Genomic DNA, 144,179 nt, shown 5'->3' on the forward strand with positions numbered 1-144,179 from the left:
TTTTACACACTCAAAAATTACAAGCTATGTTCAATGAAAATAACGACATTTCAGACAGTGAAATGTTAGACATTTTATTAAATTTTGAAACACAATCACAATAATAAATAATTGCTTAAAAAATAAAGAAATAAAAAAAAATCAACAAAACAAACAATCAATTAACATACAATATTTGAAAAGTCTATCATTCTTTTTTCCTTATAGTACGCTCCCCAGAGCGCTTCCCGGTGCGGGTACCGGGCGCTCCCCACGCAAAAAAAACAAAACATTTTTTTTTTTTTTTTGCCCCGCGGGGCCCTTTTAAGCCTCCACATCAAACCTAGGGGGTCAGGGAGGATCTACTATGCCCCCTTATGGTCATTTCCCCCTTTGTTTTTGCCTCCTCTTGTCTCTCGATCCTACCAAGAGACAAGATGGTGGCCGCTCCGGACTGTTTAGAATGTTGAGAGACACCGGAGAGCCAATCAGCTTCGCTACGCGAAGTTCCGTTACGCGTCAGGTACGCGAACCGGAGCGCTGCCCGGAGCGCGCTTACAGATATATATCTTTTTTTGAACGTTAATTTCTCAAAATCCACTGGATCACATATATTGAGACCTAGCAAAGGCACATCGGGCTACCAGTCCCTACAATTTTGCCAAGTTTCGTGCAAATCCATTCAGCCGTTCGGGCTAAAAGTGAGGCCAACCGCCCTATGGAAATTAACATGGGAAAAATGCGTTTTGGGACCCCCCTTTTTTCTCGGCCCCCCTTGACAAACCCCCCCCAAATTTTCAGTATCTGCTCAGAAACAAAATGTTCCATTTTCCTGAAAATGTCAGCCAATTCCGTCCACAAACGCCAAAGTTATTAGACATAGAATTTTCAAAAATCCCATAGAGAAAAAATCCTGACTATATATACCTACTGGCGACCGGCAGTAGGTAATATATATATATATATATATATATATATATATATATATATATATATATTACCTACTGGCGATCGCCAGTAGGTATATATAGTTAGGATTGTTTTCCATAGGGAAATCGCAAAATTCTATTGGGAATAACTTTGGCGCCGGTTGAGGAATCTTCCTGAAATTTCCTTACCTTTGCCTCGTGGCGCTCCGCTCCGTCCCTGAAAGTTTGGGGGGGATTCGTCAAGCGGGGGCCGAGATAAAAGGGGGTCCCAAAACGTGTTTTCCCCATGTTAATTTCCATAGGGCGGTTGGACTCACTTTTAGCCCGAAGGGCTGAATGGTTTTCCACCAAACTTGGCAAAATTGTAGGGATTGGTAGCCCGATGTGCCTTTGCTATGTCTCAAGATATGTGCTCCAGTGGTTTTTACGAAAATTAACTTTGAAAAAATATATATTGGGCTACATTGGGCTATATATATGTTAGAGCCCAAATGTAGCCCAATGTAGCCCAAAGATGGCCACCAGAGACAAAAAAAACAAATGTAGCCCAAATATCAGCCAGATGTAGCCCAACTATAGCCCAATGACAGAATGTCCCAGACTGTTCTAAAGAACAACTAGAGCGCTAACAGTCTTACTTATAAAAGTATGGCACACCTGAAGTCATCTTGATTGGAATAAAGTGTTAACACTTAAAACATTTAATTTGCAAAGGAACAAAATGATGGGGTTCATTTTGCCTTAGAAATTATGATTAGTGCTGAAGAAAGAAAAATTAGGGCACATTTTGAGTGACTTCTCAAATCCTCTTATATTTCATTAAAAAAACTTCTGATATGCAGTTTCCCAAGATGGCCACCAGAGACAAAAGAGCCCAAATGTAGCCCAAATTTCAGCCAGATGTAGCCCAACTATAGCCCAATAACAGAATGTCCCAGAGTGTTCTAAAGAACAACTAGAACACTAACAGTCTTACTTATGACAAAAGTATGGCACACCTGAAGTCATCTTGATTGGAATAAAGTGGTAACACTTAATACATTTAATTTGAAAAGGAACAAAATGAGGGGTTTCATTTTGCCATAGAAATTTTATATATATATATATATATTCACTGAAAAAACCATAGGTTACACACCAGTTATAGTTAGGAATTAGCATTTAAAAAACCTTTGAAATTCACTCAAAAAACCATAGGTTTCACACCAGTTATAGTTAGCTGGAAATTTTACTCGCATAAAACCATTGAAATTCCCACGTTACAGTTAGTTGGACTCACTATAACTTGCACGTCTGCAATGCACTGCTGATGACGTCACATATTACATCACTCATGCATATATTTAAATATTTAAACATTACTCACTAATATATGTATTCACTAAGATACACTTAATAAGCCAGTTAACCAATCAATTTTTTTTTTAAAAACACTGAAAAAACCATAGGTTTCAGGCCTTATATAGTTAGGAATTAGCATTTAAAAAACCTTTGAAATTCACTGAAAAAACCATAGGTTTCAGGCCTTATATAGTTAGGAATTAGCATTTAAAAAAAACCTTTGAAATTCACTGAAAAAAACATAGGTTTCAGGCCTTATATAGTTAGGAATCAGCATTTAAAAAACCTTTGAAATTCACTGAAAAAACCATAGGTTTCAGGCCTTATATAGTTAGGAATTAGCATTTAAAAAAACCTTTGAAATTCCCTGAAAAAACCATAGGTTTCAGGAGTTGTCACATATTAGATCATTCATGACATGGTCAGTGACATCACTGATGACATCTCAAATGACATCACTGATGACATCACTGATAACATCATCCACGTGACAATCACATACACCTTTTCATACACTATTACAATTTTTCATCACTGTTTGTAAAATACAGAGTATCATATTTAAATCCATTGTCACAGCAATACAAGTATCTAAAAATCCACTCAGTGATTCATAGATGTATACACACATCTAATCACTTACCTATGGATTCACTCATACATGCTGTCAATGAACAATAGAACACTATCAAAAATACTTATACATCTATATCGACATTAAACAACAGCACGCATCCTATTCACATATGAAGTCATCCTACTCAGTTATGCAAACAATGGATCATACTTACATATTTACTTAGCAAAACACTTATACAAACACCACTTTTTCTATTCATTTAGATAGTAAGTCATACTTAGTGAATTATAAAATCATTATTACAAGTATACAGTTATCCATACAGTCACTCACACAATCATTGTGTCTTATGTATACTTATTTATATACAACAACTGACACATACACTGCCTTTTATTTTTCTAGTTTGTTGGACCTGTACCTTTGAGAAATATATTTGCTCATCACCACACCCATAAAGAGATTCCCTCACCCAAACTGTTAGAACATGTAGTTTTAACTTCATATATCTACTGAATCAACTATTCACGCATCTTTGGACAGTCACACACCCCCCACCGAACCACACACACTTTCACACTCCCATACAAATACTCAGTTAACTAATCAATAACTAATATAGACTTTCACATAGCTAGTAACCAACTGTAGAATCAGTTTACACAATAACTGATACAGATATTCACACAGTTTAGTCACTATCCACTATATTTAGTGAGACATTATAAATTGGTCAAGTAAACAGTCAATTACACTGCTACTAAATCCTCCATCCAAATATTTATTTATATATATCCACTCATTCTTCAATGTAAATTGCTATATATATAATGCATATTTAAATAACGAAGCAAACCACATTCACTGGATGATGTCATCAGTGATGTCATCAGTGATGTCATTTGAGATGTCATCAGTGATGTCACTGACCATGTCATGAATGATCTAATATGTGACATCATCAGCAGTGGATTGCGGGTGCGCGAAATATAGTTAGTACAACTACTTATATAGGAGCAATTTCATTGGTTTTGTATGAGTAAAATGTCCAGCTAACTATAACACCACTAAAACTTATAGTTTTTTGAGTGAATTTCAAAGGTTTTTTAAAAACTAATTCCTAACTATATAACTCCTGAAACCTATGGTTTTTTCAGTGAATATATATATATATATATTTATATATATAATTCCTTAAAAAAAAACAATATTTAAAAAATATTAAACATATAAATAAACACATATTATAAGATTAATTACATATAACAAAAACCCACAAATACTATATATAATAAGATAATAAATATGGCGTCCAGGTTTCGGTGAGGAAGGCGACATCCTGTGAGGTGCTGTTGAGGAGGTCCCAGATTTCTGCATCGTGTCAGAGAAGGGAGCAGACATTGAGGAGGAAGCATCACAGGGTTTGGGGTGCGATGGAGTTTTTGCTGTTAGGTTGAGGAGGGTCCTGGGTCTCAGCGAAGGTGGAGGAGTGGCGGCAGTGACAGGCAGGTGAAAGGTAAGGGTGGGCGTAGTTCGCGAAGTAGCGCTACGCGAAGCTACGCGAAGTGCACTTCGCACTACGCGAACTTCACGTAGCACTACGCGAGCTGCGTAATAGCATATTCGCACTGTGCAGGATGCGTTTTCAATGATTGCACAGTGCAGACAAGAATCCGGCACTGTGCAAGCATTGAAAACGGCATCTTGCACAGTGCGAGCTGTAGTTTTCTGCTGCTCGAGTAGATTATTACTCGAGCGGCAGCTTTCTCAATGCGAAAAGGTAGTTTCTCATTGAGAGCGGTCGCGAGCATGCGCAACCACTCACAATGAGAAACCTGACCTCCTCGCGTTGAGAATCTCGCCGGGATGTCATTTTGCTTGCTCGCGGTCGCGAACATGACGTTCAGGACCGCGAACAAGCAAAAAATGACCGCTGCACTTCGCTACGCTGCACTACGCATGTCCGCACTTTGCTACGTGCAGCTCGCGTAGTGCGAAGTTGCGAAAACTTTGCAAACTCCGCGAGCGTAGCGTAGTGCTTCGCCCAGGGTTAGTGAAAGGTCTGTGGGTGTTGAGTGGTGAATAGAGCTTGTAGTTGTTGTTCTTGCTGATGTTGAGGGCATAGAGAGACAAGAAGCTGTAGCGCTAGTGGGCCAGAGGACCAGGGTGCTCACAGTTGACATTGGGCACCCTTGCTGCATGCTTAGTGAAATGGAGATTACTCCGGGCAGCTGTGTATCGACCACTATCTTTGAATCCACTTTAGCATATAGATTTCCCAGTAATGTAATCAATTTAGAAGGAAATTCACTGCGCTCGAGAATCATAAATAGTACTTACCACTTCACACTGCTGAACAGCTTCTTGGCATCTAAGATAATAATAGCTGCTTAGGACTTATTGTTGGAGTAGTAGTCTATTGCTTCTATGAGGAAGTTCATGTTGATTGATAAAGTTCTACCCAGCAGAAAGCCATTTTGATCCCTATGTACTACTGTTGACGTGGCAGGGGCTAGGCTTAGCGGCTAACCTTAGCATGATAATCTTTGCAAAAAGCTTATAGTCAGAGTTTAAACAACTTATATGGCAGTAAGACCTTGGCTGTCCTGCTGGCTTGTCTTTTTTGAGAAAACTAACAATCACTGCCTCCGTGAATTCTTTTGGAATTTCGCCACCATGCAAAAACTCATTATATAACACCATCAAAGATTCTATGACCTGCGCAGCAAAAATCTTGTAGAATTCAGATGGTATGCCTTCATTGCCACTAGCTTTGGCTGTGGGAAGAAATGTATTGCTTCTAAAATGTCTCCCAATGTAATTGGAGTGTGACACTGCCCCTGGGTTCTCAAAGAGGCTCACGGACACCGGGGTGCTAGGCAAAGAGGGTTTTATTGTTTTATACAAGCATCTCTTTTGTATCGGTAGGCGGTAGAAGGGGAGGGGGTCGTTGAGCTCCTCGGATATACTCCTCGCTGTTCCCAGTCTCCGCTCCCGGTGCCTCCTGGGAGTCGTAGGCCGCACCTCCGCCGTGGTCCGCGCCGGTACAGCAGAACCCAAGAAGGAAAAGACACCAACGTTAGGGCGGGACCCTCGTGAGGGCAGTAAAGGGCAGGGGTAGTGAGGATTCACACGTGCAATTGCATAAACAACCCTAGCTCAGTGCGGTGAGTGAGGGGGGGTCTCTTTATGCTAGGTGTGCCGGTTTTTCCTTAAAGCGGTCTATTCCACCTTCGTCCCGCCCAGCCCGTGAAACGAGCCCGTACCTGTTCTAGCCACAGTTCTCGGGAAGTGTGGCTGGGCGCTGCACCATCCCGTTGGCCTCCCGGCTTGTCGTTGTAGTCTCGGTCTCCGTCACCTCCTCCTCCCGGGCTCCGCTCTCCTTCTCTGGATGTTTCCGTCCTCTGCTCCGTCCTCGGCTCTCCTTGTCCCTCCTCCGTCCTCGACTCTCCTCGCGCCTCCTCTCTTCGATCTTCCCGACTCTCCTCCGCCTTCCACCAGTCTTCCTCTCTCCTCTGTCTCCTGTCTGCTGCTCCCGCTCCGTCTTCACTCCAACTCGCTCCGTCTTCACTCCAACTCTCTCCGTCTCCGCCTCCAGGTGTAACACACACCTATGCTATGTTCGGGCTGGGTTTTACCGGTAGGGGGTGGGCGGTGTCTGTTTCCAACTCCGCCCAATTAAAGAATCATGGGTCGGTCGTCTGCTTCCCTGGGTCGTAGATAGCGTCCGCTGGCATTTTCCAGGCATCTGTATGCTGTGTGAAAGAAAATGAGACGTTAACGGGTAGGCCAGGAGGACCAGAGTCCGGGTCCTCCCCGTCACATGGAGCTTCGGTAATCTCCTGCAAATCCCACTCCAGAGAAGGGACTTTGATTGAGTGAAAAAAATTCTTGATTGTGCCAATCAAGGCATTGCAGTCTGAGATATCTAAATCTGCAGAGTGCTCCAAGAATATTCTACTTTACTGGTCTGGGTCTGATACTACATGATTCTACTTCATGTCCCAGATTTCATCAATAATCACTTGCATTTCCAGGCCAAAAGATGACCTACATGCTCAGACACCTCATAGTGTTTTTGGAAACAAGTTTTCTGACTCACTATATCTTGAGGAAGAAAATACTCTCTGAGCTGCTGACTTGCCTCCGCCAGATTATCGTTAGACTCTTTTGTATGTAGCCTAAGGTCTGCACACCTGGCTTCCTCTAGTTCGAGTTGCAAACTGAAAATTTCCTCATATCTGAGACTATTAATTTGGGCAGAATGAGAAATGACATCCCCATGTAAAAATCATTTACATGCCCCCAAAGTAATTAGCTGCCGTATTGACATTGCGGTGCAAATATTCTTTTAATGCAATACGTATAATTGTGACCCAGCCCTCTTGCATTAGAAGAGATTTTTCTATAGACCAGCATGGCCTTTCTTTACAAGGGCCAGTTGTTTTTTAAGTCAACATATGTAACTGAATGACCTGGAAATGATTTGAAAGAATGCCTGAACCTGACTATAGGACAACAAAACTTAGGGTACTGGGGCTTTTGAGAGGTCCAGCATACATTCCCCAATACTAAGCTAGCAAAACAAAGAGTATGACGTTCCTAAGGGGGAGTCTAGGTCAGGTTTGTCAAGAAGGGGGATTCTCCTTGTAGGTGGAAGGGCTCTCACACACCCCAAGGGGTGTCATGTTTCATCATCAGACAGCTCCTCATTGGGCCGGTGTTGCAATGCTCAACGGACCCCACATGGGGGCTCTTTGCTGGAGTTCTTTTCTTTTTACTGATCTGGGCAGTAGGGTGTAGTGGGGCATGTAGTGATTGATTCTTAGTAGAAGTGGAGGGACGGTGTGTCACAAAAAATAACTACAAGAATCCAAAAGACGCTTTGTTTTCACTGGGTTCCTTTGTTTTGTTTAAAAAGCAAAAGATTAAGGTGGAAGTAGATTGTAATGATCCTCTCAAGCCATTAGTTCATGTGTGGGAAAATGCATGGAGGGCAACATGTTTCATGCCTGTTGTTGGCCGAAGGATCATGGCATTTTATTAGGATCACAAGAATCCTTTTCTACTCAAATAGGGATGGTAGATGTGTGCATGTGGATGATACCATACCCTAAAACAACGTAATGAATAGTACACCTTCTGGGGGGACCCGAGAGAGAAGAAGGAAACAGAGAGATGAAATAGACAAAATCAACTAGCACAATCATTTATCAACCAGGGTAAAAAAACTGGCTGGTACGGTTAGTTGTCAACAAGTGTATATAGAAACTGGCTAGTAGCCACAACAAATGGGGAGCGGAGTTGGCCTAACAGCTAGGGCGATCAACTTCAATACTGGGGAACCGGGCTCGAGACTCTGCAAGGATGCGCAACAACCTGTGATTCTAGGCCAGTATTTGTGTCAAAGTTCCCAACTAAAAGCCAACAGGTGAAAAAAATCATATTGAGAAACTGGCCTATGATAAAGAATGAACCAGACTTCAATGGGATTTTCAACTACACTCCATTATTTGCATACCAACGATCTGAAAACATTAAAGATTTACTAGAGGCTACACCACGTCAGAAATGTGTGACATATACTGGCACTACACCCTGCTTAAATTGCAGTCACTGCAACAATGTTATCCAAGGAAACACCCAGAACCATCCCATAAATGGGAAATAGATCAAATTATTCACCAACGCAACTTGTGACACGAACAATCTTGTATAACTACTCAAATGCCCGTGTGGCCCCCCATATGTGGGGAAGACAGAAAGAAAAATGAAAGTTCGTATGACAGAACATAAGAGCACTATTAGAAACTAGGGGCCCGATGTAGGTAAATCTGATTTACCGACGCTAGAATACCGAATTTTACCGATTCGGTATTCTAGATTCGGTAAATCAGATGTAGGGAAAAATTTGGTAATTTTTACTGAATCGGAATGATTCGGTAATTACCGAATCGGTATTTACCGATTCGGTAATTGCCATTGATTCCTATGGGTCTTGAGGCCAATAGGAATCAATGTCAATTACCGATTCAGTAAATACAGATTCGGTAAAATTACCGAATTGTCAAGGGTGACAGGGTGTCACTTTGACACCCTGTTGCACCCCTGATTCTGGATTGTATGCCATGTGACACACATACATGCCCTACATGCCCTTAGGGCATGTATGTGTGCCAACATGGCACAGGTGTACATGCACAGATGTGCATGTATACAGGAATTCGTTATTTACCATGAAATAGTATTTCATGGTAAATAACGAATTCTTAAGAGCCTGTGGCACTGTTTTCAGTACCACCTACATCTAGATTTACCGATTCGGTAAATTTACCGATTCGGTATTTTACCGAATCAGTAAATTTACCTAATCTGTAAATTTAAGGTCCCTTACATTTCAAAATCCAAATACCTGTCGGTAATTGGTGTCCTACATCAGGCCCAAAGTCATGAAAGCACCAGTGGCCGCACATTTACCGTCAATAAACACAACATAAGTCAATTAAGATTTTGGATTTTGGAGGTTGTCCCAGTGAAACAGGGTACAGACAACAGAAAAAGACTTTTGCAACGTGAAATGTTTTGGATTAAATAATTGGATGCCTGTCATCCAAAGGGACTCGATGAACGGATGGAGTATAGTTGCTTTTTATGAATATGCTTTTTATAAATATGTACACTGTAATGACTCAGCAAGCTGAATTCGTTTTCTTTCCTACACATACTCTTAGAGTTATTTTTTACTTTGCACACATGCTTATAATGACACTATCACCATAGGCCAGTCATTTTCACAATTTACTACACTTCCCTTTGTTTTATTTATGTTTACTTTGTGGGATCCGGTTTACTACATGCACATGAATAGCAATTGCCATACACAGCAACATATACCACACTGTTTAATATTTACGTCGTAATAACGGCCCCCAAATTTTACACACAGAAATCTGTGGATTAGCACATCACCATTAGTCCAACCCGAAGAAGAGGTTTTCACAATAGCCATTCAAAGATGGCCAACAGTCTTTTATACGCTGTCAGTTTCCATTAGTTAAGGAACCAACATTTAACGCGCATGCTTGTGTTGTCATCCGATACAAACACTCATGGAATCAGCCTCTGCCTCACGGACAGTATATGAGCGATATATTCCTCACCCGCTACAACACGCGGTAAGATTACATAACTATGGGTCTTGGAACCCACGATGTATATGCATGCAAACGCCACTTGTAACCGCCCGCTTTTAATATTTCACGGCGCACGCTGTCACCTTTGCTACATTGATTTATTCATGTTTAATCACGAGAACGCGACTTTACCAGCACCTCTTTTTGAATATATTTCATTCTTCCTATAACGTGTCTTCACCAGCACCTTTCTTCACGTTTGAATAACTTTATTCCACTGCCTTCGCTGACAGTCACTCAGATAAATCACGGCTCTAATGAACACTCGTTCATTTTCTTCGTAAGCACGAACACCAACTGGTATGTATATTCATCAGCACCAAGTTCACTCTCAGTTTCATTTCCTCACTGCGATGCATGCCCGTAGTCTTCACGGATTATCACCGGATTCAAGGTCTGTCACTTTCAAGTTTGTGCTAGATTGTGGGAGAATAAACAAACCTGGTTTATAGTTTAGCATCCTTTCTCATTATTTTTAGATTAAACACATCTCCCCTGAAGAAGGGCTCAGTCCCGGAATGCATAGGGATTTATACCACACAATGTGAATAGTGTACATGAGTGAAATGTAACCTGAGAAAAGAAATGAAGATTTAAACCAAATGCAAACATTGTGAAGTAACAATGAAGATAATGCAATAAATGATAAACAGTCAAATTGAGACAAGATAAACAAAGTTTTACTGTTTTCATTTCATCAAGTGGATTCAAATTGCAGATTACCCTAGGAGACCACCTCTCAAAGGAGTGCCAGATGGGAACAGTGTTATTAATTTAACAGTGTATTTTTGTCGATTTCAAGTCCAACTCCCCAGGTTCAGAGGGAGCCACCCACTAGCACCCAAAACGCAAAATCAGAGTAACTCATTTACATGGAATAAGCCATAGTGAACCATAGTGTGCCACACATCATTAATAGTATTTGCATGTGGATGATACCATACTCTAAAACAACGTAATGTATAATACACCTTCTGGGGGGACCCGAGAGAGAAGAAGGAAACAGAGAGATGAAATAGACAAAATCAACTAGCACAATCATTTATCAACCAGCGTAAATAAAAACTGGCTGGTATGGTTAGTTGTCAACCAGTGTATATAGAAACTGGCTAGTCGCCACAACAAATGGGGAGCGGAGTTGGCCTAACAGCTAGGGCGATCGACTTCAATCCTGGGGAACCGGGCTCGAGACTCAGCAGGGATGCACAATAACCTTTGATTCTAGGCAAAACACTTATTCTCCCTGTGCCTAACAAAAACAAATGTGGCCTCATGTAACACAACTGGTGCTCGTGTAAAGTGCTCTGATACCAGATACCCTTGGGTCAAGTTTGCGCTATAGAAAACTCTAAAAAAAAAAGAATTGCCAAAAACCACAATGTGAGCCAATAAAACACCCATACAAGTTGTCAATACCATGGATGCAGTGGTGATTAAAAGAAGAAATATTTACAAAAGATTGCATATGATACCCAGTGCATACCCACCTAGTAAAGCGCCATGGCGAAGAACAGTGGGGCTAGCCTGTTGGACCATAAGTAGGGATTACCTAACAGTGACGTCATATGGGATGGGCCAAGACGTACACTCACTGGCATTTTGGTTTTCCTGTGGGATAGAAATGAGATTTAAACTACAATTGGGTAATGCAAAGGCCTGTTTATAAGTCTGAATGGGGGTGTCTGAATGGTATAGATAGCAGTGGTCCATTTGAGGTAATCGGACGTGCTGCAGCTCTGGTTGAGAAAAGGGGCTGGAAAGGGTGCAAGGCTTTGCGGGTCATTGCATGGAAGGGAGAAAACAACTTGCCTGGAAAGGTACATACTGGTAGACAGCTTTATGGGTCAGGGCTGGGTGCGGGTAGATACGGCCAGTCGTGTAGGGCAATTGGTACTTACAGTTAGTGATGCACTGTTGCTCGCCGACCTACTCCTTGTCCTGCCAATACAGTAAGTGAATGGTCCTGTGGCAGAAGGAAGTTCTTAATGGGTTTCCTAGGTGTATGTTGGTGGGGACTAGAACAAACACATTGTTCGGCAGTGCCCCCCGGTGGGCGCCATGGCTCAATAGTTTTGAAAGTTATAATGAGCTATATATGTGAGGAAAATAGTTTCCACAGGGGGAATATCTAACTTTTATTGCTTGAATCATTATGGGGTATATGGGGCTGGAGAGAAAAAGGAGCCCGTTGTTGACTTTCTCCAGTTATAGGATAAAAAAAGTAATCAATACATGACGCTGTGTTTAAGCAATTGGAAAAACACATATATTTCCGCCTCGTAGGATGATCAACTCTCCAGGGATCAATCAAGGCAAAGTCGAATACTAAACATGCAAGGGCACATGCTGATTTGGGCTAATTCTGATGCTTGTTTAAGCTAGAGCAATCCCAGCCAACTTGTTGCATAAGATTGAAATCTCGTCCAATAAGTATTAGCCCCATGACAGGCATTAGAATGTTTTATATTTCTTCAAGTCGTGTCGCCTCATCTTCTATAGTCCAATAGAGACTGACAAATACATAACCTGATCCTGTGTCTTTAGGCTTACTGTGATCCACCCAATATTGGAGTCACATATCACCTGTACTACTGCATTCAAGCTAGCCTGGCTGATGAGGGGTGTTACCCCAAAACTGGTCCCAGGATGCCTGATTCTGATCCAGGGAACACCTTGTTTGGCAGTTCAGACTGAACTGTTCCCATGAGCAACAGGGTCAAGACTGATTTGCATATGGCTTGGTCTGAACTGGGGTGGAGAAGTGAGCTAAAGAATGATGATAGATTCAACCCAGATCTGTAACTGGGGATGAGTGTCAGAAATGTTTCAGGTCTCCGTCCATTATCTCCATGTGGTTGCTTTGTTTGCCCTAAGTTGGCAGGGTATGCCCTGACCTGAGTCCCTTGCTCACTCTGCCACTGGATTCAAGCTAGCCTGGCTGATGAGGGGTGTTACCCCAAAATGCATGTTTCCGGACCAGGCAGGACCTGGCTTGGCAGTTTGGGCTGGACTGTTCCCATGAGTAACTAGGTCATGACTGCTTTGCCTATGACTGGGTCTGAACTGGGGTGGTGAAGTGAGCTAAAGAATGATGATGGATTCAACCAAGATCTGTGACTAGGGTGAGTGTCTGAAAAGTTTCAGCACTCCACCCATAATCTCCTTGTGGAGACTTACCCTGTTGCCAGACACTTTCATATGAAACATCAAAGTAACCCAGTCTTGTGAGATCCCTTTAGGGCCAACTTCATTCTCCCTCATGTTAGCCTCACTGCAAGTTCTAGGCTATTTTACTTTGCACACATTGCACTAAGCATATTTATTTTCGTGTCCCAATATTATTTTAGCAAAACAGTGCACATGTTTTTGTTATTGGTAATTCTCTCTGGAACTCTGTCTGAACATCTTGTACAAGGTCAAACAACACTGTGCCCTGTATTTCTGTGTAGCTTGGCATTTAGACAAAACATAAATTCACATCTGCTGTTTTAGATAAATACACCTCATATCATATACTCCAGGAAGTGCCATTTGAATACAGAGAGGGGAATTCTTGCAGAGGAGGGGTTCTGAGTCGAACGCACCAGCCTTGCACAGCCTGAGATGCAGAGGACCTAATAATAATACCAGACATGGGGTTTGGTTCTAATCCCAGAGATCTACGATATATCACTATGCCCATGTAGAGGGGATAGGCTGAGACATAGATATCTTTAAACATAGTAGGGCTTCTTATTGTATGTAGTTTACTTGTGACACTATGCACTTTGCTGGCATGCATATGATTTATAGTTGCGGGACAGTTGTTTTGTAATGGAGCACAATAGTTTCAATAAATATTGTGAACTATTCTTGTGTCTTTGTTTTGTTTATTATGGACATGCATGAATGAGAAAACAAAAAGGTGATGATCTGTTTCCACGGTTCCCGGAGGGGACTAGAGTGTTGTGTTCTGTGGTGCTATCGTACTTATCACTCTGGGAAGGTTAGGACGGCAGGTAGCGCGCTATGAGCTAGTTTGGATTAGGGTTCATGGGTGCTGATGTGGTATGGTGAGCCAGTCCCAACATATTGATGTTCAGTGATCCCAGGCATAGCTCTGTTTACACAGAATCACTGCAACACCAGATCTCTCAATTTGTTGCTATTGACAGAGTTAGCAAACCTATCAGAGTGGACACAGAGAGAAGTCACTGTGTATCATGGAATCACATGGAGTCATTGATCTGGACACCATGGTCCCATGCGGACTAAACATGGATGAAGTACTGAAAGTGCACATTTAATTATTTACTCTTCTGTTTTGCTCCCATTATCCTGTCTGCAAAAATCTTGAAAGTATGACTTGCTTGTGCTCAACCTCATATAGGGAATCTGAATATGTATCCGACGTCTTAAATACTGTGAATATTCTCTTCATATTTGAGCTTGTCTCTCTCTTTCATTTCTTTTGCTGTTTAATTTTTGTTCACATGTGGATACCCATCACACTATTATGTTTTGGCATGTCTCCATGAATGGCCCTACAACCCAAAGCATTGGGTCTCGCATGCGGATATTTATAAGACATTAACAACAAGATTTAATTGGCCAACATGGGCTTTCCTGTGTTTTTTGAGACACACTTTTATTACTAATGCCAACATGAATGTTTGTTCATGATAACAAATTATTGCATATATATATGTCATGTCTTGATTCTCCATGTAAATATTATTGTGGTATTCATTACCGATGGCCGCTTGGGCACTATTGTGATTTTTTATGACGCATAATCACTGCTAAATTAGTGAGACTTCCCATTAAGAACCCTCCTGTCTGAACATCTTAAAATCTTTTTATGCTCTCTTGAGTCCCAGAGTAGTTCTAAACTGATGTACAATCATGGCATATAAATTGGGACTTCCTGGCTTATTATCAGCGTCATGAGCACTTAATGAAGCACAAATTAATTGTAACATGCTGAATAGTAGGCCCTCATACTGTTAAATATTTCAATGAAGGTATGGGTTCAATCAGAAAATGTTAATAAGCAAATATGTGCATGTATAAGTGAAGAGTAACAGACATGCCACACTGTGATCATATATTTGAATGATGTAATTTATCACAAATGAGCTGTATACTTGTATCAGTACATGCCATTATGGTTTCATTTACACATACAGTTTTGCTTTAAGCATGGTATGGATGAAGCTGTATTTTACATCACTATCAATGTCATTGTTTGGCTCTTTTGTGACATAGTCTGTTCACTATGTCTTTTTAGGTCAGTGGCTGGTTTGCACTATTTATTTTCTAAAGTGGATGGAACCCACACATGAGAAAGGCTGCAAAGCCGAAACATGTTGTCCCTGTCATTGTGAATAAATAAAAATTTTCCCTGTGAGGAGTGCCTTGATTATTATTTTGTGTGTGAACATTACTATGGGCCCCATAGCCTGGACTCTGGCACCAGCGCAGGTGCAGAAGTGACCTGCAACACACACACAGACACACACGCAGACATATGACAACATCTTGGTCATATATATATATATATATATATATATATATATATATATATATATATATATATATATGTCTATACTACTATTATAAAGGAAGAACTTCGAGGCTTTGAGTCGAGTAAACTCGGGAACCACAGCGCCAATCCACACACCCGATACATCATTGGAATCCTCAGGGTGTGCAGATGGACATAGGCTATATAAATTTAAAAACATACGTTATATTTAAAAAAATTACATTAAAAAAAAGTAGTCCCCTCGATGTAGTGCCTGCGTGCTGATGCCGTCCAGGAGCGCGAGGAGGAGCAGCGTCCAGGAACACGAGGAGGAGCGGCGGACATGGCGCGGGGGAGGAGCACTGACGAGCGGCACACTGGTGGTGAGCAGCAGCAGAGCGGCGAGGAGCACTGAACTGAGGAGCAGCGGCTGAGCGGCGGACATGGCGCGGGGGAGGAGCACTGATGAGCGGTACACAGGCGGTGAGCAGCAGCGGACCGGCGGAGTGGGGAGGAGCACTGAACTGAGGAGCGGCGGCTGAGGTAAGGCTCCGGGGGACAGTTTCGGAGCAGGCGGAGGTCGGGGCATGCGGGGGACGGGGAGTTACAACAAAAAGGCTCCGGGGGACAATGTCGGGGCAGGCGGGGGTCGGGACAGGCGGGGGACCCTCTGGCATAATTGTGCTCAAGCTCCCGACTCCCGCCGGCCGCTCCATACTCTGTGAACTCCTACTCTTATCCCTGCAACCTCTGCTCATCCTCGCCTCCCTGCAAACAGAGCGCCAGAGGCCCACTTACTCAGAAAGCTCCCCAGTGCCTCAGGCGCTGCTGCTGGCCACCACTGCAACACTGGGCCTCTGGCATAATTGTGTGAGGTAAGCCTCCGGAGGACAATGTCAGGGCAGGCAGGGGTCGGGGCAGCCGGGGGACGGGGCGGACGGGGGCCCGGGCTGCTGGCCAATGTCGGGGCAGACGGGGGTCGGGGAAGCCTGATTGCTCCCGGACAAGGTCGGTATGGGCTGCTAGTATATATATACATATATACATATATATATATATATATATATATATATATATATATATATATATATATATATATATATATATATATATATATATATATATATATATTCACTTAAAGAAAACAAAGGTTACGTGGATGTTATAGTTACAAAATACAATTTCAAAAAAGTTTAGAAACTAACTGGACAAAACAAATGTTACAGGGACATTATAGAAAGGATAAGTAAACAAAAAGAGCCAGCTCTGTTAGTGTGCTATGTGTCTGTATGGGAAACCATTTGGTTTTTGTATGAAGGGCAGGCCCTCACCCACCAACCTCGTTGGTGGCATTCTTCATCATCGGGCCCCACCCGAGGAACCGAGTGCGCCTCAGGTGTGCCGAGATGCCAGACTACTGCAGAGCAGGCTTTTTTTGAGACGTGAGAGCTCTGTGCAGGTGTGTTGCGTGAGGTTTTAAAATACTGTCCTTGGGGTCCTAAATGGTTACTTTATTAGTGGGCCCCAGGCAGAAGTTAAAACAAAGGCTTGGGACGTATATGGTAGGCTTATGGTCTCCCACGTCCAGTGTGGTCGACTAGTTTCAGCCAGGCCTTTTTATTACACTGGCTTTCTTCAGGACCTATTATGTGTGGGAGCTCGCGACCGGAAAACAGGTTTTCCCTTGGGTCAGGAGACCATGCCAAAGTGCTAAATGGTGCCGGCCCTCAGGCTGAGCTCCATGGAGTTTGTCCTTTGTAGATAGGAGTACAAACTGTGAGGAAATACCTCTCACATATACCAGCACCTTAGCGCATGCTTCACATACAGGGCACTAACAAACATATAGATCCCTGTAACACCCCAACACATAATAGGTCCTTAAGAAAGCCAGTGTAATAAAAAGGTCTGTCTGAAACTAGTCTACCACACTGGACGTGGGGTACCATAAGACTACCATACATGTCCCAAGCCTTTGTTTTTAACTTCTGCCTGGGGCCCACTAATAAAGTGATGTTTGGTACCCCAAGGACAGTATTTTAAAACCTCATGCAACACACCTGCACAGCACACTCACCTCTCAAAAAACCCTGCTCCGCAGTAGTTTGGCGTCGCAGCACACCTGAGGCGCACACGGTGTCTCGGGTGGGGCCCAATGATGAAGCATGCCACCAACTAGGTTGGTGGGTGAGGGCCTTCATACAAAAAACAAATGGTTTCACATACAGACACATAGCACACTAACAGAGCTAGTTCTTTTTGTTTACTTATCATATCCCAGGGGAAACAAACTAGCCACTCTAGTTCCTCTCTCTCTCCTTTGATTATTAGACATTTTAGATAGGACACCGAATTTAAAAAAACATAGAAATTCACTTAAAAATCCAAAGGTTATTGGGACTTTATAGTTAGGCTCAGCTTCTACTCCTCCAAAAATCATAGAAAATTCAGCAGTTATAGTTACTTAAGCTAATTATAACTTACACCCCCACAGTGCACTGCTTATGACCTCACACATTACATCACTCATGACATGCATCACTGATGACATCATCCTATGAGTGTAGGTGTTTCGTAAACACTTCTGAGCCTTGAAAATATATACTAAGCTACAGCATACATTAAATTACTATTCTTTCTGTATCAGAAATAAGTCATACTGTTTCTAACATATCTCATCTGAGTGGCTGTGTTACTGTCAGTATCAGTGTATGAGTAGATGTCTGGGTGACTGTAAGGATGTGTGAGTGTGTGTGTGAGTGGCTGTATGGGTGAGTTAGTAACTGTGTGAGTGATTGCATAGGTGTGTGAGTGGGTGTATAGGAGACTGAGTGGCTGTGTGAGTGGCTGTATGAGATGTCATCAGTGATGTCACTGACCATGTTCTGAGTGATGTAATATGTGAGGTCATAAGGAGTGCATTATGGGGGCATAAGGTATAGTTAGCTCAGGTAACTATAACTGCTTAATTTCTATAGTTTTCTATGAGTGAAATCTGGGCCTAATTATAACTTTTGTTTTTTTCAGTGAATTTCTATGTTTTAAAAAAATATATATTTCCAAACTGTAAAGACGCTGCAACCTTTGTTTTCCTCTGTGTATTTCTATGTTTTTTTTAAATTATATTTTCTAACTATAACGTCCTTGTAACCTTTGGTTTTTAAGTACATTTATAAGATCTTTTAAATTGTATTTCCTAATTGGAACCTGTAACCTTTGAGAGTGAGTGTGTGGGTGAGTGCATGAGTGTTTCAGTGGATGTGTGAGTGAGTGTGTGAGTGAGTGTGTCAATAGATGTGTGAGTTGTGGTGCGAGTGTCTCAGTTGGCCTGAGTGTGGATTCATAAGTGTCTTACTGGGTATTCTTGTGGGTACATGAGTGTCTGAGTGGGTCAGTGAGTAGGTGTGTATGTGTCTAAGTGGGTGTCTGAGCGTCTGTGTGTGTCTCTCAGTGGGTTTGTGAGTCAGTATGTGAATCTCTGAGTAGATCTGGGAGTGTTTGTAAGAGAGTATGAGTGGGTCTGCAGATCGGGGCATGATTGTCTGAGTTTGTCTGTCATTGGGTATACTTGTCTGAGTGGGTCTCTGAGCGGTGCATGAGTTTCTGAATGGGCCTGTGAGTGGCTATGAGAGTCTCTGAGTAGTGTAGTGAGTGGGTGCTTGAGTGTCAGAGTGTGTCTGTGAGTGGATGCATGAATGTGTGTGGATCTATGAGTGCATGTGAGAGTATCTCAGTAGGTCTGTGAATGGGTGTGTGAGTGGATTGTGAGTGTCAGAGTGGGTCAGTGAGTGGGTGTATCAGTGTGTGAGTGGGTCTGTCAATGGGTGTGTGAGTGGGTGTCTGTGGGGGTATTTCAGTAGCTGTGTCTGGGTTTTAAACAAACCTCACCTGCCCCTTTATCCAAAAAGAGTCCACAGTTTTGCACAAAATATCTACTTCAGTCAAATACTTTTTACTGGTTTCTTACTAAGTCTTACCTCCTTGGGTATATGTCCAGTACGTATTCTGCACTACAGCTGTGTAATGGAGCATGAGGAAATGTCACAAGTGAACAACTCCTCACCAAAATTAACAGAGAATGCAGTGGGGTGCAGCTTGTGAAGCTGTCCAATATTCTGGCAAAGTGCAAGAAGACCATTGGACACTACTAAGGTGGCCAAATGGGCAAAGCTTCCAGGTGATTTGTACATTTCCATACTCGCAGTAATTTAAAGGGAGAACCATGGAATCTGATCTTAGCAGGACAGGACAAGAAATAACCCACTCGTCACAGTCAGATACAGATTGTGCTACAGTACATCAATAATGCATTCACCTCTACAAAGCATTTGAGATTATTTTTCAATATGGACTGGCTGAGATAACAGAATTGCTTTGCCTTCACCAAGCCCAGGAGTAAGGATGATTTCTCCTTTACAGAAGTGGAGCTTCAGCTAGGCACTAGCTGTGTTTATATTTTTAAGTGCATACTTTTGAGGTTCAATTTCTGAAAAATGAGCATCCAAGTCACAAAATCCCCGATGACCCCATCCCCAGGGGCCAGGCCATTATTCAATGAGGAGGGGGCCTGCACCCTTCCTTTAAAAAAAAAAATGCAATATTAATGGCAAGCACAGGAGACCATTTAGAAAACATTGTGGTGATATTTGTGAATATTTCACAAAATCACTGTGAATTTATTTTTAAATGCCTTTTTGCCCTAAAGGGTTTCATCTGGAACCCCAGCAGCAGAGCTTTGGGGTCAGGTTATTCGTACCCTGCCCTCTTTTCTTTTTTGCAGTGTTTGTTGTGGGTCTGAGCTGAAGCTGAGTCCCAAGATGGCTGCCAACACTTTCTGGTTGAAGTGCTGGCAGCCAAACAGAGCCCTGCAGATCTCCTGCCAAGCTCATCATTATTCACAAAGACTTTGCAATCATAGACTGTAGCTATTCGGGCTGCAGGTGTGTCTAAAGAGTTAATGGCAATTAACATGGTAAACATACTTTTTTGTCCCCCCTCTTTTTCTCGGCCCCCACTTCCTGGATCACCTGGAAACTTTCCATGCATTACAAGATCCAACATGACATTGTTTTGGCAAATTTTTGTAAAGATTCGTCAAATGGCGCAAATGATATAGGCAAGCCAAAAAACACAGGTTTCAGGGACGTTATTGTTACTTGGAAATTTCACTCAGAAAAAAGAGAAATTTGGAAGTTACAGTTAGCTGAGCTAACTATAATTCGCGCTCCGCAATGTAATGCTCATGACGTCACATATTACATCATTCATGTCATGGTCAGTGACATCACTGATGACATTGCTCAAGCTCAACTAACTATAACATCGGAATTTCTATGAGTGAAATGTCTAAGTAACTATAACGTCCCTAAAACCTGTGTTTTTTTCAGTGAATTTCTAAGGTAATTTAAATGCATATTTCTAACTATTACATCCCTGAAACCTAATTTTTTTCCAGTGAATTTCTAAGGTTTTTTAAATGCAAATTTCTAACTATGCCTACAGAGATAGGACATGTGCAGAAAGAGGAAGAAAGGTGCAGAAAGAAGCAAGAGAAATGCAGAAAGAGGCAACAGAAATCCAGAAAGACAAAGAAAGGTGCAGAAAGAAGCAAGAGATATGCAGAAATAACCAACAGAGGTGCAGAAAGAGGCCTTGTTGCAAAGTCATCCTGTGCCCCCAACATTTTGCTGACGGGTACTGGTGGTAACTGGCTCTGACTAACCTGGCCTAGAGCCAGTGCTATGCTAAAAGGCACTTAGAATACAGTGAAAACGCCTATATACACTAGGGTACACTATGGGTTGGGGTACCCCTGCTATTGGCATGACCTCCCTTGTAAGGCCCTAGTATATGATAGGGCAGGGGGATTAAAACGACCTCTACCTCTAAGTCAGTGGTGCAGAAACATGCTTCCTTAACTAGTTGTTGGCAGAGTGGTAGAGAAAGGTCAATCAGTCAAAAAGCTTTTATTATCGGTTAAAAACCATATAAAAGAAATAGAAATCACATCATATAGATATAAAAAATTAATAAAAAGACGTCAGAACGCAGAGTACTTAAGTTAAAACGAGCGTTGGTATCTCTCTATTGTACACAATTTGGAAGCTGACCCACCACGCAAGATAAGTAGAAAGATAGAGGGCCACCCATGTTGTAACTATTTGGAACCCTTTAGAATCGCGCACCTTGTGTACCACATTGACAAGAGAAATTTAGAGGTCACAAGAACAAATATGAAAGACGTATCTGATTTAAAAAGTCTAAAAGCCTCTCTGTAGTCTCTTATGCCTCTAAGCCGGCAACACTGACTTAACCATTTAGTTCTTGCCCTAGAATAGGAGGGGCAGAAGAGCAGAACATGAAGATCTGTCTCTCTGCTAGCCTCACATCCTGGGCAAGTACTTGTGTGGAGTGGTGTTTTTGACCACTTGTCAGTAGTTTCCTTCAAGGGAAGTGTGCCATGCCTAAACTTGAGATAGAGTTTCTTAGCCAAAGGTGGTTGGATTTGGTCTAAGAATCTCTCAAAAGAAGGGTGGGCCTTAATCTCTACGAAGGCATTAGTGAGCCTACCCAGGGTCGAATTTGTTGATAGGAGAGCCCTCCCATACTCTTTCAATGCTATGCCCAATACCTTCCTAGGGAGCGAGGCACAAGCCTCCTTTGGGGAGGACGACAGGTCCCCCATACCCAATTTCTGTGCGTGGCATTGGATATACTTCAACCACGGGATCTTGCCCACACCCCCTCTGGCTAGCAGATCCCACAAGTCTTCCCTATAGCTCTCGAGTTCAGGGGTAGCCCAAAGTCGTCTCCAGTATAAAAGAGGGCGGTTTGAAACGACCTCATGGATTGGCACCAAACCTAAGTCCAACCTCAATGGAACCAGGGGAGTGCTCCGGGGAAGGCGCAGGAGGCGTCTTATAAAGCTGTTCTCAGTGAGGGAAAGGGGGGCCACACTTACATGCCCCCAAAGTTCTGCACCATAAAGTGCGCCACCTCTTGCCTGCACCTTGTAAATTTCTACAGCCGGTCCCATAAGTTTGAGGGAAGATTTACTGTGAACTTTTAGGATACCCCCCGATGACTGGGCAAGTTTCATATTGGCTTTGGCGATCTGTGAACCCCAGTCCATTTTCTCATTAACGGTAACTCCCAGATACTCGAAGGTTGACACTCGGTCTAGGGCCGTTCCATCCAGATGCGGGTGGGGGCAGTTCGAGTGAGTCGAGTTAAACGCCATATATTTCATTTTGGCGAAGTTAATTTCCAGGTTCCTCATTTTACAAAAGCTAGAAAAAGCTTCTAATGTTCGCTGTATACCCCCCCCCCAGTGTTTTTGACAATAGGAGGGTATCGTCAGCGAACATTAGTGCAGGGATTTTCCTACCAGCTAGTGAAGGGGAGTCCAGATTATTCGTTCCCAGTAAGTGGGCAATAAGGCCATTGAGGAATAGGAAAAAGAGTGTGGGCGCTAGAACGCATCCTTGTCTGACTCCCCTTTCCACTGGGAAAGGGGAAGTCAGTGCCCCCCACTTCCCATACCTCACCCTTGCGTACGTGCCCGTGTGCAGCCACTGGAGAAGTTCACATAGGTAGGAGGTAGAGAAAGGGTGCTAGGCCTCCGACCAGCACTCAGGAATTCAGCTGCGTAGACCTTACAGGAGGTACCAGGAGGGCTTCTTGGCCCCCACAGTCCTTCAGTAGTAAAGTGGACTTCATCTCCCATCACATAGTCTGCCAGGAGGTATGTTTGCAGAGTGGTGGAGAAAGGGGGCATGGCCTCCTAAGACGTCTTAGCAATCCTACTGTGTGGGTCTTACTGGAGGTAACAAGAGAGGTACTTGGCCTCCAAGGACATCCTTGGGGCTCAACTACCCCTCCTATTACCTCCAGTAAGTACCACACAGCAGGATTGCTAAGTTCTCATAACAGGCCACGCCCCATCGATGGGGATTGAAGTGCCCTTCACTGCTTGGGGTCCTTAAGGGCCAACTAGCCTACCTCTTACCGCCAGTAAGCCCCACACAGTGGGATTGCTGAGAGGTGGTCACAGGCCACCCTCCCTTTCTCCACCACTCTGCAAACGTGCCTCCTGGTTCTCTCTTGGTTGGGGGATGAAGTTCCCTTTCCTCATGAGGATCCCAGGGGGCCAACAAGCCCACCAGGTACCTTCTCTGAGAGTGATCCGAGGCATGCCCCCTTTTTACACCACTCCGCAGCTCCCCTTGCCCAAAAGCAATCTGCTTTTATAAATACAAAGCATAAACGGCCTGAGGCGTTTTGGGCAGGCATGCCCTTGTTCACAGGCCTGACGAAGAGTCGTACACCAAAATTGTAGTCATCTGCTAAGTTTTTTTTTAAAAGGGAATGTCCCGCCCCCACTTCCTATGACGTGCGGTACCTCCTGGTACTTGTGGTGAGGTAAGTATCTTACCCCCGGTGGACTTTCATGTTGCTCTCCTGTAACCGCAAAATTTCACCCCAGTGGGTTGGCTTCTATATCGTATGCTTAAGTCCGCTGCCATTACACAATCATTCATTAGGGCCCCACCAGTCTGAATGTGACAACCTCTCGCAGTCACTTTGGATCTGCTCTTTTCTGCGACTGGCATTTCCACAGCTGGACCGGCCGTACACATCATCCATAAAGGTTGCCCCAAAACGGATTCGCCTTCCAGGTAGGTATAAAGCTTCTTTAATGAATATCACAGCGAAAACAGCCAGAACAAGAAGTCAAATCTTAAACTGCCTGATGCTTTTCGGGCAGCCACACCCTGGCAAAGAGTCAGACACCAAAATTGCAGTCACCTGTCAAGTTTTTTAAAAAAGGTAATGTACCGCCCCCATTTCCTATGAAGTGCAGTGCCTCCTGGTACTTGTGGTGAAGCAAATATCTTACCCCAGTGGGCTTTGATGTTGCTCTCCTGTGACCGTGAAATTTCACCCCAGTGGGTTGGCTTCTATTTCATATGCTTAAGTAGGTAGTTATAATTAGGACCAAGTTTCCATAGGGAAACACATTTTTGGACTTGCCTATAACGTTGGCGTTGGTTGACCAATCTAAATGAAATTTTCCCCAGAAAGTGTCAAATTAGGTTCTTTGTGTCATGGAAAGTTTAGGGATGATTCATGCAGTGGGGACCGAGAAATAGGGGTGTGAAATAAGGGTACATTTGGTATTTTTATTCCCACGTGAACGCTTTGTCGAACCTACAGCCCGAACTGTTGGACAGAATTACACCAAATTTGGCAGAGAGGTAGATGTTGTTATGCAGATTGTGCTTTTTGTTTTTTGGTGCAAAACCGTTAATTACTTTTTGCAAAATTTAAGCCAAAAATAATAGTGATATCTCTAGTTGTGGATATTTCTCAATGGTTATATGATTAATCGCAAATGCGCCCGGCAAAGGAAATGCTCTAATTGGCTGGACACAACCTGAACAGAAAGTTGCGCGGCCATTTTATTGATTGGGAACGGTTTCCGGGGCTGAAATTTCTGTGAAAGAAAACATAAGGGGTCGGGGTGGGGGATAAACCCCTAGTGTCTAAAATACTGTAAATTGTGTGCATATATGTGTTTTATACTTTATAGAAGAATGCTGGACAGTTGCGGTTACTGATGTCACCGCAACTCTGAGTAATTGCAAAAATGTAAATCAGTTTATACAAACTCCTTATAAAAATATGACTTTCAACAGTGCAATAATAAACCCATTATGTCTAAAATGCTGCAAAATGTTTGCATATATGTGTTTTACACGTCTTAAAAAAGGCACAATCGTTGCGGTTACCCAAGTCATTGCGACTCGTGGCATCATCGCGAAAACAGGAAGTAGGGTTGAAACCCACTTTTTTTTTAAGTTACTACAAATATATGTGTATAAAATGTTCTTTAAGTTAGTAATGTGTGGATTGTAATAGTTAGAATACATTTTTTAAGTAAACATTTTGGAATGTGATTGTTGAATATTTGCATTTGTTTTGTGATTTTGCGATGTGATTGCGATCACTGTGACGTCACCGCAAAGTTGAAAAATTTAACAAAAAAATTAACAACATTTTGGGCTCTTGGGTGACTCTGACAAGAGCTTTTGTATTGAGAGTGTTTATAAGACAGCTACATATAAGACTGTATGCAAAGTTTCAGGTTGCGAATATAAAAAATTTTAAGAAAAAACTACACTTTATAATCCATCGAAGAAAATAAACATCATAGAGCCATTTTAGTTAGAAAATATAGTTGAAAAACCTAAAAAATGAAATAAAATTCCTAGGTTACATGGGCGTTATAGGTTGGCAATAAAATTTGCAAAACCTTAGAAATTGACTTAGAAACAAAGGTTACAGAGACGTTATAGTTAGGAAATAGAATTTATTTTAAAACATAGACATTTACTGAAAAAAACAAGGGTTACAGGGACTTTGTAGTTAGGAAATTGAATTAAAAAAACTTGAAAATTCACTAAAAAGACAAAGTTTACAGTGATGTTTTAGTTAGGCTCATTTTTCGCTCGTCAGTGATGTCATTTGAGATGTCATCAGTGATGTCATTGACCATGTCATGAGTGATGAAATTTGTGAGGTCATAAGCTGTGCATTGTTGGGGCGCGAGTTATAGTTAGCTAAGCTAAATATAACTGCTGAATTTAACTGGTTTTGTACAAGCGAAACCTGAGCCAGACTATAACATCTGTCACCTTTGGGTTTTTTCAGTGAAAAGCTTAACTATAAAGTCCTAGTAACGTCTGTTTTTTTGCAGGGAATATATATATATATATATATATATATATATATATATATATATATATATATATATATATTACCTACTGGCGGTCGCCAGTAGGTATATATAGTTAGGATTTTTTCTCTATGGGATTTTTGAAAATTCTATGTCTAATAACTTTGGCGTTTGTGGACGGAATTGGCTGAAATTTTCAGGAAAATGGCACATTTTGTTTCTGAGCAGCCCTTGAAAATTTGGGGGGGGGTTCGTCAAGGGGGGGCCGAGAAAAAAGGGGGGTCCCATAACGTGTTTTTAACATTGAGTTTTCCATAGGGCGGTTGGCCTCACTTTTAGCCCGAACGGCTGAATGGATTTGCACGAAACTTGGCAAAATTGTAGGGACTGGTAGCCCGATGTGCCTTTGCTAGGTCTCAATATATGTGCTCCAGTGGATTTTGAGAAATTAACGTTCAAAAAAGGATATATATCTGTAACAGCGGACCGGGCAGCGCTCCGGTTCGCGGACTTTACGCATAACGGAACTTCGCGTAGCGAAGCTGATTGGCTCTCCGGCGTCTGTGAACATTCCAAACAGTCCGTAGCGGCCGCCATCTTGTCTCTCGGTAGGATCGAGAGACAAGAGGAGGCCAAAGCGAAGGGGCAAATGACCATAAGGGGGCATAGTAGATCCTCCTTGACCTCTTAGGTTTGATGTGGAGGTTTTAAAAGGGCCCCGCGGGGCAAAAAAAAAATAATAATAATAATCGAACGGCTGAATGGATTTGCACGAAACTTGGCAAAATTGTAGGGACTGGTAGCTCGATGTGCCTTTGCTAGGTCTCAATATATGTGCTTCAGTGGATTTTGAGAAATTAACGTTCAAAAACAAGATATATATCTGTAACAGCGCTCCGCTTCGCGGAGATAAAATTATATCTGTATTACCTAGCTGTTGCTAACACCAGTTAGCGACGGCTAGTAGGAGATAGCGACCATCTTGGGCCCCACTTTGCATGTGAGTGATATTTATCACTGATGACATGCAAAGTGGGCATGCCAAGATGTTAGCGACTGGAAACAGTCGCTAACATCGCTATCTCCTATTATCAACTTTTGGAAATATTCGAGATAAGCGCAAATATCTCCAAAAGCTAGCACCTGCCCTGAGCAGTTCTTAGCCATGTTATCCAATGGGAGGTGGATAACATGGCTAAGAGCATTAGCTCGGTAATGCATGAATATCGCTGAGTTTTCAGCGATATTAATGCATTGCGGTTGTTTATTATCGTATTTGCGATAAACCTTGATAATAGCAAGGTTTATCTGCGATAATTTCTGACGATGCTTAGCGGTAAAAAAAATCGTTGCTAAGCATCGTTAGGGATAAATATCGCTTAACTTTGGTAATATGCCCCAACGTCTGTTAACGTTCGATTCGAAGGAAATCAGGAAGTGTTGAAAAACATTGTCTGCGCCATCTTGTCTTTTTTCAAATGCCACACTTTTGTCGTGCACGGCAGCCATTTTAGATGCTTTGACCAGACCCACTCTGTGCACGCTGTCGATCCTTAGCATGGCTCCCCACCCTCGCAAGCATCTCCCCCAGGCAGTGGTCACCCCCGCTCTCTGTCTTATGCATGGGTAATAAACCTCCCCCCATCTGCGCTGCTCTTCCCTGAGAATCACACCCTGTGCCCGCCCGACACCTCCCTTTTGCCCTATTCACTACCGCACCCTCTGACACTCCTTTTCCTCTGTGTCCGATTGTCCAGGCTGGTCCTAGGGTATCAGCTAGCCCTGCAGATGTAGTTTATGGCCCCAGCTGTAAAGAATCACCCCTCTTCAAAGGAGTTATAGTAGATCAAGGCCCACACTCGATGAGATCCGTCACAGCACACGCGTTCCTACTATCTGAAAACCATCCTGTATTGTGATTGGGGAGGGGACCGAGCCTGAAGCGGAAGATTCCAGGGATGACTCTTTGTACATCAAAGTTTTTACAATTATGTGTCACATTAAAAATATATAGCACTCCGACAAAGTAGTAAGATTATAAAACTTTAATAACATATAAATATATACAAGAAAACAAAAATAGTAATAACATATAAACATTTTTAGGGAAAAACAACGAAGTAGCGGTCGGCTGTGCGAATAGTCCCAACGCAGCACAACGTCCAGATTTCCGGCGTGGGGCGTCGCGGGGGGTGGGTCATCAGTAGCAAACTGTTGTGCGAATAGTTCCAAGGCAGCAGAACGATGGCACCAAGGTGATGTCCAGTAAGTTGCCGCACTGGTTTTGGTATCCTACAATGCTGCTCCGAATAACGGCGTGGGGCGCCCCGGGGGAGGCGGCGTGAACGGGCCTCTCCAGGTGGAGTGTCATCTATTGTAGTGGGGCGCCCCTTTACCGTTTCAGTTGCCATTCCGTCCGTTTTTGGTCCACTGTGTCAAAAGCCGCAATTCAGCTGAGTTGCGCCCACTCTTGCGGTGCAGCGATAGGCGGCTGTCACAGGACTCTCAAAATGGCGGCAGGCTCTTTCCTTTTTGGGCCTGGTCCACTGAAATGGCCCTGGGACACCTTGGAAATCGGACGCTTGTCTGCTAGGTCTTGGACCCCATTCTCGAAAGCGTCCCCTCCGCCTTGAGGATTCATCAAAAGTTTTGGGGGCCCCCGACTCCTGTAGGCTTCTGGTGGGGAGCGGTTGCCATGATTGCTCGCGGAATGACCACGACGGAGCTACGAGATGGTGGTGCTCTCATGCTGACGCCAGCTTCAGTCTGAAACATCCAGAAACAAGGTGGGGCTTTCATCGTTTGGGAAAAAGAAAAAGTTTTCATCCAATGAAAAGTGTTGTTTTTAGGTCATATGATCAAGCCTTCCATCATTAGGAAACCAAAAGTAAAATGAACCAATGAAAAGTTTTATAAGCAAGTCACATGACCTGTTATGCGGCATAGGGTATAAAATGCGGAGAAAATACGTTGGCACGTGAGGCGGCGTCAGTAGCGGACCGATGTGCGAATAGGCCGAAGGCAATACAACGCGCCAAGATCCGGATGGCACCGAGGTGGTGTCCAGCAAGTTGCAGCAGTGGTGTGGCCATCCTACAATGCTGAAAGTCGGCGTGGGGCGCCCCGTTGGCCTGTGAGTTTGCGTCAGTAGCGGACCGATGTGCGAATAGGCCGAAGGCAGCACAACGCGCCAAGATCCGGATGGCACCGAGGTGGTGTCTAGTAAGTTGCCGCACTGGTGTGGCCATCCTACAATGTTGAAAGTCGGCGTGGGGCGCCCCGTTGGCCTGTGAGATGGCGGCAGTAGCGGACCGATGTGCGAATGGGGCCAAAGGCAGCGCAACAATATTTTCGGAATAGAAGACAGCACAAGGCGCTGAGATGCCAAGATCCGGATGGCACCGAGGTGGTGTCTAGCAAGTTGTGGCACTGGTGTGGCCATCCTACAATGGTAAAAGTCGGCGTGGGGCGCCCTGTTGGCCTGTGAGATGGTGTCAGTAGCGGACTGATGTGCGAATGGGGCCAAAGGCAGCGCAACAATATTTTCTGACTGACACCACAAGGCGCTGAGATGCCAAGATCCGGATGGCACCGAGGTGATGTCTAAGTTGCGGACCGATGTGCGAATGGGGCCAAAGGCAGCGCAACAATATTTTCTGTATGGAAGATACCACTAGGCGTTGAGATGCCAAGATCCGGATGGCACCGAGGTGATGTCTAGCAAGTTGCTGTACTGGTGTGGTCATCCTACAATGCTGAAACTCGGCGTGGGGCGCCCTATTAGCCTGTGAGATGGCATCAGTAGCGGACCGATGTGTGAATGGGGCAAAGGTAGCGCAAGAATATTTTCTGAATAGAAGACACCACAAGGCGCTGAGATGCCAAGATCCGGATGGCACCAAGGTGGTGTCTAGTAAGGTGCACTGGTGTGGTCATCCTACAATGCTGAAACTCGGCGTGGGGCGCCCCATTAGTCTGTGAGATGGCGTCAGTAGCGGACCGATGTGCGAATAGGCCGAAGGCAGCACAACGCGCCAAGATCCGGATGTCACCGTGGGGCGCTACGGGAACTGATCGAATTGGTAGTCTACAGTGTTTCTGGATGTTTCAGACTGAAACGCTCTTTTTCTCGAAAAAAGAATATATTTTACTTGCAGGACAGTTGTAAATTTTCCGGGAAAGTACATTAGCCTGGAACATTATAACATATATTTAAGAAAAAATAATGTTCGAAAGTAATAAAAAGCGTAATTTTTAGGTCATATGACCAAGCCTTTCATCATTAGAATAAGAAAAGTAAAATGAAGCAATGAAAAGTTTTATTAACAAGTCACATGACTTGTTATGCTTACGTTACGCGCTGCGCGCCCCGGATGACTTCCGGATGCGCTAACGCGGCGCGTCATATGACGCATTACGCGACAACGCAGGTCCAGAATATAGTCAAAATGTCTCCACCAACCAGCGGTCGGAACACAACCCCTTTCAGCAGGCTAAATAGTTCTGTTAAATGACAACAGAAGGGACAGGCAACAAGAACCATCAGTCAAAGAGGGGAGGGCTAGTTCTTCTCTACCGGGTTACATTGGGGCGCTACCGGAACTGATCGAATTGGTAGTCTACAGTGTTTCTGGATGTTTCAGACTGAAGCTGGGGTTAGCATGAGAGCAGTACCATTTCGTAGCTCTGTCGTGGCCATTCCGCAACCAATCATGGCAGCCGCTCTTTATCGTTATTTTGGGCGGGGTGGGTGGAGGAGCCGAGCTGTTTTGCAGCCATCATTGTGTGGAGTTCAGTTCATTTCGCTAGTTTTGTATTTGTCATGAGGGGTTGTTCCTAATGTTTCTATTTTAGCGAGGTCAAAAAGAGATCCCGTTAGTGGCCTACTGATTTTGCTCGATTCCTTTTCTTTTCTTTTTTTACACGATTTTTCGTTATCTGCAAAGACTAAACAGAGTATTGCGGCTCTGTGTTTGTTTGTAAATAGAGAATGAACCAAAGAGAACCATTTCTAAAACAGTAAATACTTGGATAACAATCAATCAAATGGAGAGAGAAGCAGGCACGACGTATTACAACGGGGGCAAAGGCCTGCGTTAACTACCCTTCACTATGTGCAAAGAGAGAGTACTCCTAATAGAAATGAGGGGGGGGCACCATTCAAAGCAGATCAGTGTGCATAAACACGAAAATGTTTTCACTTACCACGTACTTGACATTCGACAGCTTATGATATTTGCTATTAAAAAACCATTGAAATTCACTGAAAAAACCATAGGTTATAGATCATATATAGTTAGGAATTAGCATTTACAAAACCTTGAAAATTCACTGAAAAAACCATAGGTTATAGACCATATATAGTTAGGAATTAGCATTTAAAAAACCTTATTTTACTCACACAAAACCATTGAAATTCCATATATAGTTAGTTGCACTAACTATATATCGCGCACCCGCAATCCACTGCTGATGATGTCACATAGTACATCATTCATGACATGGTCAGTGACATCACTGATGACATCACTGATGACATCTCAAATGACATCACTGATGACATCACTGATGACATCTCATTTGACATCAATGACCACATCACTGATGATATCATTCATGTGACAATACAATGCATCTCCTCATATTTTAATATAACCTCTGTTTCACCCAGTGTTAAATACAGAGTATAATTTTTGAAACCATTGACACACCAATACTAGTTACTACATATGTACTCACTGATTCCTACTTCTACACACACATTCACTCATTCACCCATACAATCATTCATACATACAATCACTCATCTTTACAACACTATCATATGCACTCATACACCTATACAGACACTCACACTCTGCCACTCATCCATGGAGTTACTCACACACCTAGTCAGTCCTGTAAAGAATCAATCACACTTCCATTTTCTTGTCTATACAGTTAAACATAGAGCACCTTATATTTTCAAACATATACTAACACATACTTACCTTGTTATACAATCATTGATATAAGTACACATTGATCTGCACAGAGTCACACACCTCCCAGCCAGCCACACACACACTCAGTCTCCCATACAAATACTTGGACAATCAATCAATAACCCATATAGTTACTCATATAGCTACTGATCAACACATGCAGCAGTTTACAGAACAACAGACATAATGATGCACAAATTAAGACAGTTTAGTCACTAACCCATGCACTCAGTGAGACACATTTAATCACTCACTCATACATTCAGTCATGCACCTACTAAATCCTTCATCCAGACACTTATACTTCCACTCATTCTTCAATATGTAAGACATATTTTAACTTTACAGAAACATACAGTCACTGGATGTTGTCATCAGTGATGTCATCAGTGATGTCATTTGAGATGTCATCAGTGATGTCATCAGTGATGTCACTGACCATGTCATGAATGATGTAATATGTGACATCATCAGCAGTGGATTGCGGGTGCGCGATATATAGTTAGTGCAACTAACTATATATGGAATTTCAATGGTTTTGTGTGAGTAAAATAAGGTTTTTTAAATGCTAATTCCTAACTATATATGGTCTATAACCTATGGTTTTTTCAGTGAATTTTCAAGGTTTTGTAAATGCTAATTCCTAACTATATATGATCTATAACCTATGGTTTTTTCAGTGAATATATATATATATATATATATATATATATATATATATATATATATATATATATATATATATATATATATATATATATATATATATATATATATATATATATTCACTGAAAAAACATAGGTTTCAGGCAGATTATATTTAGGAATTATCATTTAATAAATCTTTGAAATTCACTGAAAAAAACATAGGTATCAAGCAGGTTATAGTTAGGAATTATCATTTAAAAAGCCTTAGAAATTCATTAAAAAAACATAGGTTTCAGGGGTGTTATAGTTAGCTTGACATTTCACTCATACAAAACCATTGAAATTCCTCAGTTATAGTTAGTTGTACTAACTGTAACTCTCGCGCCCGCAATCCACTGGTGATGATGTCACATATTACATCATTCATGACATGGTCAGTGACATCACTGATGACATCACTGATGACATCTCAAATGACATCACTGATGACATCATCCAGTGAATGTGGTTTGGTTCAATATTTAAACATATATTATTTATATAGCAATCTGTATTGAAGACTGACTGGATGTATAGGTATCTGGATGGAGGATTTAGTAGTCATTGACTGTCTAAGTGACTAATTTAAAGTGCCTCACTAAATATATGGGATAGTGACTAAGCTGTGTGAATATCTGTTTCACTGTATCTCTTGTTGTGTAAACTACTACATAAGTTGGTTAGTAGCTATGTAAAGTCCATATTAGTATTTATTAATTAAGTGTGTATTTGTATAGGATAGTGAATGTGTGTGTGGTTGGATGGTAGGTGTGTGACTGTCCAAAGATGTATAAATAGTTGAGTTAGTAGGTATATGAGTTAAGACTGCACGTGGAAACACTTGTTTGGGTGAGTGAATCTCTTTATGGGTGTGGCAATAAGTAAATATATTTCTCAATGATACATGTCTAACAAAGTAGAAATATAAAAGGCAGTGTATGTGACAGTTGTTTATAAATAAGTATATTTAACACTCAGTGATTGTATGAGTGACTGTATCAAAAACTGTATACTTCTAAGAGTGATTTTATAACACACTAAGTATGAGTTACTATCTATATGAATAAATGAAGTGGTGTTTGTATAAGTGTGTAGCTTAGTAAATGTAAGAATGATCAATCGTTTGCATAAGTGAGTAGGATGACTGCATAAGTGAATAGGATGTGTGCTGGTGTGTAATATCGATTTAGGTGTGTGGGAGGGCGGGTTTGATAAACAAGCGCGGAGTCTGAATGTACTTTCCAAAAGTATGTGGTTTATTATCTGACAGAGTTTTAGAACTTGATGTAGGCTTTCCTTTTGGTCTTCACCAGTTTCGCTCTGGGATGAGCTGGTCAGGGTCTGCGGGTCAGATGTTCCAGGCTCCTCCTCCATTTTGTTGGTGCACCCCGGAGGCTCATAGAAGAAGAAATAAAAGGGAGCCGTCAGTTACTCTGTTTATTGAGTGTATTCACTCTCTACCAGTCACCGCACCGGGAAGTGATTAGGAGCCGATTTAGGAAGTGTTCAGGGTCAGTGCTAGGACATAAGGAGGGGAAAAGGAAAGATACAGGGAAAACGTGTCCGAGATTAAGGCCGGAAAACAACAAGGACAGAATGGGGAATCAATATCGTTCACCGGTGGTGGATTGAACTCCAAAGTGCCCGTTATGCTCGCAATCAAAGTATTCAAAAGTGCCCATTATGCTCGCAATCAAAGTATTCAAAAGTGCCCGTTATGCATGCAATCACAGTATTCAAGAGTGGCTGCACTTTCAGTACTACAGCACTTAAATACACTACCCGTACTCTTCCCAGTACTGTCCTCCCGCCTCCCACTCACCCTCTCCCGGTTCCCTGGTAGCGTTCTGACTCACCGGCCCCGCCGCAACTCTCCTGAGTTGCGACCGCTTTACAGCCTCCTCCGGTGGGCACCACCACTCCTCGGTCCACGGTTCGTCGGAATCTTCTCCCTCTCGGTCATGTTCGGTATCCGCGTTTCCCTGGGTCTCCACGTCGTCCTCGCCGAGTCACCTGTCCTCTCTGCCTTCTTTCATTCTTTCACCGCCATTGGTCCAAGACGTCTCCTTCCTGTCTTGCCGTCCTTTCATTGGGGTAGGAGAATTCCTTTCGGGTTCGTCTCCGCCCACGTCCGGTTTCTTCTTGTAGTTCCTCTGCGAAGATGCAGCACACAAGAAGGTTGGCGGCTGTGATTTCCATTGTTCCTTCAAGTTCCGGGTGCACTCTGATAACCCAGGACATCGCCGGAGTATCCCTTCCAGGATGGTACTAAGGTGAGCTCTACGCCGTCCTCCTCACAAGGTGTATAAGTATATTTAATAAAGTTCTATTGATCTTTGTTAGTATGTATGAGTGAATCTTTAGGTAAGTGTTTAGATGTGTGTGTAGATGTAGGAATCACTGAGTGGGTTTTTAGAAACTTGTATTGGTGTGTCAATGGTTTCAAATAGGGTACTCCATATTTTAGAATGAGTGTTGAAAGGTTATACTTGTGTATTATGAGTTGTTTCAGATTGTCACGTGGATGATGTCATCAGTGATGTCATTTGAGATGTCATCAGTGATGTCACTGACCATGTCATGAATGATGTAATATGTGACATCATCAGCTGTGGATTGCGGGCGCGTGAGTTATAGTTAGTAGAACTAACTATAACGGAGGAATTTCAATGGTTTTGTATGCATGAAATGTCCTGCTAACTATAACACCCCTGAAAGCTATGTTTTTTCAGTGAATTTCAAAGGTTTTGTAAATGACAATTTTTTAAATGTTTTATTTGTTATTTTTATTTTTTTATACTAATTTACAACATTTTTTTAAACAATTTATTTTTAGATATTTCCTTTTTTAAATTACTTTATAAATACATTACACATTACATTACAAAATATACTTTCTCAGAATGAATTACTTTAGTTTAAATACTTTGCAAATAGGCAATAGACTTTTAAGTACAGTAGTTACAGTTGTAATGCGCGACGCAATTTCAGACATAATGCAACATTGAGCTCAATGTGAATTTCTAGTTAAATGCAATTAGATACTTTTTGGATTACTTTTCTAACCACAGGACTGGATCCGAGATTCAGCCCTGGGACGTCTCCTGTAAACAGTTGTGTAAAAGCATTTTGGTTACAGTAGTGATTTTTAAGGAATATTATTGTATTTTAAAAGTTGACACTTAAAAACTTTTTCACATAGAATCACCAATGTTATTCTATGGGAGGAAATTCACTTATTAGGCAAGTAGTGTTAACGTTACTTTTTCTTACTCAGTGGTGGATCCTGGATCCAACATGGGTGCATCTCCTGGAAACAGTCAAAAGAATGCGTTTAAGTCATACAGGCAATTTTTAAGGAATATTTTAACTTGTGAAAAAAGACACTTCGAAACTTTTCTAGTGAAAACCACAAAATGGATTCCTATAGAAGGAAATACAAGTTGCTGATAAGTACGCTTAGAAATACTTTTCAGGGTCAGTGCTGGGCTAAGAGATGCAGCACTGGATTTTCTCCTGATAATAGGTGAGTAAATCGGAATTCGTAGTTCGGCTGATTTTAGAGGAATATTTGTACGTTTCAAAAATCGACACTTAGAAACTTTTCTCCTGAAAACCACACAATGGATTCCTATGGAAGGAAATACAAGTTACTGGTAAGTACATTTAGAATTATTTTTCAGGGTCAGTGCTGGGCTAAGAGATGCAGCACTGGGTTCTCTCCTGATAACAGGTGAGTAAATCGGAAATCGTAGTTCGGCTGATTTTAGAGGAATATTTGTACGTTTCAAAAATCGACTCTTAGAAACTTTTCTGCTGAAAACCACACAATGGATTCCTATGGAAGGAAATACAAGTTACTGGTAAGTACGCTTAGAATTACTTTTCAAGGTCCGTGTTGGGCTAAAAGATGCAGCACTGGGTTCTATCCTGATAACAGGTGAGTAAATCGGAAATCGTAGTTCGGCTGATTTTAGAGCAATATTTGTACGTTTCAAAAATCGACACTTAGAAGCTTTTCTGCTGAAAACCACACAATTGATTCCTATGGAAGGAAATACAAGTTACTGGTAAGTACGCTTAGAATTACGTTTCAGGGTCAGTGCTGGGCTAAAATATGCTGCACTGGGTTCTCTCCTGATAACAGGTGAGTAAATCGGAATTCGTAATTCGGCTGATTTTAGAGGAATATTTGTACAACGTGAAGGAAGGGGGCGGGGCCTGAGGTGACATGTGTGCAAACACACCCTGTGGCATGTTTTAAGTTGGGGAATTAATTCCTCTTCAATCCTGTGGTCCCCTGGGGGCCAACTAGCCCACCAGGTACCTCCAGTATGCACCAGGGAGCTGCGTTGCAGAGAGGTGTTCAGAGGCCACGCCCCTTTTGACAACACTCTGCAACACAGCTCCGTGGCGCTTACTGAAGGTACCAGGTGGATTAGTTGGCCCCTAGGGGACCCTGGATTGAAGAGGAATTAATTTCCCAACCTAAAACGCGCCACTAAAGGTTCTGATTTCCCTGAGTGCGGTCATTTGAAGAATTGGTTTCGAATTTAACACGAGGCTTAGTCTGGCCTCGAGACCAGCACCCGCTGCAAAGAGCGCACCAGCTTTAGACTGTTTCTTTTTATATATATATATATATATATATATACATATATATATATATATATATATATATATATATATATTCACTGAAAAAACCATAGGTTTCACACCAGTTATAGTTAGGAATTAGCATTTAAAAAACCTATTAAATTCACTGAAAAAACCATAGGTTTCACATCAGTTATAGTTAGTTGGAAACTTTACTCGCATAAAACCATTGAAATTCCCATGTTATAGTTAGTTGGACTCACTATAACTTGTGCGTGCAATGCACTGATGATGTCACATATTACATCACTTATGACATGGTCAGTGACATCACTCATGACATCACTGATGACACCATCCTTGTGACAGAGTGACAGACCTCCTTTCACTGTAATGTAACCCTTGAAACACATATTCAAAAATAGAAACTAAAATTTTCAAAAAAATGGAGATACCCATATCAGTTACAACAACCAATTCAGTAATTCCACCATCTATATACACATCCACTCATTCACAAACAGTTCTATATAGTCACTCACTCATCATATGTAGTGATACATCTATACATCCTGTTACACGCTGACAGTCATCCAAAAGTTACTCACACACATACTCACACATGCAAATAAACTATTGAACATCCATTTATTTGCATATAGAGCTATACACACACTACCACCTTACTTCTAAGGAAACTTACACATATTTATTCTCTTAAACAATCACTTATAGAAATACATACTTATTTAAACAGGAACTCTTACAATCTCTTACTCTCACATATACTCACTTATATACATCAATATTCACATATACTAAAATAAAACATATGTAGTTACTGATAAAGACACTAGTGAGACAGTCATTCACTCACTAACATAGACATATACACACTCATCCACCCATACAGTCCTGCACATATGCTGTCTTAAAAACACATACAAACACAGAGTCAATCACTTATGCATCTATGTGCTAAGTAATACCCCCACCAAACCATATAGACACTCATACTGATATTAAAAAAACATCTAATAACCCATATACATACACATGTAGCTACTCACCAACCCATGAAAACACTTATACACAAAGTGAAACACTAATACATATATTTAAATATTTAAACATTACTCTCTAATATATGTATTCACTAAGATACACTTAATAAACCAGTTAACCAATCAATTTTGTTTTTTTAAAACATCCATGTAAACACTTATTTAAACATTTATTCTTCCATCAATTTTTACATATACATATATAAAACATATTTATTTTTCAGAAAGACACACATTCACTGGATGGTGTCATCAGTGATGTCATGAGTGATGTCACTGACCATGTCATAAGTGATGTAATATGTGACGTCATCAGCAGTGCATTGCACGCGCAAGGTATAGGGAGTCCAACTAACTATAACGTGGGAATTTCAATGGTTTTATGCGAGTAAAGTTTCCAACTAACTATAACTGGTGTGAAACCTATGGTTTTTTCAATGAATTTAATAGGTTTTTTAAATGCTAATTCCTAACTATAACTGGTGTGAAACCTATGGTTTTTTCAGTGAATTTCATAGGTTTTTAAAAAGCAAATATCTATAGCTGTGAAATATATTCTTTTTTATAATGATTACTTTTTTTTCTATGTATGTAATACAATTTTTGAAAAGTTTAATATGTTTTTAAAAAATTTTTTTTGCCCAGGTGCGCTTCCGTTGCACGCACCGGGCAGTGCACCGGTAAGCGCCGCTTCGTGCAGCGCCCCGGTGCGCGTAACGGAGAGCGTCCGTTAGCGCATTTCCCGTGATCAAAAACAACATCGTGACGCGTCGCGTAAGCGTGACGTATCGCGTAGCCGCGTGATGCGTCACATGACGTGCCGCGTAACTGTGACGTATCGCGTTGCCGCGCAATACGTCTTATTTCGCGCTTCGTAAACGCACCCGGAAGCGCTCTACGCCGCGACCTAGAGCGCGTAACGTAAGCGCGCGGGAGAGGGTAACGTAAGCGCAACTGGTCATGTGACTTGGAAATAACACTTTTCATTGGTTCAAAACTTTTTTTTTTCAAATGATGAAAGCCCCCACCTTTTTCCTCACTCTGACTTTCTACTTTGAGAGAGGAAGACCTGTATATGATTATGACAATGGCATCATTAGTAGCTGTAGCTGGTGGACCCCCTCCACCACCACAACCACCTAGAAAGGAAGGACCACCATCCCAGTTCCTTGTCCTTGAACAAGAAGAGGATGAGGAGGAAGAACAGGAGGAGGAGGAACAACCCAGGCAATTTTTGCCTGAAGAGCCAAGACAGAGTCACATAAAAGTGCATTTTATTTGGGACTTCTTCTCCCACCCTCCTGGGCAGAAGAAAGTGAATGCCCCTACGGTTAAGTGCCTTATTTGCGGAGATATTCTTTCCAGGGGCAATTCCAAGAAGAAATATTCATTCGGCAATTATACTATGATGCGCCACATGCAAAGGTTGCATCCTAATAATCTTGCTCAAGCAGAGGTTCGTGCCATGGCGCAAAATCAGAAGAATCCACAGCCCAGCACCTCCTCTGCCAAAGTATCACATGCAGCACCTGAAGGACGGCAAATGGTTCCCAATGTTCAAAACATTTTTGGCAGTATCAAAATTGTATGTGTCTTCTGTGGCAAGACACTGTGCTATGGGAAACTAAGCGTGATCTTAATAAGCAATGCGGTGGAAAACCATCAATGTAACCAAAAGACACTCCTGTTGAGCCATTTGTAATTCCTTTTTTTGTTGTTCCCCCAAAAAAACACCCAAAAAATTATAAAAGTGTTCAAAAAATCAAAAAAAAAATGTTCAGAAAAATAATAAAAAAAATATACAACAACAAAAACATTAAAAAAAAGTTCTTTTCAGAACTACCTCCCATTTTTAAAAAATTACTAAAATTTTTAGCACTCTTGACTCAATTTTTCTCATGGGTTCGCTTCCCGGTGTGCGCACCGGTGAGCGCCCCGTTAGCGCAATCAAAAAAAAAACAGAAAAAAAAAACAAGAGAAGGAGAGCATAAGAGAAAGAGAAAGAGAGAGTAATGTTAAGAGACAGACAGCAAGAGGGAGCAACACAGAGGTACTGTGTAATACATAGTAAAAGAGTGTAAAAGATATAAGAAAGTGTAAGAGAAGAAAAAAATATAAGATTGTGAAACAAAGAAAGAGAGAAGAAGAATACTAAAGCAGAGGCACATGAAGAATGTGAGTGGCTGTAAAGAGTAAAAGGAAAGAGAAAAAATGATGTACAAATAAAAGGTAATAACGGAACCAGATTTAAATAATACTGGTGAGAGAGAGAAAGTAAGTATTAAGTATTTAAGTTAATATGGAAAACGTTTTCTAATAGTTATATACTATCCCTCTGTAATAGTTATAGATTGAGATAGACTTCTCTGTTATAGTTATGGATGGATTTAGGTTTGTCTTGTATAATTATAAATTTACTTAGGTTTCATCACATACACTTTTGTATATTTCTACTTCCAGTCTGATACCATACACTGCCCAAAGATAAATTCACTGTTAAAAACTACCTATCTAAACTTAAACCCAACAGTGCCCTATCTCTACTGATATATATATTTTTTTAATGCAAATTTCAGGCAAAATGGAAGGAGAACAAAAAGTGTCATTTGAAATTGTCCTTGCAGAGAACAATCAAGAAAACATTGAACCAAATGACATTGAATTCATGGATGAATCACAGGGCCATGAACTTCTACAATGTGTAGAATCTGTAGATTTCCTCCTTCAAAATGAGGACATTTCAGACACTCAAATGTTGCAAGTTATGTTCACTCAAAATGACGACATTACGGACAGTCAAATATTAGAAGTTCTGTTAAATTTTAAAAAACAATCACAAAAATAAATTTATATTTAATAATTCGAAAATTGTTTGAGACATTATTCATTTTTATATATAATTCTTAAACTACTACCAAATTGATTTTATTGTAAAGTCAGACTTATAGTATACTGTGCAACTTTTTTGTGTTACATAGTAATTTTGCTCATAGATACTTCCTTTCTCCCACTATATTATCTCCAATTTGTATTTGACAACTCTTTTTCATCTCCTGCCTCCATGTTCTTTCTGCTTTCCTGACAGACTATGATATGGATTCCATATAGCACAATAACTTCTGTAACAACATGCAAGATATCTACAGAGGAAACGGTCTACATTAAATTTAAGACTCAACATTGGTACCTACATGTTGGTACTTAAAACACCCAAACAACACAACAACTCTATGCAGAGCTACCCTACCTCTAATCACTTTCAATTATTATTTTACTGTTTCACTGGGTTTTCCCCATAGTACGCTCCCCGGTACGGGTACCGGGCGCTCCCCCGCAAAAATTGAAAAAAAATAAAATAAAATAAAAATTTCTCCCCGCGGGACCCTTTTATGGCCCCCACATCAAACCTAGTGGGTCAGGGGGGGTGTACCCTGCCCCCTTTTGCTCATTTCCCCCTTTGATTTTTGCCACCTCTTGTGTCTCAATCCTACCGAGACACAAGATGGCGGCCGCTGCGGACTGTTTCGAATGTTTACAGACACCCGAGAGCCAATCAGCTTGCCATGCGCAAGTCGCGTGGCGCGCCCAGAGCGCTCCCCGGTGCGCGTACCGGGGCGCTGCTATAGATATATACATTTTTTTGAACCTAAATTACTCAAAATCCTCTGGAGCACATATTTTGAGACATAGCAAAGGCACATCGGGCTACCAGTCCCTACAATTTTGCCAAGTTTGGTGAAAATCCATTCAGCCGTTCGAGCTAAAAGTGCGACAGACCGCCCTATGGAAATTAACATGGGGAAAACACGTTTTGGGACCCCCCTTTTATCTCGGCCCCCGCTTGACGAATCCCCCCCAAACTCTCAGGGAAGGAGCGGAGCGCCGCGAGGCAAAGTTGCTGAAACATTCAGGCTGATTCCTCAACCGGCGCCAAAGTTATTCCAAATAGAATGTTGCGATTTCCCTATGGAAATCAATCCTAACTATAACTACCTACTGGCGACCGCCAGTAGGTAATATATATATATATATATATATATATATATATATATATATATATATCACTTGCCACCAGTGCTGGTAACAGAGTCGCGCTGTCCCAGGCGGTCTCGCTGTAGCCACCAGCAGGCTATAGATTCTCTCCACCACTCCTCCAAAATTATGAAGAAAGCGAGACACCCAGAGCTGCAGTTCAAACTTTGTCATCTGCCGAATAAAACTTTGAACTGCAGCTCTGGGTGTCTCGCTTTCTTCATAATTTTGGAGGAGTGGTGGAGAGAATATATATATATATATATATATATTCACTGAAAAAACCATAGGTTATAGACCATATATAGTTAGGAATTAGCATTTACAAAACCTTATTTTACTCACACAAAACCATTGAAATTCCATATATAGTTAGTTGCACTAACTATATATCGCGCACCCGCAATCCACTGCTGATGATGTCACATATTACATCATTCATGACATGGTCAGTGACATCACTGATGACATCACTGATGACATCTCAAATGACATCACTGATGACATCACTGACGACATCTCAAATGACATCACTGATAACATCTCAAATGACATCACTGATGACATCACTGATGACATCTCAAATGACATCACTGATGACATCACTGATGACATCATCCAGTGACTGTGTGTTTCTGTAAAGTTAAAATGTGTCTTACATATTGAAGAATGAGTGAAAGTATAAGTGTCTGGACAAAGGATTTAGTAGGTGCATGACTGAATGTATGAGTGAGTGAGTGATTAAATGTGTCTCACTGAGTGCATGGGTTAGTGACTAAACTATCTTAATTTGAGCACCATTATGTCTGTTGTTCTGTAAACTGCTGCATGTGTTGATCAGTAGCTATATGATTAACTATATGGGTTACTGATTGATTGTCCAAGTATTTGTATGGGAGACTGAGTGTGTGTGTGGCTGGCTGGCTGGGAGGTGTGTGACTCTGTGCAGATCAATGTGTACTTGTATCAATGATTCTATAAGAAGGTAAGTATGTGTTAGTATATGTTTGAAAATGTAAGGTGCTCTATGTTTAACTGTATAGACAAGAAAATGGAAGTGTCATTGATTCTTTAACAGGACTGACTACGTGTGTGAGTAACTCCATGGATGAGTGGCAGACTGTGAGTGTCTGTATAGGTGTATGAGTGCATATGATAGTGTTGTAAAGATGAGTGATTGTATGTATGAATGATTGTATGGGTGAATGAGTGAATGTGTGTGTAGACATAGGAATCAGTGAGTGCGTATGTAGTAACTAGTATTGGTGTGTCAATGGTTTCAAAAATTATACTTTGTATTTAACACTGGGTGAAACAGAGGTTATATTAAAATGTGAGGAGATGCATTGTATTGTCACATGAATGATATCATCAGTGATGTGGTCATTGATGTCAAATCAGATGTCATCAGTGATGTCATCAGTGATGTCATTTGAGATGTCATCAGTGATGTCATCAGTGATGTCACTGACCATGTCATGAATGATGTAATATGTGACATCATCAGCAGTGGATTGCGGGTGCGTGATATATAGTTAGTGCAACTAACTATATATGGAATTTCAATGGTTTTGTGTGAGTAAAATAAGGTTTTGTAAATGCTAATTCCTAACTATATATGGTCTATAACCTATGGTTTTTTCAGTGAATTTTCAAGGTTTTGTAAATGCTAATTCCTAACTAAATATGGTCTATAACCTATGGTTTTTTCAGTGAATTTCATTGGTTTTTTAACAGCTAATATCTGTAGCTGTAAAATGTATTCTTCTTTAAATCCAAAAATATATTTTATATGTTTATGAATAATTTTTTTTTGTAATATTTTTTTTTCTTCGTTCCCGCTTCGCGAATCGGGAAGCTTCCCGTTAGCTGACCTTGATGCCGCGAAATAGACCGCGAGCCGGTAAACGTTTCTTTACCGCAACTGCCGCGTTAGAAAACAACATCGTGACGCCTCCCGTCCGCATGACGTTTCACGTTGTCGCGTGATACGTCATATGACGTGCTACGTTAGCGAACTGGTACGCGAAGCGAGTCACAAAGCGCAGGTTTCTGGAAGCAAACGGGGAGGCCCTGCAAAGCGCTTAACGTAAACACAGCAGGTCATGTGACTTGGTAATAACACTTTTCATTGGTTCATTTCACTTTTGGTTTCCTAATGATGTAAGACTAGGTCATATAATCTAAAATGAACACTTTTCATTGGTTGAGAACTCTTGTTTTTCCCAAATGATGAAAATCCCTCCTTCTTTCCTCACTCTGACTTTCATCATTGTGAGAGAAAGACCCTTTGTGATCACTGAGCAATGGCTTCTTTAGTAGCTTCAGCTGGTGCTTCCCCACCACCTCCACCACATCCAAGGAAGAGTGGACCACCTGCTCAAGTTATAATTCAACAAGAAGAGGAAGAAGAGGAACAGGACGACGAGCACGAAGAGAGGCAGTTTTTGCCTGAGGAGCCCAGGACGTCTCACCGGAAAGAAAACTTCATTTGGCAATTTTTTAAAATTCCCAAAGGTCAGAAAAAAGTAAATGCAAGATACGTAACTTGCCTTATATGTCAAGATAGACTGTCCAGAGGGACCGAGAAAAAATACAGTTTCGGAAACTACACAATGCATCGCCATATGACTAGGTGGCATCCTAACAACTACAGTGCTGCACAGTTTCGGAACGACCTAGATAATCTCCCTATTATGGCCAGAAGATCTGTTGTACCGGAAGTAACGGGACCAGAGGGCAGGGAGATAGTGCCAAATATACAAATGAGATTTGGTGAAGTAAAACACGTCTGCGTACATTGCGATGGATTCATTTGCTACGGAGAAAGAAGCATCACTCTGATCAACAGAGCTATTGACTATCATATGCAAGTTTGTACGAAACGCCCAAAATAATAAATACTTTTTTTTTGTTTTGTTGCTTCTGTTGAGCCCTTTACAATGAATCGTTTTCATTGCCCCCTCCAAGAAAAACCCAAAAAAATATAAAACTGTTCAGAAAAATTCAAAAAAAGTAAAAAAATGTTCAGAAAAATAATAAAAAAAATATAAAACAACAAAAACAATAAAAAAAAGTTCTTTTCAGAACTACCTCCCCGTTATTAAAAAATTGGTACAATATTTGGAACTGTGCCAACCTCTATTTCTCTTAGTTCGCTTCCCAGTTCGCTCGCCGGTACGCGAACCGGAAGCGAACCAAAAACAGTAAGTATAAGGGAAGGAAACAGACACTTATGTTAAAAGAAAGACAGCTATAGGGGAGTAAACTAGAGATACTATTACCCGTAATCCACTGCTGATGATGTCACATATTACATCATTCATGACATGCTCAGTGACATCATCAGCAGAGGATTGCAGGTTTTTTGGCAACGTGCCTTATCCACGGTTTAATAACGCTGCCTTTTGCTTTATATAAGTTTTCAAATTGTATGAAATATATACCAATAGGTCGTTATGAACCTTTAGGTAGTGCTTTTCTTCATGAGGTCTGGTCGCTTCCATACACATACAGATGTTTCAAAGATGATCAAGAAGTTTATCTGAATGGAGAGGAATGCACTGAGACGCCAGATCATTCACTAATGTGTAGGCACATACAGTTACACGGTTCATGCAACAAACACCGACCAAATATGGCTTGCGTGTTGCAAGGCACGCCAGTTCCTGCTATCATCCCCACGTTCAAGTTGTTGGAAAATGGTAGTTATTTGATGCTCAATAATGAAGATTGTTCTGGGTTAATTAAAAGTATTCCTTTTATCGTAACAGTAAGTGAACGGGTTATTTGCTGCAGAAATGTTCTATTTCCTCCCACACATGAACATAGGGAGTTTTCAATCTCGCCACAAATACCAACCTTGGGAGCAGATTTCAACGGCATGGCAAGAATAAGAGCTCTTTTGTCTCAGAGAGAGGTGGCCTTGAGTTCGGCCCGTGAAACTTTCGTGCTTCACATAGCGAACACCCGTACAGAGGTGCAGACCCTTTTAAATACTGATTCGCCTTTGCATTTCAGCGACATGGTTCGGACTATCTTTAACGCATCCTCCACAAAGGCCCTGGCGCACTTTTTTAAAGTTGTTATCAGTGGTCTCGTGACTTCATTTGAGAAAATCTTTGGAGTCATCCCTGCTTTCTTTCATTCTATTTTTTCCACTCTGCTTCGTGGATTGCCATTTTTACTTGCATTACCAGCGGACGCTCTTGTGCTTTTTTACATTTTTAAATATGGATGTCCCTCCTGTGCAACCTCCCGCCCTGCAGCTGCTGACACTGTTCCGCAATCGCATGCTAGAATATTATGGCACAATGCCGTTGGCGATATTAAGCACGGCATATGGATTATCTTTTCGATTCTCCTACTTCACCTGTGTCCAGCCTGTATTTCACTGCCTGACCTGTGATTTCGATTGGGCCATTGATTTGTGTCTCTGCGGACCGGTTTCTCCTGACGTCGACTTTAATCAGCTGATGACTCCTATCATTACTCACGAGTTGGTTTGTCCTGGCGAAAGGATTATGGCTGTGGCATTGATGCATGGACTAATTGGTCCCTGGAATTTACTGGCGGCAACACAGTCTTTCTTGGAACAGAGCTTTCTTGAAAACCCACCGAGCTGTCCTCTGATGGTGATAGAGGATCCGGTGCTGGGAGAGCACGTATGTTCTTTTCCGCTTTTAAATTGGATGGCTGAACTCTTTTCGGATGAAGACGGTGACTTCCTATTGGAGGCTGTTGCAGCTTATTTTGCATACACAGTTATGTCATAGACCTTTTTCATTTTTGATATGCTGAGTACTAGCATTTCATTGACAATTCATTGACTTATTTGTCAAGTTTTTATTATTTAGCTTGCCTATTGGCTTAAGACTCGATAAAGTACTTGGCTGTTTTATTTTTCTTCTGCATTCAATTTTTCTAGTTTTTAATATTTTACCTTGCGGACCGTCCACATATAAAGTTGCAATCTGCTCTCATGAGATGGCACTTCTATTATCTTATTCAGTTCGTTTCCGGATCATGGGGAGGTGTCATCTAGGTCCTGGATATCTTTACACCGTGTTAAGTTAGCATGGGCTCATTACCGGTTTAAACGCCATTTTTCCTTTTTTGCAACTTCTGCACACGACACTTAGTTGTTGCTTTAGCTTTCAACCTAATAGTTCATCGTGATTTACATGAGAATAATATGTTATTGCTCTACTATCTGCTTTACTTGTTAAACTATATCTGTACAGCAAGTGCTGAAGTTTCAAGAACAACACAATACAGAATTGTTATGAGGTCTGATCTCCACGACTTCATACTCATAACATAAGTGCAGCTTCTGCCAATTCTGGGCATGAGGCGGGTTTTATATTGCTTTGCCGAACACACATACACAACACTTGATGCGGTTCACATGAAGAGAGAGCTGGTGTATGCTGATGTGATTCCTTCAAATCTAAGACACTAAAGTATGGGCACGCCCTAAACCAACAGAAAGAGACCTTCTTAGCAAATAATATAATATGTCTATTAGGGAGGGTGAGATATAAGCAGCCGCGGGCCGTGGAGGGAGTTACGATGGGGCAGGGAGGCGGGGAGGGGGAGGGGCAGGGTGGAGCCCTCTCCACCCTGCCCCTCCCCCTCCCCGCCTCCCTGCCCCACCGTAACTCCGTCCACGGCCCGTGGCTGCTTATAAGTGTTGATAACTCTTATTCATTTACAGCATGTTAACATACTGTCACCATTCGCTTTTTATGTACTAGTAACTATGCTGGTAATTTTGCTACTGATAATATGTGTACTTGTATTATCTAAGATACTACGCCTGAGAAGACGGCATTAGTAAATCAACATTTCAAATACACATGTGTTCTTCTTAACTCCATGTTCTGGTTTCTAAGAAATATATAACGACCGACTGTTCATGAGTTCCACGTATCCTGAGGTACTATAAGTTCATATTCTGGATTGTCTAAACATTGAGAGTTTGTTATATCCAATGTGACACTGTACCTAGCTTGCTAAGGGGTTTTTGAGTACTAAGGTGAGTTTTGGGGCACCCTAATTCGCCGAGGTTCCAATCCTCTGTCCACAGTTCTGTGTGAGAACAGAAACCCTGCGACAGGGGCACCCCCGACCCTTCCTGGAGCTTCATCACACTTGCGATACAACTCCAGCAATGCGCCACCTTTACGGCACAGTTACATCACGCATCTGTGCTGTTTTTGCCCCATGATGCGCCGCATTGTAAATGCAGCACACCATAGGTGACGGAACAGCGGCACAGAATGACTAACACATCCCTGGTGATGCGCCAGTCATCATAAATCTATCCCTATGCTTCTTATCTTGTTCGAGATGAACCGCCATATGTATCATCAAAGTTTTTTGCATTTCCTAAATAGCGAACTTTAAGGAATAAATAGCGATTCTTTACCATTCCTAGTTTGCGATTAGCTATTTGCTAATTGCAAATTACCCATTCATTTCCTTCATTTCCATAGGGCGGTTGGACTCACTTTTAGCTCGAACGGCTGAATGGATTTCCACGAAACTTGGCAAAATTGTAGGGACTGGTAGCCCGATGTGCCTTTGCTATGTCTCAAGATATATGCTCCAGTGGTTTTTACGAAAATTAACTTTGAAAAATATATATTGGGCTACATTGGCCTATATATATGTTGGAGCCCAAATGTAGCCCAATGTAGCCCAATGAAGCCCAATGAAGCCCAATGTAGCCCAATGTAGCCCAAAGATGGCCGCCAGAGACAAAAAAAACAAATGTAGCCCAAATATCAGCCAGATGTAGCCCAACTATAGCCCAGTGACAGAATGACCAATCAGCTTCGCAAACCTCCGTTACGCGAAGCGGAGCGCTGTTACAGATATATATCTTTTTTTGAACGTTAATTTCTCAAAATCCACTAGAGCACATATATTGAGACCTAGCAAAGGCACATCGGGCTACCAGTCCCTAATATTTTACCAAGTTTCGTGCAAATCCATTCAGCCGTTCGATTATTATTATTATTTTTTTTTTTTGCCCCGCGGGGCCCTTTTAAAACCTCCACATCAAACCTAGGGAGTCAGCGAGGATCTACTATTCCCCCTTATGGTCATTTGCCCCTTCGCTTTGGCCTCCTCTTGTCTCTCGATCCTACCGAGAGACAAGATGGCGGCCGCTACGGACTGTTTGGAATGTTGACAGACGCCGGAGAACCAATCAGCTTCGCTTCACAAAGCTCCGTTGCGTGAAAAGTACGCGTCCTGGAGCGCTGCCCGGTCCGCTGTTACAGATATATATCTTTTTTTAAAACGTTAATTTCTCAAAATCCACTGTAGCACATATATTGAGACCTACAAAAGGCACATCGGGCTACCAGTCCCTACAATTTTGCCAAGTTTCGTGCAAATCCATTCAGCCGTTCGGGCTAAAAGTGAGGCCAACCGCCCTATGGAAAACTCAATGTTAAAAACACGTTTTGGGACCCCCCTTTTTTCTCGGCCCCCCCTTGACGAACCCCCCCCAAATTTTCAAGGGCTGCTCAGAAACAAAATGTGCCATTGTCCTGAAAATTTCAGCCAATTCCGTCCACAATCTCCAAAGTTATTAGACATAGAATTTTCAAAAATCCCATAGAGAAAAAATCCTAACTATATATACCTACTGGCGACCGCCAGTAGGTAATATATATATATATATATATATATATATATATATATATATATATATATATATATTCACTGAAAAAAACATAGGTTATAGACCATATATAGTTAGGAATTTGCATTTACAAAACCTTGAAAATTCACTGAAAAAACCATAGGTTAGAGACCATATATAGTTAGCTGGACATTTTATTGACATAAAACCAATGAAATTCCATATATAGTTAGTTGCACTAACTATATATCGCGCACCCGCAATCCACTGCTGATGATGTCACATATTACATCATTCATGACATGGTCAGTGACATCAATGATGACATCACTGATGACATCTCAAATGACATCACTGATGACATCACTGATGACATCATCTAGTGTCTGTGTGTTTTTGTAAAGTTTAAATATGTTTTACATATTGAAGAATGAGTGGATGTATGGAAGACTGAGTGTGTGTGTGGCTGGCTGGGAGGTGTGTGACTCTGTGCATATCAATGTGTACTTGTATCAGTGATTGTATAAGAGAGTAAGTATGTGTTAGTATATGTGTGAAAAAGTATGGTGTTCTGTGTTTAACTGTATAGATGAGGAAATCGAAGTGTGATTGATTCTTCACAGGACTGACTAGGTGTATGAGTGCATATGATAGTGTTGTAATAATGAGTGACTGTATGTATGAGTGATTGTATGGGTGAATGAGTGAATGTGTGTGTAGACGTAGGAATCAGTGAGTGCGTATGTAGTAACTGGTATTGGTGTGTCATGATGTCATCAGTGATGTCATTTGAGATGTCATCAGTGATGTCATTTGAGATGTCATCAGTGATGTCATCAGTGATGTCACTGAAGTATGGTGTTCTGTGTTTAACTGTATAGATGAGGAAATGGAAGTGTGATTGATTCTTTACAGGACTGACTAGGTGTGTGAGTAACTCCATGGATGAGTGGCAGTGTGTGAGTGTCTGCATAGGTGTATGAGTGCATATGATAGTGTTGTAATAATGAGTGACTGTATGTATGAGTGATTGTATGGGTGAATGAGTGAATGTGTGTGTAGACGTAGGAATCAGTGAGTGCGTATGTAGTAACTGGTATTGGTGTGTCATGATGTCATCAGTGATGTCATTTGAGATGTCATCAGTGATGTCATCAGTGATGTCATTTGAGATGTCATCAGTGATGTCATCAGTGATGTCACTGACCATGTCATGAATGATGTAATATGTGACATCATCAGCAGTGGATTGCGGGTGCGCGATATATAGTTAGTGCAACTAACTATATATGGAATTTCATTGGTTTTATGTCAATAAAATGTCCAGCTAACTATATATGGTCTCTAACCTATGGTTTTTTCAGTGAATTTTCAAGGTTTTGTAAATGCAAATTCCTAACTATATATGGTCTATAACCTATGGTTTTTTCAGTGAATTTCATTGGTTTTTTAAAAGCTAATATCTATAGCTGTAAAATATATTCTTTATTACGTGACGTATCACGTAGCCACGTGAGACGCCTTATGACGCGTTGCATAACCGTGACGTATCGGCTCTGCAGCGCAAACAAAACCCGTAACGTAAGCGTGCCGGAGCACGCTTACAGATATATATATTTTTTAACCTTAATTAGACAAAATCCACACGTGCACATATCTTGAGGCCTTGCAAAGGCACATCAAACAAACAGTCCCTACAATTTTGCCAAGTTTGCTGGAAATCTATTCCCTTAATTTTTTTGTTTACTGTTTCTCTTGGTTTTCCCCTTGTTACGCTTACCGGGACGCTACCCGGTACGCGAACCGGACGCTCCAAAAACACAAGATGGCGGACTCCCGTTACGCTGCCGGTTAGCTGCCCGGTTCGCGTACCGGGAAGCGCCTCTACCGCGAAAAATCGCAACAATTTTTTTATTTTTTTTGCCCCGCGGGGGACTTTAATATCCCCCTCATCAATCCTAGGGGGTCAGGAGGGGTTTACCTTGCCCCCTTTCCTTCATTTCCCCCTTCTTTTTTCACCACATCTTGTCTCTCGAACCTACCGAGAGACAAGATGGCGGCCGCTCCGGACTGTTTACAATGTTGACAGCTACGCTGCCGGTTAGCTGCCCAGTTAGCTGTCTGGTGAGCTGCCCGGTTCGCGTACCGGGACGCGCCTCTACGGCGTAAAATCGCAAAAAAATATATATATTTTTTTTTTGCCCCGCGGGGCACTTTAATATCCCCCTCATCAATCCTAGGGGGTCAGGAGGGGTCTACCTTGCCCCCTTTCCTTCATTTCCCCCTTCGTTTTTCACCACATCTTGTCTCTTGATCCTACCGAGAGACAAGATGGCGGCCGCTCCGGACTGTTTAGAATGTTGACAGACACCGGAGAGCCAATCAGCTTCGCTTCGCGAAGTTCCGTTACGCGTCAGGTACGCGAACCGGGGCGCTAACCGGAGCGCTGTCACAGATATATATATTTTTTTAAACGTTAATTTCTCAAAATCCACTGGAGCACATATATTGAGACATAGCAAAGGCACGTCGGGCAAACCATATCTACAATTTTGCCAAGTTTCATGTAAATCCATTCAGCCATTCGAGCTAAAAGTGAGTCCAACCGCCCTATGGAAAAATGAATGGGAAAAACGCGTTTAGGGACCCCCCTTTTTTCTCGGCCCCCCCTTGACGAAACCCCCCCAAATTTTCAGGGGCTGCTCAGAAACTAATTGTGCCATTTTCCTGAAATTTCAGCCAATTCCGTCCACAAACGCCAAAGTTATTAGACATAGAATTTTCAGAAATCCCATAGAGAAAAAATCCTAACTATATATACCCACTGGCTATCGCCAGTAGGTAATATACATATATAAACATATATAATCTGCATATCTATATAAATATAAATGCATGCATACATATACATATATGCATACATATGCATGTTATTTACATGAAAGTTTTAAAAACACTAATAAAAGCAAAGCTAAAAAGCCACCTCATTACAAACAGAATGGCTTTAACTTAAACGAGGGCGAGATCTATTGCATTTTCAATGCTTGTTTACTTTGGTTCTATCAAGAAGGCATTCAGATGTGTCACACATTTGCCATAAATTCTGAATGTTAGCACTCTAGTTGCTCATTAGATCACTGTAGTAAAGCTAGTGCTCACCAGGGAAGTCAGCTGCTAATCATGGTTTGCAGCCATTTTCCCGCATTTTTTATCCAGCGGACTTTCAGTCCGCATACCATTATCCCGCAAGGTCATTGACCTCGCATACCATTATCCCGCATTTTTTCAAAACGCATGTGCATTTATCACGCATGCCTTTACAAAGAATTACGTTTTAAAGGCATGTATGGTAAATGCATTTGCGTTGTGAAAACCACGATGACGAGAGAGGTAAGTGGGTTTGTGTTAATTTTTTCGTGGGTTAGTTATTGTGTAGTGTAGTGTTGTGTAGTGTAGTGTTGTGTTAGTGTAGTGTAGAGTTGTGGTGGTTGTTTAGTGTAGGGTCATGCTGGGGGTAGTGTTTAGGGTTTAGGGTTGTGTTGTAGTGTTTGCGTAGTGTAGGGTCATGCTGGGGGTAGTGTTTTAGGGTTTAGGGTTGTGTTGTAGTGTTTGCGTAGTGTAGGGTCATGCTGGGGCTAGTGTTTTAGGGTTTTGGGTAGTGGTGTAGTGTTTGCGTAGTGTAGGGTCATGCTGGGGCTAGTGTTTTAGGGTTTAGGGTAGTGTTGTAGTGTTTGCGTAGTGTAGGGTCATGCTGGGGGTAGTGTTTTAGGGTTTAGGGTTGTGTTGTAGTGTTTGCGTAGTGTAGGGTCATGCTGGGGGTAGTGTTTTAGGGTTAAGGGTAGTGTTGTAGTGTTTGCGTAGTGTAGGGTCATGCTGGGGTGTAGTGTTTTAGGGTTTAGGGTTGTGTTGTAGTGTTTGCGTAGTGTAGGGTCATGCTGGGGGTAGTGTTTTAGGGTTTTGGGTAGTGTTGTAGTGTTTGGGTAGTGTAGGGTCATGCTGGGGGGTAGTGTTTTAGGGTTTTGGGTAGTGTTGTAGTAGTGTAGGGTCATGCTGGGGGTAGTGTTTTAGGGTTTTGTGTAGTGTTGTAGTGTTTGCGTAGTGTAGGGTCATGCTGGGGGTAGTGTTTTAGGGTTTAGGGTTGTGTTGTAGTGTTTGCGTAGTGTAGGGTCATGCTGGGGGTAGTGTTTTAGGGTTTAGGGTAGTGTTGTAGTGTTTGCGCAGTGTAGGGTCATGCTGGGGTGTAGTGTTTTAGGGTTTTGGGTAGTGTTGTAGTGTTTGCGCAGTGTAGGGTCATGCTGGGGGTAGTGTTTTAGGGTTTAGGGTAGTGTTGTAGTGTTTGCGTAGTGTAGGGTCATGCTGGGGGTAGTGTTTTAGGGTTTAGGGTAGTGTTGTAGTGTTTGCGCAGTGTAGGGTCATGCTGGGGTGTAGTGTTTTAGGGTTTAGGGTAGTGTTGTAGTGTTTGCGCAGTGTAGGGTCATGCTGGGGGTAGTGTTTTAGGGTTTAGGGTTGTGTTGTAGTGTTTGCGTAGTGTAGGGTCATGCTGGGGGTAGTGTTTTAGGGTTTAGGGTAGTGTTGTAGTGTTTGCGTAGTGTAGGATCATGCTGGGGTGTAGTGTTTTAGGGTTTTGGGTAGTGTTGTAGTGTTTGCGTAGTGTAGGGTCATGCTGGGGTGTAGTGTTTTAGGGTTTAGGGTAGTGTTGTAGTGTTTGCGTAGTGTAGGGTCATGCTGGGGGTAGTGTTTTAGGGTTTAGGGTAGTGTTGTAGTGTTTGCGTAGTGTAGGGTCATGCTGGGGTGTAGTGTTTTAGGGTTTAGGGTAGTGTTGTAGTGTTTGCGTAGTGTAGGGTCATGCTGGGGGTAGTGTTTTAGGGTTTAGGGTAGTGTTGTAGTGTTTGCGTATTGTAGGGTCATGCTGGGGGTAGTGTTTTAGGGTTTAGGGTTGTGTTGTAGTGTTTGCGTAGTGTAGGGTCATGCTGGGGGTAGTGTTTTAGGGTTTAGGGTAGTGTTGTAGTGTTTGCGTAGTGTAGGGTCATGCTGGGGTGTAGTGTTTTAGGGGTTTAGGGTAGTGTTGTAGTGTTTGCGTAGTGTAGGGTCATGCTGAGGGTAGTGTTTTAGGGTTTAGGGTAGTGTTGTAGTGTTTGCGTAGTGTAGGGTCATGCTGGGGGTAGTGTTTTAGGGTTTAGGGTAGTGTTGTAGTGTTTGTGTAGTGTAGGGTCATGCTGGGGGTAGTGTTTTAGGGTTTAGGGTAGTTTAGTTGTTTAGTGTATGCTAAAGGCATATTCGTTCTAAAAGTTTTCGTTATTTTAATTTGCGGCCTAATAGTACATGCGGGATTTTATTTTGCGGACTGATGGTATGCGGACTGATGGTAAGCGGGATTTTGTCATATATTCGCTAATCATACTTTCTATGGCAAAATGAACCCCCTCATTTTGTTCCTTTTTAAATTAAATGTTTTAAGAGTTACCACTTTATTCCAATCAAGATGGCTTCAGGTGTGCCATACCTTTGTAATAAGTAGGACTGTTAGCACTCTAGTTGTTCTTTAGAACACTCTGGGACATTCTGTCATTGGGCTATAGTTGGGCTACATCTGGCTGATATTTGGGCTACATTTGTTTTTTTTGTCTCTGGTGGCCATCTTTGGGCTACATTGGGCTACATTGGGCTACATTGGGCTACATTTGGGCTCCAACATATATATAGCCCAATGTAGCCCAATATATATTTTTCAAAGTTAATTTTCGTAAAAACCACTGGAGCATATATCTTGAGACATAGCAAAGGCACATCGGGCTACCAGTCCCTAAAATTTTGCCAAGTTTGGTGTAAATCCATTCAGCCGTTCGGGCTAAAAGTGAGGCCAACCGCCCTATGGAAAATTGCATGGGAAAAGCACGTTTTGGGACCCCCCTTTTTTCTCGGCCCCCCCTTGACGAAACCCCCCCAAATTTTCAGTGGCTGCTCAGAAACAAAATGTTCAATTTTCCTGAAAATTTCAGCCACTTCTGTCCTCAAACGCCAAAGTTATTCGACATAGAATTTTCAAAAATCCCATAGGAAAAAAATCCTAACTATATATACCTACTGGCTATCGCCAGTAGGTAATATATATATATATATATATATATATATATATATATATATATATATATATATATATATATATACAACAACCCCTCCTCCATAAGAAAAGAGACGTGACCCACAAGGGAGATTAAAAGGAGCACTTTACTGAACACAGGTCTCGGGCAAATGCATTTCGGCACTCATTGCCTTCTTCAGCGCCCCTCTCCAGTTGCTCATTATGCTGCGAATAGTCTGCCAGTCACGCTGCTGTTAACAATTGCCGTGCTCTGCCCCCTCGATGTAATGCAATCCAATTGTGTAGTCCCATGTGGTGGAACTACACTTCCCACAAAGCCGCAATGCTGTGCCTCGTGGAAAATGTAGGTTGCTGTGGGGTGATGAAGGTCGAGTCGGCTTTCGTGACAGGCGCAGCCATTGAAGTATCTCAGAGAGGTGAGGCGAATGAACACTTCGGTGCCCCCTCGGGTCCCCCTTGTTAGACCGCCGCAACCTCTCTGCATAGTATCCATTGCGGGGGTTGGGGCGGGAATCCCGGTCACCCAAAGAGGGGATATAAATATCCGCCTGCCGCGTTGTCTGCCAAGCGTCCTGGTGGGTAATGAACAAATTTGCTATCGCAAAGAATGAAGAGTGCTCAAACGAGCTCGCCAGCAAGTCCATACCACTTAGGCGGCGGGGGTACACGTAACTGTGCCCTGGCCTGGCGCACAATGTCTGCAACAACCCCTCCTCCATAAGAAAAGAGACGTGACCCACAAGGGAGATTAAAAGGAGCACTTTACTGAACACAGGTCTCGGGCGAATGCATTTCGGCACTCATTGCCTTCTTCAGCGCCCCTCTCCAGTTGCTCCTTATGCTGCGAATAGTCTGCCAGTCACGCTGCTGTTAACAATTGCCGTGCTCCGCCCCCTCGATGTAATGCAATCCAATTGTGTAGTCCCATGTGGTGGAACTACACTTCCCACAAAGCCGCAATGCTGTGCCTCGTGGAAAATGTAAGTTGCTGTGGGGTGATGAAGGTCGAGTCGGCTTTCGTGACAGGCGCAGCCATTGAAGTATCTCAGAGAGGTTAGGCGAATGAACACTTCGGTGCCCCCTCGGGTCCCCCTTGTTAGACCGCCGCAACCTCTCTGCATAGTATCCATTGCGGGGGTTGGCGCGGGAATCCCGGTCACCCAAAGAGGGGATATAAATATCCGCCTGCCGCATTGTCTGCCAAGCGTCCTGGTGGGTAATGAACAAATTTGCTATCGCAAAGAATGAAGAGTGCTCAAACGAGCTCGCCAGCAAGTCCATACCACTTAGGCGGCGGGGGTACATGTAACTGCGCCCTGGCCTGGCGCACAATGTCTGCAACAACCCCTCCTCCATAAGAAAAGAGACGTGACCCACAAGGGAGATTAAAAGGAGCACTTTACTGAACACAGGTCTCGGGCGAATGCATTTCGGCACTCATTGCCTTCTTCAGCGCCCCTCTCCAGTTGCTCCTTATGCTGCGAATAGTCTGCCAGTCACGCTGCTGTTAACAATTGCCGTGCTCCGCCCCCTCGATGTAATGCAATCCAATTGTGTAGTCCCATGTGGTGGAACTACACTTCCCACAAAGCCGCAATGTTGTGCCTCGTGGAAAATGTAAGTTGCTGTGGGGTGATGAAGGTCGAGTCGGCTTTCGTGACAGGCGCAGCCATTGAAGTATCTCAGAGAGGTGAGGCGAATGAACACTTCGGTGCCCCCTCGGGTCCCCCTTGTTAGACCGCCGCAACCTCTCTGCATAGTATCCATTGCGGGGGTTGGCGCGGGAATCCCGGTCACCCAAAGAGGGGATATAAATATCCGCCTGCCGCGTTGTCTGCCAAGCGTCCTGGTGGGTAATGAACAAATTTGCTATCGCAAAGAATGAAGAGTGCTCAAACGAGCTCGCCAGCAAGTCCATACCACTTAGGCGGCGGGGGTACACGTAACTGCGCCCTGGCCTGGCGCACAATGTCTGCAACAACCCCTCCTCCATAAGAAAAGAGACGTGACCCACAAGGGAGATTAAAAGGAGCACTTTACTGAACACAGGTCTCGGGCGAATGCATTTCGGCACTCATTGCCTTCTTCAGCGCCCCTCTCCAGTTGCTCCTTATGCTGCGAATAGTCTGCCAGTCACGCTGCTGTTAACAATTGCCGTGCTCCGCCCCCTCGATGTAATGCAATCCAATTGTGTAGTCCCATGTGGTGGAACTACACTTCCCACAAAGCCGCAATGCTGTGCCTCGTGGAAAATGTAAGTTGCTGTGGGGTGATGAAGGTCGAGTTGGCTTTCGTGACAGGCGCAGCCATTGGCGGTCGCCAGTAGGTAGTTATAGTTAGGACCTAGCTACCATAGGAAAAACCGCAACATTCTATTGGGAATAACTTTGGCGCGGTGGAGGAATTTGCGTGTAATTTTCCAAAATTTAGGCCAGCTCCGCTGCGCTCCTTCCCTGAAAGTTTCGGGGGGATTCGTGAAGTGGGGGCCGAGAAAAAAGGGGGGTCCCAAAACGTGTTTTCCCCATGTTAATTTCCATAGGACGAATTGACAAGGCTACAGCCCGAACCGCTGAACGGAATTTCACCAAACTTTGCAAAATTGTAGGGACTGGTACGCAGAAGTGCCTTTTGTATATTTGGTGAAAATTGCTCCAGTGGTTTTTACCAAAATTAACTTTAAAAAAATATATATATCTATATGCGCGCTTCCAGCGCTTTCCGATACGCGTCCCAGGGAGCGCACCCAGCACGCCGCGGAAGTGCGCGAGCGGAAAGCTGATTGGCTCTCGTGTGTCTGTCAACATTCTAAACGGTCCAGAGAGTCCGCCATCTTGTGTCTCGGTAGAATAGAGACACAAGAGGTGAAAATAAAAAGAGGGAACTGATTAAAAGGGGACAGGGTAGACCCCCCTGACCCCCTAGGTTTAATGAGGGGGGCCTAGAAGGACCCTGAAGGTCCAAAATAGTGAGAATTTTTTTTTTAATTTTCGCGGGGTAAGCGCTGGGTGCGTTCCCATATACGCTTCCCGGTACGCTTAACATGAGCGTACCACGGGGAAAAACAGAGTAAAAAATTAGAGCAAAATAAGAATTTAGAGTGCTTAGAGGTAGGGTAGCTCTGAAAAGAGCTGTTGTGTTATGTGGGTGTTTTTTGTACCTACAAGTAGGTACCGATTCAGAGTCTCAAATTCAAGAGGAAGACTCTATTCCCCTCATCTGTAAAATGTACACCATCTCTCCTATAGATGCCTTGCATGTTGTAACGCAAGTTGTTGTGGTATATGGAACCCATACAATAGTCTCTGAGGAAAGCAGAAACAGATGTATTCACATGTTTCCTTGCTTTCTCAATCTGTGGAAAAAATTAATTGGACCAGTTCCATTTTTGCCTTTGGCATATATTAGAAAATACCAAGGCAGTTTTTGGGAAAAGTGACATCAATTGCCCAAAGATGTCCTTTAATAGCTTTTCCAGACCTACCCCAGTCAAAGTGCCAAGGTCATTGCCACCACAGTGATAGGGGCGGGTCATTCGACGGCGTACAGATTAGGAATTGCCTTGGTGCAGTCTTTGAGTGGTTCAGGTGTAATGGATTAAAGTGCAATTCCGATAAGTCAGAGCTGCTCTTTTTTGGATGCACCTGTGAACCAGATTGGAAAGCTTGGTGGCCACAAGACTTGTTTTCTCCTGACAATGTGTCCCCCAAGGCTAAAAACTTGGGAGTGATTGTGGACAGTGAACTGTTCTTTGGGCCACACATTTCGTGCCTTTCAGGTAAATGCTTTGGCATTTTACGGATGCTGAGGAAGTTTCTTCCTCTAGTGTCTTTCCAGCATAGGAAGATTGTTGTTCAGGCCTTGATCGGATCTCGACTGGACTATGCAAACGCTCTTTTTCTGGGTCTACCAAAATATCTTTTGACCCGTTTGCAAGTAGTCCAGAACTCGGCAGCCCGTGCTATTTACGGGCTCCCGAGACGAGCAGGTGCCACTGTCCTACTGAACACCTTACACTGGCTACCGATTGCTAAAAGAATTCTTTTCAAGTGCTTGACTTTTGCCTTTAAAGCTCTACAAGGCTCTGGCCCCAAGTACATAAGGAAACGCCTCTCCCGATATGTACCCAGCAGGTCTCTGAGATCATCTTGTTTATCCAAAATGGCAGTCCCAGCTATCAGGCGTGCAAGGCTGGGAGGTCGATCTTTCCGCTACTTAGTCCCGAAGGAGTGGAATGAACTACCACTCTCTCTCAGACAGGCTCCCAGTCTCCTTGCTTTTAGAAAAGAGCTTAAAATGTGGCTTTTTACTAAATAAACTTGTTACTTTTGCTTCTGTCTGCTTTTTAGTTGTTATGTTGCTGTCCTGCTTGCTGTTTTTCTTCGCCAAAGCGCCGGGATGCTCCTCGGAGTAGCCGAGCGCTATAGAAGAAATAAATTAACATAACATAACAGTGCACAATTATGAGGTCAGGGTGTGGTAGATGCATAAAGGATTTTACCAATGGTATCAAATGGTGACTTCTCAATCCTCTCTGTCCAATCCACGCAATGTCCACATTTGGTAAATCAAGGTTGGAAAAACCTCTGTTACTTGCATATTCTTCACTCCAGTAGACAAAGCTATAACCCACAAACAAGACTTTTGGCATCTTGACGGTAGATGTGCTTGTATTCAGCTGAGTTGTGGAAATGAAATGGCAGTTTGAAAGTAGGAGTTATGAAAAAAAAGTGGTTGAGATTCAGTGCACTTGAAAAACAAGAAATGATTGGTGGTTTCTTAAAATTCTCCACTGAAAATTAGGATGCATGCTTTTTTTTAAAAGAATTAATTTTAATGGTTGAGAAAAAGTCATTGAAAGAAACATTGCATACGATTAGCTCCTACATTGAGAGGTCAAACACCCTTGCTGGATTCTTTTGCAACATAGTATGATGAATTTTTCAACTGTGTACTGGGTTAGGTGGGAGTTACCATGGTAACAGGGTGAATGAGCACTGGGGGGATGGGTGAATATTATGTGAGTTTCAAAGTGTTGACATGTAGAATCAATTAAAATGTTAGTGTGGTTTTGAAATAGTGTGGGAAGAATTTTAATTGGTTAAGTTCAGGGATATGTCTGAAGAATTACAGGGAATCAGGGCCATTTCTGGTTGCAGTGCTTCAGGTGCATTTCAGAGATTCTGCTTAAGAAAATCTGGTGTGTGTGACTGACACTGTTCTAAATCTTCAAAAGCATTTTTAAAGGTGAGTAATGATTCTTTTAATAAAGATAGACTGCTGTATGCACTATGGGGAAGATTAAGAAGCATATTGTGCTTCTTTATTCTTGCATTGTGTGTCATGTTTTTTTGTAATGCTGTTTAAAAATTGAATGGTGCATATTGGAAATGTATTTTGGAAATGAGTTAGGTTTCTGCTTTGTTTTGTTGTGGTCATTTAAATGGGCTGTGCTTTGTGTCAAAAACGATTTACTATGGAAAATGTTTTCTGGTAAAATGTCTGGCTTTTAAATTTTGGTCAAGGATCACAGTGAGTGTCTGTGTGAAATAAGGAATTACATTTTCACATTTTCAAAAATGTCACCTGTGCCTGCTAACAGTTTGCCTCTCTTAGCGTAAGGGTACTCTGTGCTTGTGTCTCACCTTACTCTGTGCCTGTGTGTTATCTCATATATGATTCATTTAATGAAGATAGACTGCTGTATGCACTATGGGGAAGATTAAGAAGCATATTGTGCTTCTTTATTCTTGCATTGTGTGTCATGTTTTTTTGTAATGCTGTTAAAAAATTTAATGGTGCATATTTGAAATGTATTTTGGAAATGTGTTAGGTTTCTGCCTTGTTTTGTAGTGGTCATTTAAATGGGCTGTGCTCTGTGTTAAAAACGATTTACTATGGAAAATGTTTTCTGGTAAAATGTTTGGCTTTTACATTTTGGTCAAGGATTACAGTGAGTGTCTGTGTGAAATAAGGAACTATATTTTCACATTTTTAATAATGTCACCAGTGTCTGCTGACAGTTTGCCTCTCTTAGCTAAAAGGGTACTCTGTGCCTGTGTCTCATGTCACTTTGCATGTGCATAATCTCTCTTTTTCTGTGTGTCATTTTTCTCTTTGTGTGTGTGTCATGACATGTGTCTCATGTGCCTAAGATCACACTGTGAGTCAAGCTTGATTTTAAATGGATCTGGGTGAATACTTTGCTTAGTTGATGTGTTTAAAAATATGGAAATACATGTATTTTTAAAGTCAGTTAGGCTTTAGCATATGTACTAATAGGGAATCTTAGGCAGCATGTCTGTTAGGCCTCTTACTTCACAAATAGGCTCTAAGCTGGGGAATCAAGATCCAGGGTGTGCCGTTGAAATGAAAAAGGAATGTTATGTCTTGCTTATATATATGTGGTCTGTTTTTTGACAGTAGACACAGTGAAATAGTATGAGCAGAGACACATATTGCATGCAGAGACAGACATGGTAGATTACATGTAACATCCTGGTCATGTGCCTAAGATCACACTGTGAGTCAAGCTTGATTTTAAATGGATCTGGGTGAATAATTTGCTTAGTTGATGTGTTTAAAATATGGAAATACATGTATTTTTAAAGTCAGTTAGGCTTTAGCATATGTACTAGTAGGGAATCTTAGGCAGCATGTCTGTTAGGCCTCTTACTTCAAAAATAGGCTCTAAGCTGTGCAATCAAGATCCAGGGTGCGCCGTTGAAATGAAAAAGAAGTGTTATGTCTTGCTTATATATATGTGGTCTGTTTTTTGCCAGTAGAGACAGTGCCATAGTATGAGCAGAGAGACACATATTGCATGCAGAGACAGACATGGTAGATTACATGTAACATCCTGGTCATGTGCCTAAGATCACACTGTGAGTCAAGCTTGGTTTTAAATGGATCTGGGTGAATAATTTGATGAGAGTTAGAGAGATAGAAACTGTGCGCAGACACAGGTGACATTATTGAAAAATGTGAAAATATAATTCCTTATTTCATACAGACACTTAGGGGCCGATTATGATGGCGGACGGACCTGAGTCCGTCCGCCACCATAGAGTAGGGGGGAACGTCCGCATTGGGCAGTGGCGTTCCCCCCGTGAAGATTAGGATGTGACCGCCAGGGTGGCGGTCACATCCTCTATCTTTAACATTGCGGCGGGTGCAGCTTCAAGCTGCACCCGCCGCAATGTTAAAAATGCATACTTTGCATTTGTATGCAGAAAGCGGCAGGCACCGCGCGGTGCCTGCCGATCTCTGCATACAAATGCAGGGGGGTACCATAGGTACCCCCCATGTGCACCCCCCACCCCCCCTTCACCTAGGGGGCCCGCAACAGGCCCCCGCAGTGAAGTTCCACATGCTTTTCCACGGCGGAAAATCCACCGCAGAAAAGCATGTTTTTAAGCATTTCCTAATATGGTGGACCGTGTCTGAGAGACACCGCCACCATATTAGAGCTTTTCCGCCGCGGGACCGCGGCGGAAAAGCTGCGTACGGACTTCTCGACCCCCCTGCCATCCTAATCTGGCGGGGGGTCTTGTGAATCACCGCAGCGGTGAATCCGCATCCTCGGGGCCGGCGGTGGCTTCCGCCGGCCCCGAGGATGCGGATTCACCGCAATCATAATAGGCCCCTAAGTGTGATCCTTGTCAAAAATGTTAAAGCCATACTTTTTCCATGAAACATTTACCAGAGTGAGATGAGACACACACAAACAGACAAATTACACATAAAAAAAGAGAGAGAGATTGGGCAGGCACAGAGTGAGATGACACACAGGAACATAGTGAGGTGAGACACAGTCACAGAGTACCCTTTAAGCTTAGAGATGCAAACTGTGAGCAGACACAGGTGACATTATTGAGAAATGTGAAAATATAATTCCTTATTTCATACAGACACTCAGTGTGATCCTTGTCAAAAATGTTAAAGCCATACTTTTTACCATGAAACATTTACCAGAGACACATGGAAACAGACAAATGACACACAGAAAGAGAGAGAGATGGGGCAGGCACAGAGTGAGGAGACACACAGGCACAGAGTTAGGTGAGACACAGGCTCAGAGTGAGATGAGACACATGCACAGAGTGAGATGAGGTACAGGCATACAGTGAGATGAGACACGCAAAGAGTGAGATGACACACACAAAGAGAGAGATGGGGCAGGCACAGAGTGAGATGAAACACAGGCACAGAGTGAGATGAGACACAGGCACAGAGTGAGATGAGACACAGGCACAGAGTGACATAACACACAGGCACAGAGTGAGATTGTGCAGGCAGAGAGTAAGATTAATAATGAAACTGTACTGCACTGTTACTGTGACACAGTTGCTGTGGTATAAAGTAACTTATGTTGTAAACCAGTGTTTATATCATTCACTTATTGTAATTGCTATGTAGTATGTTTGTAGTGGTCTATAATGTTATTTTTTCTTTAGCACAGATTGTAATCATCTATAGAAAGATAAAAGAATATGCCGTCAAAGGAAAGACGTCACAAGAAATATAAACAGGATTTAAGGTCCAAGAAAACAGAAATACAAGACTCATCCAAAACACAATCTTCAGTGAAAAAAAAATAATGCTCCTGGTAAGCAAACTAAGGACTTTTTAAGGAAGTTATTGAAATGTCAAAAAAAAAGATGTTGTTTCAAAGAAGAATAACCCATCTCTAAATGGAAAGAAAAAATTGTGCCCCTCAAAAAATGTTAGACCTGTAGAAGGAGATGATATTGTCTATAGCAATAGAAGGAGAAATCAATTTATTGAAATTCGTAGACGAATGTTTTATAACAGAATAGTTTCAAATTTATTAAAAAATGTAAAGATGTCACGACAATACTAGGAGGCAAGATGGCCGCGGGTGGGTTGTGGTGAGCAGTCGCACCAGAACCTCTCTCCTATCTGACATGCTAGCTTGAGAAAGCTGGCGCTGGAGCGACAGTATTAGCCCCCTCGGATGGCTCTGATCCTTAGACTTTGTTCCTAACTCTGCACGGGACGGGAATGCAAGACTGGGGCCCATTAATCAAGGCGATGGGATGCTAGAGACGGCATGGACAGATATCAGGTACTCGGATGACCTCGGAGACCTGGTGGTAGCTGAGCTTGGGAGGCTGGCCAGGAGATTAACGTGGAGATTGAGAGTTTTCGCAGCCAGCCTGCTCAAGCGAGCAGTGAACAGTGCAGTGAATAGTGCGGTGAATAGAGCAGCACTGACAGTTAAAGAGCGGAACGTTTGGTATACAATGCCGCCAAAACCTGTAAAACCTGTAAAATCTGATAAGAAGAAAGCGAAAGACCCCAGCGAGGCGAGCAATCTAACTCCCGCCGCTGCAGCGACTTCTAACATGCAGAAATCACAGTTACCGGCAAAGAACCCTGGTGCCATAAGGAAGGTGATCGAGCCCGCTGTCAGAAAAAAGACGGATTTAAAAGGAGATCAGCTTGGCAGAGTGGAGAGCGCTACGGCGAGAGAGCGCACCAAAAGAAACGAAAAGCTTGGGATGACTAAAAACAAAGGGACCCCTTCCAGACAGCCCACCTTACCAGAATCTTTCACCCGCCCGGGTAATCCAGGCAACCCAGAAGGATTCGCCAGCAGAAGTCTATGCGTCTCCGGTGCCCGCGGTGTTACAGGAGCAGAGGGGGCGCCCGAGGGTGTAGGATGGCAGCAGAACGTCCTCGTGGACGCAACAGCAGCGCCAACAGCGGAGACAGGAGCTGAGAGCGCTGAGAGCGCGAGAGACGCTGAGGCATCGGTTGCCAAGCGACCAGCTGGGCTGACTTCTCCGCTTCCCACGAGCCCCATGCAGGACGCAAGCAGAAGCAAACAGGAGGCAGCAGACGGAGCGGAGACGAGCGCTGGAAAGAGGGGATTAAAGGAAATGTCCCTGAGGGGTCTCCCCACAGAAAAGACTACCGCGGACAGTGAAAACGGTAAGAATGCGCAAAAAGCAAGAGGGGTGAAAGGGCAGGAAAATGCCGACATGCTACAGGCTATAATGCAGGTGGAGGCAGAACTAAGTGCTAAAAACCCTAATCCCACATGGGGGAGCTCGGTTAGCTTGGTGGCTGACAACCTAATATTTGGACACCACACGGAGAAAGAGAGGGAGGATCTATGCTCGGTGGAGGGGGAACACTTCTTTTCAGTGGGCGAGGACTCTGACTCCACTCAGCAGGAGAGGGAGATGTCAGATTCAGAGGAGGAAGGAGAGGTGGAAGGAGAGGTGGAGAAGGAGGAGGTTGAAGAAGAGGAGGAGGATGAATCTTGGGTGGCCTCTACCTCTTCTGAGACCGACAAAGACAAAGAATCTACATTAAAAAAGAAGCAGTCTCTGCGACGAAGGCACGAAAGAGGTGCTGAGAGGAAGCTGGACTGGGATTATTCGGCGACATCACAGACGTATCAAGAGGAGTCAGAACCAGGTCTAGATCAGGACGATGCTTTGGGGAAAGTATTTAGTATGCTGAAACAAATACAATCCGAAGCAAGATCCACAAGTCGTAAAACGAGACAAGACTTCAAGAAAATTCAAACGACGCTTAGGAAGACAAATAAACTGTATGAAGGGCTGGCTGGGAGAGTTTCTGAGGTGGAGGAGAGAACAGGCAAGATCGAGGACGACTTTCGCAGTTTCAGCAAATTCAAAATACAACAGGAAAAAAAGGCGGATGATATCCTCTGGAAGATGGAGGATTTTGAAAACCGCCAGCGGCGCAATAACGTTCGAATTTTGGGTGTGGCAGAAGGGCTGGAGGGGCAAGATCCAAGGGGTTTTGTGGTCAAGCTACTAAGGGGTGCTTTCCCGGAGTCCCAGTGGCAGTGGGAGGCAGAGGTACAGAGGGCACATAGGTTCCCCTTTGTCCAGCGGAAACCATATGGAGATGAAGGAGGGTCAAAAGCGCCACTCCCCCGTGCAATATTAGTGAACGTTGGCAACTTTCTACTCCGAGAGGAACTTATCCAGAAAGCCAGACCAGACAGCAGAAGAACGGCGGAGGGTGTTACTTTCTTTACTAGGCCTGACTTTTGCCACGTGACAGTAGAAAGGAGGTGGAGGCTGAGGAAAATGATTTCAGAGTTTCAGGCTTTAGGATCTGAGGCGTATTTGCTATTCCCAGCCAGGCTGAAGGTTGTTACAAAGGGCAGGGTCAGGATGTTTATGTCAGAAGTGAAAGCACAGGAGTTTATTCAGGAATTAAGAAGGGCGAAGAAAGAGGGGCACTGAGGGGAAAGGCATTGCTATGGGACTTTGGGACTTGATAGTTATTAGACTGTAGAGAGGGGGGACACACTGGAGATGATGGGAGAGGGGTGCGGCTAACACAACCAGGAAGCGTCCACACATAGGTCATTGTTGACCTATTTGCCTGCAGGGGGAAGGGGGGGGAGGGGAGACAGGGGAGGGGGGAGAGGGGGAAGGGGGGAACCAAAAAGCAGCTGAAATGTATGGTTTGGATATGGCAGTTAGCACACATTGATTATCTATTTTTTTCATTGACTACATTTTTGAGTAAAGGAAGAGGGAGAGGGAGAAAGTTCGGAGCGGGGGAGAGAAGGAGCGAAGGAATAGCTGGGTTAGGAAGGGATGGTTTTGTTTTCTTTAATACACAATGTCATGTAGGTTAGTCTCTATAAATGTATGTGGGCTGAATGATTCAAGGAAAAGGGCGAATGTAGCAGCTTATATAAAAACCCTACAAGTGGACCTAGTATGCCTACAAGAAACCCATATAGAGGAAAAGCAGATTTATCTGATGAATCAGTTAGGGTTTGATGTACTTGCTGCCAGCAGGCAAGGATCTAGGACAAGAGGTGTTGCGATACTGGGGAGGAGAAGGGATGTGAGGGTTAGAAGAAAGAAAGAAGACCGGTGGGGGAGGTGGGCTATTGTGGAGTTAAGCATTAAAGACCTCAATGTAACATTAGTAAATGTATATGGTTCCACCGAGGATGATCCAGAGATATGGCAGTTTTTAGATACTGAACTACCACAATGGCCCGAATCAGTAATATGTTGTGGTGATTTTAACATGCATGACCCTACAAGCTCATTTACGGGTACAGGAGTGGCATATAATGGTAGAAAAAGAAAAGTAAATAGGGCTATTGCAAATATGGTTAAAAACAATCTCCTGGAAGACCCCTGGATAATGCAGCACCCACTGTTAGATGGAAGCACTTTCTTTTCGGCACCTCATCAGGTGTTGGTGAGATTAGATTATTTTTTAGTTTCAAGGTCTTTGATTCTGGGGACACAGATTGAAAAACAGCCAAGGATTATCTCTGACCACAGTCCACTAATTCTGACAGTTAAGGTCCCACAAGTACAGAGTAAGAGGCCCACTTGGACATTTGAGAGGAGTCTTCTTCAAGACCTCGAGTATAGGAAATACATGGAAGGGTGGATCAGGTCCTATTGGGAGATCAATCACGGAACTGCCTCTGTAGGGCAAACCTGGGATTGCTTTAAAGCAGGTGTCAGAGGGGAGACATTGAGTTATGTGCTGACCAGACACAAGAAAGAGAGGGTAAAGAATGAAGCTATCCGACAAAGGATAATTACTGAGGAAGCAAAACTAGTTACTGCAGTACAATCCAAATCTAGCTTGGAAAACATACTATTAGCACTAGTAGCATTGAGGGCAGACGCAGTAGAAAGTTTCTCGAAAAAACTCGCAGAAAAATACCTGGCTAAGAAGGAAGAGGCCTTTGAGTGTAGTGAGAAAGTGGGCCACATACTTGCGGTTAAAGTTAGACAACAGAGGGCAGCTGCGGAGATAAAAGAGATAATGGATCCAACGGGTGTCATTGTCACAGACTCAGATAAGATCAGAGATGTCTTTAGAAGTTTTTATGAGAAATTGTATACACAGGAAGATACAGAGGGAATAGTTGAAATAAGGAAGTACCTTAGAGGTATGTGCTCACCCTCTGTCACAAGGGAAGAAGGAGAAATGTTAGAATCTACCTTAAGGCTGGAGGAATGCATTGATGCACTAAATAGTCTACCATCAGGGAAGGCGACCGGACCCGATCAAATTCCGGTTGAATTTTATAAAGTGTTTCGTGATTATCTGTTAATTTATATGTTTGAGGTTATGTTATTTGTACAACAAGGGGGGCAGTCACCAGATTCATGGCGTGGGGCCGATATAATTGTTATAGCTAAAAAAGGGAAGCCCGCAACCCTTCCTGGTTCCTACAGACCCATTACGCTAATGAATTCAGACAGCAAGGTTTATTCTAGGATGTTGGCAAAGAGATTAACAGGTTGTATAGAACACTTGGTGAGTCCATCTCAGCATGGTTTCATACCTGGGAAGGGCACGGCACAGCACGTCAGAACTCTGATCACCATGATTGATGCGGCAGAAGTCACAGGCGACCCTATTTCAGCACTGTTTCTAGACGCTGAGAAAGCCTTTGATAGGGTCGCCTGGGAATATCTATGGGAAGTTATGAAGTGGTGTGGTATTGGTCCAGGGTATATAGGAGCAATACAAGCCCTGTATAGAGACCCGGTTGTTAAAATTAGAGTAAATGGAGGGCATACGGAGTTAATACATATACAAAGGGGGACTCGCCAGGGCTGCCCGTCTTCCCCACTGCTATTTGCCCTGTATATAGAGCCACTATTACGCAAGTTAGAGGGAAACCGGGATATCCAACCTATGGTACTAAACAATTGTACTGTGAAAACTCTCGCCTATGCGGACGATGTCGCTATATTGACCCCAAATCCGGATATAGCCATGGTGGGAGTAGAAGCAGAAGCACAGGCATTCGGGCTGATTTCAGGATATTGTTTGAATAAAACTAAAACCCAGATTATTATTAACAGGTTTGCTACAAGCTCAGATAGTAGGGTGGTCAACAATGCAACATACCTAGGGATTGATATATCTGTAAAACTGGAGGAGTTAGTCGAGCGCAATATGGAACCACTGGTAGCAAAGGTTAATAGCGATCTGGAAAGGATAAACAATCTACATCTGTCTTTGGTCGGTTGCACAAATGTGTTGAAGATGATGGTTTTGCCTAAATTTTTGTACCTATTCAGATCAATACCTTTAAGTTTTGAGAACAAATGGTTCAATAGGCTGGAGAGCGTAGCTAATAGATTTATCTGGGCACGAGGAAAAACACGTAGGGCTTACAAATTTATCTCTCTGCCAAGGGATAGAGGGGGCCGGGGTGCTCCAGATTTTAGATTATATTATTTGGCTGCCGCTCTCCAGTATATGCAGGGAATAATAGGAGGAGCTGTGGGGTCATCAAAGGCCGTCACTATGTCAATCGAAGCCTACTCAGTGGTACTAGGACCAAATTCCGCAAACTGTTTCCTGTACTTTACGGATTTGGGCTATCTTAGAAGGCAGGCATATAAGACTCTTAGGGCCGCACTTAAAATCTGGAGTACTTTTCAGAAGAAGATAGGTATGGGTAGATTCAACAGGTACACGAAAGTTTATAAAAATAAATCCTTCCCGGAAGAGATTTTTGCGGATTCAGTGATGGCGAACTGGGAAAATAAAGGGATACATCAAATTGGGGATTTATTAAACTCAGAGGGGATTGTACAATTTGAGGAACTGGTTAGAAAATATAAAATAAATAGAAGGGACTTCTTCAAATACCTTCAGATTAGGAGTTTTCTTAGGAATAAACAAGGGGGGCCATTGGGCTTTCACACAAATGACTTGATGGAAGGGCTAAGTGCTGGGGAGGAATACTCCATTAGGCTAATATATGCTGCACTGACAAAAACGAGTGCAGATGATTTGGATAAGCATAGGGCCAAATGGGAGGATAGGATAGAGGCTGCTCCTGAATCATTCAACGAATCAATGGAATTAGGGCGGTCCATGCTATGTTCTGCCCCCTTGCAATCCCAGCACTACAAAACATTATTCTCGCTGTACCATACTCCAGCCAGGATTGCGAAATGGGGGGGTACAGAGGGTATTATATGTCCCAGATGCAATTCTACAGAGGCAGATATCGTTCACATGTTTGCTACATGTCCCCAACTTTATACGTTAATTAAGGACATCGAACAATTTTTAGTCAACTCACTAAAGATAAGGACAACCTTTACAGTAAGCCTAATTATGTTGGGAGTAGACGCAGGAAATGTCCAAATGGATTCAGGTGATGTAATGTTTATGTTTATGGCAGCAGCTGTCTTCAGATTAATGTTAGCAAGGGTGTGGTTAGATAAGAATCCCCCAACCTTGCAAGTGTGGTTATCAAATCTTATTGCTATACATAATTTAGAGAAATATATATATGCAAGGAAGGGTAGGGTAGGGAGAGCTCGAGGTATTAAGATATGGGGACCTTTGGAGAAATGGAGAACAGGAATCGGATGATCCATTTTTGCCAATTTGCTAATTTGTCTTTTCTTTTTAGCTGGGGTTTTTCTTTATTTTTCATGATTGTGTTTCTTAGAAATGTTATAATATGATGCTTAAGTGTAGTTGATTTAAAGCTTCCGGCAATATTTGGGCAAACATATGTAGGAGGCAATATTTGGTATTTGCATTGTTTTGTAATGTGTGCTTTCTTTTGAAATCTAAAATAAAATATAATTAAAACAAAAAATGTAAAGATGTATCAAAAAAAGACCGCTTTTTACAAGAAAAAAAAAAGCATAGTGAAGATTGTGGATGAAGCATTTAGGGTGAAAAAATAAATTTATATTGTTTAGTAATCAATAGAATTCGTACACTAGATAAGGTAATCAATGTGTTCAAATCAAAATGTAAGTGGAAAAGAGTAATTAATCGGACTAATTTTTGTGATGTTTTTTCTGGAGAATGGAAACATAGTTCAAGTTGTGAGCCATTTTTTAATGAACAAAGTTACTTTCAGGATAATGATTTGGTGCATGCAGTTGACACCAGTGGTCGAGCATATGAGGTGAAGGAAGGTTGTCCGGTTGAAAAAGAAAAAATTGTGCCTTGAAATTCTGAAGAGGTGTTAGCTGATGAAGTTTTAGGGAGATGTCCTAAGGCTCCAGTGTATACTTGGAATTGTAGTAGTATTTGTAGTGTGCGACAAGATTCAATTGATTTGTTTCTCAGTTTCTTATGGACATATACTAAGGAAAGTCTAAAACAAAATATGAAAATTTTGCAAGAGTTAGATCCTTGTAGAGTGAGAGAAAAAACAGGTTTGCATGGGCATTCACTGGCTTGTATTTCAAGAAAAGTATGTCAGAGTGTTTTTCACCATTTTAGGATGTTAGCAGTGCATCATAATAAAGTGAGGAAATTAGTGAGAAGGTTGTATTATGCAAAAAGTCCAGCACTTAAGCTAAAACAGTGCTCTTTCGCATGGAACTGAATTAGATGTGAAGAACATTTGTGAAGAAATTGAGTTTTGTTACTTTGGTGATAAAGGGGACAGTGCAGAAACTGATACAGTAATAGAAGGTAATGTGGAAGAGAATGTACAGATTTCAAGTACAGAAAAATTTGAACACGAAAATACAAAGTTTAAGGTCAATTCAAGTGAAAGGCCTAATTTTACTTGTGTGTGTTGTCGACGAATTCATTATAAGAATCAGACTAGATTAGTTGATTTATATGTAAAAAGCGAAAAGGAAAATAATAATGAGTGGAAGGATTTTGCAACTTATTTGTTGGTAGAAAATTGTTTTGATTTGGGTTCTGATCAACGTATTTGTAAATATTGTTATAATAAATTAAATGAAAACAGAATGCCTGCTAGAGCTGTTCATAATAATCTGGAGTTGATAGACATTCCTTCTGAATTGATGGATTTAAATACCTATGAGTCTATTCTGATTCAATGTGTGCATCCTTTTCAGGCTATTGTTGGCATGGAGCCTAAGACAGGGAAAATGCCTGCTTCAGATTTACAGAGAGGATTAAAGGGAAGAGTTGTTTATTTGCCTCTAGATTTTAAGAAAAATATTGATACAATTGGTGTAGAAAAAGTAGAAGAGGAACCTCTGGGTATTCTAGTTAATGGTGTTCCGACAAAGAGTAAGAAAATCTGGCAAGAATTAGTGGATGTTAGGAAAGTGAAAAAGGCAACGTTGTATTTGGTAAAAAATAATCACTACTACAAAAATGTATATGTTGGAGAAGAGGAAACAACTGTAGAAGAGGACAGTAATTTCTCAGCTGGGCAAATTGGAAAAGTTAATGTCTCTAGAAGTGAAGAAATGTATGAACATTATAGTGTTCATCCATTGCATTCCAAAGAAGTAATGGGGAATGCTATTGACTTGTTTCAAATGAAAGAAGCAAAAGGAAGTCCCATTAGTGTATGGGAAGAAAGTTTGGAAGCTCGTTGTTTTCCACAGTTATTTCCAAAAGGTCAAGGTGAACGATATGACGACCGACCTGTTCAAATTCCTGCATCTGCATACCGGACTTTAAGATTATATGCAGAAGATCCAAGGTTTCGTAAATGCATTCCATATTTATTCCATCTACTGTTTGAGAGTGACTTGTCTGGACTTTCTTATGCAGTGAACCATATACTGAAAAGTGGAGTACATCTACAAAATGTTTTGGCAAGGGGCTTTATGGATAAAGTGAAACTGCAAGACAGTGCTTTGGAATCTCAGCTAATTAATCTCATGGCATGCCAGCGTGGTACTAACGAGTATTGGTACCGTAGTGATGGGGAATTGAAATGTATGCTAAGAAACTTAGGAACTCCTACATGGTTCCTCACTCTTAGCTGTGCTGAGTATGCTTGGGAAGACTTACTTGAATTTCTACGAGAGGCAAATAAAAACATTGAAAATATTAAATACAAGACACCTGGAGAACTGTGCTCTTTGGACCCAAATAATGTATGCAGATATTTCAATCATAGGTTTGAAGCTATGATGTCTTTTATTACAAACAAAACAAATCCTCCGCTTGGAGAGGTTTTGGATTTCTTTTGGAGAAAGGAGTATCAAGCAAGAGGTGCTCCTCACATACATATGCTGCTATGGATTAAAGATGCACCAACATTTGGAACAGATTCAGATGAGAAAGTGAGGAGTTTCATTGAGCAGTATTCTACATGGGGTGTTCCGAAAAGTACACAAGAAAACAATTTAAGACGTCAAGTTTTACGCTTTCAAACCCATCGTTGTGGAAAATAATTTCGTCGAAAATACAAATCCAAGGACAAGTTCTACACAAAATGTCGTTTTGCATTTCCACGTCCAGTAACATCGAAAGGAAGAGTGAACAATTTTATGTCTTCTCTGCGACATACTGTGACAAGAAAATCACCTAAAAATACATACAACCTATGAAGAAATGAGGAGTCAAAATACATAAATGACTACAACCCAGTCATTTTGTCCATGTGGAATGCTAACATGGATATTCAATATGTTGCTGACAACTCTATTGCTGTGGCTCGATATGTGACTTCTTACATCACAAAATCAGAAAAGACGGAACTGAACGAAATGTGGGAGGAAATTTCACATGAAAAGAGTCTAAGCAAGAAATTATACAGTTATCGTCTGAAGATGTTGTCGCATCGAGAAATTGGAGCATATGAATGTTCTGACCGGTTATCATCAGCAAGTCTATATGCCAAATCTAGAACCATCATTTGGGTGAGTCTAGGTCTTGCTGCAACACGAAACCGAGTTTTGAAATCTGTACAAGAAATAGAGTATTTGGCGGAGAAAGAACCAAACAGTACAGATATTTTGAAGACAAACATGTTGGATACATACTATCCAAATAGAAGTAGTCATCTTGAGAACGTTTGTCTCTATGAAGTTCTGCAAACCTATACTTTTAAGAGGAACGTCACAGAAGATATCAATAAAGGTGTATATGCTGTAATTGGATGTGAAGGCTGTCTGGTGAAACAAAGAAAAGGCCATTTGATCATCGAAAATTGAGTTGTGAATCTTCAGACAAAAGGGAATTTTACTATTTAGCTCTTTTGCAACTCTTTAAGCTATGGCGTACAGAAGAGGAACCACTTGAAGATTTTGTCACTTATGAAGATTCGTTCAATGCAACCAAGGATACCATAGAATGTCCTGTTTTTTCAAATTATCTGCAAATGTTGAACGAGGAAATACAGCAAGAAGCTACAATTGCAGCAGAGATTGCTAGAGACAGTTCTCAAGACAGTCAGAGTTCTGCTTCATTTAGTCAGGATCCACTAGGAGGACCAATTATCCAAAATGAAGCTGCCACTGCCATGGATGTAGTGGAAAGAGCCATGGAACAAGCTCAGGAGGATGTAGTTAACTTAGAAGATTTGGAAAAAGAACTAAACGTTGAGCAGAGTCCAATATATGACGAAGTCACAAAACAGATTGAGCATGGTTTATGTCATGAGAAAAAAGAGTGCTCATGTACATCATTTATACCTGTCCGAATGTACGTGAGTGGAGAAGCAGGAACTGGAAAAAGTTTTCTGATTAAAGCAATTGCAACGTATCTGCAGAAAAGAACGGAGTCATCGCTGTCTTGTGTTGTTACCGCTCCAACTGGGTTGGCAGCACATAACATTAAAGGGATTACTTTACATCGCTTATTGATGCTGCCAGTAGAGCATGATAATAAATTACAATACCACAAGCTATCTGGAGAAGCTTGTTGTGAAGTTTCAAGAGTCCTAAAGAAAATAAAACTTCTTATCATTGATGAGGTAAGCATGGTATCAAATGTAATGCTTGCTTTTGTGCATTTAAGAATGCAACAAATTCATAAAACAGAGTATGATGTGTTATTTGGAGGCAAACACATCATTGTTTTTGGAGATCTACTGCAGCTAACTCCAGTGAAAGGACAACCAGTGTTTAAAATGCTTACACAGGAAGATACTAGGATGTGCCTAGGAAGCATTGGAAATGTTAACATATGGTTAAATTTCAAATATGCAGAACTGCTTCAAAATATGGGACAGGCAAAGGATGAAGATTATAAAAATATTCTACAAGATGTAAGAATTGGAAAAATAACTGAGCATGGCAAAGAAGCTTTACATGGACGATTAATTTCAAGTTTGTTTCCAAATGAAAATATTCTCCCAGAGAATATTTTTAAGAAAATTCCTGAAAACAAATCTGTTATATGCTTGATGCCAACTCTGCAAGAATGTTCAATCTTCAACAACAAAATGTTACAGTTAGAAAATCAACAGATTGTGAAACTCGAAGCTATTGATAAAATAGAACATGAAGGAGCAACTATTATTTTGTCAGAAAAGTTTAAATCAAAATTGGATTCTTTAGAGAAGACAATATCTAAAACTTCTGGTTTGGAAAAGACTCTGTATGTATCTTTAAATTGTCGTATAATTTTCTTTTTTGTTTTCAAAACACCTTTATTCATGTATCATACAACACACACAGCCATCAGCCTACAACCCGGAGGGCCCGCAGCAAACATGGGCAGAAAAGTCAAGCTATCAGGACGGATCAATCACAGCCAGTAAGCCGACAACCCGGGGGTACGGCGGCGTGCGGGAAATTAACTTTCAAACAACTTCAATTCCCATGCTGCGTCGGGACCCCTACCCAGCCCTATCTCAAAAGAATGAGGGTAGTCTTTTTGTCATAGAACAACGTTATGGCCGCTAAGCTATGAGGTAGACCTGCTTAGTCCCTTCCCGCTAAACATTGTGTGAACTTTGCCCAACAACCCCCCCCCCCCGTAACCTACTAACTGCCCGCTAGCACATACCGTTTGCCTCAAAGAGAAAATATGCTGTGACCCAGTCCCACACATCATTGTAATAGGTCCTCCCACTCTCCGGTCCCACCCCCACCCAACACTTCCAATATAGCAAGATCATCCGTACAACGCTCTACGTCCACATACCCCCAAGTGTAAATGTGCGAAGGAAGACTTATGACCCTCGAACCTCCCCAAGTGTCCCGGGTGAAGTAAGGCCAGGTACCTTCCCCTCCCCCGGTGAAGCTCTCTGCGTCGGTGAGTGCCTAATTGGTCTGTCCAGCCAGCTCTTCCAGTAGTTCCTGACTATCGTCCGCCCCACCCCGTTCCGTTACCGCACCATCCTTGGAATGTAAATATGTTTGGTACAGCCCCAAAAGATTTTAGGTCTATTCCTAGGTGGAAGGAGCTCACTATAAGTTTGTGATTGTGTGCTACAGTAAAGCATGTCCCTGGCCCATCTGCGTGTGGTCGGCACAGGGCCTCTCATCCAGCATATGGCGACAACTCGTCGAGCCAGCAGCAGGCCCATATCCGTAAGGCGGCGTATTGCCAAAGGGAGTGTCTTGGAATATCCCAGCAATGCCAGCGTTGGGTTAGCAGGGAGTTCCGTCTCCAGTATCAGGCTCAGTTCCGAAAAAACTTCCTTCCAAAATGTATTAACACCGGGGCAGCTCCATGCCATATGCAGGAAGTCTGCTACTGAGTCATGGCAACGCTCACATTCGGCAGATTGTCGAAGGCCGTATCTGTGTAGACGTTCTGGAGTATAATACACTCGTTGCAAATATTTTAAATGTATCAGCCTGTGTCTGCCGTTAAGCGACAGTTACCTCGTATTTTGACAGCAGTATTTCCACATGACATCATCAATCTGCATTTGCAGATCGCACTGCCATGCCAGTCTGGCTTTCGAGAGTGGTTGTTGCGCCCCATGTTGCGCTCCTATTTTGAATAAATGCGTAATCAATTTGCGCGACAAGGATGTTTTAATCACATACGTAAGTTCTGGGATTTCCAGGGGTTCTGCCAGGTCAGGACCCAGAAGTTCCAGTAACGCCGTGCGGACTCTGTGGAATTGGAAGTGCAGTAATAGCGTAGTCATCGCCTCGACGGACACGACCTGCTCCCAGGTCTTAACCACTCCGTCTTTGAAGAGGTCACCCAGCTTCACAACACCCAATTGGTGTAAAGCACGTGTGACCCCCTTTTCGCACAGTGGGGCAAGCCACACCGCCCATTCTATCGGGACCAGCGGGGAGTACAGTAGCTCGCCGCCCTGCTCCTTCAACAACGCGTGCCATGCATGGTTAGTAGATTTAATCGAGTCCAGTAAACCTATGCGGCGGTCAGCCGGTTGGAACACCGTAGCCGGAGGGGGCAATGGGTCCGTGAACAGATGTTCCAGAATAACATGTGGAGTGTTGTGGTCCCCATGTATCCATGTATGCAGGTGTGCCGCCTGGGCGACTCGGTAGTAACGCTCCATATCCGGTGCGCCCAGCCCACCCAATTCATATGGAAGCATAAGGACTTTCCATTGAACTCTGGGTTGTTTACCACCCCAAGCAAGCCGAATGAGAGCCTGCGTCAAGGTTGTAAAGAAGGCTTTGGATAGGACCACCGGGATGTTATTGAACAGGAACAGAAATCTGGGCAACACGACCATCTTCATAATGGCGATACGGCCCAAGAGGGACAGAGGGAGTTTGCACCACTTGTCGGGATCGGGGTGGAGCTGGATCCCCAGGTATCTAACTGGTTCCGTAGTCCACTGCAGTGGATATTCCATATCAAATTGCAGTGTCACGGGTGTTAGCGGGAACGCCACTGATTTATTCCAGTTCACTTTCAATCCAGAAACAGCTCCCAACCGAACCACCTCCCTCAATACTGAAGAAAGGTTAGCCTCCGGGTCCCGGACATACAACAAGGTGTCATCCGCGTAAGTAGAAATACAGATCTTGTATGTGCGGAAGCTAATACCTTCATTCCGATGGTATTCACGGAGCGCGCATGCCAGTGGCTCCGCAATTAGAGCATACAGCAGGTGCGAGAGAGGGCAGCCCTGCCTGGTACCTCTGCCTACATCAAAGGCGTCTGTGACCCAGTCACCCATTCGCAATCTTGCTCTGAGTTTGTAATACAGGGCAGCTATCATCTGTAGGAACGGTTCTCCCAACCCCAGCTTTCGTAGTACTCTGATCATGAATGGCCATTCTACCGAGTCGAAGGCTTTCTCCATGTCGAGGGAAACCGCTAGCGCTTTGTTCTCCTGTCGTATGTGTTGCATGGCCCCTAATACAGTGCGGATATTATATGTGAGGTTCCTGCTGGGAATAAATCCAGCCTGTTCCGGAGCGACTAACTCCGGCGCAAGTAGGGCTAGGCGTGTAGCCAATACCTTAGCGTACAATTTGGCATCAACGTTTATTAGGGATAGGGGCCTGTAGGAGCCACATTCATTAGGGGGCCTCCCAGGCTTCAGAAGCGTAATAAGTAGGGCCTCCCTCATGGAACCAGGCATACTTCCCTCTTCACATATGTCATCAAAGAGTGTGGATAGAAGCGGCACCAGCTTGTCCTTGAAAGCCTTATAGAAGCCTACTGTTAATCCGTCTGCGCTAGGGGCACTACCGGACCGCATCCCCTCCAGTGCATCAGATCTCTTCCCTCTGAATGGGCATCATAAGGAATTCCCTCTGGGAATTTGATAGAAGAGGCATTTTAATGTAGCTTAAATAATCGTCAATTTCCTCCTTAACCTGGGAGGATCGGGATTTATAAAGGCCAGAATAGAAATTCCGGAATTCCTAAATTATTTCTGAGTCATCCGTAAGAACCCTCCCCGATTCCGATACCAGTTCACCCACCCCCTGTTGGCGACGTTCATTTCATAGAATTCGAGCTAGAAGGGAGCCAGGTCACTCCCCCTCGCCATAGGAGCAGGCAGTGGCATATTTGCTCATGTGCTGCACCTCCCTGTCAGCCTCCTCATTGTATTCCGTAATTAAAAGTTTAATCTGCGCAACGGTGTCTGCATCGGTCTCATTTCGCTGCCGTGCCTCCAGGTCCGACAGTTGGGCCTCCAACTGTTGCAACCGCCGTCTGATGGACTTAAGGACGCCGGAATGGTTGGACATGGCTATCCCACGAATAAATACTTTAAATGCTTCCCACACTGTTTGAAAACTATCTACAGACCCAACATTGGTCTCAAAGAAGTTATCGATTTCCTCCGCCAACTCCCCCCTGAAAACCTCATCCAGCAATGCATACGGGGGGAAACGCCACGTGAATGGTGGAATCCTTTGTAGAGGAGTCAGAAGCAGCGGAGAGTGGTCTGAGAGAGTGCGCGGTAGTATCATGCACTCCTTAACACTGTGAGCGAGCGACTGTGATGCCAGACAATAGTCAATTCTGGTTTGGATGTCATGGTAGGCCGAGTAGTGAGTATGCCCGCCTCTCAGGGGATGTCGGCTTCTCCAGACATCCACTAGATCTAATTTAACAAGTTCCGCCTGCATTGACTGGGCGGCTGCCGAAGGACGTCGGGGCGGCCCTGCTGATCTATCCAACTCCGGATCCAACACCAAGTTGAGATCGCCCCCCCAAAGCATTCTGGAGTAATTGTGAGTCCTGCAACGCTGGGCTAGCATGTCATAAAAGTCAGGGGAGTCATAGTTAGGACCATAGACATTTACCACTAGGAGGTCATGCCCCTTACCACACATCTGGCAATTAAATAGCGACCTTCTGGGTCCTTCTCAAGCGCCGTTAGTTTCAGTTTGGATTGTGGATTAACCCAGGTGATCACCCCCCTTGAGTGTGTTGTGAACTCTGCCGCCACACTGCAACCCTCCAACCCTTTAGCTGAAAGCATTTTGCTAGTGAGAGGGAGGTGGGTCTCCTGTAGTAGTGCTAGGTCGATGTGCTGTCTGCGTAGGTAATTAAAGACCTTTCTGAGCTTCCGATAGTCGTTGAGGCCCCTCTCGTTCCAGGTCAGTGTCCTTAGAACGTCAGTGGCGTTGTCTGCCAAAAGTGTGAGTGTCTCAGCCATACCCGAAATAGTGGCTTGTATACCTCAAAGCGATTAGAAAAGCGATTAGTGGGATCATTGGAAGGGGACATAGTGAGGTGTAGTGAGCAGATCGTCAATCTGGGCAAGATGGACTATGTGGAGCAGGGCCCCAAGTGTGAAGTGTGGAAGGCCGAAGAGTGATGTACCCATACAGAACCATATAAAACATAAGACCAGGGCTGTCCCTGCTAGCAGGCAGAAAAGTTAACAATGCTATAACAACATTCCCAGACAGTCCACCCCCCTCCCACAGCAGACCCACCCCAACATGGCCTTGCCGGTCCCCATCCCACCCGACCCACCCCGATGTGAAACCATGAAACAAGTTGTCTACAACTCCCACAGAGCGATGCGCACGGGGGCCAAGGTCGCCAGACAGTGTCAGCATCTCGATAACCTCCGTTAGTGAAGTCTATGCCCCACCACCACCACCACGCACCACCTTAGTGATAAACAGAGCAGTTCTATATAACACATTGTTCATCTCCAGGAGACAGGATTCCTGCCCCCCATCCCAGAAGTGGTAGCGAACCCCAATCCCAAGGGCGAGAGAGGAGGGTGCACAACTTTATGACTCTACCCAGCTAGCTATCTAATGCGACTACCAATTAGCAGGTGCATCCCCCCAGAAACCCGGCCTCCACTTATCTGCAGTAGATCAGTCTGTAAGTAAGGCGAGTTTCATAGTCCACTCCATCTCCTCGGATCGACATGGGCTCACAGTAGCGACCAGTGTCCGCCACCAAGTGACCCCATCCTGGAGCACCAAACACCTGATCACTCCTGTTCATCCATTTGGCTCTTGTCACTGCACGCCTGCTGGCCAGCGTTGCTGTTCCTCTTCTCCTTAGACCAGCTCTTCAGCTCTTTCTGTAGTTCTGTAGGGTCAGTGAAGATGTGTGAGTGGCCCTGTCTGTTGACACGCAATTTGGCGGGATACAGCATTGCGTAGTCCAAGCCCAATTCCCTAAGGCGTTTCTTGTGTGGAGCAAAGTGTTTACGTGCTTCCTGCACTCTAGCTGTGAAATCCGGGAATATGGAAATCGCAGAGCCTTCGTATTGTAGATCCGCTTTGGCTCGTTCCAACCTTAGAGCCGTGTCCCTGTCCCTGTAGTTGAGGAGTTTCGCTATAATCGGGCGGGGAGGCAGTCCCGGCTTTGGTTGCGGACCCAGAGTTCGATGCGCTCGTTCCACCACGAACATCGTCGAAAATACCCCCTCTCCCAGGAGGGTGGTGAGCAGCCGCTCAATGAAGAGTTCCATTTTGCCAGTCTGAGTAGATTCCGGCAGGTCCGTGATGCGGAGGTTACAGCGACGTGAACGTGCCTCCAAGTCTTCGGTCTTGTCTTGAAGGGATCTCATCAGGTTCTCCACTCTCCTGTGGGCTGTATCCAACTCCGTCTGAGCTTCTTCGACCTCTGTGATTCTCCGTTCCGCCATATGGCGCTTCTCCGCATGTTTGTCAAGTCTTTCAGCCATGCGGTCCATTCTGTAGGACATGGCGTCCATCTTGGAGCCCAGCGCAGAGAAACTGGACTGCAGACTCTGCTCCATGGACCGGAGCATGGATTTAAGGTCACCGTCCTCCGCGTGGGACACGTCAGGGCGTGATTCCTCTCTGTGCTGTGAAGGAGGGCTTTGTACCGGAACCGGCCTCTGCGAAAAAGGGAGCCTGCTTTGGGTCCTATCCCCTTTCCCCATTGTGTCAGGGCGATCTGCGTCCATGCAGCTCGAAAAAGGAGAGTTATGTCCACCAGGGGGGCACACCAGGCGCGAGGACCAGGACCCCTGAAGACGGACCGCACCAGGCCCCACACTACACCCTTTGCTATTCTCTCGGCCCGGCAGTTAAGGTAACACGCTGGAAGCCTGCACCAGCCTCGCACAGTCTGACCCGTTGCGGTATGGGAGGCCCTTCCTGCACGTCGGTCTCGTTGCAGAAATTGTCGTTGACTGCTTCGGACCGATGACCCCGTTTGATCTCGGCGTCCAGTCAGTTGCGGTCCCAATAATGCTCACCCCAGGGTAATTTGTTGCCCTCGGGGGGGGGGGGTAGGTCCCTGTGGGGATGCGGCGTTTACCTTTTGCAGGCTATTGTATGGAGGCCTCGGACACAAGGTCACCCCTTGACTTATGCGGAGTGAACAGAGAACTGGTAGTGCAGTTGGCCGCCTTCCACCGACAACAAAGGCCTGCTCAGGTACACGGCAACAATCGGCAGCCGCCAAAGCGTCTCAGGTTCGCCCTCAGGCTCCCTGCCGCATCAATCGTGGATCTATTTGCGGCCGCACTGGGGATCCAAAATGGCGCCGACTTGTGACTTGCGGCTCTACCTCCACCTCCCGGGGCCTCCTACTTGCATGCCGTATGGTTACCAACCTTGCCGGGAGGCCAGCCAGATAACTCCGATCCCGCGTCCACTGTGCGCGCCGGAATATTCCCGACTCCTTTGCCGACCACCAGGGCGCGGGAGCGACCCGTCTCCCCCGGCCGCACGCACAGTGACGTCGCCGGGATCCAGGGACTGCGGACTGCGGCCTGCCGCCGGCCGGATTCCCGCCGAGCCGTTCACGCCTCACACCGCACTGATTCTCCTCTGGCACCGGACAGATAGGGTCTAGAGCCTTTCCGATTGCCAGCAGAGCGGGAGGGGGGTTCTAATCTCTGCTCTGAATCAGGATAATTACAGGATAAATAGTGGTGCTGGCGGAGCTAGGGGATTAGGCGGCCATCGTCGCTGCCTGCAAGCTCCGCCCCCCAATTGTCGTATAATTTTACAACGGAATTTACATGTGGAAAGAGGTTTAGTAAATGGAGCTATGGGTCTTATTGTTGATTTTGTGAATTACCGAAATAGAGATGGAATTGAATTTCTAAAAATTAAATTTGATGGTATTGAAGAAGTACAACAAATCAGTCGTTGTTATGCTCGATTTTTGCTTGTGAAAGGTTTATATGTCCGCCGAAAACAGTTTCCTGTTTCTTTGGCATATGCAGTGACTATTCATAAATCTCAAGGTTTAAGTGTAGATAGTGCTTTGGTGAATATTGGAAGTTCTGTGTTCAAAGAGGGTATGGCATATGTTGATTTCTCTCGAGTCAGAACTTTATCTGGATTGTACTTGATTGATTTTGATGAGACAAAGATTAGTGCTGATCTAAATTGTGTAAAAGAGTATAATAGGTTAAGAAGAGAGTATGCTCCAAATTTACCTCAATATCCTCTATTTGAAAAACGTGTGGTTGGCCAAAAAAGAAGAAATGAGAAAAATTGTAGTGAAGTTGTAGCAAAAAGTAAAAAAGTAGATGAACCAGTAATTGTAAGCAGAAAGGAAAAGGATTCAGTTAAAGATGTTGTTGGATTTCAGTTTGAAAACAGTTCTGGTGTCAACTGCTATGCTAATGTAGTGGTTAATGTTTTTTTTTCCTCCAAACTGTACAAGAACAGATTGTTGAAAATCGGGATCAAAGATTTTGTTCTTTGTTGAATTCTGTGTTTGAGAAATGTAGCAATGATAGAACAAAAATACAAACTGTTTCTGAAATTCGAAATGTTTTAGACATTTGTTCTGGTCTAAATCAATTTCAGCAAGATTGTCAGGAATTTCTAATGTATATGCTTGTTGTATTGCAAGATGAAGGTGTAGATGTAGAAAATCTTTTTGGCCTTTCTTATAAATGGCAGCATAACTGCGACAATTGCTCCTTTTCAAGTAGTACTACAATAGACACTGAAAGATTTATATATTTGACTTTACCAGACTGCAAATCAGTGTCTTTTAATAATCTAGTTAGAGAAGCAAATCAAAACATGGTCTGTACTCAATGTAAATCTGCAATGCTATCAACATTATTTATACAAAGATATGGACAGTATGTAATTTTAATGTTCCAACGATGTAGACCTGATGGAACTAAATTGACAACTTTAATTAAAAATGTTGTGGCTTCACAATTATCAATTACAGGAAGAACCTTTGCAACTGCAGCAATTATTTTTCATGATGGTCCTTCGACAACATCAGGACATTACACAGCTTATTTAAAATGTCAAAAAGGCTGGAATAATTGCAATGATACTCAATTGGCTTTCACACAACGTTTGCCTTATCAGTTACCAAATTCTTACCTAGTATTCTTACAACCGAAATTTTAGGAAAGGTAATTGGCCTATGAAGATTGGAGCAGTTAATAAAACTTAGTCTGCTGTTCAAAATTACTTTGTGAGTGAGATTGATTAAGATAATAAAAAACTTGTAGTTGTAGTTGAGGTAGTGTAAGTGTATCACGTAGTGTGTGATGTGAGTATTATAGGAAATATTAATCATAAGTAAGCCAGAGGTGGAAATATAACTATTGTTTTATAATGTAAAAGATGTTGGAGCTTTTCTTTCAGAAACTCGGGTAAATGGAAGAATAAGAATGCTATTGAGTAATTTCCAAAGAAAAAGACTTTCCATATACTATTTGGCCTCGTGGAAAAGTACGTGGATCAAAAGTGAGTTAAGATATGTTTTTTCTAAATTTTACATTATTTATTGAATCGTTGTATGGGTTTTTTAAACACAATCATTTTGATTGTGATTTTTTTTGCCCGCTGTCATATGATGAGTAGTATTGAAGTCACTGTTTTAAGTGAAATTCAATATATTCTGAGAACCGCAAAAATAAACCATATAACATGTTGTACAAGTTAAATTATATTTTGTATTATTAAATATATATTATTCTCCCCTTGTCTCACACTCACTCACCTTTTACCACCCTCTATCACTCCTCTTAAGTCACCCTCCCTGCCCTTCTCTCACCCTCCTTCACCTCCCTTTCCTTATTCCACTTCCCTCACTTATCCTCATTCCCCATTCCTTTACTGCCCTTTCCCTCTCTCCCATCCACCACTTTCCAGCTGTCAGTCACTCTACTTCCCTCCCCTTCTTTCCTTTCTTTGCTCCCTCAATAATTCCCCTTCTCTCACTCACCTTACTCCACTTCACTCACTCCTTCTCTCGCTCCCTCTGTCCTCTCACATCCTCACTCCGTCTCTCTTAGCCTCACTCTCTCGGTCCTCTCACTCTCTCACTCCTCTTCCATCACGCTCACTCCCTATAACTCACCCAAACTCCCTCACTTACCTTTCTTTGCTCCCTTACACAGTCCTTTTCTCTTACTCTTTCCTTCACTACCTCCATGTCCTTACTCCTTCAGTCCCCTTGTCTTACAATCACTCGCCTTAATCCACCCTCTATCACTCCTCTTTCCTCAACCTTACTGCCCTTCTCTCAGTCTACTTAACCCCCGTTCCCTTACTCCACTTCCCTCAGTTATTTTCATTCCCCATGTTTACTGCCCATTCCCTAACTCCCCTCCCACACTCAACTTCTTTCAGTCTCCCTTCTTCACTTCCCTTCCCCTCTCTTTCTTTCCTTCGCTCCCTCACTCATTCTTCTTCCTTTACTCACCTTACTCAAATTCTCTCACTCCTTAAGTCACTCCCTCTGTCCTCTCACTTCCTCAGTCACCTTCCCTCAGTCCCTCTCTCTTAGCCTTACTTTCTCCGTCCCTTCAGTCTCTCACTTCTCTTCTGTCTCGCTCACTCCCTATAACTCAGCCACACTCCCTCATTTACCTTTCTTTGCTCTCTCACTCAGTCCCTTTCTGTCACTCTATCCTTCACTACCTCTATGTCCTCACTCCTTCACTCCCCTTGTCTCATGCTCACTTGCCTTTATCCTCCCTCTATCTTCCATCTTTCCTCAACCTCACTGCCCTTCACTCACCCTCCCTCACCCTTGTTCCCTTACTCCAGTTCCCTCAGTTATCCTCATTCATCATCCTTAACTCCCCTTCCTCTTTCTCTCCTCACGCACTCATCTTTTCCCAGTCCCTTTGCTTCACTTCTCTCCCCCTTCTTTCCTTCCTTTGCTCCCTCAGTCATTCCCCTTTCCTCACTCACCTTACTCTCCTTTACTCACTCTTTCTCTCACTCCCTCTGTTCTCTCATATTCTCACTTGTCTTCCCTCACTCCCTCTCTGTTACCGTCACTCCCATTGTCCTCTCACTGTCTTACGTCCCTTCATTCACCCTCACTCACCTTCCATCCCTCATTGTCATGAATCCACCATCACTCACTCCTGCTTCCCTGTCACTCACTCCCCTTTCTTTACTCCCCTTTCTTCCTTTAGTTTTCCTAATGCACATTCCTTTAGTATCTTACTCACCTTCACTTCAATTCTCTCTCCTTCTCTTCTTCTTCTCTGTCACTGAATGTATCCATCTCATTATCCTCTTAGTAATTTACTCTCCCTCTATTTCTTTTTCACTCTCTCTGACCTTCACCATTCCTTTGTTTTCCTTTCTGATTCCTTCAATCCTACTTTATCTCTTACTACCCTTTTATGACTTTTAATCTCCTGCTTTGTCTCTTGTATTGTGAAATATATATTATAAATATTATAGCTTACTTTTTTTCTCTTTCACAGATATTAAATTTACTGAAAATATGTAAATAAGTTTACATTACTTATAAGGTAAGTTCGACATACAAAATTTACTTTCTCAACACTCTTTTCCTTAACCTCACTACTCTTCTCTCACCCACCCACACCCCCGTTCCCTTACTGCGCTTCCCTCACTTATTCTTAATCCCCATGTTTACTCCCCTTTTCCTCACTCCCCTCCCACACTCACCTTCTTTCAGACCTTCTCCTTCACTTCCCTTCCCCTCTCTTCCCTTCCTTCGCTCCTTCACTTTTTTCCCTTCCCTTACTCTCTTTACTCCACTTCACTAACTCCTTCTCTTACTCCCTCTGTCCTCTTACTTCTACATCCCCCTTCCCTCATTCTCTCTCTGTTAGCCTCATTCTCTCTGTCCTCTTAGTCTCTCACTCCTCTTCTGTCACGCTCACTCCCTATAACTCAGCCACACTCCCACTCACTTTCTTTCAGATCTCCTGTTTTACTTCCCTTCCTCTCTCTTCCCTTCCTTGGCTCCTTCACTCTTTTCCCTTCCGTTACTCTCCTTACTCCACTTCACTAACTCCTTCTCTCACTCCCTCTGTCCTCTTACTTCCTCACTCCCCTTCCCTCACTCTATCTCTCTTACCCTCATTATCTCTGTCCTCTTAGTTTCTCACTCCTCTTCTGTCACGCTCACTCCCTATAACACAGCCACACTCCCTCACTTATCTTTCTTTGCTCACTCACTCAGTCCCTTTCTGTCACTCTTTCCTTCAGTACCTCTATCCCCTCACTTCCTCACTCCCTTTGTCTTACCCTCACTCACTTTTATCCACCCTCTTTCATTCCTCTTTACTCATGCTCTCTGCCGTTATTTCACTCCCGTTCTCTTAGTCTGATTCCCTCACTACCCCTCATTCCCTATCTTTCTCTCCCTTTCCCTTTACTTTCATCCCCCACTCACCTTCTCTCAGTACCTATGCTTCAGTCCTCTTCCCCTCTATTCCCTTCCTTCGCTCACTCACTCATTCCCCTTACCTCACTCACCTTACTTTACTTCACTCACTCTTTCTCTCCCTACCTCTGTCCTGTCACATCCTCATTCTCCTTCCCTCACTCCCTCTCTCTTAGCTTCACTACCTCCGTCCCCTCACTCTCTCACTCCTCTTCTGTCATGCTTACTCCCTATAACTCACCTACACTCCCTCACTTATCTTTCTATGCTCCCTCACTCAGTCCTCTTCTCTCACTCTTTCCTTCACTCCCTCTGTCTCCTCACTCCCTCACTCCCCTTGTCTCACACTCTTTTGTCTTTATCCACCCTCTATCACCACTCTTTCCTCAACCTCACTGCTCTTCTCGTACCCTTCCTCACCCCCGTTCCCTTACTCCGCTTTCCTCACTTATCCTCATTCCCCTTGTTCACTCCCCTTCCCCTCACTCACCTCCCACCGTCACCTTCTTTCAGTCCCCCTACTTCACTTCCCTTCCCCTCTCGTCCCTTCCTTTGCTCCCTCACTCATTTTCCTTTCCTCTCTCACTGTACTCCACTTCACTCACTCCTTCAGAATATATAAAGAATATAGCTCTTTTTGGAGAATTGGAGGTAGTTCTAAAAAGAGCTGTTTTTTTTCTTCTTATTTAGTTTTTATTTATTTTTTTACTTTTTCCCAATGTTTTAAATTTTTGGGGGTATTTTTTTCAGAACAAAACCAAAACTAGGGAATGCCAAACTGCTCAACAGGAGCAAAAAAAAGGGGAAAAATTAGGGCTGGGGAGGGCAGCGGTGTTCTTCCCTTTTTCGAACAATTAGTAGGATACTCTGCTCCCCATAACAAAGCAGTTCGTCACACTGCTTACACCTAATTGTAATGTCAGAAAAAACAGGCTGAATATTTGGTATCAATTCGACTGATCTTCCTGTCACTGATGTTGTTGGTCCTCCGGTGGAAGTCGAGGGGCCATCTCTCGGTGCATTCCGTGCCAGGTCCCTGACACTCTCCTGGGCATAGTTCTGGGGGTGCCTTCTTTGCACGTGTCTAATCATGGTGGAGTTCCCAAAACTGTATTTTTATCTTGCATTCCACCTTTGGAGCATTTACTTTCTTCTCTCTGGAAGGATGAAAAACTTCCAGATGAAGTGCTCCTTAATTTTTGGTTGAGGAGGGTCCTCTTGGAGAAACTCATCAGTCACTGCTGCTTGGTGCCCTTGCAGCCATTCTTCCAAAAGAATTGAAGAGGAGAAAAAGGGAACAGGTCTTGCTCTCTCCAAAGTGAAAGAGGTAGTGAAGGAAATGGGTGGGGTTTTCATTAGTTGTAAAAAAACTGTTAACAACCAATGAAAAGTGTTATTTTAAGGTCACATGACTAGACGCGCTTACGCTACGCGCACCGGAGCGCTTCCGGGAGCGCTTACGCGGCACGTACGTAGGCGCTTCCGGGGGCGCTTACACGGCGTGCCTGAATGACGTTTTGTTAGATTTTAGGAAATGCGTTTAAAGTTAAAATACGGTTATTTAAAATCAAAAATACTACTTTTATAAGTATGCCACTGAATGTCTTGCATTATTATTTACTTTAAATACATACTTATATTTTTTTCCGCATGCGGGAATAGCGCTCTCGCTATGTTTACGGGTGCGTTTACCGGTGCGCTCACCCTGAGCGCTCCGAGGTAAAATGATTTTTTAAAAAAACAGGAAAAATACATTGAAAAATTAATTTTAGGGGAAAAAAAATAATAATTATAAAAAATATAATAATTAATAGTTATAAAAAACAGCTACTAAAAAAACTGCTGATGATGTCACATATTACATCATTCATGACATGGTCAGTGACATCACTGATGACATCTCAAATGACATCACTGATGACATCACTGATGACATCATCCATGTGATAATACGATGCACCTGCTCACACTCTAATCTAACCTTTGATACACCAAGTGTTAAATACAATCTATCATTCCTGAAATTATTGACACACCAATACCAGTAGCTACATACGCACTCACTAATTCCTAGGTCTACACACACATCCACTCATTCACACATACAATCACTCATACATACAGACACTCATCAATACAACACTATCATATGCACTCATACACCTATACAGACACTCACACACTGCCACTCATCCATGGAGTTACTCACACACCTAGTCAGTCATGCAAAGAATCAATCACAATCCCATTTCCTCATCTATACAGTTATACACACAAAACCTTACTTATTCAAACATAGACTAACACATACTTACTCTCTTTATCAATCACTGATACAAGTACACATTGATCCATACAGTCACTTATGCAATCACAGGCTCTCATGTATAGTCATTTATATATGCCAACTCTCACATGCACTGTATTTTACATATGTACTTACTTGAACATGTAGCACTGAGATATCCATTCACTCACCAACACACCCAGGCACACAGTCAACCGCCCATACAGTTGTTTTCACATGCACTCTTGAACCCATACACCAAGTGAATCAACTGCTCACACATGTATGCACAGAGTCACACACCTCCTAGCCACCCACACACCTACGCAGCCTCACATACAAATACTTGGGCAACCAATCAATAACGCATATAGCCACTCATATAGCTACTGATCAACACATGCAGCAGCTTACACAACAACAGACATAATGATGCACACATTCAGACAGTTTAGTCACTAACCCATGCATTCAGTAAGACAAATTTAATCACTCACTCATACAGTCAGTCACGCACCTACTAAATCCTTCATCAAGACACTTATACATCCACTCATTCTTCAATATGTAAAACATTTTTAAACTTTACAGAAACACACAGACACTGGATGATGTCATCAGTGATGTCATCAGTGATGTCATTTGAGATGTCATCAGTGATGTCACTGACCATGTCATGAATGATATAATAAGTGACATCATCAGCAGTGGATTGCGGGCGCGCGAGTTATAGTGAGTCCAACTAACTATAACGTGGGAATTTCAATGGTTTTGTATGAGTAAAATGTTCAGCTAACTATAACTGGTGTGAAACCTATGGTTTTTTCAGTGAATTTCAAAGGTTTTTTAAATGCTAATTCCTAACTATAACGAGTGTGAAACCTATGGTTTTTTCAGTGAATATATATATATGTGTGTATGTATGTTTATATACTGAAAAAACAGGTTACAAGTCCTGTATAGTAAAGGCTCAGATTTCACTCTTACAAAACCATAGAAATTCGGCAGTTAAAGTTGCCAGACCTCACTATAACTCACGCGCCTGCAATGCACTGCTTATGACTTCAAATATTACTTCCTTCACGAGATGGTTAGTGACATCATGTCGTGTAGTTCCTATATATTCCTAAACAGAATCTGTGCGTTCGGATAACATAAACTGTTGGTTTTGTGGCAGACTGATTCCAAGCACCCCCACCGAGAAAGTTAGCCTGTGTGCATTACCTAGCTTAAAGTGCCACTAGAATCTCTTCTTATCGGGAAGAGAATAGTTTCTGGCAACCTTAGAACATGACAACCCTGAACCCTCAGGATCGTGGAAACAATGTTCTACTTTTTGCTCAGTCACTCGTGCTAACTTACTCGGTTCTCGGGGAGTTACACAGAAGAAACAGCTGGGCGAGTTACAATAAGAGTTTTTTGCACAGTTGTTCTACTAGTATAAAATAGATGTGCTGCAACAACCGTAAGACAGTAGCAGATATATATGATTAGCAGTACAGTGAATATGAAAGGATAGTAGGGTTCTACCACCTCGCAGTAGTCATGAATACATACATGAATATAAAATGCATGACATAAGAAAGCGTGTACTCCTATGATGCCTCTCTAGATGTACCTAAGTGTACCTAGCATGTGAGTAGGTATGAAGCCAAGAATCCCTCTAGGATCTAGTCTAACTCCATTACCAGAAGAGCGAGAGTGTGGGACCCCGTCCTGGTCTCGAGTTAAACACCCCGCAAGGGATGTGTCAGACCACTGTCAGCTGAAGCAGCTGCATGCAGGAGTGTCAGCGTCTCTGGTCAGTGTGTCGGCCATGAAGTCTCAGTTCCCTCTAACTACCAGTAGAAAAAGGTGCTGTATTTATAATAATCCACATTTGTAAAGCGCGAACAATCACCCGTAAGGGTCTCTAGGCGCTGGGGGCCGTCGGGAAGATTAAGAAAGCTATTGCCCAGAGTCACATGGTGCTGTGCTAATCTGCTGCCAGTGCCAGGGATCGAGCCGTGATCCTCAGATTCCGGAGTCAGTCGCCCTGGCCGCAGCGCCACACCTCAACTAACACTAGCAAGAGGTGCTGTATTTATACAGAAAGTATCTAGGGTTTTCTTGTCCCTTGTTTCTTTTATTAGCCATTGTTGGATTTGAGGATGACATGAGGGATGAACCTTGTACGTAGATATTATGCAGGTGGTTTAGCCCCTGCCTGGTTTCCAAGAACCCTTATGAATATTCATTCATACTGTGCGAGTCTATTGATGAAGTTATAGCACACTATTGTTCAGGGAAAACCCTCCTACTGCGCCAAGGACTAGAACTAGGTAGAGGTTAAATCCTAAAAATTCTTGTTGCTGTGTAGGGTAGGGGAGGTAATGTAGGTGAAGGGGTATGATATTACCCGGGCCTATATCAGGGTACCTATATGAAACATAACACCCACTCCTCTTCCGAATAGTCAACAATAATACAATGCTATTAAACTACTTTCTTTACTAGGTAGCAGCACATAAAACTATCAGTGAGCCTCGTAAAAACATTCTAAAACATTAAAATCATTTAAAAATAGTCTAAGAGGGGAAACTGTTGATGAAACTTTGTATTTGGAATTGTCCCTTAAGCCAAAGTCCTAAATTAGTTTGTTTATAGAAAGTCGAACCCCTAAAAGCGTTAGAAGGCCATGATTTTCTTAGCAAAAGTGGAAATTTTAGGGAATGTTCCAAATTTAGTTGAGCTTTAAAACAGAAAGGAAAATCCGAATTCTTTTTCAGCACACGATGAGCCAATTATAGATTAAGTGTCCTGGCTGGGAGACTCAATGGAAAAAAGGGGGCCCCTACAATGTACTCAGTTAGCTACTCGTAGGGAAGGTAAACTATGTAGAGAAAAAAAGTGTAGCAAACTCTAAGGGCATCGATAATCCCTAGATCAGAATCTGAACATAGTGATAGACCCTCCACAACATTCAAATAAACGTGTGCTGAAACAGTGAGTTTATACAAAAATTCTTCAATCTTTTTATTTTGATTATAGTATATTTTCTTGTTATTTTTGTCTTTTGTTTACATTTCATTTACTTATTCATTTCATTTTTCACACTTAAAAAACATTTATATATAATACATAATGTTCAAACAAAGGCAAAAAATTGATTATTTACAACTAAAGACGTACAAAGACAATAAGTGAAAACAGAAAAATTACATATCCACAATTTCAAAAAACAAATAAACCCAGTCTAGACCCTCGAATACAGAAACTGAAATTGTATTGTAAATAGCTGAAATTAATGTGTATGTATGAGTTGTTGATATTTTTTCTGTCTTTGTTTTGTTTGTTTAGGTTATATCACTCTTTCTATTTTATATAAAATGTACGAATGACGGTCACCTGACGAAGGCCTTGGGCCGAAACGCGCGTAGTTCTATTCAACCGCATTGCCTTCATCAATTATTCCAACGACTGAATATCTCGTATATCACTGGGTTTATTTGTTTTTTGAAATTGTGGATATGTAATTTTTCTGTTTTCACTTATTGTCTTTGTACGTCTTTAGTTGTAAATAATCAATTTTTTGCCTTTGTTTGAACATTATGTATTATATATAAATGTTTTTTAAGTGTGAAAAATGAAATGAATAAGTAAATGAAATGTAAACAAAAGACAAAAATAACAAGAAAATATACTATAATCAAAATAAAAAGATTGAAGAATTTTTGTATAAACTCACTGTTTCAGCACACGTTTATTTGAATGTTGTGGAGGGTCTATCACTATGTTCAGATTCTGATCTAGGGATTATCGATGCCCTTAGAGTTTGCTACACTTTTTTTCTCTACCTGGCTGGGAGACTCTACATCGTTGTTGCCTGCTGCTGTAGAGGACGGTCCCTATAACCCATCTCAGAGTACATCAATGGAGCTCAGACGATATTCAGAACTGCCAATAGCTGGTGCAGAGGCAGCTGGTGCTGTAGTCCATACCTGGGTGCTAGTGGGAGAGCTGATGCTCAACTCAGTTGTTGCAAAAGGCACCTGCGGGATCTCAAGGAATCCAGCCATCAGTATAGGAATACGCTGGGGACATTGCTGAGCATGAGACTTTAAGGGTTCCAGCCTGGTATTCAAGTCTGTAGGCATGTCCAATACAAGTGTCAGACAGAGATCCAACACGCATTCTTCTACGCAAAACAGGCATCGAAGATTAGGTAACATGCAGTCCATCCAGACCAGTCTAAAAGATCAAAGGTCTCTTGAGCGGATTTTAAGGGTACGGTTTTTTGTAAAAGCATGGCTTTCAGTCTCCTAAAAAGTATCAAACTGTATAAAGGAAACATTAAACGAAGGCCATAATGGTGCCTCCCTGACTGTATTCATTGGGGGAAACAATACTTACATATAGCATGTAACCCTGGGGTTCACAGTGACCATATAGGCAATGTCCGGAAGCATCCCACAGCAACCTTGCAGCAAGTAACTCCCATTCAAGAGCTGCCCGAATATCGGAATATTCACGGACGCTGGAGTCCCTTTCATGTGGCAGGACAAATTCGCTACCAAACCATTACATGCTCCGTGCAGTTAAATGTTCAGGCACATGAGAGAACAGCTTAAAGCATTCTTGCAGTTTGTGCCGCTTAGAAACACTTCTCCATCCCCACTCCAGTATCGAATTCTGTATGGTAATTCCCAGGATTCCTCAATGTATTCCTTACCCCTTTTTTTCATAATTGCCTGCCTGCCATTGCTCAAGGCAATATTGAAACTGAAATGTAGTGACCGGTATAGTTATGTGGTACAAAAGGGGGTGGTGATGGACGGAGCATCAGAACCAATCAAACACTCACACCCAGTCAAAAGATCTGGGTTTGATCCATCACCGTTCTTTAGCCCACTCTGCCACCCTAGTTCAGACAAGCTATATGCAAATCAGTCTGACCCTGTGCCTCATGGGAACAGTCCAACCTGAACTGCCAAGCCATGCCTTCCCTGGACCGGAAACAAGCTTCCGAGGACAGGTTTCTGGCATTCCAGCCGTATTCAGCCCGGCTTGCTTGAATCCAGTGGCAAAGTGAGCAAGGGACTCATGTCTGAGTATACCCTGCCACACCCATGGCGGCCAAAAGTGGTACAAAAGGGGGTGGTGATGGACGGAGCATCAGAACCAATCAAACACTCACACCCAGTCAATAGATCTGGGTTTGATCCATCACCGTTCTTTAGCCCACTCTGCCACCCCAGTTCAGACATGGCTATATGCAAATCAGTCTGACCCTGTGCCTCATGGGAACAGTCCAACCTGAACTGCCAAGCCATGCCTTCCCTGGACCGGAAACAAGCTACCGAGGACCGGTTTCTGGCATTCCAGCCGTCTTCAGCCCGGCTTACTTAAATCCAGTGGCAAAGTGAGCAAGGGACTCACGTCTGAGCATACCCTGCCACACCCATGGCAGCCAAAAGCGGTACAAAAGGGGGTGGTGATGGACGGAGCATCAGAACTAATCAAACACTCACACCCAGTCAAAAGATCTGGGTTTGATCCATCACCGTTTTTTAGCCCACTCTGCAACCCCAGTTCAGACATGGCTATATGCAAAGCAGTCTGACCCTGTGCCTCATGGGAACAGTCCAACCTGAACTGCCAAGCCATGCCTTCCCTGGACCGGAAACAAGCTACCGAGGACCGGTTTCTGGCATTCCAGCCGTCTTCAGCCCGGCTTACTTAAATCCAGTGGCAAAGTGAGCAAGGGACTCACGTCTGAGCATACCCTGCCACACCCATGGCAGCCAAAAGCGGTACAAAAGGGGGTGGTGATGGACGGAGCATCAGAACTAATCAAACACTCACACCCAGTCAAAAGATCTGGGTTTGATCCATCACCGTTCTTTAGCCCACTCTGCCACCCCAGTTCAGACATGGCTATATGCAAATCAGTCTGACCCTGTGCCTCATGGGAACAGTCCAACCTGATCTGCCAAGCCATGCCTTCCCTGCACCGGAAACAAGCTTCCGAGGACCGGTTTCTGGCATTCCAGCCGTCTTCAGCCCGGCTTGCTTGAATCCAGTGGCAAAGTGAGCAAGGGACTCACGTCTGAGCATACCCTGCCACACCCATGGCAGCCAAAAGCGGTACAAAAGGGGGTGGTGATGGACGGAGCATCAGAACTAATCAAACACTCACACCCAGTCAAAAGATCTGGGTTTGATCCATCACCATTTTTTAGCCCACTCTGCAACCCCAGTTCAGACATGGCTATATGCAAATCAGTCTGACCCTGTGCCTCATGGGAACAGTCCAACCTGAACTGCCAAGCCATGCCTTCCCTGGACCGGAAACAAGCTACCGAGGACCGGTTTCTGGCATTCCAGCCGTCTTCAGCCCGGCTTACTTAAATCCAGTGGCAAAGTGAGCAAGGGACTCACGTCTGAGCATACCCTGCCACACCCATGGCAGCCAAAAGCGGTACAAAAGGGGGTGGTGATGGACGGAGCATCAGAACTAATCAAACACTCACACCCAGTCAAAAGATCTGGGTTTGATCCATCACCGTTTTTTAGCCCACTCTGCAACCCCAGTTCAGACATGGCTATATGCAAAGCAGTCTGACCCTGTGCCTCATGGGAACAGTCCAACCTGAACTGCCAAGCCATGCCTTCCCTGGACCGGAAACAAGCTACCGAGGACCGGTTTCTGGCATTCCAGCCGCCTTCAGCCCGGCTTACTTAAATCCAGTGGCAAAGTGAGCAAGGGACTCACGTCTGAGCATACCCTGCCACACCCATGGCAGCCAAAAGCGGTACAAAAGGGGGTGGTGATGGACGGAGCATCAGAACTAATCAAACACTCACACCCAGTCAAAAGATCTGGGTTTGATCCATCACCGTTCTTTAGCCCACTCTGCCACCCCAGTTCAGACATGGCTATATGCAAATCAGTCTGACCCTGTGCCTCATGGGAACAGTCCAACCTGATCTGCCAAGCCATGCCTTCCCTGCACCGGAAACAAGCTTCCGAGGACCGGTTTCTGGCATTCCAGCCGTCTTCAGCCCGGCTTGCTTGAATCCAGTGGCAAAGTGAGCAAGGGACTCACGTCTGAGCATACCCTGCCACACCCATGGCAGCCAAAAGCGGTACAAAAGGGGGTGGTGATGGACGGAGCATCAGAACTAATCAAACACTCACACCCAGTCAAAAGATCTGGGTTTGATCCATCACCATTTTTTAGCCCACTCTGCAACCCCAGTTCAGACATGGCTATATGCAAATCAGTCTGACCCTGTGCCTCATGGGAACAGTCCAACCTGAACTGCCAAGCCATGCCTTCCCTGGACCGGAAACAAGCTTCCGAGGACCAGTTTCTGGCATTCCAGCCGTCTTCAGCCCGGCTTGCTTGAATCCAGTGGCAAAGTGAGCAAGGGACTCACGTCTGAGCATACCCTGCCACACCCATGGCGGCCAAAAATGGTACAAAAGGGGGTGGTGATGGACGGAGCATCAGAACCAATCAAACACTCACACCCAGTCAAAAGATCTGGGTTTGATCCATCACCGTTCTTTAGCCCACTCTGCCACCCCAGTTCAGACATGGCTATATGCAAATCAGTCTGACCCTGTGCCTCATGGGAACAGTCCACCTGAACTGCCAAGCCATGCCTTCCCTGGACCGGAAACAAGCTTCCGAGGACCGGTTTCTGGCATTCCAGCTGTCTTCAGCCCGGCTTGCTTGAATCCAGTGGCAAAAAAACGATGGATTTAGGCCCAGATCCTTGTACTGGGGTGAATGTATGACATTGTTCTACATTCTGTCCATCAATTGTGTTTTTTGCAATTTTCACCCCGAGTGGGCTGGGTATGCTCAGACGTGAGTCCCAGGCTCTCCACACCACTGGAGTCAAGCTATCCAGGCTGAATGAAGGCTGATAGCTAGAAACCGGTCCTTGGATGCTTGATTCCGGTCTGGGAAAGACTTGGCTTGGTAGTTCGGACTGGACTGTTCCTATGAGGCACAGGGTCAGAGCTGATTTGCATATAGCCAGTGTCTAACCCAGGGTGGTGTGGAGTACAAAAAAACGATGGATTTAGGCCCAGATCCTTGTACTGGGGTGAATGTATGACATTGTTCTACATTCTGTCCATCAACTGTGTTTTTTGCAATTTTCACCCCGAGTGGGCTGGGTATGCTCAGACGTGAGTCCCAGGCTCTCCACACCACTGGAGTCAAGCTATCCAGGCTGAATGAAGGCTGATAGCCAGAAACCGGTCCTTGGATGCTTGATTCCGGTCTGGGAAAGACATGGCTTGGTAGTTCGGACTGGACTGTTCCCATGAGGCACAGGGTCAGAGCTGATTTGCATATAGCCAGTGTCTAACCCAGGGTGGTGTGGAGTGCAAAAAAACGATGGATTTAGGCCCAGATCCTTGTACTGGGGTGAATGTATGACATTGTTCTACATTCTGTCCATCAACTGCGTTTTTTGCAATTTTCACCCCGAGTGGGCTGGGTATGCTCAGACGTGAGTCCCAGGCTCTCCACAACACTGGAGTCAAGATATCCAGGCTGAATGAAGGCTGATAGCCAGAAACCGGTCCTTGGATGCTTGATTCCGGTCTGGAAAATACATGGCTTGGTAGTTCGGACTGGACTGTTCCCATGAGGCACAGGGTCAGAGCTGATTTGCATATAGCCAGTGTCTAACCCAGGGGGGTGTGGAGTGCAAAAAAACTATGGATTTAGGCCCAGATCCTTGTACTGGGGTGAATGTATGACATTGTTCTACATTCTGTCCATCAACTGTGTTTTTTGCAATTATCACCCCTAGTGGGCTGGGTATGCTCAGACGTGAGTCCCAGGCTCTCCACACCACTGGAGTCAAGCTATCCAGGCTGAATGAAGGCTGATAGCCAGAAACCGGTCCTTGAATGCTTGATTCCGGTCTGGGAAAGACATGTCTTGGTAGTTCGAACTGGACTGTTCCCATGAGGCACAGGGTCAGAGCTGATTTGCATATAGCCAGTGTCTAACCCAGGGTGGTGTGGAGTGCAAAAAAACGATGGATTTAGGCCCAGATCCTTGTACTGGGGTGAATGTATGACATTGTTCTACATTCTGTCCATCAACAGTTTTTTTTGCAATTTTCACCCTGAGTGGGCTGGGTATGCTCAGACGTGAGTCCCAGGCTCTCCACACCACTGGAGTCAAGCTATCCAGGCTGAATGAAGGCTGATAGCCGGAAACCGGTCCTTGGATGCTTGATTCCGGTCTGGGAAAGACATGGCTTGGTAGTTCGGACTGGACTGTTCCCATGAGGCACAGGGTCAGAGCTGATTTGCATATAGCCAGTGTCTAACCCAGGGTGGTGTGGAGTGCAAAAAAACGATGGATTTAGGCCCAGATCCTTGTACTGGGGTGAATGTATGACATTGTTCTACATTCTGTCCATCAACTGTGTTTTTTGCGGTATAGTTATGTGGCCAAGGATTAGCCTTTCTGTTGAAGGTGATTCCGCCTCTGCAAATGGTAATCTATCTAGTATTTCCATATGAAGCATTGTATATTTAGCTCCCCTTTGTGCCATTTCTACCTGTTTATCTATTAGATTGTATTAAAAAAACAGAGATGTTTTGTTGATAAAACGTCAAGGCACATAGCCTGCAGGCAAAGATTGCAGCGCCCAGCTTATTAACATATTAGAATGTAACTGGAGATTGCCTGTGTTGTAATATGGCCAAATCTTGTTCTAGTATGTCTATCGCAGAAGACACAATGTTGCCTAAACAATATGTCATGGAGGTCAAAGTTGTTAACCCATAGTCTACCACAGCTAACACTTTTTCTAAGATAATACGATCCATTTCACTTGTTCTCCCTGCTGCCTCTTGTTGGAATATTTTCCAAATTTCATTGTAGGCAGCTTAAATGTCAGTATATATGAAGCGTTTCTGATTGTGTTTCCTGGGACCACATACAAAATCCCTGGGATCCATGTCATATGTGAGTATAAGTGTTGTTTCACTTCTGTGAGTATCGAGGTTTCTAGCCAATCAAGCCACAACTTCCCAACACTGTAGGATGTCACTAGCCCTGGGTGGTATCTTTGCACATAGCGTGGGTCTGCCCTATTGATACCAAACCATATGGTAATACCCAAAAATCTTCTCTGACATCTGTTCGTGTCTTAGTGCCAAACCAACCACTCTTTTCAATTAGGGTCCATTCTATTGTACTGTATAATGTAATCTACTGTTACCCCTTCCTGTGACGTTGAATTTTGCCACTCCTACATCTGTGATGCTGTTGGAAACTGATGTGTGTTCAGGTCTTGTTCTTGGCAAGTCCAAGACAAGATGTCTGTTGCACAGTGTCATTTAGAAATATAATTTGCTGTGAAATGAGGCATTTTCTAAATAGCTCTACTGTTCCCTGGACTTGCCAGTCCCTGGAACCCCAGACTGATTTTAAGTCTATTGTGTCCTTCCATTGTTCAAACCCCTGTTCAGACAATTGGGCAATAAAGGAAGCAGAGTAAATCTGTTTGGTGTTTGTCAACATAATTTTCAGTGCAGATGTTGGTGCAACCTTATAATAATCTGATGTTCGGTCAATAGTGTTAAAAATATGAAAATTTCTGTGCAAATGTTTGCGAACTACTTAATGGCGGTGTAGGGCAATGTTCCCACTGGTGGTATTCAAAAGCATTTCTAGATTATATACATTTGTGAAGGAAATGATGACCATAATGTTGGTAATAGTACAAAGTGCTATAGTCTGAAGTACCTTCTAACATTTCAGTGCTCGGAAACGCAGCAGTTTTCTCTAAATCAGACAACAATTTATTAACAGTTTCAGAGTCCCAATCCGTCCCAATCAGAAAACGTACTGGAGGTAATGATATCACTTAATGAAATGTTAAAATACATTAGAATTTTTTTAATGTGCAGTCTGACCAAATATATCAAAATCAACCTTGTCCCAAAGTATACCGTCCGGTAAAGGAACTGCTGTAATGATCACTGATGACAAGTCTCTTTGTTCACTATGTGACGACTGATGTGGTTTCAGAATCAAATTAACCTTTTGGACTGTAGAGCTTTGTTGAAGGTATTGTCTAATAATATGCATGCTAAAAGTTATACGTAAGCCTAGCTAAAAAAGAAAAAACTGTATCCAGGTAATTACCCAGAGTTCTACCAAAGGCGAGACCAGGTAAGTCTTTTTGAGAAAGTGCAGAAAGTTTTTGACTTGTTGCTTGCGTGTTTGTTGGGCTGGCATAGTTTTTGGTTCACTTGGATCCAACGAAAACGTATCAAAGTTCATGAAGTAGCCAGAAGCAGTTCGATCAATTGTTGGGATTGCATCTGGATTTCAGTGTTATTTTGAGTTTGATTTTGAAGTTGAACTTCGGGTTCAAGAGGAACGAGTTGCATAGCATTGTTGTATAGTCCTTCATTCTGTACAGGAGGCTGTTCAAATGTGATTAGTCTTTCTGTTTGAACTTCTTGGATTGTAGCGAGAGGAGGGCGTCTGCTACTTTGGAATCCATGAGGCCTACTGCTTAGTATCGGCCATGTAGTGTTGTTTGATTAAGTCGATTGAGACAAATCTTTCCTTCTTTTTTCCAGCAAGAGGCAGCAAAAGTACAATTCTTGTTCCTTGAATTGCTCGGACAGGTACAGGCTTTCTGTGTGATGGTGCAAATTCTTTTTATCTGCTATTTTCTCTCTGACCAGATCCCCGATTTCTCAGGTCCAGACAGGTCTTGCGTGACTGCCTTGACTTTCCCAGTCGTGGTCTGTTTCATGTGGACGTTACTTTACTATGTCCATGATTCATTTAGATCCTGTAAAACAGCCAAACGATCATGGATATCAAATGGTTTTACATCCGCCACTGCACCTACACAATCAAGATCAAGTATCCACATTCTCGTCCTAAATAGGAGCTCGTAAGGAGTGACACCCACTAGAGAACTTCTTGGCCGGTTGTTGAGGGCTCTCTGTAACCCATATAAGTGATTGACCCAACTACTGCCCTTGCCTAATACCCTGCTGCTAAAGATTGCTTTAAGTCCAGGTTTTTCCTCTCCAGTACCGAATTTCCCTCAGGGTGGTACGGAGAGGAGTACTGCAATGCTACTCCCATACTTTCCATTTCCTCTTTGTAAGCCCAAGAGCTAAATGCCGAGCCACGTCCAGAATGAAATGTGCCAACTGCGTATGTCCCTATAAAGTCTCGCACATCTTTGATAAAAGTTTGGGCATTAGCCGAGCACTGAGGCCAAACCCATAAGAATCTTGAGCATGAAATCACTGCCACCAAGATATACTTGTAAGCCCCATCAGATTGTAAGGGGCCGCAGTGGTCCAGATACACACAAGCGGGCAATTTGTCTGATTTTAATAATGGTGCCTGTGCCAGGAGTGGTGTGTTGGAGCCTTTCATCTGCTGGCAGATGTCACATTTCAAGACATAGTCCTTAGTTTTTTTTTTTACCTGGCCAACAATAGCCCTGTTTCAACAATGAAATTGTTGCTGTAACTCTTGTGTGCGCAGAGCCCAAACCCTTGTGTGCTGCAACAATCAAACCTTGTCTTCGATCCATATTTGGTATTACTCTAGCCACCACTTCAGGAATCTGAGCATATGGAAAGTTGTTTGCATCTAACTTGTAGGAATACTTGAGTGGACATTTCTTTGGTACTGCTGAGTTGCCTTTGCACGAAGCAATGACAGCAACCATAATATCACCATCTATCCTCGTTTTTGAACGAGTGATTGCAGCTATGGAAGCCGTGCGTACAGCCCCCTTTTCGGCTTCATCAGCCAATGAATTCCCTTCAACATGCACGCCATCACATTGATACCTCAGTGTATGAATCAGGTGTGCCCTTGGTAGTTCTTTTTTCAACTGTTCTCCCTGTTCCCATAGCATTTTATGCTTAATTGTGCCACCTTTTGCGCATTTGAACCTGTTTTGTTCCCAATGATGTAAATATTAATTGTAGGATTGCAGTAAAAGGAATCACACACTATCAGTGGGGGGAATTTGTGATCCGTATTCACCAGTGCCAGTATTAATGCTTTTAACTCTGCCAACTGAGCCGTGCAGTCTCCTAGAGATTGCGTTTTGGTGCATCTTGGATGTAACTTCCCATCATGCATGCAACCTTTAATGATAGCACATGCTGCACTGTATTGTTGCTTAATCCCTATGGCCAGTTGAGAAGATCAGTCAGTGGAAATTATGTATTCATACTGATCGAGAGGCAAGATTTCATTTGGTAGAGGATATTCTTGTTCGTATTGCAGGAATGCTTGTGTTTTTAGACTTGGATCAAATCTGTAGTCAATGTGCGTTGCAGTAAGAAAATTAGCCCATTGTATCCATCTCGGATGTAAGGCTTTCCCATTTGGAATGCTAGCCTTTGTAACAGCTTCTAAAGCAGGTAATGGAGTTACGACAATTATGCGTATCCCCTGAGCCAGTGCTCTTTCTCTTGCTACAACGGTCTGAACAGCTGTCAGTATTTTCTCTGTTGAAGTGAAACGCACTTCTGCATTTGTGTACAGGTGTGATTTGTATACGATTGGTACTGTTATCCCTTCATTAAAGATTAAGTAGGTGTGCCTGCATTGACCCGCTATTACACGGATAACCAAGTGGCGTACATTTACGTGTGTTTGAAACCTATCATGTCTTCTTGTAGTGAATGTAGGAAATTTTCTGCTACTGTATCCAATGTCTAACTGAGAAGTCAGATTTTATTAAATCTTAGAAACGTTTTACTCTTTCTTCACAATCCAAAATGTATGTTCTGCCAAAAATTCTGAATCCCAGTACTGACTGTAGATGTTTTAATGTTGTTTGAGATTGGAGCAAGCACGCTTTTCTAAACATTTAGCTGCCCAACTTTTCGTTTCACTTGACAGCTCATATCCCAAAAACAGGAAATTGAGGTGGGCAATTTTTGAATTTTTTTAGTTACATTTGTAGCCCTCAGAGGTGAAACCTATAATAATGGTGCTCCCCCTGGTCAAGTGCCTCTCTAAGTCATCGTCCATCAGATAAATATCATCCACATAGGATAATGCTTCCTCATCAAATGTTTAGAGTAACTCAGTTACCCTTGCTGAAAATACCCCCGGGCTGTTCTTATACTCCTGAGGGAGATGACAAAATTCTCTCTGTGACCCCAACGCTGAGAATGTGGTCAAATACCTGCTTCCAGGCACTATATTTTTGCAGAAAAATCCATTTGAGATATCAAGTGTTGTTTTGTATTTTTTCCGCACAATGTTATTCATTAATGTGGCACTGTGTGCATTTTGGACAGCGGATGTCTTTTTGCAAGTGTTTAAATGTCTCTAGTCTAAAACTAGACGGTAAGTATAGTCCAGTTTTGATACGAGAAATAAAGGATTTTTCATTTGTGAGGTACATGTTTCAATGACCCTTTGATATTCAAGTTGATCTAAGATCTCCTTGACTTGTTTTCTAGCTTCTTCCTTTATTGGATATTGCCTCTGAGCATTTTGTGAAACTTTTAACAAGATCACGTGATGGGTTGAATTCTCATCTAATCCGGCATGATTTTTGTGTAATGCTGGAGCTAGGGCTACTGCCCACTCGCGTGCATATGTGTATTTAAGGTGATTGGGAACAAGGTCGGAGAGATATGGAAAAAATTATATCTTCTCCCCTAGGGCCCGCCAGATCTTTTTTCTGCATAATTTTTTTGTTTTTATTTTCCCACTTCTTTTTAGAAGAAGAAGTAGGTGTTTGCTTAGAAGTGTCATTTTCAGGACTGCCCCTCAGTTGTCGTTTTAAAACTTTCCCACCCAAACTGTCTCTGCCTAATTCTGCATACGCAGTTTCAATTATTTTTGGTAGTTTGTGTGGTTAATCTAATGGACTGAACTTCCTTAGGCATTGACAGGTTGCCAGTGAAGCTGCTACCCCTTTAATATTAGCTAGTATTATGGTTGATACCTGTTCATAGTTATTTAATAACTTCATCCCTAAGTTTAGAGCATGCTCTGCCCCGTGCTCATTCTGTATTTGTCATAATACATCTGGTATCCCCGCTAAAGAAGGAATACCATAAGTTCTGGTATATATGGCAGCAAAGACTGTACCCCAAGTTGTACAACCCTCTAACTGTGGTGTTATCCCCATGGGCATGCAGATTGTTAGCATTCTGTGTTTTTCAAATGGGTAGTACCTGGGAATACTGCCTTAAGATGAGTTATTTTCTGAGCTACCCAGAGTGGCATTTGTTCGCATTTTTGGGGTATTTTGCCCATTGCTGCGTGTAATGTTTGTGGAGTGATTTTAGTTGCTGTACTCTGAGATTGAGTTCCATTTGTTACAACTGCTGCTGGTTGGACTGTGAAAGTCCTCATGAAGAGTTGTGTCATGTTTCTGTAGATATTAATTAAGTCTGCTAATATAGGCCATGTTGCTCCTGGTCTTCCTAACAGACCATGCCTTACTCCTCCTCTTAAGTGGGGTAGGGCGCCTTTAAACCAGTGTTGGTGTTCCTCGTAAGTAAGTGGAATCTCTATGTCTTTGAACATACAATATTCCTCTGGTGCATCTCCCTCTGTGTATGAGTGAAAAGTCTGTGTTCTTGCATTTGCTGCTGGGAATACCTCTGTTTTTTTTTATTCGTGTGCGTCAATCACAGAAGCAACTACACCACCCCTAGCTTGTAAGCCATTTTCTAATAGTTTTAGGGTGATTGTACGTCGGTATTTAGGTGCAATTAGAATTGCGTTTGCATACTCCTCGTCTGTGAGGGGGGGTGCTTGCTGTAGTGGGTCTAAGACCGGGGTAGTCATTATTGTCTAAGAACACAAAATAACTTTTCAAGAAAACAAGGAAAGGTTTTTATTGCACAATTTTCGGAACACTATGTCCTTCAAGCCTGATTAACTAGCAGCAGATAAATAGGATATTTTGCCTACTCAGCTGTGCCAACCCACTCCAGACGTCTCTGGTGTTTTGTGAGTAGGGGTCTCTGAGAATAGCACGACTGAACTACTCAGATTCTACTGTTAAATAAGTACCCAACCAACAGTGGTGGCACCATGTCATGTAGTTCCTATATTATCCATACAGGACCTGTGCGTTTGGATAACATAAACTGTAGGATTGGTGGTAGACTAACTCTGAGCACCCCCACCTAATATGTTAGCATGTTTGCATTAGCTAGCTCACAGTGCCACTATAATCTCCTCTTATTGGGGAGAGAATAGTTTCTAGCAACCTAAGAACATGACAAACCGGATCCCCCAGGATTGTGGAAACAATGTACTACTGTTCGCTTGGTCACTCGTGCTCACTTAGTTTCTCTCATTGAGGGACACAGAAGAAATAGTTGGGTGTGTTACAATAAGTATTTAGTGCACAGTTCTTCTTCTATTGTAAAATATATGTGCTGCAACTACCATTAGACAGTAGCAGAGATATATGATCAGCAGTACAGTGAATATAAAAGGATAGTACAGTTCTACCATTTTGCAATAGTCATGAACATATACATGAATATAAAATGCATGATAAAAGAAAGCGAGCGTACTGCTACGATGCCTATCTAATTGTACCTAAGTGTACCTAGCATATGAGTAGGTGTGAAGCCAAGAATCCCTCTAGGTTTAGTCTAACCCCATTACCTGAAGCAAGAGAGTGTAGGACCCAATCCTGGTCTCAAGTTGGACACCCCGCAAGGGATGTTCAGATTGCTGTCAGCTGGAGCGTCTGCATGCAGGAGCCTCAGCGTCTCTGCACAGTGTGTCGGCCTGGAAGTCTCGGTTCCTTCTAACTAATACTTCCAAGCGGTGCTGTATTTATACAGAAAAGTATCTAGGTTTCCTATGTCCCTTGTTTCTTGTATTAGCCATTGTCAGGTTTGAGGATGACATATGGGATGAACCTTGTACGTAGATATTATGCAGGTGGATGTAGCCCCAGTCTGGTTTCCAATAAACCTTCTGAATATTCATTCATACTGTGTCAGTCCAAAGATGAAGTCATAGAACGCCATTGTTCAGGGAAACCCTCCTTCTGCGCCTAGGACTAGAATGAGATAAAGTTTCAATCCTAAAAGGCTTGTTGCTGTTTAGTGTAGGGGATGTGATGTAGGTGAAAGGGTATGATGTTACCCTGGCCTATATTAGGATACCTATATGAAACATAACATGGGTCTCTGAGAATAGCACAACTGAGCTACTCAGAGTCTACTGTTAAAGAAGTACCCAACCAATGTTGGTGGCGCCATGTTGTGTAGTTCCTATATATTCCTATACAGAATATATGCGTTCGGATAACATAAACTGTGGTTTTGATAGCAGACTGATTCCAAGCACCTCCACTGAGAATGTTAGCCTGTTTGCATTAGCTAGCTCACAGTGCCACTAGAATCTCCTCTTATCAAGGAGAGAATAGTTTCTGGCAACCTTAGAACATGACAACCCTGATCCCTCAGGATCGTATAAGTGATGTATTACTTTGCGCTCAGTCACTCGTGCTCACTCGGTTCTCAGGAAGTTACACAGAAGAAACAGTTGGGCATGTTACAATAGGAGTTTATTGCACAGTTGTTCTTCTAGTGTAAAATAGATGTGCTGCGACAACCGTTAGAAAGTAGCAGATATATGATTAGCAGTACAGTGAATATGAAAGAATAGTACAGTTCTACCACCTTGCAATAGTCATGAATGCATACATGAATATAAAATGATGATAAAAGAAAGCGCGTACTCCTACGATGCCTATCTAGATGTACCTAAGTGTACCTAGCATGTGAGTAGGTGTGAAGCCAAGAATCCCTCTAGGATTTAGTCTAACCCCATTACCTAAAGAGCAAGAGAGTATGGGACCACTGTCAGCTGGAGCGTCTGCATGCAGGAGCCTCAGCATCTCTGGTCAGTGTGTCGGCCAAGAAGTCTCGGTTCCCTCTAACTAACACTAGCAAGAGGTGCTGTATTTATACAGAAAGTATCTTGGGTTTCTTTGTCCCTTGTTTCTTGTATTAGCCATTGTTGGATTTGAGGATGACGTATCGGATGAACCTTGTACGTAGATATTATGCAGGTGGTTTAGCCCCTGCCTGGTTTCCAAGAACCCTTATGAATATTCATTCATACTGTGTAAGTCTATTGATGAAGTTATAGCACACTATTGTTCAGGAAGAACCTTCCTCCTATGTAAGCATGGGCGTAAAATCCGCTCCGCTCGCGGATTTTTTGGATTTTCGGCAAATTCGCAATCCGCGAACGCTCGCGAATTTGTCGAAAATCCGTGAATCCGCTCGCGGCGGATTTTTTGCTTGGTTGCGGCGCGCGGCGTGGTGCACGGCGTTCACTTTCCGTCATTTAGCGTTTGCCGAGTTGTTTTTCTTTGCAAGTGACGCGCCATTTTAGATCTTGCTGCGTGTTCCCGCGGGAGTTTGGCGCCCGCGAATACGTAATCGCGGCTTGCCACCTTGCACAGCACAACTCGCGAGAGTTCGCAATTGCGAACACGTAGTTGCGGCGGAAAGGAACAATCTCGCACTTGCGAAATAGAGATATTGCAATTTCGCACAAGAAAATCACCAGCAAACAGGATAAACCTTCAGAAAATTATGATTTTTATCAGAATCACTCCTCAGGTTGACATTTGCTTGGCCTTTTTTTTTGCAAGGAGTCCATTTTGGGGGGGGGGGAGGAATGAAGTGCCCCACAGTCTCCAACTTCCTGTTCCTGTCCAGCAGGCTCCTCCCAGTGCTTTGTCCATCTCCTGGTCACTTTCATTTGGATCTGGAGCTGGAAGGATTACTTTTTGTGGGTGCTGCTGGATATTTGGATTTAAGGCCTTTTTGACTGTCTTTGGATCACTTTTGGATTAGAAATCAACTTTCACAAGTAAGTTTGTTTGGGGCATTACAGTTGCTGCAAGTAAAATTTTGGAACTTTTTCAGAACATTAAATAAATTATATTGTGGGTAGCCACAGTATCCAGTAGGACCAGGGTTGGTTAGGGGTGCATGATACAACTGTTTTGTTGAATTTAAACACCATTGAGGCCATGGATGGGCTGGGATTGTGCTGTTTTTTGTCCTTTTTTTGGGCCTGCTGGTGTGGCCCTTTGCCCAGGGGTGGTGAGTGTTGCATGGGCCTAGTCTTTCTGTGGGGTGTCTTCTTGAATTTAAGGCAACATGTGCTTGGGGTGTAAGGGGCCATTTTGAGGAGAGGCAGTGTCTGAGGCCTGCACTTATTTTGCCTACTTTTCATCCATTATGCCCAGGGGTAGTGAGTGTTGCATGGGCCTAGTGTTTCTGAGGGGTGTCTTCTTGAATTTAAACACCATTGAGGCCATGGATGGGCTGGGATTGTGCTGATTTTATTGTTTTTTGTCATTTTTTTGGGCCTGCTGGTGGGGCCCTTTGCCCAGGGGTGGTGAGTGTTGCATGGGCCTAGTCTTTCTGTGGGGTGTCTTCTTGAATTTAAACATAATTGAGGCCATGGAATGGCTGGGATTGTGCTTATTTTATTGTTTTTTGTCGTTTTTGGGGGGCTGCTGGTGTGGCCTTTTGCCCAGGGGTGGTGGTGCATGGACTGAGTGTGCCTGTGGTGTGGTCTCACTCTCTTTAATGTAAACATCATGGATGGCATTGGATTGTGGTGATTTCTGGCTGTTTTTCTGTTTTTTGGGGGTGTACTGTTGATGTGGACTGGCCATGTGGGTGGTGGTGGTGGCCATCTTGAGTGCTGGCTGGTACAGGCAATATGTGCTTGGGGTGTAAGGGGCCATTTTGAGGAGAGGCAGTGTCTGAGGCCTGCACTTATTTTGCCTACTTTTCATCCATTATGCCCAGGGGTAGTGAGTGTTGCATGGGCCTAGTGTTTCTGAGGGGTGTCTTCTTGAATTTAAACACCATTGAGGCCATGGATGGGCTGGGATTGTGCTGATGTTATTGTTTTTTGTCGTTTTTTTGGGCCTGCTGGTGGGGCCCTTTGCCCAGGGGTGGTGAGTGTTGCATGGGTCTAGTCTTTCTGTGGGGTGTCTTCTTGAATTTAAACATAATTGAGGCCATGGATGGGCTGGGATTGTGCTTATTTTATTGTTTTTTGTCGTTTTTGGGGGGCTGCTGGTGTGGCCTTTTGCCCAGGGGTGGTGGTGCATGGACTGAGTGTGCCTGTGGTGTGGTCTCACTCTCTTTAATGTAAACATCATGGATGGCATTGGATTGTGGTGATTTCTGGCTGTTTTTCTGTTTTTTGGGGGTGTACTGTTGATGTGGACTGGCCATGTGGGTGGTGGTGGTGGCCATCTTGAGTGCTGGCTGGTACAGGCAACATGTGCTTGGGGTGTAAGGGGCCATTTTGAGGAGAGGCAGTGTCTGAGGCCTGCACTTATTTTGCCTACTTTTCATCCATTATGCCCAGGGGTAGTGAGTGTTGCATACTTGCATGTCCCTAGTCATTCTGTGGGGTGTCTTCAATGTAAACATCATGGATGGCATGGGATTGTGCTCATTTTTCTGTGTTTTTTCGATTTTTTGGGGTGTATAACTGAACTGATGTTCCTCTGTCTTCCATTGCTTTTAGGTGCACAAGAAGACTCAAGAGAACCACCAGTGCCAGGAAGAAGTCCTGCAGCGGTGTGTGTGTGCAGCATAACGTCACGCGACGTCACGTCTGGACACAGAACCCTCTGCAACTCGTGCAACTGCTGCCTGCTGACCTGCTCTGAAGAAGATGGCCCCAAAAAAAGTAACCCGTAGCTCCTTTAGCAAGAAAGGTGCCAGTAAGGAGCAGAAGAAGCAAGTTACCAAGGACACTGGTGTGCTGCCCGCCCCTTTTTTTGGGAGTAAAAAAAAAAGTATGCCTGCAGCAGCAGCAGCGGGATCTGCTGGGGACCAAGCTGGCAGCAGCACCCCCGCTCCATTGGGCTCAGTGCCACCACCACCACCACGCCAACTTAAGTCCAAGCCCTTGAGTGCTGCAGAGGCAGCCAGTATAGTTGTTCAATCACCATCGACCAGTGATGTTGGCTCATCGCAAGAAAGCAGCAGCAATGTCCCTCAATCAACACAGGTTGTTGTAGCTCATCTGACGAGTGTTGAACAACCACAGCCGCAACAACAATCACATGTGCAAGTACAAGCCCAAGTACATGTGGAAGGAGAGGCAGCGCAAGGAGATGCGCAAGCAGAGGTGCATGGAGGGTCACAAGTGCCCACAATAGTTGTTCCTCCCGAAGTAGGGGCACATCAGGAAATCGACAATCAAGGCGAGGTATCATTTGAGGAAGCCACTCCTCCTGATGATCCTTCATTGTCTTCCACACCCCTAGCAAGGAAGAGATCAAGGGTGGTGTCTACATCTTCTTCAAGCACACCTCCTTCTGATGATACGGATCAAACTTGGGAACCAGCACCACAGCCGTCTGAGAGTGAGGCACACCATGATCCGACAAAGATAGTTAAGCGTAAAAGGAAGCTCGTCCAAAGTCTCAGAGTTATGGAGTGTGATGAGTCTCAACAAGAAGTGGCGGATACTGCTGCTGATGAAGACTCTGCCAACGACGACCCAGTCATCATAAAGGTCACTGCAGCCCCAGCGGGCATGCAGCAAACAGACATTTTGACCCTAGCCCGAAGAGCTGCTGAGCGTGATGATGATGATGATGTTGTCGATGAGGAGGCAGTGGAAACACCACAATCATTGGAGTTAAGTAGTACACCAACTCGTCCCGCTTCCATATTTCTTTCTGGCAAGAAGAGACCTCCGTCAACCTCGACCTTAATTAGTGGCGGTGAAAGTGCAAAACGTACAAAAGTTGGGCAATCCAGATCCTCCACTTCATCTGGCATTAGCTTCATGACCACCACCACCAGTATCGCCGCCTCCTCCATGTCCCACAGACACTTCAAGTCCCCAGTTTGGGACTTCTTTACTGTTTGTCCAAAAAATCAAAAGTTTGCCATTTGTACCATTTGTAAGCAAGCAGTTAGTCGTGGTAAGCCAGGTACCAACTATGGTACCGGAGGCCAGAGAGGTCATCTTAGGAGACAGCACACTGTCAAATGGTTTGCGCACCTAGATGCGATCAAGAAAGGCCGAATTCAAGGAAACGTTGATGTTTCATCTGATGATGACGAGCAGGAAGAAGACGTGTCAAACACTTCCCTTACACCCAGTACCCCTGTCAGCAGCACACCCAATGTGAGGCACACTAAGAGTGTTGGAGCGAGTGAGACACCAACGCACAAAAGTTCACCAGCGAGCAAAATTGGGTCAACGAAGTCATTCTCAGCCCGTAAATGCTTGGTCCAGGGCAACATTAGAACAATGCTTACTTCAGACGTGCCATATGAACGCAACCACCCACTGACGCGTCTGTATAACACTAAGCTGGCTAAAATGCTAGCTGTGGACCTTCTACCTTTTTCTTTTGTAGAAGCGGTAGGTTTTCTTGAATTAGTGGCAACGCTCTGCCCTAAATGGAAGGTTCCGAGCCGGTTCTGTTTTGCCAGAGTTGCGGTTCCAGCACTACATGAAGATGTGCTGGAGGCGATTGGGGCAGCTTTGCAGAAGAGTGCTGTTCACACAATACATCTGACAACAGACATGTGGACCAGTGGCGCAGGCGCTGATTACATGTGCATCACTGCACACTGGGTCTCTTTTTCAGGTGTTAAAGCAAAGCTAAACGCAGGTGTTGACCCGGACAAAGTTTTCAAAGCTGCTCGGAAACATGCAACACTAGCCATGTTTGGCTTGGAGAAAAGTCACACAGCAGAAAACCTTTTGGAAGAGTTTAACAAAAAGGTCTTGAAAATGCTATCCCCCCTAAAACGCAAGATTGGTTATGTTTCCACGGATAATGGCGACAATGTAGTTAAGGCCATGTTGAAGGGTGACCATTTTAGAGTGCCGTGTTTGGCGCACTGTATCAACCTGGTAGTTCAAAAATTCTTGAGTGATAAACAGAGTCCAGTGTTCGAGGTAATGGCCACCTGCCGCAAAATGTGCAACCATTTCAGCCATTCTTTTAAGGCCCGGAAGCATCTGCGGAGACTGCTACTTCAACGTGGAATGCCAGTGAAAGCACTCATCCAGGAGGTGGCAACACGTTGGAACTCAACCTTCTACATGCTTGAGCGTCTGTATGAGCAGTATACGGTACTCGATCACTATTTCTTCACAGAGGCCACATCTCAGAAGGAGGACATGCGGATGGGTGCGGCGCAATGGGACATAGTTAAAAGCCTGACAGACATGCTTCGTCCTTTTGAGTTATTCACGCGTGCAGTCAGCCAGGAGGACTGTAATTTGGGAAAAGCTATCCCATTGTTGTGCATGCTGGAGCACCAACTGATGGCGGTGTCTTCTGAGTTTGAAAAAGATGGAAAAAAAAAGACCATTTTATTTTGTCTGAGAAATTATTAGAGCGCCTACGTGGTGATGAACGTCTTAAAATGATCAACTCAGAACAGCATTACATTTGTGCTACTATTCTGGATCCACGCTACAAAAAGGCGCTGGAAGACGAAGCATTCTTTCCTTTTGCTGATGCAGATGTTCAAAAGTACAAACATTGGTTAGCCTGGTCAGCCAAGAGGTTTGAAAAAGAACGGCAGGTTATTGAAGGAGAAGCCAGTACATCAGCATCAGCATCAGCAGGCCATCCCCAGTCACAAGAATCCACTTCTGCACCTGTGGCTGAAGTGACCTCTCAGCCGTTAAAGACACCGGCAACTGGATCATCTGCACCACACACAACAAAAACAGTGGCTGCTGTAGAGGATTGGCTAAGTTTGCTTGGATATGGTTCTCGAAAAAAAGTCACAGGCACAGCAAAAAGTAAGCAAAGTGGAGGAACCGCTGATGACCTTGAGTCGATGGTGCAGGACTATCTGAATGACTCAACAGAGGTCTTTCTTAATGATGAGCCATTGCAGTATTGGCATGGCAAAAAACAATTGTGGCCACAGCTCTCCAACCTGGCTATAAACTATTTGTCTTGCCCACTCGCAAGTGTGTCTTCTGAACGTGTTTTCAGTGCTGCTGGTGGCATTGTAACTCCCAAACGGAGCCGCCTCTCGCCCAAAAATGTGGAGCGGCTGACAATGATCAAGATGAATCAGCACCTCATACCACCAGAATACAAAGTACGAGAAAGCACGCCGCATGAAGACGAGGAGGACGGCAACGTAGATGAGGGGATTTGTTCTCTGTTCGGTGGCACTGACCTCATCCAGCCTGAATTCGCAGAGTATGATGACGAAATCTTGTTCTTATTCCCTGACACCGAGCCCTGAAAATGAGACAATCAATCAAGAACTTTCTTTTTCGTCCTTATTCACTTTTATTCCTGTGTGCTTTGTGTCTCTCTTTCTTTGTTTTGCACAGTTAATTTAATTCAAACTTTAATCACCTAATCCCAAAAACAAGACCATCATCAGAACTGTCTTCACTTGTTTGCTTATTGATTTGAAGGTGCCGCAGTCTACATTCCTCAGGTTCACAAGTTCTGAAGAACATGCTCCTCTATCCTCCTCCTCCAGAATGCGATTTCCCTCAAAGCAGAGTGCTGGATTATGCCCAATGAAGAAAGACTCAGCACTTGTGGGGGTGTTGTACTTCTTTGGGGGTGAGTTGACGGATTTGGGCCCATTGCTGTGAAGCTCTAATAATGGACAAAAGTGTTTTGGACCAAATATGAGGTGGAAATTTCTTGCCGTTTTTGCTGACTTGCTTGCCTTTGAGGTGCTCTTTGGCGGGGTTCCGGGTGTTTGTGGGTAATTTTTGGTGTCTGGGAGCACTGCTGCGACAGTCTAATCTTGATTGCATTTGCTTTTCAGGAAATCCGTGGTGGAAAACAGGAGTTATGATGATTGATGATGATGATGACCTAGCTGCACAGCGCCGCGTTTGGACCGAAGGCCGAGAGATATTGTAAGTATGAGATTGAGCTTTTTCGCTGTTTGGGGGTGTTGTCGGGTGGTTTTTTCCGGGTGGGTTGGCGGGTCTTGCCTGGGGCATTCCTGGGAAGGTCTAATACCGGATAGAAGTGTTTTGGACAAAATCCTGAAGGAACAGCCTTTTTTTTGCTATTTCTTCTGTCATCTTGCTCAATGTAGCGTTTTGGGGGGCTTCCTGCTGTTCGTGGGTGGGTTGCGGCCGGGGTCTCTGTCGAAGCACTGCTGCGACAATCTAATCTTGATTGCATTTGCTTTTCAGGAAATCCGTGGTGGAAAACAGGAGTTATGATGATTGATGATGATGATGACCTAGCTGCACAGCGCCGCGTTTGGACCGAAGGCCGAGAGATATTGTAAGTATGAGATTGAGCTTTTTCGCTGTTTGGGGGTGTTGTCGGGTGGTTTTTTCCGGGTGGGTTGGCGGGTCTTGCCTGGGGCATTCCTGGGAAGGTCTAATACCGGATAGAAGTGTTTTGGACAAAATCCTGAAGGAACAGCCTTTTTTTTGCTATTTCTTCTGTCATCTTGCTCAATGTAGCGTTTTGGGGGGCTTCCTGCTGTTCGTGGGTGGGTTGCGGCCGGGGTCTCTGTCGAAGCACTGCTGCGACAATCTAATCTTGATTGCATTTGCTTTTCAGGAAATCCGTGGTGGAAAACAGGAGTTATGATGATTGATGATGATGATGACCTAGCTGCACAGCGCCGCGTTTGGACCGAAGGCCGAGAGATATTGTAAGTATGAGATTGATCTTTTTCGCTGTTTGGGGGTGTTGTCGGGTGGTTTTTTCCGGGTGGGTTGGCGGGTCTTGCCTGGGGCATTCCTGGGAAGGTCTAATACCGGATAGAAGTGTTTTGGACAAAATCCTGAAGGAACAGCCTTTTTTTTGCTATTTCTTCTGTCATCTTGCTCAATGTAGCGTTTTGGGGGGCTTCCTGCTGTTCGTGGGTGGGTTGCGGCCGGGGTCTCTGTCGAAGCACTGCTGCGACAATCTAATCTTGATTGCATATGCTTTTCAGGAAATCCGTGGTGGAAAACAGGAGTTATGATGATTGATGATGATGATGACCTAGCTGCACAGCGCCGCGTTTGGACCGAAGGCCGAGATATATTGTAAGTATGAGATTGAGCTTTTTCGCTGTTTGGGGGTGTTGTCGGGTGGTTTTTTCCGGGTGGGTTGGCGGGTCTTGCCTGGGGCATTCCTGGGAAGGTCTAATACCGGATAGAAGTGTTTTGGACAAAATCCTGAAGGAACAGCCTTTTTTATGCTATTTCTTCTGTCATCTTGCTCAATGTAGCGTTTTGGGGGGCTTCCTGCTGTTCGTGGGTGGGTTGCGGCCGGGGTCTCTGTCGAAGCACTGCTGCGACAATCTAATCTTGATTGCATTTGCTTTTCAGGAAATCCGTGGTGGAAAACAGGAGTTATGATGATTGATGATGATGATGACCTAGCTGCACAGCGCCGCGTTTGGACCGAAGGCCGAGAGATATTGTAAGTATGAGATTTAGCTTTTTCGCTGTTTGGGGGTGTTGTCGGGTGGTTTTTTCCGGGTGGGTTGGCGGGTCTTGCCTGGGGCATTCCTGGGAAGGTCTAATACCGGATAGAAGTGTTTTGGACAAAATCCTGAAGGAAACACCAGTTTTGGCACTTTTTGTAAGTTAGGGTTCGTTAGGGTTAGCCCTAGCAGCAGGATTGCATGTGTTTCGGGGGGTTCTATTGCAACGCAGTTCTGGTGTTGTAGAGCACTGTTGGAGCGATGCTGGCTATGGATACTTTTGCTTGCTTGCAAGTGGTTTGAATACAATCCACGGTCTGTATTTGGGCCTACTGTTACTTTCAAAGTACGTTTTGTAACCATTTTTCTGCTAGGCATCGTTTTTGGAGATCTGATTGGGGTTCTTCTACATTTTTGCGACTGGCTTTAGTAAGGGTCTTGGTGGGAGCATTGCTGGGAAGGTCAAATTTTGTTCTAAAACACAGTTTACAGTACACCTACCTTGAGGGGAAAGATCCGCTATAATATTTTGGCCATACTTATTTATCCTTAAAAAGGTGACTCAGACAGAGCACGCAATTTCAAAAATATTGTACTGTCTATTAGGGAAATCAAAGTGTCACATTTTGAACCACACAGCGTACATACCTTTTATTTATTTATCAGTGGTATTGTAATAGCACTTCCTGTTTTCCGTTCAATAATTACAGGCCGGGTTTCAGTCAACATCCGCCAGGCAGGCAGTGGACAGGGTGTCTTCTGTCAGTGGTCACCAACATTGATGGACGAAGCGTCAGCTGGAATGGAGGAGTGCCGCCAATAAGAGGAATTGTTTGCTGCATGCAACTTACTTACCAAATTCAAGGACAACTCCAACAACATACGCAATACAGATACAGTATCCATTGTTTTATTCTATGAGTGTGACTGCATGTGCTTAGCTTTACTTTGTAACCAAAGATTGTCTTTATCTTCAATTATTGTTTGTCCATGCTCGGCTTTTCTTTTCTTCTCTCAACAAAACCTACCCAAAAAGAAACCCCCATTCCCATCCATTTTACAAACCCTAACCCTCTTCCCCCGGGCTGTGTTGTTTTGCTTGATGTCTGACTAAAATGACATCAATAATTCCACACACTTGCTGGGGAGGATAAGGTCATAGCAACAGGCTGGTGAAGGAATACGAGGATATCTTCTAGACTTACTCAGCTTCAGTACTATATCTTCTAGTAGTAGTAGCCAATGTCAAATAAATTCAACGCAAGTACTAGTTATACTTGCAAGCAAATACTTTACCATTTGTTAGGCTACATTATGGCACTGTTCTGTCTGTCACCTGCTATATTCTCGATCGTACCGTAACCGTTGTAATGCTACAGTAAGGACAAACAAGGTTTCGTTTTCTTTTTTTCCATAGGCATGCAACTGCCACTGTGTCACACCACTAGTACCACCGCAATGAGGAAATGTCACCCGCCCAGGATTGACAACGTTAATCCCCATTTCACGTGGAGCCAGCCCTGGGCCTAGCCCTAATTTCTAACACAAATTACAGGTAAGATAAGCGTTTGGTGGGAGGTAGTATAATGGAGTATTATTTCGGAGTAGACAAGAGATTGACGGTTGTACTACTAAAGTCCTACCACTGTTCAGGAAAACAAAGTTACTGTTACACCCCCGCCCCCCACCCACCAGACTGAAAAGCAGTAAAAAACAGGTATGGTCAGATAAAGTTTAAAAATATATTTATGTAGCCCTAACAAAATAATCTCCCTCACCCACCCTAACCCCAACGATTGTCTTTGAAACGTCCCAAAACGATCCCAACTCCCAAATCCCACCCCCCAAAAGTCTATAAAAAAGGGCAAGGGACACTCCACTACTGGAGGGTGCTGGTGCTGGTGCATTTTGCGGCATGGGCATCATACTCCTTGCGGAGGGTGGCAAGCTCGGAGCGGAGGCCCTTAACCAAGTTCTTATACTTCAGGACCTCCTGCTCCAGGTTGGACATTCGGACTCGTAGGCGGCGTTGGCGTTCCTTGCAGCTCCTGTGGGGGGCAGCTGGTATTTCTGTTGCTTGGCAGTGGCGGTTGTCTTTGTTAGCCCGGCTCGGTCCCGCTGGCTTAGTCACGGAGGAGGATGCAGTGGTCACAGTCGAGGATGTTGTTGTTGCCCCGCTCAACTGCGTGTCCTCCTCCTCCTCCAGGGCCACCAGCCGCCGATATTCGGCGACAGTGGCCTCCAGCCTCCGTTGCCGGGCCATTCTAGCCTGCTCCCTCTGTGTTGTTGATTTGGAAGGAGCAACTATATGAAGAAAGAAAGACATAGTCTGTAACCAATGCTCCTTAGCATTAATAACACAAAGTGATTGAGCCGAAAGTTGGGTCACAGTACAAGTAGCAAATTGAAAGCACAGTACATAACTATTGAGGACAGTATCTATGTAACCTCCCACTTCTGCATCCTTGCTCTAACATTAGTGGTAGTTTAAAGAACAAATTCTACGACCACTATGGACTTCCATTACAGTCGACTATGACAGTACACCAGTCTTATTCTTCTTCTTCTCTCTTGTTTAGGGAAATTGGTACGTTATCTTATGCAAGCCGGCAGAATGACATGGACAGCACAGTGAACTTGCACCCGAGAAAAAAAGTTGCACACCATGATGAGTGAGACAGAGTGCGTTACTGTACCGGTCCAGTACATGCAGGTGGTGAAGCTATTACTTTTCTATTACGGGTGGCACTGAGAATACTCTGTTACAAGGGCTACTGCTTAATTAATTTACCTTTCACCCTACAGTGCAAATGAGTACTAGAAAAGGAAAATGAAGAAGCTAACTAATTTTATTATCTATCACTTCACATGGGACGTATTTGATGACATATGGGATGACTTTAGGTGCTTTGCTTAATATTGAGTGAACAGTGATACACCCACACATGAATGACGTACTACAAGTAAACTAAAGTTATTAATAGAGGTACGGAGTGTCCACCGTAATAACCAGATATATGCTGTGATTGCAGACGCAATACAAAGTACTGCTACTATTCATGGTAGTATTGGACACATTTACAATTTCTTTTCCTTGCCTTCCCTGCACTGGAACGGACGTGCGGGTGCGGTGGTACATTCTCTTCAAGGTAACACTTACTTCATCTGGCGACCATCTACTCTCTCTAGATACACATGTGCTATCTAAGAGTCAGAGAATACCATGCTCCAGGCATCCATTCAGTCAAAGTATACGCACACATACAGTTTCTGTTTCACCCACCCAGGCTGCTGTCCTTCCACCCATCCTTGCTTCATCATTGACCCAGCCATGCACCATACCATATTCTTTCCTTCCCAGCCACCTCGGGGGCCAAGCAAACACATATCGTTCTTCTTTGCCAGCCATCATACAAGTTCGCGTCCCACTTGCTTACACCCTTCTTTCGCTTTTCTTTCATCCCATCCATCACGTTCGTCTAAGAACTTATTGGGATTCTTCTCACCAAAAACTTCACAGCTAAGTCGAAGTACATTTCGAGGAGGCTACTACCTGGTTGATTTGTAATACACCCGTGCAGAAAGCACACTATGCAGTCTTCAATCTCAAGTAAGGAATATATAGCTTACCTGTTTCCGCCACCACCGTTTGAACCCCCACAGGACCGTCCGCCGGCTCTTGCACCGCCTCCTCCCCAGAGTCCGCCGAGTCCTCGCCCAACACAGCCACCTCCGCGCTGGCCCCGTCACCAGATGTTACACCTACAAAGTACATTTAAGAATGTTAGAATACACCACTCACTACTATATAATATTTGGTCTAGGAGAAATGTTAAAAAAACTGAATACAATGTAATAATTTGTGACTGTCTACTCCAAAGTAAAAATGTCCCATTTTCCAGGGAAGGCTGTTGTCTTGCTGCACTTTTATGCACAACTGATGAATGCTTGCTTTTGATTTTTAACACGCACCACTTTTTCTCCTAACAGACAGAAGCTTGACTCCTAAGAACACGACCAGGATCAAGTTCAAACCAGGTGAGAGCTCGGCTCGACCACAAGAAATGTGTCCAATTAATCGTCAGCACTAACCACTTTTCCGTTTTCATTTAAATAGTTTTATGACAAAGTAGATTTTAATAAATGTGTTTACTTTTAATAAAGCTTTTAAACTTAAATAGACTCTGTGGTTTTTGTTCCTCCAGACTAGAGTGGATGAGCTAAAGGTTTTGGAATTTTTGCAAGCATGAGTGCCTCTGACACTTCTTGACTGTGCTGTGACTCCGTACTCTCTTGTCCTGCGTACGATAATCTAGAGATCATTGGGGATCAATAATCGGTGACTTCGGGAGCTGAATGACTCTGCCACACTATTTAGTCAGTAAGGAGACAGTGCATAGAGCTATTGCTGAATAGAATGGGAGTCCAATGGAATTGCCAAATGTCCAATCTTAGTTAGCTACACAGACAGACTAATAAGAATAGTCTAGTAATACCACAGGGAGTCATATTCGAGGCAGGATAAGAATTTATATCCAGTCTACAAGAAGATCAAAGACGATTTAGAAAAAATCGAATGAGGAACGCTAGGAAAAAATAGGTACTCTTTATTAAAATGTAAACTTACTGGGGCCAGCAAAGGAGCCCTCGCCTGCCCGATCCTGGCCTGCATCCTCAGCACCCTCCTCCTGTGTCCTCTTGCCCTTGGGGGGAGCTGATGTACAACATGAAAGAAAGAAAAAACAGAAAACATGGATGAGATTTTTCAACCAAATCAAACATTTCAAAAGAACAATAACAAAATATTTTGGAGAAATAGCAAATAGATAGACAACTATTCCACGGGATCTATCTCATGTGGTATACTACGTTATTCGTATTGCCTGATTTGCGGAACGTTGACTTAGAAAGTTCCTATGTAACTCAATAAACAGACTACTAAAGAGGTTTGCCTAGGCCTGGCACTGCAGGCAGCAGTCCGCAGCACGCGAAGTGACAGACAAAGTCCATCCTGCTTGCAGATCAGTGAATACTCAAACTATCAATCCACCCACCACCGCCACTATTTCTTCTTATAGCCATGTGTCTAAAGGAAGGACTGGACTTCAGTCTGTTGGGGCTGATTTAGAAGTCCCTTGCGGCTCATTTTCCTCCATTGTTGCGTGCCTTTTGTGACGCAGCGGCAGAACAAAAGACTCGCCATGGTGTTGGTGCGGCGTATATATTAAAAAAAAACACATATGGGCGATGCATCACGTTGTAAAGCCCTGCGCCATCAGGGGGCGTTCCGGCGCAAGGGAGGGCGTACCTGCGCAGGAACGAATCCTAAAAGTGGCTGAGGGAAATCTACAAGATGTCAATCAGTCACTTTTAGGACAATGATGCATGACTCAAACCCTGCGCGCTTGAAGCCGACATACGGCTTGATGCAGCATTGGGGAGATAGGGTACCCCAGAGCATTGCTGGAGCTGCGCCATCGTTGGCACGCAACTCCAGCAATGCGCTGCCTTTACGGCACAGATGCGTAAGGCTTCTGTGACGTTTTGGGCCAATGGGTGGTGGTGGCATGGCACACAATTACTGCCGCATCCCTGCTACTTTGCAGGGATGCGCCGGTAATTGAAAATATGACCCTTAGTGTCTAGCATTACGCAGTTCTTATCTTTACACTACACTCATACATAATTTCTCAGGCCAATGAAATGCTTCTGAACACAACATACAAAACAAAGAAGCATAGTAGCAAGCAAGGCTACTGAGAAGGAAAGCAGTGCACCTGAAATGCATAGAAGATTTTGAAATATAATTTACCTCAATGTAATCGGCAGCATTATTGCTCTTGGTAAAGAACAAAGATTTGCAAATAACAGAGCCGGATAAAACAGAGTAGTAAATGAATAGCTACTACTACTCACCAAGCCCGGGGACCTCTACGCCGAGCGCGTCAAGCAAGTCCCGTTCCCGGTCCATGACATCGGTCCAGCGGTGGGTGGCCTGGTTATATGTGCGCCGGACCCCAGAGAGCTTATACATGGCCCGGCACACCTTCTCCCACCGCTTGCGGGGCTCCCGGATGCCATAGCCAGTCGCGATCTTGCCGCCTCCCAGGATCGTCTTGGGGAGGCGGCGCTGGACGTGGAAGATGAGTGCCGCCACTTCCTCCGCGCTGAAGATCTCCCGCGGGACCACTTGCTCCCCCCTCAAACGCCCGCACGGGAGCCGGGCACGGGGTGCGGGACCCTTCCCCTTCTCAGGGTGCTTCCCGGCTCCCTTTACCATGGTCTGGGCAGAAATACAGTTAAATGATAAACAAGAAATAGAATAGTGAAGAAGAAAAGAAAAGAGTTTAAAAAAGTAGTTTAAAAGTAACTAAAAGCAGCAGAAAACACAAAAATATAGAGCTAGAAAAATAGAGGGATAGATAATAAGTAAAATTAGATCAAATAAACTTCAAACAAGCAAAGGATGGCAGAGATTGAGAGAGGATAGAGAAAGCATGCCCAGAACCATAGCAATGAATGAGAAACAAGATGGCCGCGCCCGTTCACGACCGCGTGGGTAAGTTCGCGCGAGATTTTCCTCGCGAGCACGCGCAAAATTGTTCTAGCGAGCAGCACACTTTGCGAGATTACACATAGCGGCCGGAAACGGAATTACGTCACGCAAACAAGATGGCCGCGCCCGTGTACGACCGATAGGGTAACTTGGCAAACGTATAGCTAGAAGCGCCTCGCGAACACTCGCAAGATCACGCGAACATACACGTCGCAAAAAAAACTATTTTGTATTCGCACGCATTCGCGGCTTCCGAAATCGATCTCGCACGGATTCGCGCCCCAAAAAACGCGCGAAATTGCAGAAAAAACTATTTTAGCTAAACTGAAAGCAATGAGCAGGTGCAAAAGTTCAAACTTAACATTAGTAACATTCAAGGTAGTGCTTCCTGAGGGGCCTCTCCAGAGTTTGCAACTATTCTATGACCCTGCTATGACCCAAACAGCAGGCTCATAGAATAGCTACAAGTAGACCATAAAGGTCCTGTGAAAAAAAATTTCACTGCAACAAAAAGCAAATTACAGATAAGGAAGGAAGCAGGTGCCAGCCAGACTGGAACTTTCAAAATTACTGACACATTAATGACCCACAAATTAATTGATGGCAGTTGAAGAAGGGCAGGTGTGCTTGCTTTTTTCAACCACCATAATCTACAGTGATAAATAAACCTAATGGGTGGCAGTGAGGATGTACCAGAGGGTGGCATGGGTGTCCCAGAGGGTGGCAGTGGTGAAACAGAGGGTGCTGTGAACCTGTGATGATAAACCAGACGTAGAAACAACATAGTCGCGGCCGTTGCGAGCCGAAAAGTAAGTTCGCAATTGCGAACTTGTCCCAAAATCGGCGCGAACGCGCGCCTACACAAAAAACGGGAAAATCCGCAAATCCGCTAGAGTTCGCGTATCTTCGCGGATTGCGAATCCGTAAATCCGCAATTTCGCGTACGCGAGATCCGCTAGATCCGCCCATGCTTACTCCTATGCCCAGGACTAAAACTAGGTAAGGTTTCAATCCTAAAAGGTTTGTTGTTGTGTAGTGTGGGGAGGTAATGTAGGTGAAGGGGTATGATATTACCCGGGCCGTTATATATGAAACATAACTCATGACATCACTGTTGACATCTCAAATCCCCCCCCCCTCCTCCGTAGAGCTCCAAGAGTCCCAGGTTAACCACCTCCCCAGGGCTTTGTTTTCTCCAAAGGAGGTGGGTCTGCATAGACCTCCCCTCCTGGGGCATCCATATTCCCCAAGGACCACCACCTTCCCGGGGCGAACTTGAAAATTATGCTGTGGCTGTGTGGACGCCCAGGCTCCAGGAACCAGAACCTCCTTAGGCCTGAATACATTCTTTAAAGTGGGAGGTGGTTGTGCTGCCCTCCTCCCTGGCCACATACGGCCCCGGAGATCCCATCCCCCTTAACTCAATGGAGGAAGGGAGCCACGTAATCCCCCTCTGCTGGCTCATTTCAGCCCCAGGGACCCCATCCCCCAGGGCCCGGTCATGGTTCCTAGGTCTCCCCTGGGGCACCAAGTGTGCAGCATAGGGGCCACTGGTTGAGCCTCATTGCCCCCGTGGTCCCACCGGCTCCTGGCTTCCTGCGGAAGCTTGCATTGCTCTCACAGACAAGGAGCTGCTAAATAGGCATCTTCTGTGTGTGAGAACAATTGTTTTGTCAGGTTCCTTGCCCACTTGACAGTTCTCAACAAGCGGGAGCATTTTCACAGATCTTGCTTGCTGAGAACGGAGTTTGTGTTTACTCTGACTTGGCGGGATCTGTCAAAGCTCCCACCAATTCAGAGCAAACACCTATGTCCTGGGTTGGGCAGCACAGGAAATAGCAGGATCTGACCCTAGGGGTTGGCAGTACCCAGGGCCATATTTGGCTCCAGGATGGGGACTTTTGGCTTCCCTCCTTCTGTTTTTATGGGTAGGCCGTTTGAAGGTGGTGGGCTCCAGGGCCGTATGTGGCCCGGGAGGGGGGCCCTTCCAGTATTTTTTATTATGTAAGCCCTGGGGAGGTGGTGGTCGCCAGGTCCCAGGGGGCTCATGCAGCCCCCCACAATTTGTTGAATTTATTGCCCCATGGAGGTGGTGGTCCCCAGGGCTTGTAGTAAGTCCAGGAGGGGGGTCCATGCAGTGCCTCTCTATAATTAAAATGAAAGTCCCAGGTAGGTGGTGGTCACTGTGCTCTAAGAGCCTTAGGAGTGGGGCCTCATGTGCTTCCCTCTTTTTTTTAAGAAAATGCCCCCAGAACCTGGCCCACCCAGAGGCTATTTTAAAAAGAAGCACGGGAGCCCGCGCTTATCTTTTTATATTTTTTTGCCACATATCTCACCAATTTGAGGCCACTTTTTTTCTTTTTTGCCCTGCTGTGGTCTCTCTGGTGTGACATGTGCAAGACTTTGAGCACAGGTTGTTTACGCAGGTGAAGTTGTTGAGACGGAGCTGTGCCTGGCCATTGGCGGTTGTAGTCCTTGACACTAGGCACAGCTATGGATCGCTAGCTGATCTCCAGCGCGGGAAATATAATCCCCGTCTCTACATGCTGTCTCTTAGAAATTGGGTTTCTGGTTGGCAGAGTATGCACCCTGTCCAAGCATGAGCCACAATCCTAGTCAGGGTAAGTCACCACACAACCAAAATATTCCTGTGCTCACCCCTGGGTAGCTTGTCACAGGGCAGTCAGTCTTCACTTAAGAGACAATGTGTAAAGTATGTGTGCAATACTTAAACAGTAAAACAGTGGAAACAGAACAATAAGATTCAACAACAGTTTAGAAAAATAAAGTGTAACTTTATAAATAAAACAAGACAAAAATCCAATATGTGGAAGATGAGATATGAATTTTGAACGAATAAAATGTCAAAGTAGAGCTTAGAAGCAAATAGCGCTTAAAGGGTTAACTGGTCGCACTAGACCCGGGACAAAGTAAAGAAAGCAGACCAACTTCAAAGGAGCAGTGGTGAGATACTGAGCCCCACTTATGCCCACTGAACAAAGTACTATGGGCCAGATGTAGGTAATTCATATTTACCGACTCTTAAATACCGAATTTTACCGATTCGGTATTTAAGAGTCGGTAAATATGAAGGGGGGAGATGTAGGTATTACAGATTCTGTAAATAGCGAATCGTTAAGATTCGGTATTTACCGATTCTGTAATTACAGATTCGGTATTTCCCATTGATTCCTATGGGCTTTGAAGCCCATAGGAATCAATGGGAAATACCGATTCTGTAATTACAGAATCGGTAAATACCGATTTTAGCAGGGGTGCAGGGGGTGTCACTTTGGCACCCTCTAGCACCCCAAAGACGGGCATGTGAGCCATGTGGCACACAGACATGCCCTAAGGGCATGTCTGTCTGTCACATGGCTAGGTGTGCATGCACACATGTGCATGCACACCTGGATTCGGTATTTTACCACCCAATTGGATTGGGTGGTAAAATACTGAATCTGTAAGGCCTGTGGCACTCTCAGGAGTGCCACCTACATTTGGATATACCGATTCGGTAAAAATACTGATTCGGTATTTTACAGAATCGGTAAATTTACCTATTCTGTAAAATATATGCCCCTACATCTGAAAACCCAAATACCGGTCGGTAACGTCCGAATTCGGCCGTTACCAACCGGTATTTTGGCTCCTACATCTGGCCCTTTGATCCTAAGTTTCCATTGACAGAGGTGGGGAACGGCAGAGTGATGCTTCGGTGATCCCCAATACAGCAGCGGCGATGCAACGAGGGCTGTGAGGGAAGTGTCGGTCACAGAGTACAGTGTGCCTGAGCGTGATGCAGCAGCTCCGAATATAATTTGCCGATCCGATTCCAGCATCAGTATACGATATGTTAATTACACTGCAGCAGACCCCTTTGTCAACGTCCAAGAGAGCAGGCCTGGGTTGGCACCTCTTGGCAGGACATACTCACCAGTAGATGAGAGTTCCAAGTCTTTTGTGTCCCAGAGACTTAGGCAACAGGAGACACGTCAGCAAACCTTTGGAGTAACGCTGGGTTCAAGTGTTGCAGGCCCAGTTATTCTCACCCAGGCAGAGAGAGAGAGGGATAGTAGCAGGGCAACACATCAAGGCAAGAGTTGAGCAAACAGCAGATTTACCAGAGTGGCAATCCTTTAGAACGCCCAGCAGTTACTCTTCTTCATGGCAGAGTGGCCATAGGTCCAGAAGTATACTACCTTGGTAAGGTCAGAGACCCAGTACTTATACCCAAATGTGCCATTGAAGTGGGGGTAGCTTCAAAGAGGGGCCTCTGAAGTACACAAGGTCCTGTTTTCCCAGCCTGAGCCCCAGACCGTCAGAGGGTGGAGTAATCATCCCGTTGTGTGGGGTCAGGCCACGACTTTCTGTGACCATCAAGCTTACTCAGGGAACTTTTCAACTGTCTTGGACCCATGTGTCAGAGGGAAAAGAGCTAATTGCATTAAGTAGAATGGTTGATATGCCCCAATTTGCAAGCTTAGCCCAGAGTTTGTTACAGTCCAACACGTAGCAGGCTTGTGGTGTTGGGTTCAAATCAGGCCTACATACTCTGCTAAGCTCTCGAACACCTTAGTATAGAAGTTGGCACGGACACTGGAAAAGGTAAAAGACAAGTTTATTAAGACCCCATGGGGTGGTGATACATTCCTACAGCACCCTTCGGAAGTGTAAGAAGTAGCACACCGAACATTGGTGCGCGACCTCTTTTATACAGTTTAATAGCAATAAAAAGATAGGCGGTCACAAGTTACACATTTTAGGTACATATAAGGTCATTTTTGGAACACAGCCAGCATGTGGGAGGAGTTAAATAGCACTGGTCAGTTAGTACCAACATTCCTAAAGAGTGACCAGTAAATGCATGATGCGCATGTGCGCTTGACCAGTACTAAAAATAGCCTGTTGCTGAGCAGAATAAGGGACCATGGATATCGAGAAAGGACGAAAGGGCACACTGACCACGAGGCAGCGTGTTCATAAGAAACGGAAGTCAGAGGGATTCAAAATGGCTCCCGTTCGTTTTGGTCAAGTTAACAGAAAAGACCGTGTAGCTGTGCTAAACGCTAACTCAGGAGCTGCCAAAACACGACAGACGGCCCTTTTAGCGTTTAGCAAAAGCTACCTCATACTGAACATAATCAGAATGTTCATCATCAATGTTAATAGCCATTAGTTTCAATACTTCGTCGTTGATCAGTTTCTCTTGTTTAACAATAGCTCGTTTGGACGGAATACAGGCTGTGATACATACAGAACATAACGTAGGGCCGCATTGAATACATAGACAAAGGGTAAATAGTACTCCAAGAAAGACACAGAGAATCGTTAATAATTTCCAACCCCAAGTAGTAAGCAGAGTCCAGAACCACCCAGAAAAAGTCCATGCTCCATTTTCTGGATGGATCTCAGCAGCTATCTTATGTAATTTCGTAATTGAATCATACACAGAAGGTGAGTTATTTGGCACGTACACACAACAACTACTCCAGATGACGCGGCATGCTCCACCCCTATCAGCCAGTATCACATCTAAAACCATTCTATTCTGGAGCGCTACAATTCTGGTAATTTGCAATTCCTCAGTAATATTCCCTAAAGCAGAGGCAGTTTCATTGGCGACAGCTTCCACCACACGTGTAAACCGCCTTATCTTCCTGCTATTCAGTGCAGCTCCTACAAATGAAAATAACCCCAAGTTGAAATCTACATATTGTTGTAAAGTGGTATCAGTCTGATCAATTTCATCAAGATCTAACGTTCGTTTAACTCTGTTCAGCACAAAATCATGGTACAGAACGTAATCATTGTGATACATGGGAGGAGCAATAAACACAGGTGGTAATACAAAAGCTATATAACATGTTCCTAACCATCCCAATGGTAGACGATGGTATCCCTTATTTCCACAAATGAAATATGTGTTACGTGAAGCTACAAATGCAATTCCAATCGGTATATCGAAGGTAAGTGTAATATTACATTCACTGCGACCTACAGGGATTGTACCTTTATTTCTAATACACAAATCTGCTTTTGTATCAATGACTGTTATCATATGCAAATTCGTCACATTTATAAATCTTTGATTCGTATATACACGAGGTGTAGAAACATTGTCCGGACGATACTCTTCCCATTCAAATTTAGTTCCTTCAGCGTGTGGATAGCCATCTTTATCGTTATAGCATATTTTATTCAGCCGAAAAAGTAGTCCACCTTTCGTTGGCCATCTCAAGGTGAAGAGAAGAGTGTACCAAGCATGACAAGAACCATTATGAGAAAACGGGAGAGGAATAAGTGGTGTTCCTCCCTTCTTCTGATGTCCGGGCAACATTCCACATACCCAACAATTGGACATGTTGGTCATGTTATGAGTATGATGCAAAATCTGAATAAAGCTGTTATTCAAATAAGTCTGCCTATGTCTTTCTTCGTGAAAAGGCAAAGTAAAATGAAAATGTTCAGATGGACTCGGAGTGGTGGGCAGCAAATGTTCTCGTACAGGAAACAATAGTTCTATAGTCCAAGCTAATACTGCGATCACCACTACGGTCAAGACAAAAAAAACAACACCAAGAATTCTCCCTTTTCGTGTCGAAGGAGATGCCATAGTTCACAAAACAATATTCTTCAAAAGCAACACTAAGCGGAAAAATAAAAACGATGGTTCTGGACCGAGGCTGCCGTTGATTTGTTCTCCGGGATTGAAGACGGGTGTCGCTACACTGGGTAGAACTGATCCCCCCCCCTTGATATTCCCGGCTTCCGTTTCACAAACCTCAGAGCGGTTACCAACCAGTTTCAAAAACACAAAAGGGAATCTTATTTCCTGGGACGTAGATTGTACTTCACTTTATCAGAAACAACGTGGTCCGGGAAGGCTCCCTCCAATTCATCAGGCGTGACAGCTGGGCTCTTTTCTGTATCCAAAATCTTTCTGTAGTCGGATAGCACCACAGGGCTCACCAGATCCGGAGAGACACGTCGGCAGTGCGTTGAATGTATCCACCGCTTCTTGTTGGTGACTCTCACAGCAGTTCGCGTAGCCAGCAGCACTTGTTCAGGGCCATGCCATCTCGGTTCCAAACTGCTGGATCGCTCAAATACTTTGACCATCACGTGGTCCCCAGGGTGGAGATCGTGAGCCTCACCAGTGGAGTTATCAGGGAGCGCCTCTCGAACCTGTTGATAAATAGAAAGCAAATCATTTGTTAATTGTGCCAAATAATCGTTCATCATTATACAAGGCACATCATGTATTAAACGAGGTTTTGGAATTCCCCAAATATTCATCGGCCTTCCAAACACCACTTCATAGGGTGTGAGGCCAGATCGGGAATGTGGGACTGATCGAATGGACAGCAATGCCAAAGGCAAAGCATCCGGCCATTTCAGAGATGTGGATGCCACTATCTTTGCTAGCTTCAGTTTCAGAGTTGCATTGTATCTCTCGACCAAACCTGCTGATTGTGGGTGAAAGACTGCGTGGAATCGGTGTTTGATTCCCAATCCTTTCAGGATGTACTCAATTACTTTCCCAATGAAATGAGGACCATTATCACTCCACATAAGTTTACAAACACCATAGCGCGGGAAGTACTCTTTGAGTAACACCTTAGCTGTTGTCAATGCTGTATTGTCTTTCGTAGGGTAAGCCTCAATCCATTTGCTGAAGGCACACACCACCACTAGGACATACCTGAGATTATTACAGCGCTCCAGCTGGATGTAATCCATTTGCAGTACTTCGAATGGTGCAGTAGGTGGAACAAACCCTCCTTTGGGAGTATGAGTCCCTTGTCCAGGATTGTGCTGTAAACATATCAGACAAGTCTGTACTACTCTCTTAGCCGTGCTTGCAATATCAGCATTTTCCCAAACTCGTGTAAGCAATTTAGTAATTGCGAGAGCTCCAATGTGTGCCAGCCCGTGTGTCATTTGCACCATTGTTTGTAAATAGGCCATGGGTAGTTTCCATCTCTCCATATCTTTACTACGCCAGCAACCCTCATCATCCAATACTCCTTCAGTGGCCCATTTCGTAAGTTCTGCCTCAGATGCAGACTTCTGTATATCTAATATTTCTTCTCTAGCATCATGCCACCGCTCAGCTTGTGACTTCACCACATACATGGGGAAATTATTTTGCAGCATAGCGGTCTCTCTCGCAATGCGATCTGCGAAAGCATTGCCTTGCCCTATTTTGTCCGTCACCTTTTTGTGTGCACTGCACTTGACTATTGCAACTTTCTTTGGGCACAACAGTGCATTCAGGAGATCGCGTACCAATTCTCCATGCATGATGTGTACTCCGTGTGAAGTCAAAAATCCTCGTTCCTTCCAGAGTAAGCCAAAATCATGCACTACTCCAAAAGCATAACGACTATCCGTGTAAATGTTCACACATAGTCCAGTACTTAACTCACATGCTTTCGTTAAGGCTATCAGTTCAGCTGCTTGAGCCGATTTCTGGGGTATTCGTGCTGCCTCTACAACTGTCTTAAGTGTCGTGATCGCGTAGGCTGCAGAAGTCGTACCATCTGGTAACCTCACGCACGATCCATCAACCCACAGTTCCCCATCTACATCTGGAAACGGTGTATCCTGTAAATCGATACGACCCTTTGTCTGTTCCTCAGTCAGAAAAACACAATCATGTTGTTCTTCCTTCTGAGTCTCAGCAACAGGATCCGGCAGTAAAGTAGCAGGATTCAGTGTCGTACATCGTTTTAGTGTGATGTGCGGCGCCAACAATGTTAGCTCATATCCTGTCAAACGGGCGCTGGTTAGATGCTGTGTTTTCGTTTGATTCAGTAACGCATCTACCGCATGGGGAACTAACACCAACAATTTGTGTGACAAAACTATTCCCTCACTTTGTCGTATCGCAACTGCTGTTGCTGCAACTGCTCGAAAACATCCAGGCAATCCTCGAGCCACAGGGTCGAGTACCGCCGAGAAGTATGCACAAGGCCTCTGTTTGTCTCCGTGTGTCTGCACTAGCACTGACAATGCGCACCCATCCTTCTCGTGTACATACAATGTGAAAATCTTCGTGTAATCAGATGTACCTAACACTGGTGCAGAACAAAGAACTTGTCTTAATTGTTCAAAAGCATTCTGACATTCATCCGTCCATTCAATGGGGATCGGTGTATCTTTAGACAACAATGCCAACAATGGTTTAACGATGTGTGAAAAACCTAATATCCATTGCCTACAAAAAGACGTCAAACCTATAAAGGCACGAACATCCTTCTGGGTGCGAGGAACTGGAGTGTCTAGGATTGCCTGAATTCGATCTGGTGTCAATGCACGGCCCTCCTTAGACAAAAGATGACCGAGGTAGGTCACCTTTGGTCTACAATATTGCAGCTTTTTCTTCGAAACTTTATGATTATGTTTGGCCAGGAAGGAAAGCAAGGAAAAGGTACTCTTCTCACATTGTTCTGGCGTGTCTGCAGCAAGTAAGATATCATCTACATATTGAATAAGAGCCACTCCATCTTGTAATTCGAAGGAATCAAGCTGTCTTTTTAATGCCTGACTATAAATGCTAGGACTTTCAGTATAGCCTTGAGGAACTCGACAAAATCTGTACGATTTGTTATTTAATGTAAAGCCGAATAGATATCGACTGTCAGGATGTACAGGGATCGAAAAGAAGGCATTCTTCAAATCGATGACTGTAAAAGTAGTTGCCGTCGAAGGAACCAACGTAAGCAACGTGGTGATGTCGGACACCACCGGGTATTGAGGTACTACTATCTTGTTTATTTCCCTCAAATCAATAATGAAACGGTAAACCTTAGCATCTGTATCTCTTTTAAGGATCGGTAAAATGGGGCTATTGCAAACATTGTAGGGGACTTCCTCAACTACTTCTGCGGAAATCAAATCATTTACAATGTGTATCAAAGCAAGTTCACCCTCTCGGGAAATCTTATATTGTGGGACACGTGGTAGAGATACTCCCTCCTTTACAGTAATACGTACTGGAGGAATTATCATCCGCCCCACATCCGTATCGGAAGTGGCCCACAACGTTTTCGGTAAAGAGGCCAGTACTTCAGATTCATGGAGAAAACACACTCGTTCTAATTCTGGGTAATTCTCATTCAACACAACTCGCACTCCTTCTGGGGCACAGCGAATAGTGGCGCGAAAGTGTTTTAACATATCGAGTCCCATAATATTATCTGGTGTATTTGGAGACAACAAAAAAGGACAAGGGGCAGCAAATTTATCAACATGAAATGCAACTGGTTGAGACAGTGGGCTAGAAGTAGGTGTTCCATCGAACCCTATAGCTGTAATTACCTCGCCAGACAGGGGAGCCCTTGGAACCAAGTATTTGGACAAGGCGCTACGAGTAGCTCCTGTATCGACCAGAAATTGATCAGTAGAACCCAGAACATGTGCTTCTATATATGGACCCCTTTGATCAACCGGTACCTCAACCGATTCCACACCCCATCCTACGCAATCCTATGCATAGTGCTCATCCCGTGGTTCAGCAGAACCACCCTCATTTATCTGATATTGATTACGATTATCAAACGTATTATAGTCTGTCTGACCACGACCCCTTGCTCCATATCCTCCGCCATCATTCGTGCCATAACTTCCTCGATCAGTCGTTCCATAGCCTCCTCTTGACCCCCCATAATTACTTCTAGACCTCCCACTTCCTCGTCCCCTCAAATTACGCTGCTCTCGAAACACCGGACAGTCTGCAATCCAATGCCCAAACTGTTTGCAGTATGCACATTGATTCACAGAAATGTCAGAACGAGGGGGAGGAGCATTACTGTACGATCCTCGCCCTCCTCTATTGTTTCCTCTCGTAGCCTGAACCTGAGCTAACATTACCTTCGTCTTCAAATCCTTCGCCTTCTTTTCACTACTTTCTTTTGCCTCCAATTCCTGTCGTTCATAATATTGAGCCATAGTCAATAAAGAAGCAGGGGTTGCTGTGGTCCATGAACTTTCACTCGCTTTTAATCGTTTCGCAATCTCCGGTAGGAGATTAGCCACATACTTATCAACGAATAAATGCCTGCCTGTATCTTCTGTCAATGATTGACCACTGTAATCATGGAACGCTTCCTCGAAGCGAGAGTAAAAATCATGAACCGATTCATCCATTTTTTGTGTACAAGAAGCTAACATAGTCCAATCAATCTTTTTAGCGGGAGCAAGAGTCTTTAATTTTGTTAGTATGGCCTGTGGAAGGTCTAATATTAATTGACACGGCTTACATGCTGGTTCTCTATCTAAATCAGCCTGAACAAGATCTTTCCAAGTGGCCCCGAGAGTCGTGAGGTCATCAAACTTACGAATCGCTCTCCACATATCAGGAGGCAATATCAACCCGAAAAACAGGTCAATATCAACTAACGTCATAATACACGAAGAAATCGCGCTTTCAACATTTTCATAAAAAGCCACAGGATTTTTACGGGGATCAGGTAAAGCATTCTTAAGCGCCATAACATCTGCTCTATTCCAAGGCGTATAAACCCAGTTATATACAAAATACCCTTTCGCATCTTTGGATCTTTTATCATCATCTGTGCCATCCCCTTTATGAGGGACATACAAAGGCGCAGCTTCTCGCATAGGTCTAACATTAATCGCAGCAATCTTATCTGTTTCAAAGATAGGGCATTCTTTGGATATCCCCGTCGCTCCGGACGCAGACGAATTCTTCGACTTTGCCAACTCCCGTTGTCGTGTCGCCTCATTTCGCAGTTGAATCAAACGCTTGAAGAAGTCGTCCGCATCTGAAAGAACAAAAAGACCTTTACGACAATTCTCACGACCCTCGGATATCTCCTTTGGCTCTAACTCGAGAGAATATTTTCTGTACCGCTCAACAACTTCATCTCCAAAATGATCTAAAAAATACAGTCGCTCCTGATCAGACCACTGTTCCATTGTCGCAGTAATGTCAGAAACAGTAACAGTATTAATATTTAGCTTTCGTGCAAACGAACGTAATTCCGCAGTTCGTTCCGCATGTAACCTGGTACGCTGTGTTCGATCACTATCCTCGTCTGATTCCTCGTTCGGAGCCGTAGGTGCGACGTACGGAGGCGGACAACGATCTAGTAATGAAAAATCATCTGTTTCATTAGTAAGGACTGGATAAAGAGGACGCCTGATAGGGAATTGACCATTAACCTGTAAATTGCGTTCTCGTCTCTCCCTCTCTTTTTTTTCCTGTAATTCCTTCTCCTGTAGCTGTAAAGCTTTGTCATGTGCAGCCTTCCGCTGCACTTTCTCCGCCAAGGCTTCCTCACGCTTCGCTCGCTCACGCACCTCTTTCTCCCACATACGCACACAATCAAACATATCTTGTCTAGACCTTCGCTGAAACAAACACTGCTCTACATATTGTACCTTTCGAATGTCAAACGATCCATATAGTGGCCACTGTAATTCGCGATCAGTCTTAGTATACTTATGCCATAATGTACTATACATTATTGGTGAAATACCGAATTTGACATACATTTCACGATTTGGAGTCCCCTCTGGGGGAGCCGGCTGTTTTTTACTTAATCGATAATTGGTACCATTTTCCAGACAGCACATCCTGCGGAGTGTGCTAAAAACAGGCATGTTTCAAAAAGTACCACGAGAACGCGATACTACAAAAATGACACCTAACGCGGTGTACCGTTCAAATCAAATAATATCAGAGAAATATCCCTACATGCCTGCCTATGTGAGGTGCACTTCACATATTCAAATTCAAATTCAAAGATTCAAACGTTAGCTAACTTCAAACAAATTCAAATTCAAATTCAAAATTCAAAAAGCCACAGTAAGTGTCAGTAGACTACCTCACCAATCAAAAGCTTACCAAATATTTTCAAACGTCCAAAGTCCAACTGCCAAGTTCTGTGGTCAAATCAGCCAAAACGGCACATCACGACAATCCAAGATCAGAATCTCAGTCGGAGACCGGCGCCACCTGGAAGGTCAGATCGGAAGGAAGGAAAAACACACCATGGGTGCCAAGACTCGGGTCACTCAGTGGCAGCGTACGCGTCCATGGCGAGTTTCCTAACCTTCGTCACGACCTCTCCTTCGGGCATCCGAGTCGCCGATGAGTCCCTTCGTGGTCGCCAATTGTGGTGTTGGGTTCAAATCAGGCCTACATACTCTGCTAAGCTCTCGAACACCTTAGTATAGAAGTTGGCACGGACACTGGAAAAGGTAAAAGACAAGTTTATTAAGACCCCATGGGGTGGTGATACATTCCTACAGCACCCTTCGGCAGTGTAAGAAGTAGCACACCGAACATTGGTGCGCGACCTCTTTTATACAGTTTAATAGCAATAAAAAGATAGGCGGTCAAAAGTTACACATTTTAGGTACATATAAGGTCATTTTTGGAACACAGCCAGCATGTGGGAGGAGTTAAATAGCACTGGTCAGTTAGTACCAACATTCCTAAAGAGTGACCAGTAAATGCATGATGCGCATGTGCGCTTGACCAGTACTAAAAATAGCCTGTTGCTGAGCAGAATAAGGGACCATGGATATCGAGAAAGGACGAAAGGGCACACTGACCACGAGGCAGCGTGTTCATAAGAAACGGAAGTCAGAGGGATTCAAAATGGCCCCCGTTCGTTTTGGTCAAGTTAACAGAAAAGACCGTGTAGCTGTGCTAAACGCTAACTCAGGAGCTGCCAAAACACGACAGGCTGCAGAATAGTCTATGAAACATGCGAAAAGAGAAGGCTGGGCAAACATAGAACAACAGTAAACCATGTAAGTCAAGGCAACTATTTTGTCTATAGTATATGTTTTTTGCCTACATCCCATTTGAGGAAAAGGAATTAAGTTTTCCAATGATGCCCAATCTGCTAAATTATGTTGTACAACTTTTGTGTAGGCTTTTACCTTGACCTGTTGTACAATTAGGCAATAGTTTGTTGGATTTGAATTGTTGCTCTTTTTGTAGATTGGATGTAATTTAGAACCTTTCCAGGACTTCAGCACTTGATCGGATTGTAAGCATTCCTGATAAAGTGGTGTTAAATGATCCCCCCAAAACTGTACATCAGTTCAGAAAATGGAGCCTGGTTAACCACTTGGGCCAGGGGGACCCCCTTCTCTGATGGATTTGAGGACTTTATGAACACCAGATTTATTGATCATGCAAATTTCATTTTTGTGACTCTGTTTTCAAATTTGGATTCTTGCTTTTGTGGGTGCAAATGCCTTGTATGCTTGAGTCAGTGTAAGGCCTACAGCCATGCTCTGTCCACTTTACTGTAGATACACCATTCCCTCTTTCACATGATTTGTTACCTAATGAATTGATGTTTTGCCTGATTATTGAGGCCTAGCAAGGTGTAAACACATAGCCATTCCAGTTCCAGATGTTTCACCCATGCTGACTAAAGTAGCTTGTGATGAGCTTTTTCATACTTATTAAGTGACGTTCTGTAGCGATATTCATCTTAACCTTTTTGTAAATTCTGGCTGCAGCTCTTAATATCAACTTGTCTTTTTATGTCAGCAGTATACCATGGGTTTTTAACTAACCCTGGTTTCTTTATTATTGCTAATTTACAAGTCTCTTTCAGGTCACTGGCTACCTCTCTCTGGACAAATGCCATAAGGTACTTTGTTGCAGAGAACATCGTGATGGGGCCTTAGGGGTCTCATTGTGCCTTGGGGCCAACTACAGCAGGCTGCCAGGAGCTATGACAGTGAAGTGAATTTAAGTGAATCTGTGATCCAAGGGAAGCCTTGCTCTAATCACATTTTTGCCAGAATGTTTTCTCCACATGTTGAACCATGTCAAACAGACATTGCTCCACTTTAGCCTCCTAATTTATGCACTACTTTCTTTCCCCGATTTAGTACTGAATTATTTTAGTTGCTCGTTGTAAGATGCTCAAGTTGAAATTGTTTTTAATGGAAAAAGCTCACTTTCAGAATGCTCTAGTACAGTGAGGACCTTATATAAATGAAGTTAAAGGTTGCTCACGAAGGTGTAATCCAGTGTAGAAATACTCCTAAATGTGTGTGGGGGTTTTATGAGAGAGCTTCCTTATCATGTGAAAAGCTTGTAGTGAAGTGAGGTTGTATTTATTTAAGCAGTCGATCATTTTACTTGTAAGGTAGTTTGTGGCAGTTGGCTGTGTGACAGCTCATTCATTACCCAAGTTGGTCATATTAAAGTCTCCTGTTAGTATATTTTCCTGTGTAACAAATCTACAAATGAGGTTATTAAGTACCTCACAGAAACCTACTGTTACTATCTTACAAGTTTAATGGAGGTTTACATAGACATTGATGAGTATGATTGGTTTAGCATTGATATCAGTATTACAACCATTAATTATGACTTGTTGAAATAAGGAGCTTTCTATCTTGAGAACTGTTGTTTTTACCTTTATTCTTGTTAACTTGCAAAATAAAGTGAGCGACCTCCAGATGGCAGGCCAAAGCTCTTGGTTTTAATGACTGGTTGATGTCTTTCATGGCACCCTGTTATCAGGAGTGGTGTCACTGCCCATGGTTTGCAGGCAAACTACGTCACAGCGTTTTATGAATGTGAAAGCTTCCGGTTGGCTAAGGATATGCTTTAGACCGATCACGTCCCTTCATATTACTGTTAAGACATGTCTTGAAGATATCCTGGATGCAAGGCCGCCTCTTCCCATCTGATACTATCATCCTCCCAGCGCCAGGAAACCGCTTGGTCACAGAGCACTTTACAAATCCTTTCAGCTTCAGCTTCAGCTTCAAACCAGCCCCAATCTGGCTATTTTTTGGAAGCATCACATGGACCACTTTACAAAAATCTCAAAACAAACTAATTTGTGGGTGCGATCTTTCAGGTCACCACTGCCCTTTGCCCTGCTGATTCTCCAGTTCACACACCGCTTTTCTTTTAAATTGTATTTAACGTGTCGATGTCAAACTCTCACATTTCTTTTCTTCTCAGAACCAAAAAGCATGCGGAGCAAGACTGACCCAAGAACGAGCTTGCGTGACCCTGGACGTCACAGGTGGTCAGGTGTATTTCACGTAACCAACCCTAGCTGTGAACTATGGGACTATCCACTGACGGAAAATCCAGTTGATAAGGGTTAGACGTGGTTATTGAAAATTGTTCATATAACGCATGCCTAGAAGGTAAGGAATTTTGGCGAATCCTTTGAACAAGTAACTTCACCAAAATAATAAGCATACGGACATACCGTCAAAGCTCCTAACGTGTTCGTTAATTTGTGGGAATCGGGCCCATGTTATCTGCTCCTGGCATTTCTGAATTCTCAGGTCTGCCCATAAATAAACACGTGATACTAAATATCTCATAATAAGCAGGCTTCTTGCTGCACCCATAAGTAAATACGTGCCTGTGAGTCAAGTGTTAGTAATAGGAATGTTAACATAACACAATTATCTAAAATGCTTCTCCGTTTAAAGCCATCTTATTTGCTCAGCTTTGAAGCAGGTCCTGGCATCCCCACTGAACAATGACCTTTTATGGTGTTTAATAAATGTCATTGGGGTTGTTTTGTTTATCTTTTACTTATTAAGTTTGTAGACCCTGTATAGATGTATGTCCCCATCAAATAATGCACGTTCTAGGACAACGTCCTGGATAACTCTCCTTCATTACCTGAATTAAGGGACGTTTCTTGTAAGTCAGGAGGGCTGGATCCATGCCAGACATTGAGGGTTACGAGTGACAATGTAAATTAGTTCCAGCCAGATTCGTTGTTTGCGAATTCATTTTTAAAATAATTTTCCAAATCTGCCATGAACCCAGTCATCCTGCGCTAAAGTTGAATGTTCTTTTATTAATGGTTTTCACTTTGGGGGAGTTGAGAATCTTTTTTATTTTTGCACTGTCAGGCATATTCCCATTTCATGTTATATTATTGTACAAATATCTATCTACCCCTTTTTTATGGAAGCAAGTTACATTCAGTTGTATATGACATGGCCTATAAATAGACGAAGGGGAATTTGCGCTGAAGAGTGTCAGGGCCCTTCAGCCCATTGAAGGCCCAGTGAAAATGTTCCTAGGTTTTGGGGCTAGCTTGCTGTCCTAAAAGGCGTGTGGCCTGCCCAAACCGAGACACAATTGTCACGGTTACAGCCTATGTATACTTGTTGCTCCATCATTGTGGCTGCCTCAGAACAGTGTTAATTTGTAACTTAGGGACATGGCTGGAGAGGGCATTGGGGAGGAAAATGGCTAGAGTGTGTAGTGCAGGGCACTGCATTAACGTGGGAGAGGACTTCAGGAAGGGACCCAGTCCAGAACATAGCATGAAGGATTCATGGCAGGAGGTGCTCATAGTGTGCAAGGATTCCTAGTGAAGCACACAGCTTGGCATGTGGGCAAAGATTCCAAGTTCAGAAAACAGCAAGGAGCATGGGGGAGGGACAAGTGCTGAGTACGAAATGTCGGAGAGCAAAACTCCAAGTTTGGAGAGCCCAGGTTATCGCAGTGCAGCGTCGTAAATAAAGGAAACGAGAATGAAATCCAGGGGCATATTTATGAGCCCCTTGTGCTGCTGGAGTGTCACTTTTTGTGACACTTTGATGGTGCATATCACAAAATCATATCTATGAGGCCACATAAAGCCACCACGCGATATGTAGTAAGGCAAGGCAGGGCAAATCGCTGAGTTGCCTTAGTCTGCACTCAGGAGGCATTCCATGGTCGTTGCGGTGGGTTTTCCCATGCAACCTCCATGGATTTTGACACTTACTCAGATTTATGAGAGTATGTAAACCTGGGGAGGCATCAAAAACGTATGCCTCTTGAAGTGAGGCATAATGAAGAGAAATAACTGTGTTTTTCCTCGTTTTTACTTCTTTCAAGTGTGCCACATAGAAAGAGTGAAACGCCACTTAGGATAGTGTTTGTGCAGGAAGGTGCCCCTTCTCACCCCCAAAAACAATCCTGCTGACAGCACAGGCACCCTTGCACCATGAGACATGGGGGACTGTGTTGGAGCTCAGCAGCCAAAACAGTGTCAGGCTGGGGGAAAGGACAGGGATTCACCTCTTTGCATAAATACGGTGCATTCTTGCCCTTTCACTTTGACGTAGGGCAGAGCAGCCAGCTGACTTGATGGGCTGCCCTATGCCAAATACCCATATATGACGGCGCTACTTAGTGGTGGGAGGGCAGGCAGCATCTCCAATTGAGGGAGGGCATGTAACAATGAGGGTGTAGAATTGCACAGCTAATAATTTGTGGATCTTCCATTTCATGTGACAGCTATTTACAGACTCCAAAATCGGAAATTTTAAAAAAATCGTCGTTTTTTAATTTGTGTTGTGGAGGGGGACTCTGACCAATTTTACTTCACTTTAGTACCTACCTGGTGTTGGGGGTCACGAGGGGGCTTCTTTGGTGTGATTAAGACGCTAAGGGGAGTGAATAGACTCCAGCAGCTGCCCAGACGGACGCCATTTTAGGTGGTCCAGGGTCAGCGCTCTAGCCTTTTTCCCCCGGAGACACTTAAAAGCAGGGAAGGTGCGATTGCGCAACCCCTGGTTAGCTCCTGAGGCGTGAGCTGGGAGAAGAATTGCACAGCTAATAATTTGTGGATCTTCCATTTCATGTGACAGCTATTTACAGACTCCAAAATCGGAAATTTTAAAAAAATCGTCGTTTTTTTATTTGTGTTGTGGAGGGGGACTCTGACCAATTTTACTTCACTTTGCTACCTACCTGGTGTTGGGGGTCACGAGGGGGCTTCTTTGGTGTGATTAAGACGCTAAGGGGAGTGAATAGACTCCAGCAGCTGCCCGGACGGACGCCATTTTAGGTGGTCCAGGGTCAGCGCTCTAGCCTTTTTCCCCCGGAGACACTTAAAAGCAGGGAAGGTGCGATTGCGCACCCCCTGGTTAGCTCCTGAGGCGTGAGCCGGGAGAAGAATTACACAGCTAATAATTTGTGGATCTTCCATTTCATGTGACAGCTATTTACAGACTCCAAAATCGGAAATTTAAAAAAAATCGTCGTTTTTTAATTTGTGTTGTGGAGGGGGACTCTGACCAATTTTACTTCACTTTGCTACCTACCTGGTGTTGGGGGTCACGAGGGGGCTTCTTTGATGTGATTAAGACGCTAAGGGGAGTGAATAGACTCCAGCAGCTGCCCGGACGGACGCCATTTTAGGTGGTCCAGGGTCAGCGCTCTAGCCTTTTTCCCCCGGAGACACTTAAAAGCAGGGAAGGTGCTATTGCGCAACCCCTGGTTAGCTCCTGAGGCGTGAGCCGGGAGAAGAATGGCACAGCTAATAATTTGTGGATCTTCCATTTCATGTGACAGCTATTTACAGACTCCAAAATCGGAAATTTTAAAAAAATCGTCGTTTTTTAATTTGGGTTGTGGAGGGGGACTCTGACCAATTTTACTTCACTTTGCTACCTACCTGGTGTTGGGGGTCACGAGGGGACTTCTTTGGTGTGATTAAGACGCTAAGGGGAGTGAATAGACTCCAGCAGCTGCCCGGACGGACGCCATTTTAGGTGGTCCAGGGTCAGCGCTCTAGCCTTTTTCCCCCGGAGACACTTAAAAACAGGGATGGCACATACGCGCAGCCATAGGCAAGCTCGTCTGCACTCGTCCGCACCTCGACCGCGCCTAGGGCCACTACCCCTGCCATCTGTAACCCAGATTCCCTATCTACAATTGTCTATACAAAAGGTGAGCTTCTAGGCCTGAATATAGTGGACAGAAGCTCAGAGTGTCCTTGCCTCTCGTTAAATGAAAACTGGATAGACAACCCCACGTACTGCAAACATTGTAATACTAGCCTTCCAAGACCCATGTTTAGTAAGGTTGGGAATGTAACAAGGAAGGAAACAGGTGGTGGGAAAATGAACTCCACACAGAATATGAGAGGTATCCTCATAAATGCGCGATCTTTGGTCAAACATAGTACAGAATGCGCCACCCTGATTGAAGACCTAGGGGCTAAAGTGGCATTTATTACTGAAGCCTGGACGGATGATGCATCCGGCCCGGATATAGTTAAGGCCTCACCTCCTGGCTTCTTATGCCATACAGTCAACAGGCAGGGTAAGAAAGGAGGGGGGTTGGCAGTAATTTATCATGACTCTATCAAAATGACGTTTAAAACAATCACCAAGGGGGGTTGTGAAGCCTTGAGCTTCTCTCTCTCCCTCTCATACAAGGAGAGCTTCAGGGGAGTTTTATTATACCGGCCACCAGGACCGAGGAAATCCTTCTTTGACCTAGTATGCAATT

The sequence above is a fragment of the Lissotriton helveticus genome, chromosome 3_1 (assembly GCF_964261635.1).
Source record: "Lissotriton helveticus chromosome 3_1, aLisHel1.1, whole genome shotgun sequence".
In the NCBI taxonomy this organism is placed as follows: domain Eukaryota; kingdom Metazoa; phylum Chordata; class Amphibia; order Caudata; family Salamandridae; genus Lissotriton; species Lissotriton helveticus.